General features: G+C 57.4%; 4 protein-coding genes and 1 non-coding gene across 17 annotated transcripts; 3 read left to right on the forward strand and 2 right to left on the reverse strand.

Moving 5' to 3' along the window:
* On the reverse strand, positions 9,779 to 39,144 carry TXNRD2 (thioredoxin reductase 2). Its single transcript, NM_001168702.1, is given in 18 exon segments — positions 9,779 to 9,991; positions 10,804 to 11,008; positions 12,968 to 13,065; positions 13,156 to 13,227; positions 14,575 to 14,667; positions 14,838 to 14,933; positions 17,272 to 17,408; positions 23,941 to 24,115; positions 24,455 to 24,546; positions 25,190 to 25,209; positions 32,585 to 32,655; positions 33,782 to 33,844; positions 34,132 to 34,210; positions 34,772 to 34,846; positions 35,311 to 35,455; positions 35,691 to 35,747; positions 36,386 to 36,451; positions 39,044 to 39,144. Coding segments are annotated over 17 exon segments (1,548 nt in total). The 5' UTR covers positions 39,123 to 39,144; the 3' UTR covers positions 9,779 to 9,991; positions 10,804 to 10,878.
* COMT (catechol-O-methyltransferase) lies at positions 38,777 to 58,045 on the forward strand. 3 transcript variants are annotated; one of them, XM_005670937.3, is made up of 6 exons: positions 39,167 to 39,201; positions 39,785 to 39,957; positions 52,389 to 52,674; positions 53,397 to 53,590; positions 53,857 to 53,988; positions 56,375 to 58,045. In XM_005670937.3, the coding sequence occupies exons 3-6, from the start codon at positions 52,389 to 52,391 to the stop codon at positions 56,573 to 56,575; spliced, it is 813 nt and encodes a 270-aa protein (XP_005670994.1). In that variant the 5' UTR covers positions 39,167 to 39,201; positions 39,785 to 39,957; the 3' UTR covers positions 56,576 to 58,045.
* ARVCF (armadillo repeat gene deleted in velocardiofacial syndrome) lies at positions 57,263 to 94,084 on the reverse strand. 7 transcript variants are annotated; one of them, XM_001929642.4, is made up of 20 exons: positions 93,886 to 94,078; positions 89,350 to 89,403; positions 76,920 to 77,147; positions 68,240 to 68,398; positions 67,552 to 68,072; positions 66,221 to 66,720; positions 65,533 to 65,716; positions 64,644 to 64,761; positions 64,097 to 64,268; positions 63,566 to 63,583; positions 62,562 to 62,633; positions 61,389 to 61,516; positions 61,046 to 61,196; positions 60,749 to 60,947; positions 60,554 to 60,665; positions 60,368 to 60,458; positions 60,027 to 60,083; positions 59,605 to 59,690; positions 59,000 to 59,119; positions 57,263 to 58,646 (listed from the first exon to the last, which is right to left on the reverse strand). In XM_001929642.4, exons 3-19 carry the CDS (start codon positions 77,127 to 77,129, stop codon positions 59,012 to 59,014), a joined length of 2,886 nt encoding a protein of 961 aa, XP_001929677.1. In that variant the 5' UTR covers positions 77,130 to 77,147; positions 89,350 to 89,403; positions 93,886 to 94,078; the 3' UTR covers positions 57,263 to 58,646; positions 59,000 to 59,011. The 7 variants fall into 7 exon arrangements, with proteins under 7 accessions (XP_001929677.1, XP_020928441.1, XP_005671003.1 ...); XM_021072782.1 differs by lacking the exon at positions 63,566 to 63,583; XM_005670946.3 differs by lacking the exon at positions 59,000 to 59,119.
* Positions 97,645 to 118,418, forward strand: TANGO2 (transport and golgi organization 2 homolog). 5 transcript variants are annotated; one of them, XM_001929644.5, is made up of 9 exons: positions 97,645 to 97,717; positions 106,413 to 106,508; positions 109,362 to 109,450; positions 110,941 to 111,060; positions 111,438 to 111,552; positions 112,717 to 112,787; positions 115,482 to 115,635; positions 115,980 to 116,084; positions 117,628 to 118,418. In XM_001929644.5, the coding sequence occupies exons 2-9, from the start codon at positions 106,453 to 106,455 to the stop codon at positions 117,746 to 117,748; spliced, it is 831 nt and encodes a 276-aa protein (XP_001929679.1). In that variant the 5' UTR covers positions 97,645 to 97,717; positions 106,413 to 106,452; the 3' UTR covers positions 117,749 to 118,418. The 5 variants fall into 5 exon arrangements, 4 of the variants coding, with proteins under 4 accessions (XP_001929679.1, XP_013838664.1, XP_020928444.1 ...); XR_002338479.1 differs by having other exon boundaries at positions 97,661 to 97,717; positions 115,980 to 117,106; XM_013983210.2 differs by lacking the exon at positions 110,941 to 111,060 and having other exon boundaries at positions 97,661 to 97,717.
* Positions 103,951 to 104,026, forward strand: MIR185 (microRNA 185). Its single transcript, NR_035369.1, has one exon. It is a non-coding gene; the product is annotated as a microRNA 185 (primary transcript).

The following is a 126,611-nucleotide window of genomic DNA, read 5'->3' on the forward strand; positions in this document are numbered from 1 at the left end:
CCAGACATGGAATCTGCTGGTGCCTTAACCTTGGGTTTCCCAGCCTCTAGAACCTCTGTTGTTTATAAACTACTCAGTCTGGTATCTGATAGAACAGGTCAAACCAAGACAAGCTTTGTGAGGGCACACTGCTTATGTTCCTTCTTCTCTTTTTTTAAACTGACATAAGATTTCCTTAAATGAAGTCTAGAGCTCAGTGGCACAGTTCCTTCGGTTTTTGCTCAGCCAACTACCTCCACGCAATTGTGCTCTAAAGCATCCCACATCACCCAGACCTGCTGCCACTCCTCCCAGGCACTGGTCTCATATCTGCTCATTACACAGATTTGCATAGCATGGACTGTGTCTGGCTTGGATGGTCAATACAGTGTGTGAAAGACTCCTCTCTGGTGTGGGTGTGTGGCCCCTGTCCCATGACCACACAGTTTGGTCATCCATCCTCCGTGGTCTCCAGTTTGGAGCATGTAAGATTTCATTTCTTTGGGGTGAATACTGGACTTGCTGGGTCACAGGGTAGGTGTGTATGTATTTAACTTTCAAAGGAGCTGATGAGAATTTTCCACAGTAGTTCCCCCAGCATTGTATGAAAATTCCAGTTGTTCTGTGTCCTCGCCAACACTTGGCATCATTAATCATTTTAATTTTAATCATTCTGGCAGGAATGGAGTGGTAGCTCATTGTGGTTTTGCTTTCTGTCTCCCTGCTAATTAATGATGTCTGCGCTTTTACGTGGTTGTTGATCATCTTTTATTAATTTGTAAGAGTTTCTGCACACATTCTGAATTAAAAAGTGTCAGGTACATGATTGCAAAAAGACTCTCCTAGTCTGTCAATTGCCTGTTTGTTTTCTTGATGGTATTTTTGGAAAAGCAAAAGCTCTACATTTTGATGGTTAGTGCTTTTTGCACCCTAAGAAACATAGAAACCCCAATGTCATGAAAGTTTTCTCTGTTTATTTCTGGAATTCCTTTTGCTTTAGTTTTAGTCAATAGTGTATTTTGAATTAATTTTCATGTGCGATGTGAGTTACGTGTTGAAGTTAATTTTTTTCTTTTTTTTTTAGGATCAAACCTGAGGCATGTGGAAGTTTCCAGGCTAGGGGTTGAATAAGAGCTGCAGCTGCCAGCCTACACCACAGCCACAGCAGCATTAGATGTGAGACCCCTCTGCAACCGACACCACCGCTCACGGCAACGCCGGATCCTTAACCCACAGAGTGAGGCCAGGGATCAAACCCGCATCCTCATGGATGCTAGTCGGGTTCTTAATCTGCTGAGCCACCAGAGACCTCTGTAAGTAGTATTTTTATTGATTGATTATTTATTTATTTATTTAGCTTTTGTCTTTTTAGGGCCAGACCCGAGGCATATGGATGTTTCCAGGCTAGGGGTCGAATCGGAGCTGTAGCCACTGGCCTACACCACAGCCACAGCAATGCCAGATCCGAGCCACGCCTGCGACCTACACCACAGCTCGTGGCAACGCTGTATCCTTAACCCACTGATCGAGGCCAGGAATCAAACCCACAACCTCATGGTTCCTAGTTGGATTCGTTCACCACTGAGCCACAACAGGAACTCCTGTAAATAATATTTTTAAATGTTTAATTTTCTAATTTTTTTGTTAGTATGTAAACATAGAATCGATATTTTATCTTGAATACTTGCTAAATTTACTTACTAGCTCTAGTAGTTGTTCTATAAATACTTCAGGACTTTCTATGTACATGACCGTGTCATCTATAAATACAGACAACTGTATGTCCTTCTCTTATATAAAATGGCATTTGTATGTCTGTGTACAAACACAGTACACATAACTATATTTTTACCCCTTTACAGCCAGGACCTTCAGTAATAAAGTTCAGTAAAAGTAGGAGTAGGCAGCCTTGGCTTGTCCCTAATCTTAGAAGGACAGTGTCTGGTCTTTCCCCATTAAGTCCAGTGAACTGTCCATGTTTTTCATAGATGCCTTTTCATCAGGTGAGGGAATTTCCTCTGAGTCCTATTTGCACAAGCCTTGTTTTTTCAAAAAATGGGTGTTGAAATTTAGCCGCATGTGTTTACTCCACAAAGAGGCTGTACCTCTCTGTGTTATATTTAGTAGTTGTTTTAGGAGTTTAAAACCTACATCTTAGGAGCTCCCGCTGAGGTGCAGTGCATCAAGAACTGGACTGCAGGAGGTCCCATCGTGGCTCAGCGGAAATGAATCCAACTAGGAACCATGAGGTTGCAGGTTTGATCCTTGGCCTCTCTCAGTGGGTTAAAGATCTGGCATTGCTGTGAACTGTGGTGTAGGTCACAGACTCAGCTCAGATCTGGCGTTGTTGTGGCTGTGGTGTAGGCTGGCAGCCGTAGCTCCAATTAGACCCCTAGCCTGGGAACCTCCATATGCTGCAGGTGCAGCCCTCAAAAGACAAAAAATAAAAATAAAAAAATAAAAAAAGAGGAGTTCCCGTTGTGGCGCAGTGGTTAACGAATCCGACTAGGAACCATGAGGTTGTGGGTTTGATTCCTGGCCTCGATCAGTGGGTTAAGGATACAGCGTTGCCACGAGCTGTGGTGTAGGTTACAGACGTGGCTCGGATCTGGCATTGCTGTGGCTCTGGCTTAGGCCAGTGGCTACAGCTCCGATTCGACCCCTAGCCTGGGAACCTCCATATGCCACGGGAGCGGCCCAAGAAATAGCAACAATAACAACAACAACAACAACAAAAAGACAAAATAAATAAAGAACTGGACTGCAGCAGCTCTGGTTGCTGCAGAGGTGCAGGTTTGATCCCTGGCCCAGCGCAGTGTGTTAAAAGGATCTGGTGTTGCCACAGCTGCAGATCCTGTAACAGATGTAGCTCGGATTTGATCCCTGGCCCAGAAACTTCCACATGCCCCAGGTGTGGCCATAAAAAAAAAAAAAAAAAAAAATAGAAAGTAAACATACATTTTTAATTTACTGTAACCTATTGAGAGTTAATTTTGTACTGCTTCAGGTTAAGTGTGCGAACCCTGTAACTGTATAATTCCATTTACAAACCATCTGTTGTCATAAGTTTCTCATTCATGTCAATCCAAATCGTACATTGTTATAATTCTTGCATTAAGTGGTCAGTGTCTTTTAGAGAAAATAAGGAAAAAATAGCATTCCTACTTTATCTCCATATTCACCATTTCTGGCCCCTTTTCTTTCCAGTATAATTGCTCTTCAGCCTGAAGGGCTTCCTCCTGCAGTCCTTGTAGTGCAAGTAGCTGATGGGCAGTGACTCCAGCCCTCCCCTAAATGTTTGTTTCCCTCTCTTTTTAGAGCCAAACCCGGGGCATATGGAGGTTCCCAGGGTAAGGGTCAAATCGCAGCTACAGCTGCCGGCCTACGCCTCAGCCACAACCACAGCAAGGCCAGATCGGAGCCACACCTGTGACCTACACCACAGCTCACGGCAACGCCGGATCCTTAATCCACTAAGTGAGGCCAGGGATCGAACCCACAACCTCATGGTTCCTAGTCGGATTCGTTAACCACTGCACCCCGATGGGAACTCCCATTATTTCTTCAAATATTTTTTTCTGCTCCATTCTCTCTCTTTTCTCCCTCCAAAGCACTATTACATTAGACTTTCTGTTACGGTCTCTCAGGTCCATACACCTCCACTGTTACCCTTTATCCTTTTGATTTTAGTCTTCACACCCACTGACCTTTCTTCTGCCATCACCAGTCTGTCCTTAAAATCAGCTAAAGTGCATCCAGTGACATTTTCACTTGTCCTTATAATATGCTTTTCAGTTCTAGAATTTCCATTTTGCTTTCTTTGACTGTTTCCATTTCTCTGCTGACATTCCTGCTGGTCATAAATTATAGCCATTTTTTCCTTTGAGGACTTAAACATTTTCTTTTTTTTTTTTTTTTTTTTTTTGCTTTTTAGGGCCATACCTGCAGCATGTGGAAGTTCCTGGGCTAGGGGTCGAATCACAGCTGCAGCTGCCTACCTACACCACAGCCACAGCAATGCAGGATCCGAGCCATGTCTGTGACCTACACCCCAGCTCACAGCAATACTGGATCCTTAACCGACTGATCAAGGCCAGGGATCAAACCCACGTCCTCATGGATACTAGTCAGGTTTGTTACCACTGTGCCACAATGGGAACTCCATAAAAAAGCTGTTTTAAAATTTAATTCCAACATCTGGATCATTTGGGGCTGTTTTCTATTAACTGCTTTTCCTCTTGGCTAGAAATCATATTTTCATGTTCTTCACATGACTAGTCTTTTTTAATTGTGTCCTAGACACTGATGGCATTTTGTGGAGGCTTTGAGTTCAGTTCTCGCTCTTTTTTTGGCTGCACGCACAGCATTTGGAAGTTCTCAGGCTGGGGATTGAACCTGTGCTACATCAGTGACCTGAGCAGCTGCAATGACTGGATCCTTAACCTGTTGCACCACAGGAGAACCTCTCACTATCTTTTGAGGTGTGTTGGCCTTTGTTTTAGCAAGCCTTTGAACTTTTGGAGGCATGGTTTTATATTTGTGAGAGTGGATCTGTTGCAGCTTTGCCTTTAGTCCTACACAAACCCATTAGTCTTGAAACATAATTTTTTCTCCTAAGGTGTGGACTTGCTGTGGTTTCAGCAGAGAGCTGCAGTGATTGCACAGCCCCTGAACTTGGTGGGACTTGGAATGCAAATACCCTGTCCCACTTCGGTGGGCAATTGTTGAAATCTCTGCTTTCACCTTCAGCTGCTTTCTCCTTCAGTTTCGCTCATATGTGGGCAGTTCAGCCGTCAACCAAGGCTCTGGAAGGAGTTGCTGTGCAGGTTTTCAGGGGTTTTCTCCCTCATTTCCAGATGCTCTAGCTGACCCAAGCTATCCTCTGGCACCTCAAACCAACAGGACTGCAGCTTTCTGCTCATTCTGGTCACCTGGAAAAGCCATATAAATGTGGATCTCACCCAGTGGTTGGAGTCCCTTCAGTTTCTGACTGCTTTTGGTTGATCTTCAGTGCCTTCAAACAGTATCTTTTCTATTTTTTGTAGAGTTGATCATTTTTATCTGTGAAAAAGTTAGTTTTATACAAGCTGCTCAGGCACTACCCAGATCAGCCCCGTCCCCCTGCTGTAGTCTCTCATCAGCACCAGTCCAGCTGTGCCTGCCTGTGGAGTTAGGACACACAGTGCCTAGTGACATGCTCAGAGCAGACCTGGTGACCTGCTCACCCATGTGGCCCTGGTGCTTGAGAGCTGGAGGAGGAAAGCTGAAGCGGGTGGGGCCAGCTCTGAGCTGTGGCCCTTCTCATGGACATGCAGTATGTGGCGCTCAGACCTTGCAGACCAGGCTCTAGGGACATGGCAGGATACGAAACACAACAGGAAGATCTCAGCCTCGGTGCCTCCCCCTCAGCAGGACCTCACTGGGGATGGGGACGCAGGGATGGGAGGCTCCTTTAGGACAGCCCAGATGGGCCCCTCACCAGATGTCTGGGGAGGCTTCCTGGAGGGGGAGCCCTGCACCAGGGAGTGTGGTTGGCCAGGCAGAAGGTGAGGCACAGCCTGGCAGAGGTCTAAGGGCCAGGAGTGTGCCACGGTAGGAAGTCAAGACAGCAGCTAGAGTTCCTCTCCCATAGCAGGACCTGGTCCTTAGAGCCCAGGAGGGCCACCAATGCAGCTGCCTGGCTTGACGCATCCTGGGCGCCAGGAGCTGATGGGAACACACTCAACTTCGGAGGGAGGGAGGCGCCGGACGGGCCTCTGACCTTCAGAGAACGGGCTAATGTGAACAACAACACTGCACTTGTACAATGTCTCCCCTGCCAAAGACTTTGAAAACTGGATACTCCCCGAGCTGTGGAAACCCAACCGTGGCTGATCGCAGGACATTATTATTATAATCACCCAGCCCAATTTCAGCCACCGGGGCAGGACAATGCGCCTTTGAGGCCCTGTAAGGGCTTGCCTCCCATCCACCCTGAAGGGGCCTGGTGCTGAAGCCTGGGCCTGGCTGCACCTTTGTGCTTCATGGGGCTCCTGGGGGTCTAGGCGTCCGTCTGCTCACTCATCAAGTGAGGCTGAAGAAAACAGGTCAGGCATTGCTTCAATTGCCTCCCGTTCTGTCCCATGTCTCGACCTTTTTGTTCAGGAGCCTCTTACATTGGCTTATGGGTAGGAGAATTCTTCAAGACACTAAGACCACAGAGGGCTATTAGTCATTCTCACCACTGTGGGCTGCACCCGTCACTAACATAATCGTGAGAAGGGGGCCTGTGGGCTGCCTGTACCTAGTGCCTGGAGCCCCGGCTGGGTTGGAGGCTGGCGCTCAGGGCAGGGAGCCTGGCCAGTGGGCTCCTGACCCCCCAGCTGCCATGCAACAGGGCCACAGCTCCTCTTGTTTATGGTCCCGCTTCATTCCCAAGCTTTTGGTGTTACTTGATCATCAGTTATAAGCCATATAGATCCTGATTTTATTAGGGAAAAAAACCAACAAAACTTAATTTTGTGGAACTGCAGGGCTGGATCAGCATCCCATGAAACCCTAGAGGCCAGAGCCTCAATTCTTGAGCTGGACTTACCTCTCCAGATGCTTCTGCTGTTGCCACAGGGCAGCCCTGGGGAGAGGCTGGAGCGGGTCCAGCCAGGCAGCCAGGGCTCAGCAGGTCCCCGAGTCACCCACACCCATCAGGTGCCCAGCTCCTGCCCTGTCCCTCCTGGGGGTCAGCTCCAAACCACAGGCACATGGAAGGCGGGGGTCCTCTTGCTGCTTGCTTGAATGGCTGGCGCTGGGCTGGCTGGGACCTGGCTTGGGTTTCAGGATTAGGGACACCCGAGCTCTGTAAACCACGCTGGGCTGGGATTAGGCTAGCTCAGCTCTAAAATGCTTTGCTGGGCCCTGGGGAGGCACAGGTGCTTGGCCGGGGCCATAGTCATGCAGGGCTCCCAGAACCCTCGAGGCAGGAGCAGAAACCTGAGAGCCTTCCAGGGGCTGGGCCTGGGGAGGAGTGGGCAGGTCTACAGAGAAGTGGGCCAGGCCGTGCTCCCCACAGCAAACATCAGGTCCAAAGGCTGACCCACCCCTCCTGTGACAGAGCTCCTGCAGACCAGGAAGCAGCACCTGGGAAATGGGCTCCTCCCTCCCAGTGTCACCCAAAGATCTGGCATGTCAGCAGGAATGGTCTTTGGGCTCCTGTTGGACCCTGATTACTGGAGAGCAGGCAGCACGGCCATTGCCCCTTTTGGTCCCTGGACACTGTGGCGCCAGCCCATGGGGAGTGCTGCCGTAGCCATCAGGATGGCCCGCCACTTCTGATAAAGACAGTTCCGGCTGCAGCTGGGACAGCAGAGCCACGTGCTGTTGGGCCTTGGTGCTATGGCGGCACAGAGGACACTGGCAGTCTTGTGAAGACCTGGTGTTATAGTGAGTGATGTGAGGGTGGGGTCGTGACGCCACACCAGGGGACCTGTGGCCAGGGTAAGCCAGGCACCCAGAGCCTGAGCAGGGTCTGGAGGCTCTGTAACGTGGCCCAGCGGCCCTGGGCCTAGGACAGGCACCCTGCCCAGCTGACTCAGGGCATCCCTCTTGCAGGGCCCTGAGCCACCTGCCCCACAGAAGCTCCTGGCAACTCTGTTCCAGTGGTGAGCGATGGGTGAGGGTCTCAGGCCCACCCCTGAAGCCCGCTTTAGGCCTAGGAGTGGGCTGGGGCCCAGGGCACTGACCACACCTCTGAGCTTCTGCCTGGGCCAAGCATGTGGTCAAGCTGCTGCGGGACAAGCCCAGACCTGCAGCCACAGGACAGAAGCCCTGACCTGTACTGCCCGACACTAGTTGTTCCTCTTGGGACAGCTCTGCCTGGAAGGGCCCTGGCTGGGCATGGTGGTCACCTCCTCAGCCAGTCCTCCAGCCTGGCAAGAGCACAGCTGAGGCCCCGTGTGGGGTGGGTGGAGGGTCCTGGCACTGCTGTGGGGTGGGGGAACACCAGTGGCCTGTAGAGGGTGTGCAGAGGGACCAGGCTGAGTCCTCAGTCCAGCCCTCAAGAACTGGTCGCCCTCCCCAGGGTTTCCGCCTCCCTGGGGGCCCATGACCTTGGGGACAGCACCTTGGGGCTGGGTGAGTACAGGCGTGGTGGCTGGAGGGCCTCCCAGTAGAGGGTGAGGCAGGGGAGGTGTGGGCCCAGCCTCACATTGCACAACCTACAGCCACAAGCAGACGGTGCAGGATGTCACAGGTAATTGCAGGTTACACAGAACAATCCGAGGAATTAAAATCGTATTTTCATTGTACCATAAAAAACATGCTGAGGCGCAAGGAGGCAGAGCCAGCCCAGGTGGGAAGCACCTGGCCTGTGGGTTCTGGGTCATCCTGACGCTGCTTGGGAGGAGGGACAGAGCCAGGCTGGGCCCAGAGAGGGATCGCAGGCTGCACGGTGAGTGACCCTGGAGCCAGACATTCCCGTGGGGCATGTAGGGCAGAATCCCCTGCCACCCAGCTCAGACCTGAGACCCAGGGCAGGGTGGTCCCGGGAGAGGAAAGGGTGGCTCTGCACACCCTGCCCCCTGGGTGCCCCCCCTCCCTGGGCGGGGCGCGGCAGGGTCGTGGGACGTCCAGTACAAGGCCGGGCCCTTTGGGGCAGGATTTTGCCCGAGGTTCCCGCTGCTTGTGAACCGGGCCATGCCCCTACCCCTGCCCACGCAGCCCGGGGGTGTTTGGGCCCTGCACAGGTGAGGGCCTCCACACAGGCAAAGCCTGAGGGCTGTCCTAAGCACCAGAGCCATGGGGGCCTTGGGCTCCCCGGGGTGGCCGCCCAGGCTGCCTGAATCGGCTGGGAGAAAAAACATGACAGCCAAGGCAGGAGTAAGGCCGCTCTGGGAAAGGGTCTGTGGGGGCACGGACGGGGGCGGCACAAGCCGGAGAGCTGCCTGGTGAGCACGCGGAGGGCTTTCCCCCCCCCCCCGCCCGCGCCTCCCGGCCGTTCGCATCACTTCTGTCTTCAGGAGGGGGCCCCTGCCGCGGGGTTGCCAACCTCCGCGGCCCCGCCCTCCGCCCCGGAGCAGGAAGGCCCCGCCCCAGCAGAGGTAGTCCGCCCGCAGGGTCCCGGCGGGACGCCGCCAGCCGTGCGTTAAATGGGACACGGCTGGTCTCGCGCTGCACTTGTCGAGAGGCCCGCCTAGCACTTGGCGTCTTAATTGGGCGTCTGAGAGCCGCTGCACACGCCTCACGCCAGCAGCGTCTGAGGCTCCCGCGGGCCCATCAAGGTGCAAAGACATTCCTTTGTTCGCTGACAAGCAGGGTCCCACCCAGGGCTCCCGGGCGGCAGACTAAGTGATGTTTTCTTAGGGAAGACACGAGATTAACCGCCGCTAAAGCCTTAGCACAATGCCAGGCCCTGCCCGTCGCTGTCAGCGCCGTCTCTCCGCGGTGACTGACAGGTGCGGCGGTGCCGGCAGGCCTCCCTTGGCCTCCCCTCCGTGTGCGGGATTAGCCTGAGCTCAGCTGACAAGATAGATGGGGCCCAGTGGAAGCGCAGCGAGGTGCCTGATCTGCAGGGAACAGCCTCCAGCACCCCTTGCCTCCTGTCACCCGGCCACAGCGCTGGCAGGTGGCTCTGGAACAGAGCCAGCACCCGTGGGAGCCTGGCTGCCGTGCTTGTTGCCAGGCATAGAGAGGCCGGGCAAAGGGGTGGGGAGGGTCTGCGATAGGGCAGAAGGGCTGGGGTCCTTCCAGCTGTGGCTGCTGGGGCCTCACCGCAGAGGGGTGACAGGTGAGTGGCCATTTCAGGGGCACTTGGGGACACCACAGGGTGTGCTTGGGGAAAACACCCTCTTTATTTGTGCTCTGGAAATGCCAGGGTCCTCAGACGTGGGCAGCCCGCGGAGGGTTTCTGCGCAGGTCTTCATTTCTGGCATGGAGCCTGGAGGTGCGGGGGTGCTGGCCTGGCCATCCCAGCAGGGCGCTTGGCAGTGCATTCAGGTTTTCTGGGCAGGGGCGAGGCTCGTCCCACTTGGTCTCCAGCATCCTGCCAAGGATGGGAGTCAGCACCAGGTGGCCCCATGTCCCCACATTCCCCTACATGCAGGGACCCTCTGGGGAGAGGTGACAAGCCAACTGAAGACCAGGCCCACTCTGCCATGTGTGACGCCCTGAGGTTCCTCTGGGAGCCCTGCATGTCCGTATCAGAGGCAGCCCTGTGGGGGCCATGGTGGGGCAAGGGCCCTGAATGCCCCAGGAGAGGACCTGGGCCTGGCTGGCTGCCCACTGACAGTCCTGCATCCCCCTCGGCTCTCAGGACCCAAACCCAGGAGGAGCCAATGGCCAGGGAACGCCCTCTCAGGCTGACAGGTGGAAAGGCCCTAACCACAGACATCCCTTGGCTGGGGTCAGGCAGGGACTCACTAATTTCCTCCTAGGTGAGGCTCAGGACAAATGACACACCCAGGGCAAAATCTAACGGAACCAGATGTGTGGCGGCTCCACACTCAAGGCTGCACCACCACCTTCTGGGTGAGAGAAAGAGGGGCTGGTGCAGCTCTGAGCGTGGCAGGCAGGAGGGACACCCCTGAGCTTTTGCAGCACAGGCACTAAGGAGTGAGCCCAATCTCCAGAACCTCCAGCACATGGGGGGCCGCCCAGCCAGGGTCTGGGACTGCCTATGGGAAGTGGGGTCCTTGGCAGCCTCCCTTCCCTGCCGTTTCTTCAGCCACGGTGATCTGGGCACAGGGCCCACCTGCCTGAGGTCACCTCCATGGCAGCTACAGCTTCTCCTGCACCTGCAAAGCAGTTCACAGAGGCACCCTACCCCCTTAAACACAGGACCTACCATAAGCATACCTGGATATGAGCCTCCACGGAGCCTGTCTGTGGGGGCAGAGGTATGCCGTGCGCCCTGGGCCTAGGGATGGCCGCTTAGCCTCAGCAGCCCGTCACGGTGGGGTCCAGGCCGGAGCGCTTGGAGATGCGCAGCTTGGCCACCTCCTCGGCACAGGTGGGATGGATGCCCACCGTCCGCATCACCTGCTCGTAGGAGGCCCCACACCTGCACGTGGGGGACAGGGGAGCTCAGGGGATGAGTTGGCACATGTCCCCAGGAAGGTGCCATGTGGGGGAGGGCCTGGGGAGTCACAGTGTCCTCACTGTCCCCCAGCCTTGGTCCCACCCTCTCATCTTTACCCAGCAGCCAGAAACACTGACCAACAGCTGTGCTGGCCCTGTCGCACCTCCCATGGAGTAAGTGTGCAGAGCTGCAGCTCCCAGGCACCCCTGCCTCAGGCCTACCTCCCACCCCTGCCTGGCCTCTTGCTGCTCCCAGCCCACCGGGTGCTGGCCCACCTTGGGCTGGACCATCTTCAGGGGCCCTTCCTCTGGTCATCAAGGCATGGGGGGGCTGGAGTTCACTTTTTACTGGCTCTGCCCAGCCCCAGGCCTTGTGCCCCTCAGCTTTGCTGTTCTCTCCTTGCAGGAGCCATGAGTGGGGACGTGTGAGGACAGGTGGGGATGCCTGGCTGTGTCCTGTGTCTGAGCACATATGCTGGGTGGAGTCCCAGCAAGAACCACAGAAGCCCCGGTGTAGGTCCTGCCCACACCCTCTCCTGCGCCTGAAATGTGGGCCTTATCAATCCACTGACTTGCTTGGCCCCCGGGTGTGTCCACCGTCTGGACAACTATGTCGCTGCCTGTGGCTGCCAGATGGTGTCAAAACCACAGTGGTTTTTGGTGTTTCACTGAGGCTTTTAAATTCCAGATAAGGCACAACAGCTGCCTATGTGGGATGTGAAAGTTCCCGGGCTAGGGGTCAAATCCCAGCTACAGCTGCTGGCCTACACCACAGCCACAGCAATGCTGGATCCTACCGCGTCTGTGACCTACACCACAGGTCATGGCAATGCCGTATCCTTAACCCACTGAGTGAGGCCAGGGATTGAACCCACATTCTCATGGATCCTAGTCAGGTTCATTTCTGCCGAGTCATGACAGGAACTCCCCCTACCGTTTACTTTTTTTCTTTTTTTGTCTTTTCTAGGGTTGCACCCTTGGCATATGGAGGGAGGTTCCCAGGCTAGGGGTCTAATCGAAGCTGTTGCTGCTGGCCTACGCCAGAGCCACAGCAACGTCAGATCCGAGCTGAGTCTGCAACCTACATCACAGCTCACGGCAATGCCGGATCCTTAACCCACTGAACAAGGCCAGGGATTGAACCCACAACCTCATGGTTCCTAGCCGGATTCATTTCCACTGCGCCACCACGGGAATTCTGTTTACTTTTAACTCCTCTTTCTGTAAACTGCCTGTTCCCATGCTCTCTCTACTGGACTCATCCTATAATCATTACTGTTGCCTGTGGGGGAGGCAGAGGTACCCTGGGTGTCTGGACGAGATCATCAGGCTTTGTAGCCCCATCAGCCTTCTGGGAATGGGCCTGTTCCTCAAGCCCCGACCCTGTCTTTCAACCCCAAGGTCAGCTCTTGGCTATACCCACATGCCCCCAGCACATGGGGGGTTCCAGGGGGCCATGTGCCCCGCTCTGTCCTCTCCCTTCTGCTTCACCCCAGCCCTCCTGCTTCTGACAACCCCTCGCCAGCTGCCCAACCTCTTCACTCCTGGAAGCCCACCCCCCAGAGCATCCACAGCAAGGCTGGAGGCAGTGCTGGGACCCCACCATGCACAGCCTATAGCAGGACCAGCCCAGGAAGACATGTGCCCACTGGTGGCAATCCCAGCATAATCGATGCTGAGGCTGCCCTCAGGACCACCTGAGTGCCTGACCCCCAACCCTGTTCCTTCTGAGCAGAGAAGACTCGCAAAGTGACTCAGGGCTGGCTAGGGACATGAGCCTGTCGCCTTGTCCCCAGTGACTGGCCTCACGGGTGACTGGACCTGCCCCGTTGGAGAGACTTTCTCTGAAAGCATGACCATCACACAGGGAAACCTGGATGAGGCCGACATCAGGGGACACCAGCCTGGGTGTTGCGTGACACCGACATTCCTCCAGACTTACTTGAGTGCCAGAGCAAATCCCTGAGTAACTTCGCCTGCGTTGGGGCCGAGGAAGTGCAGGCCCAGCACCAGCTGTGGGGGCTCCCGCAGGCACACCATCTGAAAGCCACATGATCAGCAGGGCATGTGTGGCCATGGGGTTCCCTCCTGCCCCTCCCACCCACCCTGACTGACCATGGGGACACTCACCTTTATGTAACACTGGGACGCATCTCGTTCAGGCACTGTGAACTCCAGTGGTTTATAATATGCGTGATAAACCTGGGTGACAAGATCCCGATTCCTGGGATCAGGGGCTAGAGCAGAACGAATCCCTCAGGCCATTTTACAGACTTAGTGGCTGTGAGCATGGCAGAGAGCCAGAACCAACTGCTCAGCCAGTTGGGGCGAGGACGAGGCTTGACTGGCCTTGGAGGTACCCCCTGTCCCATGCACAGCAGCCTGAGGACTGACCCTCTCCCACCAGGCCCAAGACCCCCATGAACCACAGCAGCAGGGAGGGCACCAGACTGGCCAGGCACCACCTCAGACTTGCCCTAAGGCTCAGGGCATGCACGGGGTCCGCCTAGGAATGTACCCCAGGCAGATGCTGTAGAGAGTGGACGGGATGACCGTGGTCAGGGGAACAGGGCCTGGCTGCCTGTCTGGCCTCCCTTGGGCACCATGGTGCTTGCAAGCGAGGAGGCAGCAAGGGCACAGACAGCCCAGCCCACACTGGAGCTGCCGGACAGGGGCTTTCAGCACCCAAGCGGGGCCAACAGCGTGTTTGGGGCTGCGGCTGAGTAAAAAACCAGCAGAGCCCTCACATGTGCTGCACAGCCATTATTAATTAATGGAGCTTCAGAGAACACTGTTCTAATGAAGACAGAATTAAAAAGAAAACAAACAAAGGGCGTTTGGCCATTCAACATTGTGAAACATAAAACAACATTATGGAATCCATGGACATATGTCCCAAGGCACTCATGATGAATCAAACAAAAATAGCAAATACAGTGCCGTTGATGGAGGACCGGGGCGCAGGGGCATGGGGTAGTCTCCGGAGCTAGGGACTTGTTCCCGAAGGCACCAGGCTGCTCTGGTGGCCACGTGGGGCCCTGTTTCTCCCAACCCGCCTGCAAGCTGCTGCCGCCTGGGGCCAAAACAGACCCTAGAGACAGTTGTTTGCTGACAGGCCCCTTCCTTTGGGGTGGGTGGCCAGATCTGGCTGTTGGAGGCTGGGGAGGACCAGACACATGGAGGAGGCACAGGGAAATGAGGTACTGGGGTGGGGGGCCAGACTCGGGCAAGAGGGAGGTGGAGGGGAGCAGATGTCAGAGAACAGGAGGAGGCTAGAGGGCAGAAGCGTCTCCAGGTTAAGGGAGATGTGCCTGATGCAGTGGGCCATACTCCAAAGGCCCTCTCGTTTCTGGGGTCCCTCCAACATCCCAGCCCATCATAGTCATGGTCCTGGACCCCACGCCCCACCTGGCCAAGCTGCAGGCACAGAAAGGATGGACACCAATAGCCCCACTTGCCCAGTGGGCCTCTGCAGGGAGACAGCCATCGTCTAGTGTGAGGGTCACCAGGGCCTGAGTCCCGGCCACCCCTCCTGGGGCCCTGACTCACCTCCACACCCTCCTCTCCATGGCGAGCCACGGCCGCCTCCTCCGAGAGCCCCACACAGCCATACTCCAGTGGCGTGAAGACCGTCGTGGGCACCTGTAAGGAGTACCAGGGTCAGGTACTTGGCATTGGGAGCAGCAACTGCAGGCCAGGGCTCAGATGGGTGACTGCACTGATTCCAGGTGGCACCTCACATGCATGCACACAGACACATGCACCCCCCAGAAGGAGCTGCGCGGAGGGCATGAACCACAGGGCACACTCACATTGTCGTAATCCATCAGGTCTGAGGACCGACCACAAAGCCGCTGGGCCAGGAGCCTCCCGGCCATGACTGCCGTGGGTGTCAGCTCTGGCCGCCCCTGGAAGGAAGTAGCACGGTCACTCAATCACTCAGGAGGACCCTTCCCAGGGTGTTGCCCTTCCACAAGCCCCCAGATGCGGTGTGCCTCTGCAGCAAAATCCTGCAGTTTTGCTCACCCTCGTGTCCCCTGCCAACCCTGTCCTGCTCTGGGGAGACACCAGTGCTCACAACCCCTTCTGGAGAGAGAGATGGGCTGCTCACAAGCCCAGCCATGACAGCCACGCCAGCCACACTGGCCTACCGCTTCCCTCTGACCTCTTCTTCGAGGCAGTGACCCTGGAGAGCTGCCCCCATAACAAAGCTCAACCATTCAACTGTCCACATCAATAGGGACTGGGGCTAAGACAGGCCCTGGGAGCACTCCGCGCACCTAGACATGCGGCCTTCCCAGCACACCCAGCCCATTGCAAACCCCAGATAAGACACCCTCTGCTGCAGGCCTTGGCCTAGGGTGTGTCCTGCTGGGGAGCAGGGGTGGCACAGCCCCCAAGTTCCCGCACGCGTCAGCCTGGGACGGGCTGCCAATCACCCCTGCAGCAGCAGGAAATACAGATGTTGTTTGACATTCCAGAAATGAATGGAGATCGGCAGAGATAAAGCCGTGAAGGCTGCCTGTGCATTCCACTGGGCCTGACTAATGCGGAAACGGCCATGCACAGCACACGGTGTCTCCCTGCCGCCCTCACCAGACCCCTGCGGGTTGGCTCTACTGACTGCTCACAGTGACCTTTCTGAGTGAGGGGCTGAATGTTTCATCAGCTGGGCCTGGGCCATGTGTCTGCAATGCCATGGGCTACACTGTGTGGGCGGGGCCCCGCAGTGGCCGGAGTCGGGCTCACCTGGCCAAGACCACAGGCATCTTGGCACTGCCTGGCTGAGTGGCCTGGGCCGCAGGACAGCCAGCATTCATGAAGCCTTGTCCACACCAACAGGTCAACTGGACAGTCAGACAACCTGGAGGGAGGAGTGGCCAGAGCTCTGACCACACCCAGCGAGCCACCCTGTGGTAGTGACACGGATCTGCACCACCTCACGAGCCTGGGTTCACTGGTACCTGAGGCTCCACAGCAGCCAGCAGGCTCACAGCTGACCACCGGTCATGGCTGGGGTGACCCTTCTGGCACGATGGGGACAGCAGGGGCCACGTTCCCCGCAGGAGGGTCTGCATGGGGCAGGCATCTGCCCCATGAGCAGGCTGGCCTTTAGGCATGTTCCCATGTGTGCCAAACTCTGTGGAAGGCCCTGACCCCATGTGAGTCACAACAGGGCTGGCCAGGCTAAGGGAGGGCCAGTCCCACACACTGGTGATGGCGGCCACCTCTTCTGGCCCCACTAACCACCTGTGACACCTGAAATAGCTCACTTGTGTGTCCTCTGTGACCCTGACCAGAAAGCCACCTCCATGAGGGCTGGGACCTTTGTCTGTTTCTTCGGTGGCCTCAGAACCCAGAAAAGTGCTAGTGCTCAATGTGCAGGGAAGGAACATAAATTAACACCATGGTGGTTTAACAGCACCTCCCAAACTCATGTCTTCCTGGAACCTCAGACTGTGCCCTTGCTGGGCTGCAGGGCCTTTGCAGGTGTGAGGACTGAGACCTCAGCCTGGATTCAGGTGGGCCCCACACAGACCCTGGGGAGATGCCCGTGAAGACAGGATGGCTTGGAGCCTGCAGCTCCGCCTGGGATGCCAGGCCTCCCCACAGGAGGGAACACAACCCCAACACCTTGACCTCAGACCTCAGGCCTCCGGAGCGTGAGAGAACAAAGGCTACTGCTTGGCACCACCCACTTTGAGGAGCTGCGTAGCTACAGCTCCAGGTCTCATGGCCAAGAGGCCTGCAGGGAGTGAGGCTAGCAGGGAGAGGGGCCTCTGATTGGAACCCCCCAGGGCACAAGGGCAGGATAGGCCACGGGCCCACAGCAGGTCTTGCCAACCCCTGGGGGCACTGACCAATGCCTCCCAGGCCGGAGCCTCACCAGGGGCTGACCACCTAAGACAGATATAAACTAAGGCCAGGAGGCTGGGGCCTGTGCCATGGTGTGCAAACAGATGGCCGTCCCTCAGCGCTAACCCTGGAGGTTCACAGCAAGGTCTGCCGACTGCTCCTGACCCCGGCACCGCCCTCTACAGGAAGGAGAAACAAGGAGGTAGGGCTGAGGCCAAGTCCTCCTGGGGCACAGATCAGAGCCCGAATGAGCTGCAGAGCAGGAGACAGGCGGGGGTGACAGAGGATGGGAACAGGAGACAAGGACAGAGGATGGGGACGGGAATGGGGACACGGATCAGGAGGATGGGGTCAGGGGATGAGAGGGCTGGCAGCGGGTGCAGGCTGTACCTCCGCCACGTCTCCTATGGCGTAGATGTGGGGGACAGAGGTGGCATCCTGGGCGTCAACCAGGATTTTCTGAGTGTGGGGGTTGGTGTGAACACCAGCCTTCTCCAAGTTCAGACTTCCAATTTCTGGGACCCGACCTGAGGGACATAAAGAGCAAAGCTCACTCAGGGTACCCTGGAACCCACACTGTCACAGCATCACAGGAGTCACATCCTAACCACGGGGCACCTGGGAACCCCCACTGTCATAGCACCGTGGGAGTCATGTCCTAACCATAGGTGAGGCTATGATGTGTCATCACAGAGGATGATCCCGTAACACCTCCTCTGAATTGGAAACTCAAATTTTTATTATTATTTTTAAATTTTATTTTATTGCATTTTTTCTTTTCTTTTTAGAGCTGCACCTGCAGCATATAGAAGTTCCTAGGCTAGGGGTCAAATCAGAGCTACAGCTGCCAGCCTACACCACAGCCACAGCAACACAGGATTCAAGCCATGTCGGTGACCTACACCACAGCTCACAGCAATGCTGGACCCTTAATCCCCTGAGTGAGGATGTGGGCTTGTTACCACTGAGCCACGAAGGGAACTCTGGTAACACACGATTTTTAAAAACTACAAGGTTCCTGGCTCTGAGCACAGAAAAGGTAGAGAAGCGGCAGCTGCTCAAGGGCCATGTGCCCCTGGCCCCAGACTGTGACCCCTAAACCTCTCCCACTGAAGGGGCCACACTCCAGGGATCCAGGGCCCAGGCCACAAGGCAGAGTGATAGGAGCAGTGTGGCCATAGACATAGCTCGACAGGGCTGCACAACCTCTAAAGGCATCAGCCTAAGGGGAATGGAACACAGGGCCAGGCCTCATGGCCACTGGCCCCATCCCATGCCTATGTTCCTGGTGGGCATCGTGGGCCTGGGTGAGCGCACAGCCTCTCACATGGCCTATCTGGGCTCATGCAGGGCAGGACAGAGCTCCATGTTGGGTTTACCTCCTACCTGCCCCCAGTCCACATATGCACAACAGGCGGTGGCCTTGTGTCCTCACAGCCTGTCAGTGGACGTCCTTTTGGCCCCATGGAGGGGTGAGCCAACCAGAGGAGGCAGAGAGCATGCATGAACCCACCCTGTGCAAGCCAGCCCCCTGCAGCCCCAGCTCTGAGACCTCAGGGCGGGCGGCCAGTCCACTAGGGAAGGCTGGAAGGGGCCAGAGGGCAGGCCTGGGGTGTGCACAGCAGCCTCACCAGCACACTAGCCACAGCCCTCATCAAACCCTTTCTCCCCTCTCTCCCACTCAGACAATGCAGCCTCGCCAAGCTGGGTGCAGCAAAGGCCGCTCTTCCTGCCCGATCAGGGAGTCAGCGGACAGCTCCCTCAGGGCCCCCAGGGGCTCAGGGTGATCTCCATGGCAGGGATGGACAGCTTCGTGGGCACCGTCCACAGTGCTTTCACAGCTCAGACCCCAGCAGGTGGCAGGTGGTGTATCGGGAGATGGAAGGGAGCCCTAAGTCCAGCAGCTCTCCTAGCAGGAAGTCCAAACACAGGCTCAGCTAAGCCATTTCTGGGGCTTCCAGCTCCAGCCTCTGCTAGGCTCCAGGGATTGCATGCTGGGGCTGCCCCTTCACCGTCAGGCCAGGCATGGGCAACACAAGGCCCTGAGGTTCCCCACCTGCTGACAGCACTGTCATCATGGAGACCTGTGAGCATCCTGAGTGGGACCTGCCTCCTGGCCAGTGTCCTGCCACGGTGGCTCCTGGGGGGGGGCTGGGCCCTGCTTCAAGTGAGGAAGGAGCTGGCCCCATGGGGGGGACTGGAGGACCTCTGCTGGGCGCTTGATGGTGTCCCTCGGGCAGGGCTCACAGCTCAGCCCCTGGGCCCTCTGCCTCCTGGGGTTGCTCTGGGTTAGAGGGTCCAAGGGCAAAGCTGGCAGCCTGAGACTGGCCTGTTCTGACGCCAGCCAGGCTGTCATGAGCCCCCCCTGCACTCCCGCCTGGCTGGTCACAGGAGGTCGAGTGCTTTCCCCTGTGCCTGGAGGTAACCATGGTAACCACACAGCTCTCAGATGCCAGCAAACCACATCCCAGGTCCCGAAGAAAATAAAGATAAATTTGAAAGCAGTAACAGGAGACGGTAACATATGCCTGAATTAAGTGGCCTCTGTAGTCCATCTTGAAGCCGGGATTTTTTAGGACGTGAACTTGGAAAGTATGTGGAATGTCGAGCCAGGCCACCGGTACAAACAATAAATGGATGAGGGGCAGGTAGTACAGCAAAGAACAGTCTGCAGGCAGCAGGCACTCCACTGACACTTCCAGAAGGAATAGTGAGGGAAGAGAGGGGCCACAGCAGGCAGAGGCCTGAGGGCAGCGGGTACCTGAGGCTGGGAGCTGGGCCTTGGGTGAGGCCTGCCATCTCCTGAGTCTTCCTGCACCCGTGCACAGGCAGCTCTCCTGGTTACCCTGTGTGTCATGGTCACATCCAGTCCTGTCCAGGACATGGTCCTCACTCCAGCATGGCAAGGGGCAGGGGTGGTTGTTGGACAAGTGGCTCCACTGGGTGGGACAGTTAGGCCCACAGGGTGAGGAGGTGGCTGGTTCCCCAGGTGGGGCTTCAGGCTCAGGCAGGGCCACCTCCTCACTGGGCTCTGCTCCTTTGCGCAGGTACATGAGGGTGCTGACTTTACCTGCACTTCTTTGACTACTAGTAAAATGCAGTGTTTTTTGGGCCAGGTATTAATTAGCTGTATTTCCTCTTGAGAATGGCTGGCCCTGCTCTTTTCATTTATTTAGATGCATCCTTATGATTTTCCTGTTGCGTAGGACCTTCTCATCATGCACGACTCACCTCTGCATTTACTACAAATGCCAAGGGCACTAAAATCCAGATACAGGCAGATGCCTGGCTTCTCCTTGGAGCTGCCCTGACATCTGGCTTGGCTACTGGCTAGAGTCCCTCTGAGGGACCGTGTGGCCCCTGGCACCTTGGAGCCAGGCCAGCCTACCCAACACTGACTACCCATGACACCCAGGGTCCTAAAGTGGTGCCAGAGGCAGCGCTCAGCCGAGGCCCAGGCCAGCCCTCCTCTGCTGCCCCTGGGAGCCCTGCCAGCTGCTGCCCCTAACCCCAGACGGCCTGGCCACCACACTCTGGCCACCTGAAGAAGCTGAAGGCCCCAGAGGGTGGCCGCTGGTCATTACTCTCTGCTCTGCCACACATGGGATGCAGACGACCAGACACACCGTTTCATGTGCCCCTTCATCCGGTGACAAGAAGATGGGCATTCCCTCCAATTTCATGCCTCCCTGGAGCACATGTTCTGAGGAGCAGGGGATCCATGTAACGAGGAAGATTTAAGTGCTAGCAGGAGTGTGACAGGGCGGGCGCAGACTGTGCTCACACACGCAGCGTGGGTGCTGGGAGGCTGGCGGGCGGCTGGGCAGGGATCCACTCTGGTGGCTCCACGTGTCACAAGTGTGAGGACTGTGCTCAGAGTGGCTCATGGTGGGGGCTTCTTCATGGGGGTCACTGGCTCCCTTCGCCCATGTTAGAGGCTCAGATGTGGCCGTGCGGTGGATGCATACAGGTGACTGGCCACAGCTCTTTGCTAAGACAAAGACTGAAGAAGAAGAAGTGGCTTCAGGGGCTGACTCCCCTGCTTGCCATGAGACAGGCCCTCCGGCCCCAGGAACAACAGCCACCTGGGCTCCTCCGACAGTGGGTGGGCTCCCGTGGCCCGGGATGGACATGCTTCAGCCCTCATCTTCCCTGGAAAGAGGCTGGAGATCCTGAGGCTCACGGCTGGGTCAGCTCCTGGTCTCTAAGGCTCAAGCCAACGGCACCCCGCTGTTCTTCAAAACACAAGGAAATGGCACAGCTGAGAGCTTGCTCCAGGGTGTCGGCTCAGAGCAGCCTGCTCCTGCTCCCCAGCCGATCCAGGCCACAACTGGTTAACTGTGGGGCGAATTCGAGCCTGCAGCAGGCAGGCTGACTGTCTTCACTCAGCACCGTAATCGGCACATCTGCAGACAGGAAATCCTCCTCGCTGCGAGTTCCCAGCCTATTATCTGAGACACCTGGTGTGGTGGGTGATTCACAGACAAACAATGAGTGGGCCCCCTGCACAGCAATTAACTGCTTTACTGCTAATGTGTTTAATCCACCACGTGGAGATCAAGGCCACGCCGAGGAAGCCGAGAGCAGAGTGCAGACTACAGGGCCCGCATCCCCACCAGCGTCCACCAGTCTTCCTGGTGCTGGCCAAGGCTGTCCACAGGGCAAGAGGTGTGCCCTTCTCCTTTTCATCCTTAACACGCCGAGTCCAGCTGTGTGGACACAGTGCTCGAGGCTGGCGGACTCTGGTCTGTGCTGCCCCAGGGAGTTCTGTTTTGGCCTCCTGGTGGGGGAATCATCCTTTATTGCGAGTGGAAGGAACGCTTGGCTAGAGGCTCCTCAGGTAAACCGGCAGAAAACATCCCCAGTTGCAAAACTGGGAAGCGGCTCCTGAATGTTTACAAAACCTGGAGGGAGCAGCAGCGCAGTCGGCACATGCCCATGCAGCCCCAGGAGGCGTGCCAGAAACCCGCCAGCGCAGCGCCACCTCGGGAAGCAAGGTCAAAGGCCAAGGACTGTGAAAAGCTTCCACCCCCGGCATCAATCACACCAGGCAGACTGTCTGGGGGATGCTCTTTTTGAAAATACAGAAAACAAAACGGACTCCCAGTGGGGGCGGGCTACAGGGGCCCTGTCTGTCGTCCACCAGGGCTGTCTGGGTGCTGGGAGGACAAGAGGCTCTCTGAAGGCATAGCCCCTCACCCTCTGGCTGCTGCCATCAGTGTGGACTCAGCCATGGCATCTGGGGGCAGCCTGCACCTCAGTCCAAAGGCCACAGAGCCAAGGAGAGGCATGGGGCCAAGCGGGAGGGATAGGGCGTGGATGGGCCAGAAACCGGCCTCCTGGCCAGTTAGAACAGCATTTAAGATAACCGCAAGATTACATTTCTGATTCCAAATACGTTATTCAATCGTTCATAGTGTGCCTCAGAATAAAGCTACTTAAACTGACTTTTACACTTTGAATAAGAACAGCTCTGGTAATTTAGCGGATCTTGGTCAAGAGGCGCTAAGTCCGCTCCAGGGTGTTTCAGATCTTCTTGTTCCTCAAATCTGCTCATGTCAACTCTCAAAAGCCCTGCACTGATTCCTGAGCAACTTGGGAACAAGAAGCTTTTCAGAAGAGTGGCTGCCCCAGGCCCCACTCTCAGAGGATGCAGAATACCAGCCGGTGGGACGGGCTCTCCGCAAGCTCACAAATACGCATGGGTAGGGTGGGGTGAGTGGCAGGTCTGAGGGCCAGAGACTCCAAGCCCAGGTCATAGAGGAAACTCAGCACAGAGACCCCAAAGATCAGACACGTCAGGAGAAAGGAGCCCCGGGTGCTCTACGTTCACCGAGCAAACCCACAGATAGGAAAGCAGATTCCAACCCCACGGTCACAGGCAGCAAGACACAGGGGAGCCCGGCGGGTTATGATGCACCTGCCCTCATCAGCGAGCCCCTAGGTCCTCCACCCAGTAGCAGACTCCCCACAGCCAGGGCTCCTGCCTGCAAGGCCCATCTTCCTTCCAGGCTGACTGTCCCCATCCCCAGACAGGGTCCCTCTAACACCCACTCTTACTTCCCCTTGCGGGGAAAGTGGGGCAGGGAGGGCCCTAACTGGGAGAGGGCAGATGTCTGACAAGGTCGCCAATGTGCTGTTTCTGTGGCTACACCTGCTTGGCCTTCACCCCGAAAAAAGTTGGACCCACGCCTTCTAGCGGATGGGAGACAAGGGTGGCCAGCCCACACCTGGCCAGGGAAGGCCAGGCCGCTGCCCCTCTCTAAATGCTGCCTTCGGAAATCTGTGATGCGCGACTTCTGGAAAGGCTGGGAAGATATCCTGCCCTAACATGTGATGATCTGCAGGGCTCCAGGTGGCCCAGGGGAAGCATTGGAGGCAGTGAGAGACTATGCATTGCCATCATTTTTATGTACTAATGAGGCGCCCCTGCCTGCCACTGCTCATAACCACTACAAGGCGGACGCAACCAGCGTCCACGACCAATGGATGGATGAGCCAAGCATGCCAATGCAGCACTACCCACCATAACGGGGATGCTCTGGCACAGGCTGTGACACAGATGGCCTTGAGGACATTACACCAATGAAACTGTCGGGCACAGAAAGGGAAAAACTGTAGGATCCCACTTCCATGAGGTCCTAAAATCATGGGATTCACAAAGACAGAAAGGAGGAGGGTGGGTGCCCAGGGCTGGGGGAGGGGGCGAACATTACCTGGTGTCACTAAGGTGAGCACCTAAAAAAGGCCAGGATGTAAATTCTACCTCACCCACATGTTACAACAGTAAAAAACATATAAAATTGGTATCATCTGTATGTTATAAACAGCAACCTCAAAGCTACAGTGGAAAACAAGTCTAATTTATAAAAAACACATCTATACCAAGGTTTAAAGCCAATAGGAAAGTGTGAGATTTTCATGTGAGGCCTCAAGAAACCACCCACCTGGGGATGTGGAAAACCCAGAGGACTAACTAGTCTCCTGAACAACAACCCAACTGTGGTTTCGCGTCTGGGGCCCACACGCCCTCAAGCACACGGTTCTGCACTCCCTCACCTGTGGCCCAAAGGACAGTGTCAAAGGTGCCCACGTCCTTCCTGTCTGAGGCCAGGTCCACCCAGGTCACCTGGAGCTGGCCGTCTGGGAGCTTCTCCACTCTCAAGGGCATGCAGCCCTTCAGAATCCGGGTGCCATGAACCGCCATGTGCTCAATGACCAAGGAAGCCATTTGCTGCAATGCACAAAAGGACAGGCCCTGAGGACCGGGTGGCGGGAGTGTCGTTGCCGAGACCAGGGCAGAGGGCCTGGCCTCACATCCATGAGCTGGCCGGTGTGGCTGCACGTTCCTCTGGTCCCCGCCCTGTTCACCACACACTGACCCTGCTGCCAATGCTGGCAGGTACTTATTTCGCCAACAATTCCTCATGAAACTCAAGGGCCAGTTTCTAGAGACTGAAGCCTTGCTCCCAGCCCACACCTGGACCTGCCTCAGTTGGGGGCATGGCAGGGGATACACGCAGCCACCTGGGGAGAGCAGAGCACAGGTGGGGTGGGTCCAGCCCTGCACTACCTGGTCGAAGGCTCGGAGAGGGATGCTGCGTATCATGATGGTGGCATCAAGGCCGAGCCCGGTGAGGAAGCCAGCACACTCCAGGGCCACGTCTGCCAAAGCGGGCTAAGGAACACTCAGGGTCATAGCATCAGGAGCAGAGACCCCCAACGCACCTGCCAGCCCCAAGGAGGCTCCCAAAGCCAAGACCCCAGCACACCTGCTGGCCCCAAGGAGGCTCCCAAAGCAGCCACAAAAACCCTACCTCCACCTCTCAAACCATGTTTAAGGCGAGGCGAGGGTCCCTCTAGCAGCCACGGGCTAGGCAGCTTCTGCCTCCATAGTCCATCTGTCTGTATCCCCCAGGTGGGAACAGACAGGAGATGGCCCCTGGCCCCCAGTGCTTTCATCTCCCAGCCTGGCCCCTCCTGTGGCCCCCTCTCCACCCTCCTGGCTTCAATGCACCCCCAAAGGGACAGGCCTGCTCTCGAGGGAGGACCACCTGCTGCAAGGCTGTGTCCAGCTGCCTGGCCAGTAAGTGGCTCAGGAAAGGGCTCCAGGAAGCCCCAGCCCCAAAGGTCAGCCTCCAATTGTTCTCTGAGCACAGGTCATCCGCCCTGAGTAGGCTGGTAAGTGCTTGGTCCTCATACAGAGGGCATGCCCCATGGGAAAGGTGGGGGGGGGCGGGAGCTTCCGCTCTCAGGATGGCAAGTACAGCTGTCTGTCCGCCTGTCACCTGCACACAGCAAAGGATACAGCTGGCCCCGACCACCAACCTGTCAGAAGAATAGACAGAGAGAACAGAGGTGAGCGTCACACGTGGCTGCCATCCCCAGTGGGGCTCTGAGGGCCAGGCGCCCCAAGCCTTTGTGCAAGACACCTGTCAGCTGATGTGTCACCACTGGTGAGTCCCTGAGGATACCTGTTCAAACAGGTCGTCCTGAGTACAAGACCTACTTCCCAGAGCTCCAGCTGTGGGGGACAAACAGCCCTGAATCGGCAGATTGCCTGGTGGTGACGGAGTGAGCAGCCGTGACAACACAGCACATCCTGGGGAAGGGCCTGGAGACGGGACCAACATGGACACTTGGAGCAAAGCCCAGTCAGACAGAGCAGGAAGGTTCTTCAGTCAGTCCTAAGGTAAGGTCTGCTTCTAGTCCCTTCGGACCTCCTGCTGCCAGGCTGGAAGCACACGGGGGGCTGGATGTGGGGTGGCTCCAGAAAGCACCGTCTGTGGGCAGGATGCTTTGGGACCCCAGAGGTCAGGGACAAGACCCCAAAGGCCCGTCCAAGCCCCACCACACACAGGCCTAAGGCCACGAGAGTCAGCTCCCCAGCAAGGGCAGATACTGGGACCCAGCAGATCCTCTTCTGTTACTTAGTTGCATACCCTGCACAGGCTCATGCACGCGCGCACACTCACACATACATGCACTCGCACGCATGCACATGTGCACAAAACTGAACATAGAGGAGACACTCCTAGCCCTGGTGGCGTGTGGGTGGGCTTGTCAGATCACCCCTCAGCCTTTGAACAAGAGGAGGTGATGTAAGGATGGATAAGCAGATGTCAGCTCTGATCCCGGTAGCTACTAACGATATAATTCCATTTCAAAAGGCGGCATATCCCGGGGGTACTTCTGCCTGCCCTGCAGGAAGCAACTGGCACTGGCTTCCTCTCAGGAGCTTGGACAGGACCGTGCTGGTGTCCCAAGTGGGGAGGGTCGGGGAGAGCTGGGCTGTGAGGAAGCCACCGGGGATGGGCACACACGTGTAGGCATAACACACACGTCTGTGGGCAGGTTCTCTCTCAAGCACCCAGAACCTGGCCTTCTTCATGTACAAGGGAAGGGGACAGGCCCTCCTTTACGGGACTGTGAGTTACTTAAATGCAAATGGGCTTGAGCTGCTTTGAATATCCTGCCTCAACGTGAGAATCTGTGCAGCACATATGGTGCGCTGTGCTCTGCTCATAATGGCCATGGCTTGGGTGGCTGTGGCTGGGCAGTCTTGAGGTACAGGTGCTCAGGAGCTCTCCACCTGCCCGCTGGGCTGTCCCAATATTACGAGTCTTCCTGTCTCTGTAGAGTGGACCCTCTTGGGTGGCAGCCGGCTATAGCCCACAGCTCACAGCCCAGCTCCAAGCAATGCAGCAATGTGATCTCCTGATTTTGGCAAAAGTGTTTTGTTCCCACAGCCCCCAGGTAGCTCCCCGAGCCCTTGGCACAATGGGGAGTCAGACAGAGAGGCAGGGATCCCCAGATCCTCCCACAGAGTACCCCCAGGGCCCTGCACCTCCAACTCCCACCTCAAGGTCATGGGCCCCCATCGGCTCTGAGCTGCTGACAGAGGGCACACTGGGGAGGAGGCAGGCGCCAGCAGGGCCAGGCCTCAGTAGGCGTCCTTGACCGAGCGTGTGCAGCTGGAACCTTACAACGGGCAGGCGTCCACTGGCTCAGAGGGTTACCAGGGGCCTTTTCACATCTCCAAGAGGAAAGACTGTCAACAGTGTTGGTTTTCACTGCACCCCTGCCCCCATTCATCAAATAAGTATTATTCTTTGAAAAATGCAAGATCCAAGGTCTCAACCAGAGAACTCCCTGTAGATGGACTAGACTGAGAAAGCACCCAGCAAGAACAGAAATGGACTCCAGTGCCTCTGGGCTGTGGTGGGGAGGCAACAGAGACAGATGATATAGGTTGTTTTTGTGTTTGTTTTTGTTTGGCTGCGTCCACAGCATGTGGAAGTTCCTGGGTCAGAGATTAAACTCAAGCTGCTCCAGTGACAACATCAGATCCTTAACCCCCTGCGCCACCAGGGAACTCCTGACGCTGTGTTTTTACTGGCAGGTTTGAAGCTGCAGATGGGCTCTGCTGGCCAGTGAGGTGACCTCGGCCTGGATGGGGCCTGGGAATGGTGGCCCAGAGGTGGTGCCAAGGTACAGTGACCAGGGCCCACCCCACCCCCACAGGAGGACCTAGAGGGGCAGCCAAGTGGGCCTCCAATGTCTGGAAATGAGACCTCACGCTGCCCGAAAAGAGCACCAGCTCCCAGGACCCCCTGCACCCCTGGAGCCCTGCTCGGCTCTGTGTGTGTTCGGGGCAGCCCCTCTGTGTGCCCCTCGGTGCCACAAACCCTGCTCTCAAGGGTGTAACTACCGTGGGATTAGCCTAATCACAGGGCTGGCACTCTCCTTAAAATCCAAAAGGGAGGAGGAAGCAGAAACAAAGCTTTACTTCAGGCCCACGAAGCCTCAGCTTAAAGAGCTTTCCACCTGCCTCTGGAGTCTGAAGGCCTCAATCTGCTCCCCAGTGGCACCCACCCAGGGCGAGGGCCCCACGGTGCACAGGGCTCGGGGCAGTCCTAGCAGCACACTCAAGGCCGCTTGGGCCCTGGAGCTTGGGTCCCAGGGAGGCTGCAGAGTGGGGGTCCCAAGGCTACCTCCCTAGTGGATCCACCCGCCAGCCCCACCTGACCCCTCAAGCCTGACACTGGGCATGGCCAGGTGGGCCGTGGGTGCAACAGGCTGAAGCCAGGTCCCAGGTGGGTGGCCAGTTCTCCTCTTGCTAGACACAGGGTGTCACAGCAAATGAATGTGGAGGTTAAGTAGGAGAGAAGAACTGAAGGAGCAGTCAGTTTCTTAAATAAACGGTGTGGAGTTTCTCTCTTGTGCTCATGAAGACAGAGCCTGCCCTGCTTCCATACTCAACAACAGGGCAAAGAAAGCTCCTTCCATGACCAGCATGGGCAGGCAGCCTGCACCAAGCACCTCTGCTCAAAGAGCCCTGGCCTCCAGGCAGTGGTGTAGCCCTGGGGGGTTGACAGTCCTGGTCTGGACATGGGCTGAGCAGACCCTCAAGGAGACGGTGGCTGTCTGAGAGGCTTTGCAAGCCGCAGGGCCCCGGCTTTTATGTGAAGTGGCGACTCGGCGGCCTGTGGGTCTGATGTGGGTCTGATGAGGGGAGAAGCCACTTTGGGCATCTCTGGTCCTGTCTGCTGGCAGAGAAAGGCAATGACACTGACCATAGCCAAGCCGCAGCTCGGAGCCTCACTCCGCAGAGCCGACCTCAGACACGGAGGAAGCTGCCATCAGGGCACCAAAGAGTGGCAGGAGGCAGTGACCCAGAGTTCCAAGTCCCCCGCTGGCCGCCCAGGCCCAGAGGCCTCACCACAGAGGCTGCTCAGGTGAGCAAGTGAGGATCAGAGGCTGCAGCATCAGAGGTAGAGCCAGGCTGCATCCAGCGCCTCCACAGAGGGGCTGCGGGCTGACTGATGGGTCAGGTAGGGCTGCGCTCCATCTCTGCCCCCCATGTGGTGCTGGCCCTCCTCTGTGCCCCTGTTCTCTCCACTGACAATGGGCAGCTTCCCAAGTGTCCACTGCTGCCCAGGGCCTTTCCTTCCCTGGAAGCCTCCTTGCTTCAACCTGTCTTGATTTCCACAGAAAATGAAGAAGTAAGGCTAATGGAAGAGGCAGACAAGACAGATATACAGCTGTGCTCGGCCACCACCCCAGGGTCCTGCTCCTGGACCTGGTTCCTGAGCTCTCTCCATGAGGCCCAGGCACCCTGCTGAGCAGGGGATCCCCTCTACTGTCTATCTGGCCCTGGGCTCCCCAGACCCTGTGTAAGCAGAAGGCAGGAGGCTTCTCGCACATGGGTGAGGCTGAGCTGCCTCCGTGGCCATGGGGTTTGGACAGCACCAAGACTCTCGAGGGCAGAGGTGGCTCAGGACAATGGTGGAGGCTGAGGGCCAGCTCCCTGGGCCTGGGCTGCTCATCGTGCCTCAGGCAGACACCCCTAAAGGGTGCTCTGGCTGCGGCCCCTCAAGGGGACGATGGTGGAGGCTGCAGAGCCACAGGCCCTCGGGTCTGGCCAGCAGGGGCAACGTCGCTGCAGGCACAGGCCAGGCCCCTGGGCAGCAGCTGGCCTCCTGGACAGGGCCAAGTGGGACTGTCCGCCCAGCCTCGGGAGGCCTCCCAGGGCCAGGGGGCAGCCCTTGGGTCCATATTAATTTCACCTCCATTTTAAAGGCGAGTTAAAATAAACACGGGGAATATTTATAAGGCAAATAAATCTGGCAGAAACAGCCCCTTGGAGTGTGAGCGGAGGCCCCCAGCCCAGCCCAAGCTGATAAAATACAGAAATGCTACTGTAGACCCTCGGGCTTATTTTGACTGCGCGCAGGAATGTAACGAGTAAACACTGCCTCCCGTATCACACTGTTACAACTTGCATTCACAGCTCTGCACAAAAGCTACGTTTCACAGAAGCATCGTACAGGGATATATCTCCAGCTTAATTTTTAAAAAAACCATTTCCTCACATAAATCATGCTCAGAACGAAACGGGTGACTGATACATTGCAAACACTTTTTTTCTTAAACAATAACATATCTAGATTCCTTCGAAACGAAAGAGCTTTTAAAAAAAAAAAAACTTCTAAATGTTTTTTTTTTTTTTTTTTTCCTGAAGAAAATAAACACGGCAGTTTCTTTCCTGACCCAAATATCTGGGGCTGTGTCTTCCCAGCTGTGCAGGCCAATGCCTGGGCACACGGTCACAGAGGCGCCACACTGGGGCTGCTGCGCCCGGGGCTTCCCTCCCAAGCTGGGCCGGCCTCCCTGCACCCAGCCTCCGTGAGCAGCAGGCAGTGAAAGACCCAGACGCCGGCCACTCCTGGAGGCTGGATGTGGCTTTGAAAACGTAGCAGGAAACGAGCAAATGAAAGAAAACAATAAAACACACAGGAACTAATTTAACAAAAGACCAGGATTCAGAAAACGCTGGCCTTCAGTGACCAGCAGAGATGACCAGCACTCGGGCAGCCTCAGCCAGGACAGATGCACTGAGCAGGGAGCCGGCTCGAAGCGGCTGTGCTTTGAGACCATCTGCACCAGGGATTCTGCAGACCCCTGTGGAGAGGCTGACAAAGTGCCTCCATCACCCAGAGAAATCAACGTGGTGATTCAGGAACGCTGAATCAGGGCCAGAACAGGGCTGGCTTCCGCTCGGAGGAGCTTCCAGGCCACTGGAAGGGCTGGTGGTGGGCATGGCAGACCCAGGCCTCCACTGCAGACAAGATGCAGAGGCCCCAAGGAAATCCAGAGTTTTCGTCAAAAGCAATTTTGGGGGGGTTAGGGGAGGCCCTCCTAAACTTGCAATAAATCCAACAGCCATTTAGTGTAAAACAGCCTAAACTACATTAAAAAAAAAAAACAAACAAAACCACGGAGTTCCCATCGTGGCTCAGTGGTTAACAAATCCGACTAGGAACAACGAGGTTGCAGGTTTGATCCCCGGCCTCGCTCAGTGGGCTAAGGATCCGGCGTTGCCGTGAGTTCTGGTGTAGGTCGCAGATGCGGCTCGGATCCTGCGTTGCTGTGGCTCTGGCATAGGCCAGTGGCTGCAGCTCCGATTGGACCCCTAGCCTGGGAACCTCCATATGCCACAGGTGTGGCCCTAGAAAAGACAAAAAAAGAAACAAACCCCAAAACAGTTATATGCTACACAACTTAAAAGACACAACAAGCCAAGAAAAATCTGTAATTACAAACAACGTGGGATCTTGGCCAAGACAGCAAACCATTGAGAAGAAAAGGAAAGATTAAGCCAGGGAGCCAGCCAAGGACACTCATACCCCCAACACACTCACACTCAGATACACACTCACACTCGCAGATACTTCCAACTCACACCACAGACACACTCTCAATTTTAAATGGCTGGTAAATACATGAGGAACACCAGATAGTAACAAAAGCAAATGAAACCAGGCTACGTTTAACTTCTTGGACAGTCCAAGATAAAGGAACAAATAACCCAGATACTACATCATCAAGAGATACAGTGATAAATGTGACATAGTAAAAATGAAAAACTACCGCCAAAGCCAAAGCCAACCAGGGATCCTGTGAGAGGCAGTGCTCGGAGGACAGGGCTGGCCCTCAGTGGCTGGGAAGGGCCAGCGGGCCTCAGGCAGAAGTGGCTGTGCCCACCCCACCCCCTGCCTAGGGAGTGGGAGCAGCTCCCATCACTTCACACCCCCCAGAAAGCTGAGGTCACATCAGGAGCAGGAAGCAGGTAGGCGCAGGCACCCACCCCGAGACACAGTTTCCTACAGGGGACACAGCCGTGACCACTTGGGTCCTGCTCCAGCAAGAAACACGAAGACAGCGAAAAGATGCACATGGAGGTTTTGGCTGCAGCATCTCGTGATGAAAGGAGGAGAAAGGACAGAGATGGTCTAGAGAGGTGGGTAGTCACACCCACACTCACCTGGGCCAAGCCCAGCCCTGAACAAAGATGCCCTGTGCAGTCGGGAACAGTGAGGACAGGCAGAGTACACACATGTGCACATGCGAGGCTCTCACACACATGCATGCACATGTAGTCACACAACATGTGCCTGCACACGCACATTCACAATGCTCTCATGCATGCTCACAGTGCTCACTCATGTTGACGTGCATATACATGCACGTTCACACACATGCTCATGTGCCCACTTGTATGCTCACACGTGTGCTCTGATACGTGCACACACACATCTGCCCGCTCCGCACACCCTTGGTCAGGCAGCAGGTCCACACCAGCCCAGCACTGTGACAGCTCAGCCTCTGCCGCCCTCTGGTGGCCTCTTTGGTCCCTGCAAGTAGGAGGTCCCCTCCAGGTCCCAGGCAGTGCTAGACCTGGACCTCAGCCTGCCCTGGCAGCAACGTCACCATCACTGCTGGGAGAGTGGGGAGCCAGTCATACCACAGGCCTCGCTTCCACTGCTGGGCTCTGGTTATGAGGCCCCTACACCTTTTCTGATTTCAGGGAAGCCCAGGGGACAAACCAGATGAAAGTGGGGGTGCCTGGGGGGCTGGATGAGGGCTGAAGCCTCCCCCAGGTACCTGCCAGCCCTCCTGCCCTCCCTAATGGCCCCAAAAACCCACTGGAATATGCGTGTAAAACCAGTGCCTCAGATATCAATGGCCACGTATTTGAGACATAGCATGAGAGTATCAGTCCCAGGTGGGCACCAGGACCAGCCTTCCCTTCCCCAGGGTGGGCGGGAAGGAATGGCTGAGGAGGGCCAGCAATGTGTTCCAAGTACATGGATGTGTGCACAGGAGACCAGGGGCCCCTCCAGCACCCCTCAAGCCTTACGTTTTTCCAGGGGATTCCTTCAGCCAGAAGATGTCATCACTCGTAATTCCATATTCCACAGCACCTTCGATCTATCCGGGAAAAAGGGTCAATGTGAGGCCAGGATGCCCTCAGAGAGGATGCCCGGTTTGCAGACACAGAATCTCCCAGCCCATGTGGCTGTGCCTCCTCCTGCAGGCTCCTCCTCATGTGTGGATGGGGACCACACACTTCCGGCTGAGTGAGGTGGCTGGGGGCCGGGAGGTGGCCAGAGGCTCCCTCTCTCATGCTCCAGGAACCCCCAACTCCAGGCCCAGACTGTGGGGAGGAAGGGGTGCAGAGAGGCAGGCAGGCTCTGAGGACACCAGGCTGAAGGCTGATGTGACTGACCAGGCACCCTCATGGGACAGCAGTTGGGCCTTATGCCAGGAGGGGTCCAGGCTGCCTCGTACCCCAGGGGGGCCTGGTGAGAGGCCACACAGCAGGTGGGGGATACAGAAGGAGTGCCTGAGAGGAAGATGTGCTGGGAGAGAGGAAACGGATCTCAAACAGTTTATGATTTCAACTGGCAAAAAAAACAAAGCCAAGAATTTCTCAAGTTTGCTCAAGGAAGACCAAAAGGTCCGATACCGAAGGGAGAAAAACAGCAAAGTCTTGGACGCAGCAGGGCAGGTGGCAGAGAGAAGACTGGCCCCTGGGCAGCCCCCCTGGCCCCGCGGCTCCTGCTTCATCCCCCTCTGGGTGAGTGGTGGCAGGTGGGGCCAGGCCAGGCCCTCGCATGCACCCTGGCCAGCCACGTGTGGAGCTGAGCTGGTCACTGGCCCCCAGGAACCCGTGTGGCCATCAGGAGCTTTAACTGGAACCAGCATGGGTCCAGCTGTGGGTGAGGGGTCACAAATGGTCTGTTGCATCTCCCTGCACAAGAGTGTCTTCCCTCCTACAGAGCCACCAAGGCTGCCTGAAGGCCACCTGGCCCAGCTGCCCGGTACCCTCTGGTGGCTATTCTCACTGGGCCAACAGCCCAGGTGGTGACTGATGGATGTACTGTGAATAAACTAGCAGATTGTAGCCTCTAAAGGGAGCGTTTATGGGATGCGAATTTTCCTTCAACTAAGGAAAAAGAGTTTGCCAGGGAGGGGGGTGCTCAGAGCTGGAGCGGGAGATAAGCGTAACCAGACAATGAATGGCAGGTGCAGTGCGGGTTCTGAGGACACTCACATGTGCAGGATACCTCGGTCGCCCTCCAGTAGCGATGACAATGTGCTCGGCTGAAAGCAGAATCTGAGAATAAACCGAGACAGCTGTGGTCACCCGGGTACCTTGTGGTCACCCATGTGAGGCTTGACCAGCTGCCCAATCACAGCCCCGTAGCCCTGCATGGGGGTGGCCATGCTGTGCCCAAGCAAGGGGCAGCCTGGTGAAATCACTTCCTCCTTCATAAAGAATGAGGACCGGCCCTGGAGCAGTGTCATCATTTCCAGCAGCACTGGTCACTGAGGAGCTGGATCCGCTCACCCAGGCCCACAGGCTGGCACTGTCCCCCAGGAGCCCGGGAGGTAGGCACCCACCTCTTTTCCGCCTTTCAAGACCCCACAAACTGTGTGCTTGTTGACAAAGCTGGCCTTGAAGTTAAAGTACTTGACCTTTCTGCAAAATAAAAATAGGATTTTCAAACATTTTCTCTGCAAAACAGGCATTAGGCCTGGGATTATATAGGGAGCACCATGCAGCTGGCTCAGCTGTGACCTCAGCCCAGCTCAAAGAAGCTTGGGGGGGGTACAGTTGCTGTCCCCCCAGTTCCCTGGGACTTGGTGACCACAGCTGCCAGGCAGGGCTGTCCTGAGGGCCTAAACACAGCCCTGGTGTGTGAGGACAGACGTGGCCGGGCCTTCCACAAGCTCAATCCTGTCACCCGGGCACGTTCCACCAGGAAGCAGAGGCCACCAGTTGCACCTCCTCAAGCCCAACCCCAAACGTCTCTCTGGCCAGGGGGTACCCGGCAGGCAGGGGACAGTGTGGCTGGGAGAACAGGCTCGGTGAGGAACAGGGTGACTGGGCATGTGGTGCCTGGAAGTGACTGAGCTTTCCAGCACTGGTTCTCACTGTCTCTCACCTTTCATTGCCCCCACAGCCGCGCCCACACCCCCTGAGGCACCCAGGAAATCCTCTGCACCCACAAGCCACCCAGAGTTCGTGCAGCTTCAGTACCTGTCCTGTAGCTGGACCCGGTGCCCCCAGTTCAGGGACTTCACATGGTTTTGAACAGCTTCTGCCATTTTCCTCCTGTTACACACAAAGTAAAATGCCACAAAGCACCAGGCAAGTGTCAAATAGCCCTTAAAAGGAACACCCAGAGGCAAAGGTGTTTCCCAAGGTAGTGAAGGTGACCCTGTTCCCATGGTGGACCCTCTGTGCCAGATTTGGGGTTGTGGACCTTTGGGTCAGAGAAGCAGGCCCCAGACCCAGGGGAAGGGCAGACCACCTGACCAACTGCCAAGGCCAAAGCACCACGGCCTTCAGGCTGGGGTCCTTCAAGGGATGTACTGGGTGCCATGGGGTGTGTGGTGGTGTCGAGGTGTCCCAGGGGGTGGGGAGACAACTAAAAAGGTCTCCATACTTTGCCAAACATCTGGAGGCCCAGCGTTGCCCCTGGGGCGAGAGCCCCACCCAATAGCTCCCGAGGCCTGTGGGCTCCAGGGAGCTCCCAACACAAGGAGCAGGAAGGCCTGGGCAGGCCAAGTACTCACCAGCTGTGCAGGGCTGGCTGGGCCACCTCCCAGCCGTAGTGGGGGGCATCGCGGATCACGCCCCCCAGAAGGGCTGCCTGGTGCATCAGCTTCTTGGGGATGCAGCCAACATTCACGCAGGTGCCACCGAGGCCCCACCTGGTGCCTGGCGGGAGACCATATTCAGACTGCCCTCCCTGTCCTACCACCATCCTGAGCTGTTTGATCCAATGCAGCCCAGGTGACCCTGCTACATGGACCTGCCCTCTGCATCTGCCCTCAGACTGGGTTTCAATAAGCAGGATGAGGAACCCCAAAGTAATGGCAGCTTCCAGGAGAAGCAGGACACCCTATCATCAGCCCCCCTCCCTGGACACGTGGCTCCCGGCTGGACTGCCTACCTCGGGGCGAAGGGCTCACATAGTCCACCACAGCCACCTTCTTCCCCAGCTGGGCGGCTGGAAAGGCAAGAGAAGCGGGCAGGTGGGCATGACTGGAGGAGCTGATTTGGGGCTGGGGAACCCGGGATGGGGGGGCAGGGAGGATGGGTCAGCAGCTCCCATGGGCAGACACCTTGACCTCCTCCTGACCACTGTCTTTGTACTGCCCCCGCCACGGCAGCTCCAGGCCCACCCTCCTCCCCCCACCCCTCCCCTCCCCAAGTTCCAGGCCCAGAAGGTCAGCACCTTCCCAGGGCCCACCCCAAAATGCTCCCTGGGGGGCATCATGGGTTGGGGGTGGGGGTAGGCCCCAGCTCTATCAGGTACATGTAAAATAGTGAGGAGGGGGAGGGCGAGATGAGGGAGGGAAGCGCTGGACCGTGGGTACAGGAGGCAGGTCCCAGGCTGGGACAGGAGCTAAGGAGGCAGGCTCTGGTGGGCTATGCTGACTGCTGTGTGCTGCACAGATAAGACAGCTGGGGCTCACAGGGACCAGGGCACAGTCCAAGGCTATTGGGGTGGCTCTGGAGGCTGCTGGGCCAGCTGCAGAGACAATGCATTCAGCTTGGGGCTGCATAGGGCGCACCCCCACACAGCCCTGGAGAGCCCCCCTGCCCTTTCCAGGGGTTTGGAAGCCTGGGACACAGGACACCTACCTTCCTTGGCACAGGCCAGGCCGCCGGATCCTCCGCCAATCACCAGGAGGTCGTAGCATTGCTGCCCTGCTTGGGTGAAGGGGAGAGGTGAACAGGCAGGACCAGGAGGAGCCTGGGCACATCCTGGAGGCAGGCAGCTCTGTCCCATCGCGGGTGATGGGGGCTCCACTCTCTGGGATCAGAGAGCTACCCTATGATGGCAGGAGGCATGTTGTCTGCCCAGATGCCAAGACTATGTAGGGCCAAAGCCAGCAGGGCTATAACCACGCCCACGATGTCAGGAAGGCAATTTCACTGGCAGGACTGCCCTGAACTCAACTTCATCCAATGTCTGAGCATACGCTGTATGCTCACTTGCGTTGAGTCCACTTGTCTTTCAGTTGTAAAGGTCACCCTTGGTCATAAGTCTGGTGGCCCTTGCAGTGGGAGTAAGGCCAGGCCTCTGAGTGCCCGCAGGACTGGGAGTGCAGCGACTCTGAACTGCCTTGGGGCTTGCATTCTCCACCCCTGTCCCCAGCACAGAGGTGGCTGGAGCCTCTCCTGCCCTGCAGGTGTTACCTGTTTTTCCTGCAAATGCTGGCGCAGGAGGGGTGGTGAGGACAGGTATGTCCCTAGGGGGGACAGCCTGTGAGAGCTCCGGGCCAAGGCAGGGGTCAGGGCACCCAGCACCAGGCCTGCTCCCCCTGGAGGGAGGAAGGCATCACAGAAAATCATCAGGTCATGGGGAAGGAGGGGAGGAAGGTGGAGGAAGCTGGGGGCTGCGTCCAGGTCCACCCTCTCCATTGCCCATGCTGTGGGGGAGGCTCTGACCAGGAGAATATCCCTACCTTCCATGGCAGGTGCCTGTCCTTCCTGCCGCCACAGCAGGGCCCCTGCTGCATCTCCGTGCCCCACGGCCCCACTCTATCAGGCAGAGGGCAAAGCAAGCAGCTGGCCCCAGGGATTGTGGGCTTATCTTTGGCGGTTTGTTCTCCCCACGGTGTACGCCCAGGAGCCCTGTTAGTCTGATAAACACTTGGAAGAGGCAAGAAATCTGCCCTTAAACACCTGAGAGGGTCTGAGGAAACTGTCAATGGGGAAGGGTCCTAAAGGACCCCCAGGCAGGCAGGGTAGGCACTGCCCTTAGGGTGTCAGCTGGAGATGTACCCACTCACACCATGGGGCGCCATAGGGCACCTCACAACCACTCCTCTTCCCTGCACACAGGGCTCAGCCTGAAAAGGTCTGTCTTGCCCTATATCCTGAACTCACTTTCCTTTAATTTTCTGCTCCCCTCTGAACCTGGTGCCTGATTTGCAACCAGCAAAGAGCAGCCCAGCAAGTAGGGCCAGGTTGCTGAGGGAATGGTGTTTTGGGGAAAGTAGAAACTCCTGGGTGCCCACAGGCCACTGCAAGCCAGCTTGGGGAGCATCCACACAGCTGTCCTCCTTCCATGCTCTTTCCTGGCAGCAGAGGTTACGGGAATGGTGAAAACCAGCAGCACGGTCACTCCAGTTCCTGTTCAGGGGCTACATCGGCCACCCCCATGCTGGACAGAGCAGGTGTCTTCCTGCTCAGAGGAGTTTCCGGCCTAAAATGGAAGCTGAGGCTTAAAATCAGACCCTGGAGTCCTTGCTGGGTGTTGGCACCATCCCCCCACCCTGTGAGCTCCTACTCGCCCTGGCCCTGGGGCTCCCCTCTGGCCTTGAGTGTGGAGACAGAAGCCAGGGTCAAGTTCTCCTACCAGCCTGCAGGGCCTGGGCTTGACTGCAGCTGCATAAGGGCTTTTAAACATTGCAAAGTTCCGGTGTGACATGTGCAGCAAGGTCCTTAGGGCCAGCAAAGCCACTGAAAGCAGTGCTCCGTCCCCACCTCCTGAGCTGGTAACTGCCTCCCCAGACTCTGCAGGGCTACCCTAGCCCTGCTCCCCAGGCCACGGAGGCACAAGGCTGGCCAAAGGCCAGCCACTCCTCCCCTGGGCACCATCTCTGGGAAGGAGCTCTTTGCTTGTCCCTCTTCCAGCCCCTCAGCACTCACTCCCTGTGGGGTCATCCAGGGGTGAGGTCTGGGGGGTGGTCCCTGTTCAGGTATGTGGTGGGGAGCATGCATCATGCTTGCGGTGGCCCACTGCCATGGCAGTTATGGTGGTCCTATGGTCTGCTCTGAGGGAGCCAGTCCTGCAGGGCTGGCCCCAACCCTCCCCTGTGCCCAGCCCCCCTCCCCTTGCTTACAGTTATGGGATCTCCATCTGGTTTGGCCCAGGACCCTTGATAGCTCAGGAGGTCCAGCAGCCAGTCCTCTCCTCCCCTAGAGCCCCCATAGGGCAGTGAAGAGCCACAGCACCAGCAGAGCTCAACACGTGGGTTCCCTTGGTCCCCTCTGTGACTCCCTGCCTGTGCATGTATTGAGCACATGCTGCTGTGTGGCGCTAGGACTGGGCAGGAGGTGGCGAGATCTGGCACGTGGGGTGTGCAGGGCACCCGCACGTGGTGGCCTTGCCATTATCACCTCTGCCAGGACTCTAGTTAACGCTGGGCTGGGGGACCAGGCAGTGGTCACTCCGCTCGGCAGGACCTGCGGGAGACCCCCTCCTCCCCCGCGAGGACTCCCGCCCTAGCCCCGACCCCCTCTCAGACCTCCGACCCCACGCCCGTTCCGCCCCGTCTGCCCCCGCAGGACCTGCTGCGCCCCGCGCCCCTCCCGGCACGACCCGCAAGCGCCACCGGAAGAGCCCGGCAGGTCCCCGCAGCGCCGCCATCGTCTCAGCAGCCGCAGCCTTTGGGTCCTCGGCCAGACCGGGCTGTCTGCCGCGCTGCCTGCACGGACGGCTGCACAAGGTGGGTGCGCCCGCGAGGGTCCACCAGGTGGGGTCCAGACGAGGAGTGGGCGTCTGGGGCCGATCAGGGCGCCTCGGATGTCGGGGAGAATTAGGACTCTGGTGGAGTTCCCCCTGGGGTGGGGTTCTCCGGACCTGGATGGGGGTTCGGACCTGGGATGGGGATCTCCATACTTGGGGTGGAGGGGGTTCTCCGGACATGGGGCGGGGACGGGATCCCTGGACATGGGGAGGCTCCCACCCGTGGTGGGGTCTCTGACCTGAGATGGGGTCTCTGACCTGGGGTGGGGGCTCTGGACATGAGGTGGGGTCTACTGATATGGGGGCCGGTGGTGGGAGGGAGGGGGAGTCGTGGTGCAGGTCCACTTGGTCACAGGGGCCACTACAAGCCTCCAGGACTCAGACCTTGGGGTTGAGGGTGGCTTCTGGGAGAGCTTGGACCTGGACCAGGTTTCAGAATCAGAGTCTGACTCACTGCCCTTGACCTCTGGAGGGAGACAACTGTGGGGTATGGTCAAGGGGCCTAACCACCTCCCAGGGGCACTGCTGGCAGGCCCTGGACTGCCCTGGGCCTTTCCTTTCAGCAGATTGGCTGCCCCACCAGGAAGGGGAAGCTGGGGTATGACCTGCCCCAGACCAGCCTTTTAGGCTTTTCCAGCCGGATTCCTGAATACTGCTGCTTGCCAGGGCTTTCCACTCCTGGGGCATCCTTGAGGCTTGCCCGAAGACTGGAGTTAGGAGAACACAGCAGACTCTGGTAACTGCACAGTAGAGGAAGGACTTGAATCCCTCTAGACTTACTCAGAGAGGGCTGGGCCTTTAAAAGGAGGGTGGGGGAGTTCCCAGGGTGGCCCAGCGGAAATGAATCTGACTAGGATCCATGAGGGCGCAGGTTGGATCCCTGGCCTTGCTCAGTGGGTTAAGGAGCTATGGCTACGACCCCTAGCTTGGGAACCTCCATATGCCGCAGGGCAGCCCTAAAAAAAAAAAAGAAAAAAGAAAGAAAAAGAAAAAGAAAAAAAGATAAAAGGAGAAATGCGGCAGACATTGAGGCTTGAGAGAGTCAGGGAGTGAAAAATTACAAAAAGTGGAAAGAGACCATGGTCCATGTGACACCCATTTACACAGTAGCTGGAATTTGGGCTCCTGCCTTCCTGCAGAAGCTGGGAGGTGCGGCTACAATGGTTGCTTTCTTTGCAAGCAGTAAGTGTTGGCAGGCATCTTGGGAGGCTGGGCTACCCTGCAGAAGTGGCCTTGAGCTTTGTGGCACAGTTAGTGTTTGTTCCAGTCTTTATAGGAGGCCTTTATAGGTGGAGAAGAGGGCTCTGAGGGGCCTGGTTGGGGTCTGTCAGGGAGAATCTCATTGCTGAATGGTTGGAGCCAACAGTAAACCCTGTTTTTGAGTCCTGAGGTCAGCCAGTTGAGAAGATTTCGGATGTTCAATTCTCAGCATCTTTAGTTGGTGGGATGAGGCCATAGTGGCAGCCAGATGGATTTCCTGGCTTGCAGTGTGAATATCTGTGCTGATGGCATAGACATCAGAGTTGCAGGCAAGCCCGTGTCCTGGTGCAGAGCCCAAGGGACATGGGATTTTTGATGGCTGAATGTAATGGCCCACATGTGACGGGTGGTGGTGAGGGGTTCTCTGAAGTTCCTGCCACCTGGTCTGCCTTCAGCTTTCAGGACTTTGTCAGACCCTGAGGGCAGGGCAGCTACAGGACACCCAAATCCAGGAAGGTTCTGAGCAGTCGGCTTTTAGTTCTTAGTGACACTGAGCCAGAGGGAGGGAGGAAAATGGGGAAAATGAATATTTGGAGAGTTGTAGCAGATATTGAGGAAACAGAAAGAACTGGGGGTTTGGTGAGGGGCAACAATGTGAGGTGACAGTGCAGTCTGGTTTACATGTCAGACCTCAGACACGAAGGACAGGCCTGGACCCTTATGACCCACAGTTTGTATTATTTTCTCCACTGGGACAAAATTGCTCTCTGTGGTCATTTCCCTTTTTGTTTTTTTGTTTTTTGTTTTTTTGTTGTTGTTGTCTTTTCTAGGGCCACTCCCGCAGCATATAGAGGTTCCCAGGCTAGGGGTCTAATCGGAGCTGTAGCCACTGGCCTACGCCACAGCCACAGCAACGCGGGATCTGAGCCTCATCTGCAACCTACAGACGACCACTGGCCTACACCACAGCTCACGGCAACGCCGGATCCTTAACCCACTGAGCAAGGCCAGGGATCGAACCCACAACCTCATGGTTCCTAGTCGGATTTGTTGACCACCGAGCCACAACAGGAACTCCCATTTCCCTTTTTGGTCGAAGGTAATCACAGTCATGTTTTTGTTTACAAAATAGTTCAGGTCTCCCTAGACTTGGGCTGATTATTCATATAAGTGCACCGAGAATAATAGTTGACACAGAGCCTTTTTTAAAGTTCGCTCAGTGTAGGTTTTTACAGGGAATCTCAGATTGGACTTCAAAAGTTTCCATGGCTAGGAAATCCAGTCAGGAATGTGCCATCACACTTCACCTGTAGACTTGGTGAACAATTCCTTGTAGAATTCCTCTCTGCTCAAGCCCCCCCCCCCAATTTGCAGGATATTGGGCCTGCAGAAGGTGACCTATTTTGTTCTCTGAGAGTCTGGGGACCCTGGTTGCCAGGCCTCAGGTTGGGTTTTCTAGAGGGCTTTGTAAGCCTTGGTTCCATAAAGTGACCTCGGTTCCTTAAAACTGTCTAATCAGAGCTGACTCCATGTCATGTCAAATATGACATTCCTTGGTAATACAACCAAGGTTTTCAGTTATGTCCTGTCACAAGAAGAACAGATTCTTATTAAACCTGTACAGATAACTATATTGCCACGAAAGTAGATACTCAATAATAGTTTATGGTTTTTGGAATGATCAGGCAGTAAGAAAAAGATAAAGGCTTTAATTTTCTTTACAGAAATAAAACTTACCAGATTGTTATGAGTCAGAGATAGCTTAAGAGAAAAGGGAAAGGTGTTTTTTTTTTTTTTTTTTAATATCCAGAAAACGGAACATTAAACAGCCAACAGTATTCTTCCTTTATCAGTTTACCTAGTCTCCTGTAGTTATATTTTGTTCCGCTTGACCTTGGGTTAGCCATTTCGAGCCCATGGGCTTCTCCAGCAGAGTTCTGAGTTCTGGTTGACCCCTGGTCAGAGGTCCCTGCACAGCCTCTTCTGTGGGTCTCTGAGGCAGGTGCTCTTTGTTGCTCATGAAGTATTCTGGCCTGCAGCCCAGTTCACATGCTTTTGGAGAAGCATCAGAGTGAGACAAAATTATCTGCAGCTGACAGAAGACTTAAAATGGCAATTCTTAAAGAGCTCATGAGAGTGGAGTTCCTGACGTAGCTCAGCGGAAACGAACCTGACTAGCATCCATGAGGATGCAGGTTCGATCCCTGGCCTTGCTCAATGGGTTGACCATCTGGCGTTGCCATGAGCTGTGGTGTAGGTTGTAGACTCAGCTCATATCCTGTGTTGCTGTGGCTGTAGTGTAGGCAGCTGTAACTCTCATTTGACCCCTAGTCTGGGAACCTCCATATGCTGTGGGTGTGGCCCTAATAAGGAAAAAGAAAAAGAAAAAAAGGAGCTAATGAGATTTATTCTAAAAACACAAGCAACAGGAAATTTGGCTGTTTCTGTAACACACACACCATTTTATATATATATATATATATTTTTTTTTTTTTTTTTTTTTGTCTTTTTGCCTTTTCTAGGGCCGCTCCCGCAGCATGCGGAGGTTCCCAGGCTAGGAGTCCAGTAGGAGCTGCAGCCACTGGCCTATGCCAGAGCCACAGCAATGCGGGATCCGAGCCACATCTGCGACCTACACCACAGCTCACGGCAATGCCAGATCGTTAACCCACTGAGCAAGGCCAGGGATCAAACCTGCAACCTCATGGTTCCTAGTCAGATTCGTTAACCACTGTGCCACAATGGGAACTCCTAAAATATTAACTGGAATGGAGCTCCCGTCATGGCTAAGTGGTAATGAACCCAACTAGTATCCATGAGTATGTGGGTTCTATCCTTGGCCCTGCTCAGGATCTAGCATTCCAGGATCCAGCATTTCCATGAGCTGTAGTGTAGGTCAAAGACACAGCTCAGATCCTGCGTTGCGGTGGCTGTGGCTGGCAGCTATAGCTCTGACTCAAGTCTTAGCCTGGGAACTTACATACGTCACAGTGCGACCCTAAAAAAGCAAAAAAAAAAAAAACCCTCCAAACAAACCCCAAAACAAAACACACACACACACACACACACATATATGTATATATACACACACATATATATATATGAACTGGAATTATGAGTGATAACTTTATACCAGGATATATGGAAAGCAAGAGCATTGACCAATTTCTGAAATACTTAGCTAATAACATTTACCTGTACAAATATTTTGTGGGGAAAGTTTAAGCATCTCTTATTTGACAGTGCTTCCCATGCAACTGAATGTAACAGATAAACCTAATTTTTTTGGCCATGCCCACAGCATATAGAAGTTCCTGAGCCACGGGCTGAACCCACACTACAGCAGTAACCTGAGTGGCTGCAATGACAATGTTGGATCCTTAACCCACTGCACCACAAGGGAACTCCTAGGCCTAATTATTTCTTTTTTTTTTTTTTTTTGTCTTTTTGCCTTTATGTGAGCCACTCCCGTGGCATATGGAGGTTCCCAGGCTAGGGGTCGAATTGGAGCTGTAGCTGCCTGCCTACACCAGAGCCACAGCAACTCAGGATCCGAGCCGCGTCTGCAGTCTACACCACAGCTCACGGCAACGCCGGATCCTTAACCCACTGAGCAAAGGCAGGGACCGAACCCGCCACCTCATGGTTCCTAGTCGGATTCGTTAACCACTGCGCCACGACAGGAACTCCTAGGCCTAATTATTTCTAACACCCCTCCTTTTACGAGGTGAAAAGTATAAACCATTGGGATTTTCCAAGGACCCTCTGGGAAATGCCCACACCATTTTGAAATCCAGTCTTCATTTAGGATTGCTTTGGGGAGACAGTTGTCAAAAACATCTGCAGGTTGGAACACTTGATTAAATGGGATCCCAGTTTACTGCAAAACAATAGTTGGTTATCCACCTAACCAAGTGACACAGGAGGAAGCACGAGTACAGAAGACCTGGGCCCTTGACCTGGGGACCTGCGGATCTCCTGAGTCACGAGGTGCACAGGTAGCTTGGTTTTGTATTTGAAGACACAGGAGCTTTGTTTTCCTAGGAAGACTATTCAAAAAGTAAAGAGAAACCATTTACAATCTCTTATTTAAAGCAGACTAATAGAAGTTCCGCTGTGGTGCAATGGGATGGGCAGTGTCTCTGGAGCGCTGGGACACAGGGTTGATCCTGCTGGAGCTGCTGCCAAAAAAAAAAAAAAAGGCAGACCAGTAATCTAAGAACTCTTTGTCATTTTAGTTTTGTGTAGGTACACTACTGATGTTCAGGCTTGTTTAAGAAAACTTTATAGGAGTTCTTTCGTGGCTCAGCAGGTTAAGGTTCTGGTGTTGTTACTGCAGCGGCTTGGGTTGTTAATGGCAATCCAGGTTCAATCCTTGGCCCCAGAGCATCCACATGCTATGTGTGCAGACCTCACTCAGGGGGGTCAGGGATCTGGCGTTGCTGTGAGCTGTGGTGCAGGTGGCAGACACAGCTTGGATCCCATGTTGCTGTGGCTGTGGCATAGGTTGGCAGCTATAGCTCTGAATTGACCCCTAGCCTGGGAACCTCCTTATGCTGTGGGTGCAGCCCTAAAAAGCAAAAAAAAAAAAAAAATCCTTTTTTTTTTTTTTAAATAATCTCTAGTTGCATCCATGTTGCTGCAAATGGCAATATTTCATTCTTTTTATGGCTGAGATTATATCTATCTATTTCACATCTTCTTTATCCATTTATCTGTTGAGGGCACTTAGGTTGCTTCCATGTTTTGGCTACTGTGAATAGTGCTGCTGTGCACATTGGGCTGCATGCATCTTTTTGAATTAGAGTTTTCTCCAGTTATAGGCCTAGGAGTGGGATTGCAGGATCATGTGGCTACTTTGTTTTTAGTTTTTTGAGGAACTTCCATATTCTTTTCTTTTTTTTTTTTTTGTCTTTTTGCTATTTCTTGGGCCGCTCCCACAGCATATGGAGGTTCCCAGGCTAGGGGTCGAATCGGAGCTGTAGCCACTGGCCTACACCAGAGCCACAGCAACGCAGGATCCAAGCCGCGTCTGCAACCTATACCACAGCTCACGGCAACGCCGGATCGTTAACCCACTGAGCAAGGGCAGGGACCGAACCCGCAACTTCATGGTTCCCAGTCGGATTCGTTAACCACTACGCCACGACGGGAACTCCAGGAACTTCCATATTCTTCTTCATAAGTGGCTGCACCAATTTACACTACCACCAACAATATGAGAGGGTTCCCTTTTCTCCACACGCTTTCCAGCATTTGTTATTTATAGACGTTTTGATGATGGCCATTCTGACTGGTATGAGGTGGTACCTCATAGTAGTTTTGATTTGCCTTTTACTAGTAATTAGCAGTGTTGAACATGTATATACAAATCTATTTAATCTTAGCCAGCTGTGACTTCACAAAAAATTCCTTTCCCACAAAACTGCAACTTTATTAATTCAGGTTTATTTCCCTCTTTTTTATTTTACTTTAGGACAGAGTGACTCTCCCTCCCTTAACAAAAACACATCCGACATTCTCTGCATACTTTTCACATAAGAACACATCCTATTTTCCTCCCTACTTTGTATACAAAGTTGATTCCCTTTGCTCTAAGTCTGGTAGTAGTTTTAGTCTCACACATTGATTATGATTTTTAACCATTAGCAACCTTATTTTACAGAGAAAACTAAGAAATGTTCATATGCCAGTATTCTGGGGCAGATTAGCAAAGGTTGTGAATATAACACCTCATAATCTGTAAGGAGGATGCTTTTCACAGTACAAATTGTTTGACGGTGGCAAGAACATGTATGTTAACACACCCAAATATCTTTAGCCTCTTTGTATCATATAAACATGAGAAGCCAAAAGTATATAAACTTAAGCATGCCTGATAATGAATGTTTCAGCACTCTATCTGTTGAGAAGTTATTTAGATATTCAATGAATATCTATTTTTTAACTTAACTTGACATAAATAAGGTTGCAAGTTACCAAAAAGATTTTGGAAACTGTTTTTAGGCAGACATATTATAAGACACAATTTTTACTGAAATAAAGTTTGTCAGAACAGTGACCAGATTTGCTTAAAATCAAATTTATCCTTTGTATAATCTTAAACATCTAATGGATGCAAATGAGGTTATTTAACTAGTAAAGTAAGTAGAATAAAAATCTATATTTGCAGTATATTTAATGTTGACAACTCTAAAAGATACACGTTTTATGAAATCAATAATATTAAACTAGTTTTATTTAGCAAAGGTTTACCAAGTAACATGAACTTTGAAAACAGTTTGGTTGGTTTTTATATTTCTGGGAGTTCTGGAAGTATTTAATTTATATAAATTCTTGTTCCTCTGAAGCCAATTAGCTTAGAAATCTTTTTCTTTTTCTTTTTATGGCTGCACCTGTAACATGTGGAAGTTCCCAGGCTAGGGATCTAACTGGAGCTTCAGCCGCGGGCCTATACCACAGACATGGCAACACCAGATCCAAGCCACATCTGTGACCTATGCTGCAGCTCATGGCAATGCCAGATCCTTAACCCAGGGATTAACACTATGTTGGGTTCTTAACCCACTGAGCCACAACAGAAACTCCTAGGATAGCTATAAAGGGATTTAATTAAATTAATTAATTACTTTACCTGTTGATTGATTGATTGCCTTTTTAGGGCTGCACCCTCAGCGTATGGAGGTTCCCAGGCTAGGGGTTGAATCGAAGCTGTAGCTGCCGGCCTATAGCACAGCCACAATAATGCGGGATCTGAGCCACATATGCGACCTACACCACAGCTCATGGCAAAGCCAGATCCTTAACCAACTGAGCAAGGTCAGGGATCGAACCTTCATCCTCATGGATACTAGTCAGATCATTTCTGCTGAGCCACAATGGGAACTCCTATAAAGGGATTTTATAACTTAACTTGGTAATACCATCTGGAGGTAGGAAAATATATAAAAAAAATACAATCACACATAAACATACAGATGTGCAAACAGAGATCTTATGGTTTTCGTTAGAAAATTTTAGCTATGCCTCAAGCATGAATACACGTACATAAAAATCAATAGTTTATGTAAATCTTGGACCTTGTCTTTGCTCCATTTTATATTTTTATCCAAATTGTATTGTGACAGGTAGGGTAGATTAATTACCTGTTCAATTTGAAGACTTAAAGCTTTCTACCAGCATCTGTGAGGAGACCTTTAAGACTTTTTCTCTGTCCTGATATATAATCTTAGGGAGGTGTGGAGTCACTGTTTCCAATTCTTTTTTCTTTTTCTTTTTAGGGCCGCACCCACCCCATTGGAAGTTCCCAGGCTAGGGGTCAAATCACAGCTATAGCCACTGGCCTACCCCACAGCCACAGCAATGTGGGATCCAAGCCACATCTGCCACCTACACCACAGCTCACGGCAGTGCTGGACCCCGACCCACTGAGCAAGGCCAGGGATCCAACCCTCACCTTCATGAATACTAGTCAGAGTCATTTGGGCTGCACCACAATGGGAACTCCCTCCAATTCTTTTTTCTTTTTCAACTTCAGGTGGTTACTTTTGGAGGTCTCTGAATCCCTTGAGAGCCCCTAGTGGGGCAGGGGCCTAAGGTGTCAGTGGCCGTGGGAGATGGGGGGCTGGAGGGGAAGAGAAAGGCCTGGCGGCATGGACAGAGGGCAGAGGAGGCAGGGGCTCAAGCAGAGGCTGCAGGAAGTTGGGGGTGTGGTGCAAGGAAAGGCCTCTGGGAACCACTGAAGACTCACCTTCTCCTTAGCAAGGATGCCATGCAGACTAGAAGGAAGTGAGCAGGGCAGTTGGATGGCACAATGGCAGCAGGGCTCAAGAAAGTTCCTAGGGAGGATTGAGGCGGCCCTGCAGGAGCCTGGACAGACTCCAGCCTAGGAGACACCTTGTGGGCAATGGATGCAGGGTCTGCACCTGGGGCTTTGGGAGGAAGCTCAGGCAGGAAGGCCCTTCCCCTCCCCACAGAGGGGGCCAGGGTGCACCGCGCAACAGGCAACCCCTCAGATGCCCAGGCAACCCTGTCAGGCTCAGCGGGCACAGAGACTCCCATGCATCTGGGCCCTGGGAGATGGGAGTTGTGCTGTTTTTTCTGGATCCTGCTTCCCTGTGGGCTGTGGCACATCCCTTTTTCTTTCTGGAACAGGGAGGATCAGAAACATGGTTGCTTGGAGTTCCCATTGTGGCGCAGTGGTTAACGAATCCGACTAGGAACCATGAGGTTGCGGGTTCGGTCCCTGCCCTTGCTCAGTGGGTTAAGGATCCGGCATTGCCCTGAGCTGTGGTGTAGGTTGCAGACGCGGCTTGGATCCTGCGTTGCTGTGGCTCTGGTGTAGGCCAGTGGCTACAGCTCCGATTCGACCCCTAGCCTGGGAACCTCCATATGCTGTGGGAGCGGCCCAAAGAAATAGCAAAAAGCCAAAAAAAAAAAAAAAAAAAAAAAAAAAAAAAAAAAAAAAAAAGAAAAGAAAAGAAACATGGTTGCTTATTTTCTTTGTTTTCCACTGTTTTTACTGTGGTGAAACATACCTAAGTTAAATTTAACTTTTCAACCATTTCTAAGCATACAGCTTGGTGGTGCTAAATGCATTCACATAGTTGTATAAGCATTGCCACTGTTTTCAGAATTTTTTCACTATTCCCAACAGAAACTGTCCCCGTTCAGCAGCAATGACCACCCTCCCCAACCTCTGGTACCCTCTATTCTGCTTTCTGTCCCTGGATTTGCCTCTTCCATGTATTTCGTATGAGTGGAATCACAGTGTCTGTCCTACTGTGTCTGGCCCAGTCCCCCGAGTGCCACATCCGCCAGCTCAGCCATGATGTGGCAGAGGTGTCAGCACTGCTTTCCTTGTGGTGTGTTAACCCGCACTTTATTCATTTTAATGATGAGTGGCCGCTGACAGGGCTTCCTTCATCCGTTCATCTGTTTCCACCTCTTGGCCACTGTGACTCCTGCTGCTGTGAGTGTACGGTGGACAAAGTTTAGGTGCAAGTCCCTGCTCTCAGTTCTTTTGGGGACACACCCAGAAGTAGAATTGCTGGATCACATGTAACTCTATATTTAACTTTTTGAGGAACTGCCAACTGTTTTCCACAGCAGCTGCATCGTCCTATGTTCCGATCAGACGTGCATGAGTTTCTGATTTCTCCACATCCCACCCATGCTTGCATGTCCCTTTTTTTTGGGGGGGGGCAGTCAACCTGATGGGTGTGAAGTGGTACCTTGTGGTTTTAATTGGCATTTCCCTAGTGACCAGTGCTGCCGAGCATATTTTCACGTGCTTATTGGTCAGCAGTTTGTCTTTTTTGGGAATATGTCTATTCAGTTCCTTTGCTCATATTCTAGTGGGGTTGCCATCTCTTTGTCTTTGAGTTGTAGGAGTTCTTTATATATTCAGGATTTTAACCCGCATCACATATGTGGTTTGCAGATTATTTTCTCCCACTACGTGGGTGGTCCTTGGCTCTCCTGATAGTGTCCTTTGATGTACAAAGTTTTTAATTTAGTGAAATTGAATGTATCTATTTGTCTTTTGTTGCCTGTGCTTTTGGTGTCATCTCTAAGATTCCATTGCCAAATTCAAGGCCATGAAGATTTACTGTGTTTTCTTCTAAGAGTTTTGTGATTTCACTCTTCAAGTCAGGTCTTGGGTGCATTTTGAGTTATTTTTTGTATGTGGTGTGAGGTACGCCCTCTTGTGGGTGGAATTCTAGTTGTCCCAGAGCCAACTGTGAACTCTCCCATGGAGGGGTCCTGACACCTTGTAAACACCAATGTGAGGGTTTGTTTCTGGCCTCTCAGTTCTGTCCATTGGTCTTGTGCAAGAACCACACTGCAGTAGCTTCATGGTAGGTTCGAGATCAGGATGTGTGAGTCCTCTAGCTTCATTCTTTTCCAGAATTGTTTTGGCTCATGTGGGTCCCTTAAGACTCCATATGACCTTCAGGGTGGGTGTTGCATTGTGTCTGAGGGTCTCCGCAGGTAATGATGACATCTTGACAGTGTCAGTCTCCAGTCCGTAAATGTGGAATTTTTTTTTTTTTTTTGTCTTTTTGTCTTTTTTGTTATTGTTGTTGTTGCTATTTCTTGGGCCACTCCCGCGGCATATGGAGGTTCCCAGGCTAGGGGTTGAATCGGAGCTGAAGCCACCGGCCTACACCAGAGCCACAGCAACTCAGGATCCGAGCCGCGTCTGCAGTCTACATCACAGCTCAGGGCAATGCCGGATCCTTAACCCACTGAGCAAGGGCAGGGACCGAACCCGCCACCTCATGGTTCCTAGTCGGATTCGTTAACCACTGCGCCACAATGGGAACTCCGGATGTGTTTTCATTTATGTGTCTCCTTCAACTTCTTTTTTTTTTTTTTTCTTTTGAGGGCCGCACCCACAGCATATGGAGGTTCCCAGGCTAGGGGTCTAATTGGAGCTGTTGCTGCCGGCCTATGCTAGAGCCACGGCAACGCCAGATCCGAGCCGTGTCTGCGATCTACACCACAGCTCACAACAACGCTGGATCCTTAACCCACTGAGTGAGGCCAGGGATCGAATCTGCAACTCATGGTTCCTAGTCAGATTTGTTTCCACTGCGCCATGACAGGAACTTTCCTCAACTTCTTTCAGGCTCTCATGATGCTAAAGTGTCACTGGTGGTGGCCTCATACAGACCCAACCAGACCTCTGTGGCTGTCCCTCCCAGGAGGCCCCTGCCGTGAGGCGGGAGTCAGGAGATAATAGCATTCTGCTCAGAGCTTTGCCCCTCCCCTCTCTTCTGTCAAGAAGCAGGTTTGGAAAGTGTGCTTGGCAAGCCCCTTAAAACCCCCCTAAGGAGTTCTCGTTGTGGCTCAGTGGTTAACGAACCTGACTAGTATCCATGAGGACGAAGGTCAATCCCTGGCCTCACTCAGTGGGTTAAGGATCTGGCATTGCCATGAGCTGTGGTGTAGGTCATAGATGCGGCTTTGATCCCGCATTGCTGTGGCTTTAGTGTAGCCAGTTGACCCCTAGCCTGGGAACTTCCGTATGCCAGGAGTATGGCCCTAAAAAGACACACACAAAAAAGATCCATCCTTTGCTGCTGAGCTCAGAGGAAGAGTGTGGGGGTGGAGCCATCTGGCCAGAGTGGGGCAGGGGGAGAGCTGGCGGGACCACTCTGACCCACTCACCCCTGCTTACTCTGTCCCATTTAAACAGGCCACTGTCCACGCCTCCCTGTTCATTCTCTGCTCTGCCTGCCAAGCTCCTCCTCATGGTCTAGGGTGTTGGGGTCTACAGTCCTGTGCTGTGCCGGAGGGTCTCCCCTCTAAGACCCTTGGCCTGCCTGCTGTTGAGATGGGAGCTTCTCAGAGAGCAGGGTCCTGTGTGGCCGCTGGCTTTCCAAGGTCCTTCCCTTTGTGTGACCCCATGAGTGACTATTGGCCTTTCCCTGTGTATGACCTGAGTGACCACGGGTCCCAGAGGAAGCGTCACGCCTTTCTTGGTATTTAATCCTTTTTTGTCTTAACCCTCTGCTCCAGTACCAGCTCATCTGACTGGGGCCCCAGACAATTGCCCAGAGGGGCCCTTGCCAGAGAGTGCAGGAGAGGGCCCCCTGAAAGTGATGTCCTTAGGCTGCCAGGGAAGGTAAGAGGCAGCTGGGGGTGGGGGCAGCTGTGACTGGCAGCCCCCAGCAGGACAGCTAGATGAAAGATGAACCTGCTCTCACTTGGGGCATGGCTGCAGCAGGAAGTGGTTTGCAGGTGGGGCTCTGCTCACTGGGAGCTGGCAACCTGGCATCTGGCTGGCCTCTGAACCTTTGGCCCCATCAGCACAAAGGGGCAGAGCAGCACTCCCAAAGTGGGATGGTGGATCAGCCAGGAGAGCCAGTCGCTAAAGCCAAGGGGCGTGGTGCTCCCAGGGGGCCGTGAGGCTGCCTGGCCCTAGCCTTCTGCCCTCCCCTTCGCCCCACCCCTTCGCAGATGCTAGAGGCCCTGCCCCTGCTGCTGGCAGTCTGCTCCTTGGTCCTGGTGCTGCTGACACTGTTGTGGCTGCTGCCACACCCGAAGTGCTCTCTCATCTTCATTGCCTGGGAAGAGTTTATCCTGCTTCCCGTCAGGAACCTCCTCATGGGCAGCAGCAAGGAACAGCGCATTCTGCAATATGTGCTGCAGCACGCAGTGGCGGGGGACCCAGAGAGCGTGCTGGACACCATCGACACCTACTCCTCTCAGAAGGAGTGGGCCATGCACGTGGGCAGAAAGAAAGGTAGGCAGTGTGGCAGCCAGCACGGGAGAGGCCATGGTTGCCATGATCCCCGGTGTGGGCTGAGGCCCAGTCTCCCACACCCCGGTGAGGTTCAGGCCCTGACACGCGTGACCCTGTCCCCATGCAGAGGGAGGGATGTTTGATGATAAGCCCCTGGAGGTGCTGTTCCAGGTGGCCTTGCTCACAGGGGCCAGAGGCCACAGCAGTCTCCTTGGGAGCCCTGCACTCTCACGCCATCTGGCAGAGCCAGTGCTGGCACAGGGCGGGCAGTGCCTCCTGGGTGTTCTGGCTGGGCATGAAGGCATATAGCAACCCTTGGACCCTGCCTGGTGCAGATTCCAGGCCCTCCCCCAGGCCACCTCCTGACCTTTGGCCTCTAGCCTGGGTCACATGCCCCCTGTACCCAGAAGTTGGACCCTGATGACAGATGTAATAGCCACGGTCTGGCCCCCTTGGACCTTCTGACAGTGTCTGGCTCAAGGAAGCTGGGAGGCTCTGAGTGCCACCTGAGGACACAGTGGGGTGTGGTTTCCACAGAGGGCAGCTCTGATTCAGGATGAGCATGAGTCACCCAAAATGGTGGGAAAGAGGGAACAGCATGTGTGGAAAGCACAAAGGCCTGACGGGCTGGAGTTGAGAGGGGCTGCCTCTCAGTGGAGAGGGAGCTGAGCCAGGAGTGGGAGTGGACCAGCCCCTTTGCCTGCTCATCTCCACCCCCGCAGGCCAGATCGTGGACACTGTGGTGCAGGAGCAGCGTCCTTCTGTGCTGCTGGAGCTGGGGGCTTACTGTGGCTACTCGGCTGTGCGCATGGCCCGCCTGCTGCTGCCCAGCGCCCGGCTGCTGACCATCGAGCTTAACCCTGACAATGCTGCCATCGCCCAGCAGGTGGTGGACTTCGCAGGCCTGCAGGACAGGGTACGCTGCTGTCCCAGGGATGACAGATGTGGACACTGAGACTCTGGGGGACCAGGAGAGCAGGGAGGGCTGGGTCATAGCGAGGCCACATTTACCCAGCTGGCTGGCATCCAGTTTTACAGAGCAGGAGACCTGAGACTGCCCAGAGGAACGGGCAGAGCCAGGACCTGTCTCCCAGAACCCCAAAGTAAATTGCCAGTGGGCATGCATGGGGTTTGGGTGGGCTGTTTGCCCTGGGGGCCGGACACTGACAAGGGCTCTTCCAGGTGACCGTTGTCGTCGGGGCATCCCAGGACATCATCCCTCAGCTGAAGAAGAAATATGATGTGGATACGCTGGACATGGTCTTTCTTGACCACTGGAAGGACCGGTACCTGCCAGACACGCTCCTGCTAGAGGTGAGCCTTACACATGGCTGCTAGGTCAATGGGCCTCAGCCCCTGAAGAGCCAGGTTCCCCAGCTGAGCCCTGCCATGGGGGCCCAGTGGCTTGGGCTGGCCCGCCTGAGGTCAGGACATGATGGGGAGCAGGGGGCTCAGGGGCCCAGGCAGCATGGATTCTGAAGGAGAGGGGTTCTGGGCAGAGGGAGTGGCCAGGGTCCCACCAGGTGGCAAGGTGGCAGGGAGGGTGAATCTAGGGACCAAAACACCTGGGCTGAGAGGGCCCAGGGCTGGGGAGGCAGGAGGAGGACAGCCTAGTGGCCGTGCGGCTCCCCTACCCATCCTGATCCTTGTCGTGCGGCCCCTGTGCCCCTATCCCCCATCCCCCATCTCCAGTCTGTCCATCCCTCAGAGCCAGCTGCTCGGCCAGCACCAAATGGTGACCAGTGGGACTGCGTTGTCCCCAGGTAGGTGGGGCTTGGAGCCCTCACTGAGCTCAACACTGATGGCCACCACCTCATCCCTCCTGGGCTGTCAAAGGGACACTTAGTGGTTTGGGACACTCTGGCCCATCATGGCCTCCCTGCCCAACCAGCATGGGGTGGCTACCTCAGCTCCCCCACAGGCTGGGCAATGCCTGGTGCTGAGGGATGCTGAGCATGGGGGGCACAGCCCCTGGAGCCAGAGCTGGAGGCCAGGCAGGTCCTGCCCCAAGAGGTTCTGGTGTGGGTGTGGAGGGCTAGGCACCTGCACGTGGCGAGAAGGGGCCAGCACTAGACTGGTGGGTGTGAAAGGGCACAAGTATTCTGGGGTCAGGCAGAGGGGTGGTGGTGGCCAGGGCCGTGTGAGGTTTGACGCACAGGCAGGAGTACAGCAGGGGAGGGCAGGTTAGACCTGTCTTCCAGGAAGACCCTGTTGTCTGTGCGGAGTGGAGGGGGTGGTGGTGGGAAGGTGTTGCGAGGGTACCCAAGGCCAGGGCTGGGGCGGCTGTAGGGAGCACACCTGGGCAGGGACCAGGCAGCCACCCATCTGGACTTACGTCGCCAAGCGGGGGGGCGGTTTGAGCAGCTTTGGTGTGTGTGGTAATTATGGGGTCTGCATTGATAGAAAAGCAGCAAATATTGCCCTTTGTAACTAAGAAACTAATAGTTTTCTCACTGTGCTTGTTCAAAGGTGGTAATTATCTCAGAAGAAGAGAAATCATAAATTGGGGACATGCCCTGTGCAGCCCGATAGCATCCCTCTCTGTCAGGGTGAGGGGCTGGCGGGGCAGGTGGGCAGTTCAGACCACAGGCTGCTTGGAGGTGGGCTCGGTGTCACTGAGGCCTCTCCACTGGTTGTTTGGGTGTCCTCACAGCAGGGCGGCTCCCCCAGAGGGGGAGGACTAGGAGGCAGGAGGGCTAGGCACAGTGCCTGTGTGACTGACCCCTTCCGGACCCTTCCGCAGCAGGCCACACTCCTGTGGGTGGAAGGAGGGCAGGGTCAGGGGACACTGGATCCAGTTCTAGCCCTCAGGGGGCAGCCTGGCTTTTGTTCCCTCCTAATGTCCTTCGGCATACACAAGCAGCTCATGCATTTGCTGCCAGATCTGAGGTGCTCTCCTGGGGCGGGGTGCTGGGGTTGGGGGGGGCGTCTCCTCCAGGGCTGCCCTCTGTTTTTGTTCAGATTCTGGCTTGCAGATGTCCCAGCCTCACTGACCTCACAGCTGTGTTTTCCATTCTTGCCTGAGGGCTGAAAGCAAGGGAACCACCACCAGAGAGACTGGAGGGGTGCATAGTGGTCCCCGCATCCCTAAGCCACCAGGAGGTGCCCGTCCACACCTCTGGTCCTGCTGGCAACTTAAGACATGCCTGGGGCCCCTTGCTTGATTCTGGTATCTGTGTTTTTTTTAGCTTTTATTTAACGATTATGTAAAGAGAGCTTTGAGCTTCACCCCCTCCCTTAGGCAAACATTTCTTATCAAGGTTTTATGTAATTGTTTTAAGCAGCAACTCCCCCAGATTGGACATGACCCTGCTGGGGCTCCTCCTGCAGAGCGGGTGGAGAACGCTGATCCACCAGGGTCCAGGTGCTGGTGGAGATGGGATGCCTCAAGGATTGAGCAGGGTGGTCCTGAACCTCCAGTGACCACCGCCAGCAGCTCTGGACACCAGGCATCTCTCTGACCTGGAGAAGCCCCATGTTCCTGGTGCCAGGTGACTGAGGGCCAACTTGGCCTTAGTCACGTCTGTAGCCCCATCACCCCCTCACCCCCCCCACACACACACTTCATGAGCACCTACTATGCTGGAGGGGCTGGGGTGCAGAGCCCTTCCTGCAGAGGGAACTACCAGGGGAGCTGGGTGGGGCAAGGCTCACTGAGCATCCTGTTCCTCCACCCCTCCAATGTCCATCTGTCCTACAGGAATGTGGCCTGCTGCGGAAGGGAACGGTGTTGCTGGCCGACAACGTCATCTGCCCGGGGGCCCCAGATTTCCTGGCACACGTGCGAGGGTGCGGCCGCTTCGAGTGTACACACTTTAGCTCATACCTGGAGTACTCGCAGATGGTGGATGGCCTGGAGAAGGCTGTCTACAAGGGCCCAGGCAGCCCTGCACAGCCTTGACGGCCTGCCCTGTGCCAGCTCCCTCTCCAACCCTGGTTCTGGAGGGTGCAGTGAACCCACTTCTGCCAACTTCGCTTCTGCTAGTATCTATCTGTCTGTCTTCCATGCAGCCCCCTTGAGGCCAGTGAGGCCCAGGCCTGCCCACACGGGTCCGCCCCAAGTGCAACCAGCTCACCTTGCAAAATCACCCCAATAAATCTGGAAAGTATCTGCCTATAAAACCAGGTCAGTCAGGCAGTGCCTGTGACGGTGTCACTCACCCCCACCAGCATGCCAACAGGGCAAACCCAGCAGATGCTGGAAGCGGGGACCTGTTGGGCTGTGCAGGCATGCAGCCTGCCTTTGAGGTCTGTCATCACCAGGTGGCAGCAGTGCCTCAGGAGTGGCACCCTACACCTCTATTCCAGAGCTTTCGCCTCTTTTTTAAGTCAGAAATGCAACTTCTTTACTAAAAGCAGCTGTTAATAATCTTACATACAATATCATGTTTAAAAGATATACTGCAATAGAAATGAAAGATTTGAGTATTTAGCTAAAAGATGAATGGAGTGCTTCTCTTCAGCCACCACACTGCTCCTTTTGTCCCCTGGTGTCCTCATCTTTGCATCAAACATGCTGCCCCCACCCCCACCCCAGACGCTAAGGCTGTAGACTGGCCACAGCAGTGCCAGGGGTCAGCCCTGCTCAGTGCTGCTTCTGTGGCCAGGCCGCGGTACCTGCTATAGCCCCATGGGGATGTCTCCAGGCAGGGCTGAGCCTAACCGGGGCCACCCCACCTGGGAGACCAGAACAGGGTAGCCATCCATGCTTCAGGCCCACGCTGGGGAAGGTGGACATGGCCGGCCCTACAGCAGCGCCAGCTGCAATCTGGCCAGCACCCAGCCTCCCAGGGCAGAGTGGAAACACCGGCCCCACTCCCACTCTGCCCCACTAAGACCAGCTGGGGCACTTCTGTGGTTGCCCAGCTGGCAAATGAAGGAGTGAAGTTGGCCTGTATCTACCTAAATCCAGTGCCACCAGCCCTGACCCTGCTGTTCTAGCCTCAAGACCCCTAAAGGGTTTGATCTCTGGCCACCTCAGGCTCCCCAGGGTCCCAACAGAGGTTGGGGTCCTAGATCCCAGGGTCACCCTCCTGATTGGGTCCACCTGTGCCCAAGACCAGCCACCAGGCAGGACACTATCCCGGGCCTCAGGGCCCTGCTAACCACCCAGGATCAAGCCTACTGCTCTTTGTGTATAGAATGAGAATGCCTGTGGGGAAACAGCCATGGGGCCTAGGAGGTGAGCTCCCACTGGACACAGCAGACATCACAGAGGTGGGGGCCACCTCCGCCCACCCAGCAAATGAGGGGGCAGTGGTGGAGAGGGAGTTGAGCCTCAGAAGACAGAAAGTTCCTTTACTGCTTTTTTTAATTTTCAAGTTTTCTTACAAAAATTTAGATGTTTACCAATACAGTCTTTAATGCTTTTCGTCAGTGTTTTTCTTGTTTATAAGTCGCAAACAGCAGGCACTGAACAGCAGTCCCCCCACTGCTGCCAAAGGTCAGTCCCAGAAGTGCCCCTCGGGCCAGAGCTGCGCAGGAGAGGCCCAGCTGTGGGCCCCACGCGTCCAAGGGCGGGTGGGGCAAGCAGCCTGACCCCCTGCTCACTGCCTCCAAAGCCTCCGTGTGCGCCGACCCTGAGCAGCCCCAGACTAGGGGCCCAGGGAAGCCCCTCCACCCTCCAGGTCCGACTCCTTCCCTGAGCGCCCCCTGCACGGCTGCGGGGCCCTAGGACCCACCAGGCGGCCCTCGCCTGGGTCGGCCAGCGCCCCGCCAGCCTCTCACTCGGACACAGCACCACGTGGGTGAACTAACTGGCCCAGGACTTGGGAGGGAAAGAGTGAGGGCGGGGAGGGAGACGTGTCCAGAATGGCCGCCCCACCCCCCCGCCCCCGCTCCGGCTCTGTCGAGAGGCGCTACCGGCCCCCGCCGCCAGGGGGCGCCGAGCTCCACAGCTGGCTCTGCGCGGCCAGCGCTGATGTCCCTTCTTCGGAGATCAGATCCTAGGAACCAAAGGCTGGGCCCAGACCCTGAGAAGGGAGAAGGGCGGGCTGAGCGAACCGGGAAGTGGAGCGAATGGAGGTGTGGACAGACGTGGGCAGCTGCCCCCCAACTTGCAGGTCCTCGAGGATGGGACCGTGCTTGGGGCGTTCGAAGGTGTGGAGGGACCCCACCCCCTGCCCCATCTGGCCCCATGCCCTCCGGGACCCGATAGCTCCTCCCTCTTAGACTCTGGCCCTTCATCCCTCCCGTGGCTTTACAGGACCGCTGAGCTCAAGGCCAGCCTGCGGGGAGCGCGCGGGGAGAATAGAGCAGACAGCCAGCGAGGTGAGGTCCTGCCTGGATAGGCAAGGTCGGGTGGGTGGAGGTCAGACAAACGTACCCGGCATGCAAACTAGACCCAGGAGTCAACGGGCTGAGGCTTAGCATCCCCCACGGCGTCCACCAGCCTGACCGCGGGCCTGCTGGGCCCCAGAGGAGGAACCTTCCTGGTGGGGTTGGGCTGCAGCAGACAGGCAGTGGGCAGGAGAGCATTAGAAGCAGAACAAGGCAGGTTAGTCAGGGCTGGCTGGTGGGGGCTGAGTGGTCAGTGGGCAGGGCTGGGGGCAAAGGGAGCTGAGCAAGTGTGGCTCAGAGCTGCTGAGTGAGTGTGGCTGAGAAGAGTCCTGTGCCCAAAGCATTGGCGCAGAGCAGGCATCAAGGGCTGCCCTGGAGGCGAGGCCATGCAGGCCATCGCACGCACACGCATGCAGGGAGGGATGCAGACACGCTTGCTCAGGCTCCCCCAACAGCCCTCTGTCCTGTGCCTCCTCTCTCCCAGTGGCTATGAGCTTCCAACCACTTGCACCCGCAGGCTGGCTCCAATGGGAGGTTGCTGAGACAGAAGGGCCACTCCCTGAACCAGTCTCTTGGCCCAGTGGCCGGCCTGCAAGTGAGTCCCACCCCGGGCCCAAGGCAATCCCTGGACACCTGCCCACAGCCACTTACTTTCAACGGTTCCTTTTCAGAGGCCTCCCCTGTAGGGTCACTGCCTCGAGCTCTCCGCTCCCTCCGGTCAACGGTGGAGTACCCATCTGCAGGGTGTAGGCAGGAAGGGAACTCTGGAGCAGGCACCAAGAAACCAATGTCCTGGTGCAAGGGGCCCTGGGCCTGGGTGCATCTGGAGAGGCCCTCCAACTGCCCACTCTGAATCAGGCCTTCTCACAGTGGGGCCTTGAAGCCTCTCGCTTACTCCCCCACAGTGGCTCAGAACTCTCCAGCCGCCCTTCAGCTGGCTGACTGGGCACATCTGGGCAGTGACCATAACTGGCTGCCCCAGCCCTCACTCCTGAGCACCTCTAAACCAGATCTCTTTTCCAAACCCACCTTGCCACGTGGTAAACAAACAGCACACCAGCACCTGCACTCACCCGAACTAAGTGCCTCCATGGGGATCATGTCCCGGCTGCCTGGCTTCTCGCCACCATCTGCAAAGCACAGGCAGGTGGCTGGTTGGTTGCAAGTGGGGGACTACCGGTGGCCTCTGCCACCCTGGGTACCTTTTATCACTAACATCTTTACACCACTCTGCTAGGCCTCTGTCTGCTGGCACTGTTACCCCCAGCTTGATGCCATCATAGAGAGAATGGAGGACGGGAGGGGGAGGGGCGGGGGCGGGGCCATCTTCCTGGAGGGGACCCACTTCCCTCCCTGCCTCTGCCAGGTGGGCAGGTACTCCTGAACCTGGGGATGGGCCCTGCCCGGTGCTCACCGAGGCTCTTATCCACCAGCGGCAGCGTGCTGTCGTCCAAGCCTCCGGGGCTCGGAGCTGCCTTGGGCCCCTTAGCATTAGCAGCGGTCGACTGCAGTGGTGTAATACATAAACAGAGTGGGTCAGCGGTGCTCCCGTGAGGGACCCATCCGGGCAAAATGAGAGAGGAAGGGCCAGCGGCCTCACCTGGAAGCGCGCCTTGGTCCAGCCATCCCTCTGCAGGGCACCACGCAGCTCCTTGTAACTCCACACGGTCTGCAGCACGTGGGACGCGGCCTTCGCCTCCCGCGCGGATTGGCTGCGACCGGGGCGGGGTCAGCGTCTGGCCCCGCCCCGCCTATCTGGGGGACCAGCCCTGACCCCCGCCACTCCCCTACCCACCTGGCCGAGCCCAGTGCCACGAGCGCGGGCACACCACGGGCCTGCAGCAGCGAGCGCGCGTTATCCAGACTGTCGGACACGATTTCGTGAATGGTGTTGAGCACGGCCACCACTGTGTCCTCCTCCAGGCGGGCTCCCGGCAGCGCAGGGGCCTGCGCGCTGCGCACATTTCGCACCAGCTCTGCCATGGCGTAGCTCCCTGCGGGCAGGGCGGTGAGGGCGCGCCAGTGCAGGCGGGAGGGGGGCGCGAGGAGTACGGAGGGGGTCCGGACCCTAGACTCCAGTCCCTGTCCTCACCGATGAGGTCCTTGTTGCGCCGGTCCAGCGAGAGGTTGCGCAGGGCGATAGCAACGGCGCGCACCACCTTGTCAGTGTCCGACTGCAGCAGCTCCACCAGCACTGGCAGCCCGCGCTCCTTGCGCACCGTGGCGCGGATGTACGTGGCCCACTGCGGTGGGGCAGCGGGGGTGTGCTCAGCGCGGCCGCGCCGCATGCGGACACTTGCCTACCTGAGCCCTGGCCGCTACCTCCAGCTAACAGTCCTTCTCCCTCGCCGGACAAAGCCGTGCTGTGCGCCCGCCTTCACCCGGAAGCCTCCTGGGATTCCCTCTGCCCCTCCCTGCCAGGCCCGGCCTCTCACCACCCAGTTGCCAGCGCTGAGGTTCTGCAGGGCACCGGCTGCAGCCTCCAGGGTGTTGAAGTTCCGGCTCTCCGTCAGGAGGGACAGGTAGAGACGCACCACCTCGGGCTGGTACAGCAGCTCAAAGCCTGGGCGCAGACCACCCGCACCCCACCGTCAGTCAGCCCCCCACCCCCTATCAGAGAGTATTTAGCACCAACATATTCACCCCTATGGCCACCCAGGAGGAAAAGCTTTCCCATTTCACATGGGTATCAAGAGAGGCTCTGAGGCAGCAGTAAGTTTGGGGGAGGTCACTCTTCCTCTGACTCCACTGCCAAAGAAATGGGACCTGGCTGGCAGCTGGAGCCTGCAGGCAGCCTAGGGTGGGGAGGGAAGCAGCAGCCAGGCGGCTCCCCTAGGAACAGGTCTCAACTCCCTAGCAACACCCCTACATATATGGTTATGGGGGGCTCCACATCAGAGATGCTCAACCACTCCTGGTCACTCTTCACTGAGGCCTCAGCCTGGCAGTGGTACTCCAGGGATGAGGGTGGGACAGCCATCCAAACCTATCTCCATACTGGGGCTGTGTCATGGGACATCACCTTCTCCCACCCCCATGCCACCACCTCCCAGTCCTCATATCCCATGCCCCTTGCACTCCAGCTTCCTATTCACCAGATGCTCCAAGCACATACTGCACCCTGCACCCCCAGGGCATTTGCATGAGCTGGTCCCATAGCCTGTGATGCTCCCTTGGCTGGGTCCTTCTACCCTGCTTGGGGACATCTGGGCTCAAGAGGCACACCTCTCAGGCAGGATTCCCAGAACACTGCCACACACAGTATGACTCCAACAGACAGGGCAAGAAGGATGAATCTGACTGTACCCTTAGGCTCTGAACCCCTCAGAGTGAGTCTGAACTCAGCTTGCAGGGGAGACCCTGCCCGGGTAGCCCAACCCTTCAATGGGACCCCCGCCAGCCTCTCATGTGCTACGGGACCCAGCCCCCACATCCTGCTGTAAGTGACCTGTGCAGAGACCCTGATTCTGAGCCCTCAGCTGGTGACCAGGGTGTTTTCCAGGGAACCCCATACCACTGGGCCTGTTTCCCCACAGAATCTCGGCAGCCCTGCAGGCCTGCTTGGGGGCACAAAGCTTAACTCATGGACTCCACTTCCCCCCACTCACCTTTGGCAGCCTCAGTCCTCTTGGGTAGGTCCAAGGTGTCAAAGTTATGGTCCACCTCACCATCCCTCTTCCCTGGAACGGAAGGGCAGTGAGAGGTGAGGGGACCCCACATGGAGCAGCTGTGTCAGGAAAGGTGAGTACAGACTTTCCAACTCAGGACCCAGAAGTGCCCCCATGTTCAAGACTGGGCCCTGGAGGCCCTTAGAACAGAGCACTCCTCTGAGTTCAGGCCAGCAGGGAAGCCCAGGGATGGGAGTGGGCCCTGGGGGCTTGCCTTGCCCCCAGCCCTGCCTGAGCAACCAGGACTCATCCCTCATCAGAAGCTGGGGGCTGCACTGCAGACCCTGCCAATGGTCACTCCATGGCCACCACGTACATGAACTGAGGGGCTCAGAAGACCAGGCTGGGACTGGGAGGTGCAGACAGGGAAGCTAAGGGCTTGGAGGGTCAGGACACTCCTGGTCACACAGTGAAGTTGAGCTGGGGGCAAGGCAAGCCCCCCACCTCAGGCCCCTGCAGCAGCAACTCCTAACACCTGTCACACTGGCCTGCATACTTCTGTGAGAGCCAGCTCACCACCTTCCAGCCTCTGAGATAATGGACCTCCCCTTCCTTGGGTGGCAGAGCTGAATTTGGATGATCAAGGGCCCCACCCCACCTCCTGGGGCCTGAGCCACACCCCCCAAACCATCAGAGGGACAGACTCAAATCCCTGGCGCCCCTGGGGATGGACACACCCAGGTCCTGTCCACCCTGGGCTCCTGCTCCAGGCCCAGCCCAGCCACTCAGCCTCCCAACCAGTCCAGGGCTGACATTCCTGCCATTGTCGTGTCCAGGCAGTTGTCATGGAGACAGCTGCCCAGAGAAGGGACCATGATGGATGGGGCTTTCCTAACACTGGAAGGTGCTGCAGTTGTCATGGAGATGGCTGCCTGAACAACAGGGGGGTCCCTGGTGCCCACTGTGCCCATCAGGCCTGCAGGGCAGGACCAACAGGGACTTACCTTGATGGAACCATTCTTCTGGGCAGCCGGGGAAGCACAGGAGAGAGGAGAGGAACCTGAGCGAGCAGCACCCCACGCCCTCCCGGAAGGCACTGGGCACAGGGAATCTCACCCTGGTTACTTTTGAGGGCCAAGTGCACACAGTGGGACAGGGATCAGGAAAGGCGGGGAGGGGAGTGAGCATAGGTGAAGGTGGTGCACAGACACCCCTTCCCCCAAGCTGCTGGGGAGCACTGGCAGCTGCTCCCGTGGTGGAGTTGGCATCAGGGGTTGGGACAGCTCTCAGGGCCTTCAGGTGCTCTGCCAGCACCAGGAGGTGGCACCGTCCTGGTACCTTCCAAGCTGGGAAAGCTGAGGGCCTGTGTCCAGACACCAGTGCAGATGGAGGCAGTGTGGCCTGCAGCTGGGGCCCCGGGACAGCACCCCTTCCTTGGCTCCCAGACCATGACTCTCACACACATGGGTGTGAAGAGCCTTCAGCGTGCTGGGGTTGGGGGGTCCTAGAGTGGCACCCCAGTCCCACCCACACACCTTTGGCCTTCTTGCCACCAAAGCAGCCGGCGTCATCCCTCCTCCGGCGCTGGGAGCCCACAGCACCACCTGGGGGCCCAGGCTCGGCCTCCTGGTACCTGTCGGCCCCAGGCACCTCCTTGTGCACGTGGTAAGACAGGTTCCGCACGATGCACACGCAGTTCTCCACCGACTGCGGGGAGAGGGGGCTGCTGGGGCAGGGCCGGGCGGCACGGGGCTGCTGGCCCCCAGGGAAGACTGAACACAACCAGTGAGAACACAAGGGCCCGCAGATGTAGAGAATGGGAAGCCTGAGTTAGGGGCCCAGTCAGGTGATAACCCCCGGAAGGGGGTGAGGGGAGCACCTACTGGGCATAGGACCCTGTCCCAGGCCTCACAGTGTGGCCACTGCGAGGTGCCCACTCCCAGGGCGCTGCCCCAAACCCACACACCCATTCCCCTCTGTGCCGCCCAGATAGCTTAGGGCTCCCACTCCGCTTCCCCACCCTTTGTGGGAGGTTGAGAGGCTGAGCCCGCCTGGGGCCTGCTGGGCCACCCTGCTGCCCACCTTGTTGTCTGTGTCCTTCCTGCCCACAGCCGACTGCAGGGCGTGCAGCAGTGCGTCCACCAGCCCCTCACACTCTCGGAGCCGCCGCCGCGCCTCTGCACCGTCTGAGCTTACATTCCTGGGTGATCAAGAGCAAGCCCTGTGACTCCGGCTCCTACCAGACGCCCCTGGCACCCACCCAGCTTTGGGGTCTTGTTTTATCTGCAGAACATGCTGATGCCACACTGTTAAGGTTATTGGTGAATTACAGCAGTCTGGCAGTGGATGAGGGGAGGCAATGGCCTGACCACTGCTGAGGCTGCAGAAGGGGCCCTGGCCTGGCATCTGGGGGGGGGCGGTGGCGGGCTCCCCTAACTCCCCCTGCCCCAGTGGCAGCTTAGGGCTCCTCCTTGCCCAAGACTGGGACCACACAGGGTCGTGGGGTGGTATCCAAAAAGGCAGGCAGGACTATGGGGACCCAGGATTGCTTGTGAGGTCTCTGCAGGGCCTCAAGGATGGGAGGGGAGAGCACAGGTCATGTGGAGGTGAGATGAGCCCTCCACATCAGACTGGAGGTGAGGATCCTAGCCTCCCCCTGGCTGGGATGGTGACAGGGAAGAAACTGGGTAGAGCTGGAGCTGGGGGTACACAGGAGGCCAGACACTGTTCAGGGGTTGCCCTTGGCTGAGCACTGCCCATCAGGCCCAAACTAGGGGCTCAGGGAACTGTAATGTGGCTCTGACGCTGAGGCCTGGATGGCTGTCTTCCATGTTTCCCTGGACACGAGGACGCAGCTGCCCCAGGAACAGCAGTCCCCAGGTGGACAGTCTCTGGGGCCTGGCTCCTGCCTCCTTGGCTGTGAACAGCCCTGGGGGCCGCGAGTGGAGCATGGGCCTGGCCCCACGCACACCTCAAGCAGCCCGACGTGTTCTTGAAGACAGTTGTCCACTCAGCATCCCGTGGCTTGGAGTCCTCATTGGGTTCTGGCTCCCAGCCCGAGTGCGGCACAATGACCTCATGGGTCAGCGTCTGCAGGCCATGGTCAATGATGACCATCTTCAGAGGCTCATAGGATGACAGGTTCCAGAGTGTGCCTGCAGGGTGTCATGGACCAGCCAGTGCTGACTGCAGGCACTGTCCCAGCTTCCTCCTGGGGACCCTCTCAGGACCTGCCCCTCCCTCCTGGGCCCCAGCTCACACAGGAAGGTGGGAGTGACACAAGCCATGGCAGGTCCTGGGTGCTGCTCTAGTGTGGGTGCGATGAGCACCCCATACCCAGCAGGGGCTCCCCAGTTGTGAAGGAGCCCCCAGGGGCTGGCAGGGAGCCTTGAGCTAGCAGGGGCCTTCTCTTCCCTACCCCTCCTCAGGCAGGGAGGCAGGCAGGTGGGGCTATCACTGCTAGGGCCACACCAAGGGTCATCACCCCACCACCGCCGAGTTGGGGAGACCAAGGAGACGGGACCCAGAGGAATGTGGGAGCTGGTGTGGAGGGGGGCCTGCCTGAGGGGCACAAGGCAGCCAGGCCCAGAGGTAGAGACCTGTCAGGGCAACTGAACTGATGCCTAGCTGAACAGGGGCTCTGGTGGCCAGCGCCTCACCTGTGACGAGCTCACGGACCTCGCTATCCCGAGCAGCCCGCAACAGGCGCACCAGGGCGGGCACACCGCCGCAGTCCCGGATGGCAGCCTTGTTGTCGGAATCCCGGCCATAGGAGAGGTTCCTCAGCGCCCCACAGGCCCTGCGCCGCACCTCTGCTCGAGGGTGGTCCAGTAGGGCCACGAGCAGTGGCAACCCACGCAACTGCCGCACGCGACGCTTGATGCCCTCGTTCTCGAAGCACAGGTGCTGCAGGTAGGCAGCCGCGTTGGCTTTCACAGGGTCCACCGGGTGCCGCAGCATAGCCAGCACCTCAGGCAGCTCGGGATCCCGCCAGCGCGGCTCCTTGCGGGCACTGTCCACCGAGGGTGAGCGCCGCACCGCCCGGTCCAGGCTACCCAGGCTGCCACGTTCAGGCTGGGCCAGTGGCGCTGTTGTGACCGGGAATGGGGGCCGCTCCTCCATCAGCTCACCGCCATCATCCGCCACGTCCTCATAGGCCCTGTGCAAGCGAGCAGGGCGCATGACTGTCCTCTCGTGGCTGCTAGCCCTGTCCCAAGCTGCCCATCACACTTCTTGGGGATTATGAACCCACAACGCTACAGCATCATCCGTGCTGAGAGTCACACCATGGCTCAGCAAGAACTGACTCACAGCCAAGACTCACAGACGGAGAAGTCACTCACCCCCATCACAAGGCAGTTTTCCTGTTCCAAGCTATGTGTTTTTATGAAACCTGTCTGTACTGGGGTCCCACCTTCCCAGGGGCCCATGTCTGGCTGGGGCTCCCCCAAGATGTGCCCACAGCCATCTCTTCAGGCCACCAGTTCCCCAAGCCCAATGTCAAACCCGCTTCCCAGGTGAGGGATTGAGGCTGGCAGGTGGTCTAGTGTCTCGTGGTCACACAGCATAACCCAGACTCAGGCTAAGTCATTTTCCTACCCTATAGACAGAAATGAGGACAGAAGAGACAGACCAGAGGCTACACTGGGACAGGAAGGGGTGCCTGGGTTCTGGTTACTACTGCACATGGAGGAGAGGCTGGACTCAAGCTCAGAAAGACACCCTGAGCCCCTTGGTCTTCCAGGCCGTACAGCTGGAGCAAGGGCAGCAAGTGCAGGCACTGTCACAGCTTCTCATGCTCCAGACCTGCAGGGAGGGTGCCCAGTGCAACTCACCTCAACCCTTGCCACTGTCCCTGAGAAGAGCTGAGGACAATGCAAGCTAAGGTGTGGGTGACTAACAGCCCCATAGCCAGCCCACCCTTGCAGTGTTCTGTGGCAGGGGTGGACAGAAGGCTTCCTGGAGACGATGGCAGCACCTGGGGGCTCACCTGGTGCGAAGGCCCCGCCCACAGTCTGGCCTCCTCCTTGTGGCTGTGCCATAGTCAGGCTCCAGCTCAGGGCCACCCTCGTCATCAGCAGCCAGGCTGCGAGTGTCATCCTCCAAGCCGTAGGGCTCTGCCTGGAACCGCTCGGGCTGGGATCGGCCGGCCGGTGGCACAGGCTCAGGGCCTGGGGGAAAGGCCTCACGGCGGCCAGGCAGTGTGAAGCAGCCATCACCAGGGCCTGGGCCAAGGGGGCCTCCACGCGGGGGCCGCACGCCCAGCCCACGGGACAGGCTGCCATAGCTGGGGACATCACGGGGCTCGTCAGGAAAGCCACTCCCACCGCTGAGGCAGGCTCGGGAGAGTGTGGCTGCCGGGCCGCCTCCACGCAGAAGGAAGTGCCGGTCTAGGGGGCCGTCGGTGAAGGGGCCCAGCGGGGGGCCGCCATCCAGCAGCGGGAGGCCATCGGGGCCCACAGGCACTTGGCGCACAGTTCGCGTGGTCACTGTCTTGACTGTCTTGGTGACCTGGTGGGTAAGGGGGTGGCTGGTGGGCTGGCAGCCTGAGAGGCCAGGGTGACCTCAGCCTTCCGGCCAGTAAGGGGTAGCCTGCAGGAGGCCAGGACACAGCCCGCTTTACAGATGGGGCCACTGTGCCACACAGCCTGCCCGCTGCCGCTGCCGGGCCCTGGTACCTTGGTCTCCGTGCGACGAGTGGTGCCATCTTCCGATGTGACGATGGACACATGGGAAGTGGGAGTGCCAGGGTCCTCCTCCACTGTCACCGTCTCCTCCAGCACCTCAGGTGCCTCTGGCATCGTAGCCAGTGAGGCCTGGCTGCCCGGGCTCTGCTCCTGGGTGAGGAGGCAGGTGTTGGTGGACGGACGTGGTGCTTGCCGGCACAGGAGAGCAGACCTTGTGCTGGCCTGGATGCCAGGAGGGCCTCCTCGCCCTGTCAGGAACCCACTACCCCAGGGCCTGTTTCAGTCCTGCCTCTGAAAGCCGAGGAGGTGACCATGGAGTTGTGGGGGGTGGCCCCACCTTGTGGCCTCCTTGGGTCGAGCCATCTGAGAAGGCCCCAGCCCCAGTGGCCCAGTCCTGGGCAGCTCTGTCTGAGCTGAGGCCTGGCTGCCAAGGCTCCTGGAGACCCAAGGACCCGCAGGACACCTGACGTCACTCATCACCCTGGCGGGGTGCCCCAGGGTCCCTGGGCCCCTTCCCTCAGACACCTCGAGTGCACAGGGTGGCAGTTTCCACATGGCTCGTCAACTCCCTGTGGTCCTACCCAGGCTCCATCTGTCCCCAAAGCCAGCTAGACGCCCTCAGAGGACAGAAATACCCAATTCCCAGGATGCGCTGTGCACTCAGAGCACCAAAATATGCTCACTCCTTCCGGCCTGACATTCTTGGGGTGTTGAGTGGGCACAGCCTGGCCTACCTTGCCCAGGCCAATGGCCAGCGCCCTCACTGAGACCCTAGGTGTCATATCAGAGCCCAGAGAAGGTGGACTCAGGCTAATGGAGCCCAGGTGATTTTCAATGGGAACCCCAGTGGCCCCTCTTGCACACTCCCCAGGACTCCCTAGCCTTGGCCCTTAGCTCCTGGCCCCCCTTGCCGACATCCCTGGACAGAGGCTCTTCTTTTTTTTTTTTTTTTCTTTTGTCTTTTGTCTTTTGTTGTTGTTGTTGTAGAGGCTCTTCTAATGCCCACACACTCGCTGGCCAGAGTTGCCAGTGGGGAAACTAAAGCTTGGAAAGGACAGGCAAGCCCACAACAGAAATGGGCTAGACCCACTATGCTGAGTGGCACAGGACCCAAGGGCCACAGTCCAGCCCTGGGCCTCTGATCACACAGATCCCCCGCACTGCGCCAACATCCCAGGATCAGCATCTGGCCAGGATGGGCAGGAGCTGAAACCCAAGCCATTGTGGGCGGACGTGGGGAGGTGGGGGGAGCACATTCCTGGGCAGCCAGGGCTGGGTCAGCAGGAGGACAGGCCCTGCTCCAGAGCCCAGGCCCCTGTCTTGCTAGATGGGTTCCCTGCCTGGGCCCCAGGTCCCTGAGGCCTACACAGACAGGGAGCCAAAACCCAGGGAAGGCTGGGATCTCGACTCACATCTGCTTGGCATCAGAGGCCTGCCCTGCTCCCATTCCCAGGCCTGGGAGTATGCAAGGCAAGGTGCCAAGGGCTGTCCTCAGGGCCTGCCCCCCAGGGTCCTGGGATGTGACATCTCCCCAGGTTGGGGTCCTCTCCTAAAGGAATGTGTGCCCCCTCCCCGCCCCATTGCACACAGTGTAGAGGCTCTGGGCTCCTGCAACCTCTTCAGGGGTCCAGGGAGATGCCTGTATCAACTCGCTAGAATCCCTCAGCTCTGGTGACAGAGAAAGAGGTCACAGAATGCACCCCCTCCCCCAGAAGCACGGCCTCAGAGGACAACATGTGAGATCTTGTAAGAAAGGAAACTGAGGCTTGACAAAGGCAAGAGGATTACCCGGAACTTCACAAACTAACAGGGAGATTCCAGGCACCCACGAGAAAGGCGTTCTAGCCACATGTCACCCTCGTGGGCCACAGCCTTGACTGCCACCTTCTGTCTTAGGATATAAGCAGCATGCAGGTGAGGACCTGCCCAAGAAGAAGGGACGCTGTTCCTGAGAAAGAGCAGTGGACTGAGACCGAGTGGGGAGCTGCTAGTGGGCTGTGGGGCAGGGTGGCCTAGTACTCCCTGCATGCACTGGGACAGCCTATCACTGCCCGGGACCTCGGCAGCCCCTTCTGTATCTGATAAGTATGGGAGCAGAAGTGCGGCAGGTAGTGAGCTCTCTGCTAGGCCCAGGGTGGGGCAGCGTCCCATGGCTATGAGCGCAGGGAAGGCAGAGGACAGACCCACAGGAGGGGACCAGGAGGTCTAGGACACTGCTGTGGGATGGGCCCCTTAGGTGTGCATATATCTGCATAATTTTTTTCTTTTTTGTCTTTTTTTGGGCATTTCTTGGGCCGCTCCCACAGCATATGGAGGTTCCCAGGTTAGGGGTCTAATCAGAGCTGTAGCCACCAGCCTATGCCAGAGGCACAGCAACGCAGTATCCGAGCCGTGTCTGCAACCTACACCACAGCTCACGGCAACGCCAGATCGTTAACCCACTGAGCAAGGGCAGGGATCGAACCTGTAACCTCATGGTTCCTAGTCGGATTTGTTAACCACTGCGCCACGACAGGAACTCCTATATCTGCATAATTAATCCTCCATCCCTAGGTCAGGAGGTGTGCTGCTAGAGGCTGGCAGAGGGCGAGCACATCTGGGACCTTGATGCCACTGGGGCCCGGCTGCTGCTTCTCATGCCAGCCTGAAGACACAATGCAGAGCCAGGGGATGAGGGGGTGGGGGTCCAGAGAGCCAGAAGCCCAACAAGCCCTGGCAACCCTGCAGTGTCACCCACCCACACCCATCCTGGGCACCCAGAAGAGGGAACCGGAGGCCCTGAGAGCCCCACTGGCAAACGACCTCAGGGAGCTAAAAACAGCAATGACTTCACCCAGGGCGGTGGGGGGGGGGGCAGGCGGGAGCGTGAGTCAGCCAGTGATCATGGGAAGGCCCGGCCCCTGTTACACACGCTGGGGCACACACTCGCACACATATACACGTGTGTGAGCACCCAGCCCAACCTCATCAGTGCATAGGCTCTCCTGACAGCACCCAGGGCATATGGCCCCACAACCTCCTGCTGTCTTCTGTCAACCTGTCCAGAATCCCTCAGCCACCCATCCAGGTGTCCACTATGGGCACCTCACAGCCAGCAGGTGGGGGAACTGAGACTCAGGCTACAAGGAGCTCCGAGGTCGACAGTGGCTGGACAACCAAGAAAGTCAGTGCTCAGCAGAGGCTGCTGACTGGGCTACCTGGATACTTGTCTGGCCTCTAGGCCCTGCTCGAGGGCCCTAAGTCCCATGTCCACCTACTCAGGCCAGCCCACTCTCAGGGACCCCTGCCCTGCTGGCCCAGATTTCCCCCATACCCCAGAATAGACAGCCCTCCCTACACCCCTAACCCTGCCAAGTCCTGTCAACTGCCTCTTGTCACCCTGCCTCGGCCCCAGCCTCATCCTTGCCACTCTCACTGGGACAACTGCCCAGCCTTCCTCCACTTTTATCCAGGGCCCAAACCTGTCCTGTAGTGCTCCCCTCCACAGCTCTGGCCCAGCAAGAGGCTGCAGTATAGGCCTGGGGCTTCCTGTGAGTTCCCTTTAACTGGCCAAGGACTACAAACCAGGGACACAAGTGACTAGAACCCCAAAAAGATGGACCTTGTCACTGCTTTCAATGGGGTCCCCAGAGGCCCAGATCTGGAGGGCCCTGGGCCCGTCACACCCCCAGGCTCAGCTTCCTCGTATGGAAAAAGGGAGGACCTGGGCGTTCAGGCCATGGGACAGGTGGGGTCATTCCAGTTCCACCTTGTGACCAGGTCTCAGGTGTGGTGGGCAAAGAAAAAGGAGAGGCACGACAAGGCACAGAGGAACCACCACCTGAGCAAAAGCCCACAACAGCCTCTGGGGGCACATGTGGGAATGGCGGAAGAAGGGAACATAGAAAACAGGCCAAGTAACAACTGATGGGGGCTGGCTGGGGGTCCCAGAGGCTCGAATCCACCTGCACTAACTGCCCTTGACAGATAAGTACCATAGTCTGGATCATGAAGAACAGAGCGTGGGCTGGTGGCCCCACCCAGTTGATGGCCCCACTGGCACACAAGGGATGGATTAAGGTGGGACCCTACACCTGGCTCCCACAGCTCCTGGCCAGGTCCCTAGAGCACGAGATGGCTGCCACTGGATGAATGAACAGAGAGGTGGGTGGAGGAATGCCAGCCCTCCCACCCAGCATGGCCGTCCTGGATGGAGGCCAGGCCAGGCCAGCATCTCCCACCAGGGAGCCAGTTGTTGGCCCCTACAGACACCCTCTCCCTTGATGCCCACAGTGTCAGACCCAGCCCTGGCTGACTGGGAGCTTGCCCTCCAAAACAGCAGTCCACCTTCAAGGCTGCAGCCCCACGCTGAGTAGCCAAGTGGGCAAGGGGCAGTGGGTGCCCAGCTGACTCAGGAAGTGAGCAGTGGCAGGGCTGGCTGTCACCCAACCCAGCTTCCCCAAGACCAGCCCACACATTGGCCCCAGATTCCCCCAGCTCCTCTGAAATGGCCCCTCCATTTCTGGGGCACGCAGGCACCTAGCTGTCCAGGTGGGCAGGTGTGTAGGAGATCTACCCCTGGCTACCCCCTTGCTTCTCCACTCAGCCTCAGTTTCCCCGCCTGTTAGTGGAGCCCGCCCCTCTGAGCAAGAGTGCAGGCTGCACGAGCCTTCCCCTATGCTGTTGCTGGAACCCCCCCTCTGCCTCCACACGTGGGCAGGGCAGTCCCCCAGCCCTCTCTCCACGTGCACTACCGCTGCAGACCCAGCTTCCATGAAAGCTACGAAGCTCCTACGCGGGGGGGCCCCTAGAGCCGGGGCCCTGGGAGTGTGGGGGAGGCCTACCCGCGCGGCTTTCTCCAGACTCAGCCTCCCTCCCGCGCAGGGAGCTGCTCAGAAAGGCCCTGCCCAACACCCCGTCCCAGGCACCTGTCCCGGGCGTTCTCTGAGGTGCGCCCGCCCTCCCAAACCGCACCCCCAACAGCGCGCTCACTCCGACGCCCCGCCCGACCCCGGCCCGGACGCAGACAATAGCCGCCTCCGGCCGCGGCTCCGCGAACAAAAGCGGATCCTCCCGGAGGGCCGGCGCCCCGCCCTCAGCCGCCGGTCCCCGGGACGGTGCCCCCGGCTGGGACCAAGTTCCCTCCAACCTGTCTGAGTTCGGCAGGCATCGGGCCGGACGCGGGGGCGCGGGCCGGCGGCGGTGGCTGGACCGGGCTCGGCTCCGGTGCCTCAGCCGCTCGGCTCGGGCTCGGCGGACTCGCTCCCCGCAGGGCGGCCCCGGCGGCGGGGCGGTGACCGGCCAATAGAGCGGGGCGGGGCGGTGAGGCGAGCAGCCAATCGGGCGTGGCCAACCTGGGGCGGGGTGGGGCGGTGCCGGAGGCAGCCAATCCAGCGAGGCCGCGCCCGGCCAATCGGGCGGGGCGAGGTCCCGCCCCCACCGGCTCGGGGCGGGGCTGTGCAGCCCGGGGCCCCAGTGGCCTCCGCCGCTGTGGCTGGTCGGGGTCCTGGTTCCTATCCACTACCGCGAGGGTGGCATTCCTCCGCCGAGTACTCCTTCCCAGGCCTCGGTTTCCTTCCAGTAAAAGAGCTCACAGTCTTTCTCCTGCAGCTGGGGAAACAGTTCTGGCAGGGCAGGGGCCAGTGCGGCCATGGTAATCACGCAATGCCACCCTCCCGGCACCAGCTGCCCATCCTGGCTGAGAAAGTTTTCCCCAGCTGTGAAATGGGGACCGAAGAGACACTAGCTAAGGCGATGCCAGTGTTGCAAGGTCTCTCGGGCCTCCCAGATCCAGCCCCAGGCCCTTGCCCACCCCCCAGCATGGCCCCCCAGCAAGCATCTCCACAGAGCTCAACTGGGACCTGGCGAACAGCCCTGCCCTGACCCACTTTGTCCTGGATTCTCCTCATAAAGTCACAGAGGCCTGAGACCCCATCCCCTGAGACGTGTCAGGGCAGATCAAAGGGAGGGGAGGGAGCACAACTCTTGGGTGACCCTGGCCACAAGCTTGTGGGCCAAGGTGGCCTCAGACCCTCTCCTCCACACCTTTGATCTACTGGGAAGTGGTGGCTACAGGCGTGGTTAATCAGAGGGGGGTGCTTCCCCAGCAGCCTGGCATGAAGGTGCAGCCATACTTTGGGAGACTGGCTCGGCTGGAGGTAAGCATAGATACGGGGAAGGGCTGGGCTGGGGCTGGGGCAAGCCAGTGGTTCTCACATCATAACAAGGAAACTAGAGTCTGGGATAAACAGAGCTGGGGCCAGCCCAGAGAGGTTTGGTGGGTTGGGCAAGAGAGGAGGCCCTGGACTGGGCTTTCTGCCTCCTAGCTTTTTGTCCCCAGACTCCACTCAGAAAACCAAGCCCTGGGCCACTCCTCTTCCAGGACATGCCATGTACACAGGCCATGCAGCCTGCATGCTCAAGCACTCTGGTGTCCTCTGCATGTCCCTCAGCCTCAACTTCCCCTGAGTTGTCCTAACTGCTAGCCCCCTGTATCCTCCATTTGTGTCAGCCCTAAGTGGAGCCACCTGGTACAGAAGCCTGTACCACTGACCTGAGGGCACCTGGCCTGGATGCTGACATGTGAGTTGTTTCTGTCCTCTCTCAAATTTCATCAGCTCCTAGTGCTCCAGACACATACCCATCCTGGCCTAGCCCAAAGCTGGCTGGGTCCCAATAAGTGCCCACCACCCTGACCCTGGCCCCACATTGGGTGAGGGCCAGCCCTGCTCCAGCAAGCCTGCTCTAGATAGCTGGAAGAGGGGTCCTTTTCTGCTAGAGGATGAAGGACAGGTAGCCAGGGCTGTGGAGCAGTCTGGGGGCACCACAGCAGCACCCCCTGTCCTCTCAACTCCCCACCAGCTACTTGCTTCACCACCAGTCTCCAAACTTTGCAGATCCTGGCTCTGACCCTGAGGACCAGGTCCACATAGCTGTGTGGCTCACAGGTTGGGTCACTGGGCACCTCGTGCTGAGATGAGTCTGGGAAGCAGGTTTGGCATGGAGGCAACCAGGCCTGGCCAGCTGGCTGTGGTCCTACCTCCCTCAGTGTCCCCATCGGTCCTGGGAACACACGCTCTCTGACGTCAGCCTAAGAAACCATCTCCTCCCAAGACACAGACAACCAAGGGCAGGCCTGGAGGCCCTTGAGTGGGGAGGGGCAGTGTGCGGGAGGGTGGTGACCTGATCTTTAGTCGCAGCCCTCAAGGGCTGGGGCAGCTCCAGGCCCTGGGAACATCTGCCTATGGGGGCATCAACCCTCAGCAGTGCCTTCTTGGCTGGAAGCCAGAGCCCTTTCTGGCTGGGACGGCTGGAGAGAGCACCCGGCGCCTGAAGGGTCAGAGGCTGCCACTGTCCCCATGTGGCCCAGCCAGGCTATTCTGTGCCCCAAGTTTGGGGGAACAGGCCTGAGGCCCAGCTCCAGCCTGCTATGGGCTGGCTGTATGGCTACCTCAACACCCAGTGGTGGGCTTGGTAAGAGCCATGAAATGGCAAGGGTGGCCAGCACCAGGGCCTCCTGGAGACCACTATGACAGGGGACCATGCTGGGGTGTGTGTGGGTTGCCCACTGGCAGATGGGAACCTCAAGGCTTGGGGGCAGTCACTGGCTGGGTCCCCCTGACAGACCACTGCTTCTGAGCCCCACACACCCAGGCTAGGTGAGGCTAGCCAGCTGGGCCAGTCTCAGCCAAGAAGCCAAGACTCCTAAGTTGCCCCTCTGCTCTCCAGCCAGAGGCTCAGGCTGCCCCAAGCCACTGGCACGTATGTGCCAGGCCCACCTGGCCAGCAGCCTGCCTGGGTCCTAGGAGCTGGGGGCCAGCAGGACCAGAGAAGGGAGGGTGTATGGGCTGCAGGACGCACCAGGAGATCCATCTCCCAGGTTTAGGAGAGCAACACTGCTCCCAGGGAGGTGTCCACTGGGGGGGCCTCTAGGGTCATGCTGGGAGGAGCCCAGGGAACTCAACAGTCTGCTGCCCCCTGGCCTCTGAGCCTGGTGGTGAGGCAGCACCCTACCCAGAGACCCTCCCCTTCTCCAGGTTCCTGGGACAGGGAGAGGTCTATACTGCCCATACCCTGCCCTGCGCCTCAGTCAGTTGCAGCAAAGGCCAGGCAGGGCATTCCTGCCTTCCCCCCAGGACGCTGAGAGCCAGATGCGGCTGCCCCATCTGCAGACTAGGCACCGGGGCACCATGTGTGTGTGTGTAGGAGCCTGGGAAGCCTGAGCCGACCATACACACTGACCTTGGAGTTCTCGGGACCTACTCACAGAGCAGACAGTGCACTATAACTGTAGGGCCGAGCAGGACCAATGGCTAGTCACCCTCTGGGCTGCAGGCAGAACCTCTGCCTTGCTCGAGCTGCCCCTGGGCATGCAATGAGGGCAGGAGACCCCATGGAAGCAAAACCCTGTGTCACCAGGCTGACTGCTGAGCTGCCCAGAACAGACCCTTCCCAGCTTCTTGAGCCCTATGGGATCACTCAAGTGGACAGTGCTATTCTGAGGGTCAGGCTGTGTCCTGTCCATTTATCACACGATACCCTGCATAGCCAAGGGAGCTGAAATCTTACTTTCTTTCCCTCCCCAGAGGCCCTAGGAGGTCTTTCATTAAGTCACTGCTTGTGGTACACTTAAGTACCTTGATTGTTTCCCTACTTGGTCATTTTCACACTTCCTGAGTCATTGGGCTGTTACCTGCAGGACAAGCTGTTGCCAGGCCATTGGCAGGGGCTGCCCACTGCCTACACCACCATTGCCCACACCAGGCTGCTGGGCACGCTCCAGCTGCAGGGCAACATGGCGCCGTTCCTGCTCCAGGGCCCGGGTCAGCCTCTCAAAGCGGGCCTCCTGCTCCTTCACTGAGGCCAGGATGCTGGCAGCTGAATGCACGTTGCAGTCCTCCATGACCGGGATGCTGGCTGGCTGTAGACAAAGCAGAGCAAGGTCGGGATGGGGCCAGGGCGGAGGCCCTGGACAGGCCACCATGAGCCCCCTGCTCACCCCACTCACAGATCACGTGACTCACTCCCAGACCAGAGCATCAAGCTCTCTGGAGAGAAGCCACATTGATTAAATTCTAAATTAAAAGCCATTAATCCTGGGTGGCCGGAAGCAGCCGGCTCCCTCCCTATAGCGTGTGGGGCTCTGACCCAGGCTCCCTGCTTCCTGCCAGGCCCAGCTAAGACTGTTGGTGACCCAGAGGCTGCTGGGAAGGGGAGGGAATGGGGGCAGAGATAGCTGGTATGACCAGCTCTCGGACCTACCAGGCCCTCTGCTGTCCCAGCATATGCTAGCTTACTTTAACATCATGGCACCAGCACAGGCCCATCTCACTGAGGTGGACACTGGGGCCCAGGGCAGGTGGCAGAGCTACTGCGCCAGCAGGCTGGGGGTGAGAAGTCACCCTACGGCCACTGGGTGCCTGGGCTACCAAGACAGGTGTGGGGATGACACTGGCCTGCAGACCACTAGTCCACATGCACTCATAGCCATGCCAGCAGGGCGCAGGATGTGTCTGCCCGTATGAGCACAGCAGGGCTGAGCTTCTATGCCCAGAAGCAGCCTGATGCCCGATCCAGAGGGAGGCTGAGGGCAGAGCCTGGGCACCTGAGGCCAAATGTGCAGGAAGAGTCAGGCCTGCCCAAGCCCCAGTCCTGAGCTGCCCCTGTGGGCCCCAGGAGAATGGGGGGGGGGGCTGCGGGGGCTTGGCAGCTGCAGAGACAAGCCAGCGCTCTTCCTCACCGCTCATTCCTTGGCTGCCCAGCATGTTTGTTTTTTGTGGGCAAAAAAGCAGCAGAAGTCTATGTGCTCTGACCCAGGCACACAGCAGCAAGCGGGGCACAGGCCATGCAGCCACTCATGTAGAGATCTGTGTGCACACAAGGCCTGACCCAGGCCAGCCCGCCAAGGCCAATCCCCAGGCCCCCTCATCGGGTACTGATGTGTAGCCCAGGTCGAGCCAGCTGCAAGGACGGAGCCCTGGAGAGGAAGGGTCAGTGCTGGGCTCAGCCACACCAGAGCCAACTGTGTCAGTAGCGTGCTTGGGGGTACAGGCACAACTGAAGGTGAAAGGACACTACAGAGAACCCCCATCCCCGATGCCCTGTGACAACCAGGGAAACCCAGGCCCAGCAAGGGAAGAGGTCAGTGTGGGTCCCGGAAGCTGGGCTGCACCTCCCTAGCACCTGTCACACAAATGAAACAACAATGAACTGAACTCTTGCTGGAAGAGGTGGAGGTCACCACTGGGGGTGGTGGGCCAGGTCTGCTGGCTAGCTGGGAACAAGAGACAAATAGCACGGCACATCCTGGTCGTGGGCATGCAGACCTGCACACAGCTCCAGTCCACACACGGTGGCCACAGGGTAGACTCCAGGCCTTGTGGGTGGCTAGACAGAACCTTGGTCCAGGTGGACATGGTGGGACAGCACAGGGCGGGGCAAGGGTGGAACTGGGTAACATCTCTACTGCGCCTCATGGTCCTGGGATGGCATGGCTGAGGCTAGGGCCACACGTATGAGGAAGGTGTGCCCCGGAGGTGACAATTAGGACCCAAGGGGCAGCTGTTGGCCTTGTGGCCAAGAGGTGGCTTCCCTCCCCCTAACTCTTGTGCTATGACATGGGTTCCTGGATGACCCCAGGCTTTCCCTCCCCCGACTGTGCAGGACAAGGCCTGGGCTACAGACCCTGGGGACAGCGGATGTGGGGACAGTCCCAGGCTCCAGCCTCCCTGCCCTAGGCCCTCCACTTCAGCATGTTCTGGCTCTGGGGTCCAAGGAGCCCCCTAAAGGGGGCCCACTTGCTCTGGCTGTGGGCTGGCCAGGGGCCCAGAAATATGAGGCTACTCTGAGAAGGCAGCCAAGGCCCACAATGACCTTTCCATCGCCCAGTGCCCTCAGCTGGAGCTAAAAATGACTGTGTCTTCAGGAAGACACACCCCCAATGTCAGCTGGCCAGTGGGGGGAAGTGCTCCACAGCCACCCGTGCCCTGTCTGCCCAAGGATGAGGGCATGAAGCCTGCAGAACACAGCTTCATAGCCCCGGTGACCTGGAGGGTGGCCCTGCAGTGCTCGAGAGACAGGCAGCCGGCAGGGGCATATCTGGAAACACGGAAGACCCAGGCTCATCCCAACACCATGGCCTCTGTAGATCCAAGGTGCACGGACCAGCTTAGGAATATATGGGCAAAGGTCATCCAGGCCAGTGCCCCAGAGGACAGATTTTCTGATGGCAACTCAAAACCCTATTTTTTATTAAACAATAAATATGCGATAATGTGGAAGGCAAAATGTGTATGAGTTTTTAAGAAGGGCCATGAGACTTCGAGGGCACTTTACTTGGCTGATGCTGGGTGGAGGTGGACTCCAGACTCACTTTCACTGCTGTCCTGGGGGGACTGGGGCCTTGGTGATCCTTGCTGTCCTCCCAGCCAACACCTTCCCAGCCTCTGCCCAGCTGCCACGGCTCCACACTGCCTGCCGGGCAGACCCCTCATCCCTAGACCCAGATCCCAGCCACTGGCCTGGCCAGTCCTCAGTGGAGGCCACTCTTCACTCACCACACTCACCACCACCCAGGGAGTGGATTTAGTGAGAAGAGAGGGATGAACTGTCGTCCAGAGATAGCCTGTCCTGTCCTGGGGAGGTGTCTGGGCCTGGGCAGCCTAGGGTGGCCCCAGAGGGATGGAGGAAGGGATGGACGGGCCTGGAAGCAGGGAGGAGGTGGCTGGGTGGGCAGGAGGGAGGCTGAAAATACTCCCGGAGGAGGAGGAAGAGGCGGAAACACCACTCCACTTGGCCAATGCAGGCGATGGGAGGGACTGGGAAACGCTCCCCTTCCCCCGAAGCCATGCCCACAGAGTCTTCCTGTGAAGCAGACCTCCCGCTCCAAGGAGCCCAGCCAGACCCTGCTCCAGAAAATCAAATTATGGGGATGGAGTCCAATCTGGGTTGAGGAATTAGAGGAATTTCCTAAGGGTCAGGCCGGCAGGGGAGGCGGGCGGGAAGCCTGGGCTCCAGTGCTGACCCCTCACCCGCCATCTGTCGGCACACTGCCCACCACCTCTGTCCTCCCTCGGGGGTTGCTGGCCCCACCCACCAGATGGGGAGGAAATGGGGTGGCAGCAGCAGAGCCTAGGCCTGGTGGCGCCAAGGCCCACTCACTTGTCTGGGAGGGCACCATGTCCCTGTGTGCTCCTGGCCCAGCGATCTGCTCCCTATGTCACTGGCCAGGCCTCGTGAGGGTCCATCTTTACACTCCCACCCCTGCTGGGTTCCGATGGAGCCAGGCGACAGCTTCTGGCTGAGCCCACAAGGGTGGGCACTGTGTTTAAGGCTGGGAAAGGGCCACAGCCAGAGGCCTGGGTGCAAGGTTCCCACTGGGTGGGGTCTACGCCTGTTCATCCCAGCCAACAGCACAGGGTCACCTGTAGTTGGCACAGGGCCTAGGGGCTTGGACAGGAAGACTCTGTCCTCTACGACAGCAGGGGAAGACACTGCCAAGGAAAAAGCAGCAGCCTGCCTTTGCCAAAAAGAAGCGTTTCTCAACATCTACAGAAAGCACCACTTGTGTTGGTGGCTTCTGTTCATTGCACGTAGCAAGCCCTTTGGACAGAAGACAGGTGTGGCTGTACGTCTAGGTGACCCTACCGCCGTGGAAGCTAGGTGGGCACATGGGGACACATCACACTACTCTCTCTTGCTGTGTGTTTGCAATTTTCCATGATAGAGAGAAAAAGACAAAAATAATCCAAAATGCTGTCGACATACTGGGATCAGTGCAAGTCTTTGCAACAACCAACAGAAAAGTGATATCCTTCATCTATAAGGTGCTCTTATAGATCAGGAGAAAAAAAACCAAACCCCAACTCAGGGTGAAAGGTCACAAACAAAGCTTGTGGCCCAGAGATGAGGTGTGAAGGATGAGCGTGGAAATGGGCATGCACATGTGTGTGCACACACACACACACAGAAAGAGAGACTGGAAGGAGGGTGGTGCTCTGGGCTCAGGGCTCCTGGCCCAGCCCTGGGGCTACAGCAGGTCCATTAATCCAGAAGCAAGAACTGCAGCTGTAAACACAACATAGGTAAGAGGTAGAAAAGCAAATGCCTGCCCCAGCAGGCCTAGCAAGTGAGCCCGAGGCCAGGGAGCCTCCCCAGGGGCCTGGGTGGTGCTGTCCATACCACCGAGGGAAAGGTAGCCCAGGGCTTTTGGGGTCTGGGGGAGCTATAGTTGAATTCAGCCTGGAAAGGAGATTCCCCAGCAAGGGAGGTGACCAGATACCACGGGGGTGGGAGATGGACAGAGATGGCTCCCAAACTATCCACATGGACACCCAGCAGCATGCTGGCCACACAGGGGACACCTGCCCTGCGCAAGGAGAACAGTCTGGGCTCTGCTCCCTGATGGGTTCTGGCCCTGCGTGGATGGGAACCCTTGGCCCAGGGAGAGCCAAGTCCATGGCAGCACTGGTCAGACCAGACAGGGGCTGCTGGACTGGTGGTCCAGGGAGACCAGGGGCTGTAGGGGTGCTGATGCAGGACACTCAGCTTCAGTCAAGACAGGGACACTTGTAGGGGCTCACAAAGCCTGCAGCCAGGGCCAGAGCCGGAGAGTGGCCAGGTGACCAAAGGCTGGGCACAGCAGAGGCAGGCCTCACGCTGGTGGGAGAGCAGGCCAGATGTAGGCGAGCACCCCAGCTGCTGCCCTGCCCTGTGGGAGGCTTGGCCACAGGGAGCTTCCCCCAACCCCCAGGTGCCCAGCAGCCCCAGAGGGTCTGGTCTGATTCCTGCCAGGGCAGGCTCCCTGTGTGGACGGTAGCAGCCCCCATATCTCTAGGTGACTTGTGGGGTAGGCTCAATGGCAGCCCCCCAGGCCCTGGGCTGGGATTCAGGGCAGCCCCCTCACCACTCTTTCTGTGCCCGACCCAGACTCCAGTTCAGTCACAGACCGAGGGCGAGGCCCCACCGGTTCCAGGTGTATGGGTATGGGCGGTGAGGGCCCACCTCATCCACGGTCTCTGCAGAAGTCAGCCCTGGCACCCCAAGGCCACAGGGCTCCGGGCAGGGAGGGCTTGGGCTGGCAGTCACAGTGCTCACTGTGCCCGCCCAGCAGCTCACTCACTCCAGCCTGACCTTAAGAGGGGAGCCTGGGGGTCAGGGGAGGTAGAACACCAAGGTGCCCCACTGTGTGGGGTGGGCTGGTCTGTTGCCACCATCACCTCCAAACTCCCATCCTGTCTCAACGAGAGCAGAGCAGCATGGGGGCAGTTCCGAGAGTCCAGGCTCAGAGCCCCACAGACCACGCCCTGGGGTGGGCACAGGGGCCAAGGTGTTCCTGAGGAGGGAACTGACACAGCCAGGCTGGGACCAGACCTGGCAGATCCGAGTGCTGCTGGGGCCTGGGAGCCTAACTCCAATCTGGGGGCCCAGGGGTCCAGGAGACCTGGAGGATCCCACTGAGACACAGCTAGGCAGGTGTTGGCCAAGCAGGGGACCAGTGGACTGTGTGCACCAGTGCCCTCTGCCTAGAACACACTTTCCCCCCAAGATGCTGGACCCCTACTTCCCAGACCCCCCTATGTTGCCATGGCAACACCCAAGCTTCTCCGAGAGGGACAGAGCTTCTTTGTGGTGGCACAAAGCCCCTTTGAGGGGCAGTGGGGGTTCAGCCCCCGGGAGTCTGTGGTCATTACGTCTCTAGGGGGCCAGGCAGGGCCTCTCAGCCCAGCCCTCCCCTCCAAGGTTGCAGAGCTGAGGAAGCTGGAGCGTGAGAGCCTGGTGATTAGGGGCTGAGACAACATATGGCACCACCTGCCCACAGTCCAAAGAAAGGGTCACTGGGATGGGCCCAGGGCTCCAGAGAGGCTCTCTGTGGGGCCAAGGGACTTCCCACGGCCTGCCCATCGCTTTGATAAGAAACACGCTCTGCTGAGATGAGTGGAGGAGGCACTGACAGTGGGAAAACTTCCTGCCAGATGGGAAATCAGGCTTGGGACCTTGGTGGGAACTGGGTACAGGGAGTCCTAGGCAGGCAGATGGGTCAGATGGTGTGGGTCTGGCACCAGGCCTGCTGAGGGACTGCCCATGCATCCAGGCCTGCCTGGCTCCTTGACCCTTGCTTTCTGGCCTGACTTCCCCTGCTGTAGGCACCCCCATCTTTGCCTGCCTGCTCTGGAGAACATGGCCAACCCCGCTGCAGCCAAGACCTCACGACAGGCTTGGATAAGAGGGAACTTGCTGTGGCCTGGCTTGCTCCAGGGGTAGAGAGAAGGGACCACAAGGACAATGCAGGTCCAGGGCAGGGTGACAGGGACCAAGTGCACCCCCCCGCCAGCCTCAGCGTGTTGCCCTGTCTGGGCCCCAGACCCACAGTCAGGGAGGCTCACCCCAGCCACAGAGCCCCACCCCCGCCCCCACCCCCGCCCCTGCCCTAGTCTGTGGGTCCCTGCCACCCTGACCACTGCTGACTAGGCACTTGGCAGTATCCCCACATGCTGGGCGCCCTGCCTGGGCGGCCCTCCCCACCCGACCTCAGTCTGACCCATTGCAGTTTTGCTAACCAAGCTCCCAGGCTGGGGATTGTGGCCCCCAGGCCATGGAACTAGGCAGAGCTGGCCCCAGAAGAGATGTGTCCCTCTATGGGCAGATCCACACAGGACTCAGGGGAGCTGCCAAGCAGCTGACCCCAACACAGTCAGCAGGGAGGCCCCACCACACCTCCCGCCAGCATTCCTGCAAGCTGCTGATGCTTCTGGGTGCCGGGACGTGCAAAAGGATGTGCCTACTCAAACCACTGTCAGCAATACCAGGTCCATATTCCCCACAGCCCTGGGAAGGGGTGGGGGCGGTGGCTCGTCACAAAGCCTAGGCCAGGGCCTTGCCGTCCAGGGAGATGGGGCCTGGAGCTCAGCTTTTAGAAGGAAGTTACCTCACTGGGAACCACACTGGACCTATGGCCCAGTTGGGGAGAGGTGTTAGGAAGACCCTTCAGCTGCCATAGGCAGAGGCACAGTGGCTGTGGCCACCTGGCCCTGGATGGATCAGAACTGAGACAGGAGCATAACCAGAGGGAGGGAGGGTCTAGGGCCTTCCAGCCTTGCTCTTGCCCCACAGGATCAAAAGGTCCCATGTGGCCTTCAGCCAGCACTGGCTCCTCCCAGGCCTCCCCCCACTGCCAAAAGCTGAGCTGGATGCAGTTCCTCTACTCCCAACCCCTCCCCTGCCTGGGAGCCATCTCTGCTCCTAAAGCCCAGGAGTGCCCATGGCAACAGGTCCAGACACCACCAGCCTCCAGCCAACAGCACAGTCCTGCCTTTTACATGCAAATGACCAGTGGGACCAGGCAGGGGCCTCCAACCCACCCCTATCCAGTGTGGACTCTGGGCCCCTCAGTGTCCCTGCCTCACTCCCCCCAACCCCCCACATACCGTGAGGGCCTGCTGGGAGCTGGGCTTGTCTGTGTGCCCCACCCCTGCTGAGAGGGAGCGGGAACACTGTAGTGGGCATGACAACTTGGGGATTCCCGGCACCCACAGGCACAGGCATGCAGCTACCCACACATCATGCCTATACACCTGTTCTGGCACCCCATCCCCGTCTACACTGTGTGGCTGTGGCTGAGCTTGCCAAGCAGCCCTGTGGGGCCTCACCTGTCCCAAGAAATGGGTGGTTGGTGGCCTGAAAGTCCTGACAAGTCCTGTGGTGGGGGAGGGAGGACCAGGGCCCCTGTAGGGTCAGCGTTCTGGGCAGACTCCATTACTGTCGTCAACACCTGGCAAGGCTGCCCTACCCAGACCTCTGAGGCCAGGCCTCCCCCTGACCCCATAGCCTGTAAGTGCTCAGCCTCTGGTCCATACCAAGGTGGTTCTGTGACAGGAGGGGTGGGGTGGCCTGCACAGACCTGCCACAGCGCCCAGCACCCAGGGCAGACTCCCGCTGGGGATGGGGCAGAGCTGCCATTTAGTAAATGGCTCCAATATCAGGGAACAGGTGGTGTGTCCTCAGGAGGCTAAAGACAGCTCTGAAGTGATGGGCTGGGAACAAACCATACAGAGAAGGAAAGACCATAGGTGGTGAGGGTTCCAGGGGGAGTTAATGAAAAATACCGCAGAGGCCACAAATAGCAGCTAGGACACTGTCCTGCAGCAGCAGAACAGAAATGCAAAGCAGATGGCAGAAAAGGACAAAAAGTTGTCAAGAGGGAAGACAGGAGTGGTGGAAAATGGATCCAGGGGCCAAACACCCTGGGAATAGATCCCCAAGGGACCCAAGAAACAGCCAGGGGACCTGAGAATGGCCGGGACCACCCTCCACAGAGAGGCCTGGGGTCTGAGGCTCCAGCCAGAAAGCAGCAAGAAAACTGTGGACGCAAGAACCTGGCGTTTAGGACTCTCCCTGGGCTGCACCCCCAGTGCCCTCCACAAAGTGGGAAGGAGGCCCTGCCTGACCCTCTGCACACACCCCCGGCTCTACTGAGGTGGGTCCACATGCCCGGAGGGACCAATGCCGCTTTGTTAACGGGATGCCTCTCTTCCTTCCTTGACTCCAGATCTTGAAAGAGGAAACCCAGCTCTGGACTTCCTCTAGGAAACATCGGGCAAAGCTCCCGCACTGGCAGGGCCCTTTTGCCACCCCAGGCCTCAGTGTCTCATGTGCACACTGGGCACCATGGACCTAGGTCCATGGGTGGGAGGGCAGAGGCACAGCAGCTTCCCACTGGGTGCAGAGAGAAGTGTCTCTGCAGCCTCGTTATCCTGCAAAAGGCAGAGAGCAGCCAGTACATTCAGATGAATGAATGGCCTAATTAGGATTTCAGGGAGAGTGAAAATATTTTGAAAAGAACAAGTTTAACTAACTGCATATTTGAAATACCAAACTCATCAATTGCAAACGTCAAATCAGCCTGGCAAGCTGTGCCCCGGGGGTGGGGTGCCTCCTTCTCCCTACCCGACAACCATGGCAGCCTTCCCTGTGGGAGAGAGAAACTGGGCCTCAGCCTCCCCATATTGTCCCCATGGCACAAGACCTAACTCACAGGCTGAGCAGCCAGCTGGGCACCTGGCTAAGGGACCTGCTGGGTGAGCTGGCCTCCCAGGGCCTAGGGGAAGAAAGATCCCCTAGCTGCCTGACAGCCAGGAGACAGTGCAGCAGGGGACAAAGCTGAGCAAGCCAGGGAACAACCTGAAGAGATGTGGCTGGAGTAGCAGTGAGAGGCCCTAAGGCAAACTGAGACCAGGGGCTGCTCTGAGCCCTGAGGCCAGCAACCTGCATCAGGTTCTCCAGCAACACAGGCAAGATCCTTGTGAGGCAGATGAGCCCTGGACTGAGACACAAACAGGATACAGGTGTGCCTGGCCTGGTGGTGCCTCCTCCTGAGGTCCCGAGGGTGCCAAGCTCGAGACCCTAGAGGAAGAGGCCATTCACCCCCACGTGGCAAAAGTGCTCGGGTAAAGTCATAGCCCGCGATGCTGCAGTGGGAGACCCAGGCCCTCCCACGGCACAAAGGGCCTGGATCAACTGGCCCTGAGAGCCTTCCCACAGCAAAGCTTGTTCTCAGACCAAGGATGCTCACAGCCACTGTGAGACAGGGAGGCAGAGTGGGACGCACATGGGCTGTACAGCAAGGTCCTGGGCAAGCAGCCCTGAACACAAGGACCAACACGCACCCGCAGAGCATGTGTACGGGACACCTGACTTTTCAGAACAGAGTCCAGTCAATGAACCAGAAGACTCCATAGGTCACGTGTAGTTTCTGGTGACAGAAAACAGTCGGGAAACCATTCAGATACAACTGCATAAACGAAGTTCAACCCTCACCTCACATTTTTGTCAAAGTAAACCCTGGGAGTTCCTGTCGTGGCTCAGAGGTTAACGAATCCGACTAGGAACCATGAGGTTGCGGGTTCGATCCCTGGCCTTGCTCAGTGGCGTTGCCGTGAGCTGTGGTGTAGGTTGCAGACACGGCTTGGATCCTGCATTGCTGTGGCTCTGGTGTATGCTGGCGGCTGCAGTTCTGATTCGACCCCTAGCCTGGGAACCTCCATATGCCACGGGAGTGGCCCAAGAAATGGCAAAAAAGACAAAACAAACAAACAAAAAAAAACAAAAAAAGTAAACCCTGGATGGATGCAACCTCTAGTGTAAGCATGAACCTGGAAACACCTGCAGGAAAGAATGGATGTGCGTTTATCTGGCCGCATGCTAGGAAGCCATGCATGGTCCAATGGAACAACTGAAAGAGAAGGGTTCAACAGACTTTACCATAAAATGTGAAAAATCTGAAAACACTTTGAACACAAAAGCCATCACCAGAAAAAATTAAAAGGCTGACAAAAGCCTGCAGTCAGCTGACAGGTGACAGAAGAACTCACTCTGTGCACAGACATGCATGGTGGCTAAGGAGTGTGACCAACAGGCCCCATGGCTGTGCTCAGCCCAGGGCCAAGGCCAGCCCCACAACTGTGCTGAAGGACACCACCTGCTCACTGGGCCTGGTGCGGAGTCACTTCCACACGGCCTCGTGGCTCCCCCTTCTCGGGGGGCCCTGCCTTTGGCCCCAGCCTGCAATTCCACACCAGGCCTCTCCTTTCTGTTGGCCAAGCTGAGGGCCCCCCAGGCAGGGCTCGGTCAAATGTGGTCCCAATGCCCAGTGTTCATCAAGGAGCTCAGTAATGGGCAGGGCCAAAGGTGAGTAGGGGGGACACGTGGGTGCTTGCTGTCAGCCCCTGAACCAACTTTGCCCAAGGCCTCCTCCCCATCCCCGCCCTGATATGGGAAGAGCAGAGGTGGCTCAAGCTACCACCTATCCCTCCAGTGCCCATGGCAGACATGAGCTGCTAATCACCAGGAGATGGACACAGGAAGGAGGACAGAAAGAGAGGCAAAAAGAGGGACAGAGAGAAACAGGGAGAAAACCAGAAGCAAGAGGCAGGCAGGGAGAAACAGGAACAGGAAAAGAACAAGGGCAGGAATAGCAAGTGAGGGTGGCTGGGAGCCTCCCACAGACCCTATTATCTGCCATTCAGTGTCTACCTGGCCTGTCAACCTGGGGCACTGTGCCTACCAGGAGGTAAGGGAGGGGTGGGGCCTGCCCCCATGGCCCTGGGCTCTAGGTCCAGGTCCCCTGTGCCACCAGCAACACCTGGTGCTCTGGCCTGGTGAGCCTTGGACATGGGCTGGGCCTCTTCACCAGTCCAGAAGCCCTCTGCAGCCCAGCAGCCTGGCCATTGAGATGTCCGGCCAGACCTTCCTTGGTCCTCGCACTGGCCCGGCTGGCAGTGTGTCACAAACCAGGTCCTGGGGAACAAACAGGAAGGGTGGGCCTCTGCCCCTTTCCCTGGCCTTATGGGCCTCAACATGGGTCACTCACTCAGGGACACTGAGAACCCACAGGGCTGGGTCAGCCAAGTCTCCAACGGCCTGGGCCCCCGTACTGGGGAACAAGAGTGGCTGGAAGTGCTGCACAGCCACCATAGCCTGGAAATCGGGCACTGCCACAGACTGAGAGGCCAGGGCCAGTGCGGTCCCATTGGCCTCCATTTCCGCTATACGTGGTGAATACCATGCCTCAGGGCCAGCACCCAGCACCCTTGCTGTGGTCACAGCAGTCCAGCTTCCCCTACAATGGTGGATGAGGGTGGCTGCCCAAGACCATACAGGCTGGCAGGACTGAACGTGTGCTGTCTGGCCCTTTCAGACAGAGCCCCTTCAGCCTCAGTGCCCTCCTCCTGGTCCCAGAACCCCTGGTGCAGTAGGGACCAGCCTGAACTGAGAGGGAAGCTGGCTGGCCGCAGTACCAGCCACCATCTGGTGGGTGTTCAGGTCAAGGAAGGTACAGACGAGTCCCAGCTGACATCCTAGTGGGTCGTCCCCTCTGCAGGTCATCCCTCAAGCCAGATGTCCAGCTGGCATGTGTACACACCCAGGCCATCAGTGAATTTCAGCCGGGGTGGCAGGAGGCCCCGTGTTCAGCCCTGTCCAGCCCAGGGTGCTGTGCCTACCCAGGGTGAGGCTGACCAGAAGCACACACCCCTCAGGGCCACAGTCCACCCCACTGTCAACCACACCCGCCTGGCCCAACATCTGTGTGAGGAGGGGACGTCCCTAGGCCAAGCCAGGTCACCTACCTGTCCCGAGGGGAGATCAGCATGACCAGACACCCATCCTGCCAGCTCCTTGTCCTGCAGGGAACCAGAGAGTACCTGGTGAGGCCAATGGGCAGGGCTAAGTCCCTTCTGATTGAGGCCAGACTCCTGACTGCGGATGCCTGTGGTACTCCAGCATGGACAGACACCACACACCGGGTGGCTCCCCCGTCCCAGCCCATGGGGACTGTCACGCCTGCAGTCTGCACCAGCTGCCACAGTCCCTCCTCTAGTTCCAATGCTGTGGACCACCCTTCAAAACCCTGATGGGGCAGAGCTGTGAGCTGATGAAACATCTTACCCTTCCAGGAGGCTGGGTATGCTCCTTGGTGATAAACCCCACACCAGCTCCCAGGGGCCGTGCAGGGGTCATGGCCCCAGGCGTCTGCCCTCACCTGCCCTGAGGACAGGCCACCTGCCTCTCCTGAGGCTCCTAGAGGCCAGTCCAACTCACATCCCTCCTAGGCCAGCAGCCAGCCTCCCAGTCCCGGACTCAGGACCATACAGCTTCCTGTCTCAGCCAATGGCCTAAGGACATTGCCCAAATGTTTGTGTCACAAAAATGGAAAACACAGCAGTACAGATAGGCAGAAGGGTTTGGGCCAAGGCTGGGAAGACCATTTCCAGGGGATCAGTGATGGATGCTTTCTCCCCTGGGCCCTATAGCGTTTTCCAGGTTGTTCCAAGCCCCTGTCCAACTGGGCCTCTGGACGTGGCCCATCTAGGGGCCTGAGAATGGGTCTCTCTGCCTCACAGCAGCCCCTTCATTACAGGGAGGGGCTCAAGTCAGGGTGGGATCATGGGGGAGATCAGGAGGCTGGGGCCAGCGGCAAGGAGGAACTGCCTGAGCCAGGTATGTGCGTGTGTGCAGTGTGTGTGTGCATGTGCACACATGAATGCCTGGGAGGGGAGGCGTGGTTGGGAGTGCCCCGCCCACTGCACCCTCCCCATCCACCCACAGCAGCTGCCACTCTGGGGTCTAAGGCACAGGAATCAGCTTTTGCTCAGAATGTGATGTTTCTGGGGCTCCTCTGCTTTTGGCTTAAACATTCACATGGCTCTTGTCCCACAGGGCCCTGTGTGCCATTGTTAGCGGTCTTGATAACCGCCAGCCTCTCCCCAGTACTGGCTGTGCCCCATCACCTCAGTGACTCTCACTGGAGTGCCTGGAATCAGCCCAGGACATCATTTACAGATGGGGATGCTGGGTCTTCCTGCCCCTAAGACTCCCCACTCACCCACCCAGCCATGGAAGAACGTGGCTCCTGCCTTGTGGGATTTCAGCAGGCTGGGAACTGCATGGATGCTGGAGACCTGAGAGTCAATGCCAATGGGGGTGGGAGGGTATCTGCAGAGCTGCAGTGGGAAGAGGCTGAGTGGGCTTCTTGGAGTAGGAGGGTGGGAGCAGGGAGACTGGGAAGGTCTGGGGGATGCAGGGTGGTGGTGACCTGAGGCAGGGTCTGTGGCCCCAGGGCACCTTGTCTCAGTAGCACTATGTAGGTTGGGGTGGGGGCAGAGCATGATAACAGCCCTGGGGCAGTAGATGGACAGACAGACAGGCCTGAGATATGAAGGAAGAACCAGTGATGGGATCTGCGCCCAGAGGGTGGGGGCCCGTCCTAGGACCCCTTCTCGGCATCACCTCAGAGCCAGTCTGCAGGCTCAAGGGTCCCCTGCCTGGCCAAGGACCCTGCATCAGTAGCCTTGGGGCCAAGGGAGCCACCACCCCCAGGCTTGGAAAGGCCTGAGACAGGAGGTTTCAGCAAGGGCTACATGAGCCAGAACAGCAGGCATGCACAGATTTTAGATGGCACAAGGCAGCCCCCGTGGGCACCTACTAAGCCTGGAGGGAGGATGAGGCCAGGGCTGGGTGCTCTGGACAGGTAGGTTGGGGCCATGGTGGGCAGTGAGGAGCTCAGTTGAGGGCCAGGCAGGCCTGCCTGAGAGCTCCCTCTGCACTTGAGCCTTGAGTCCTGCTCCATGGTGAATGCTGACATGCCCTTCCAGGCTACTCTGTGTCCATCTTGAAAAGATGCCACCCTAGCTGCACTCTTCTGTTTTAGAGGACACTGAGGCAGAGGCACAGCCCTGTACTGAGTGGCTGACTCAGAGACCTTGCCTGGACCTTTGGGAACCAGGGAGGTGCCTGAGGAACCTCCTCCACTGTCCTTGCTGGAGCCTGAGCTCAACCACCTGGCCACCAGCCCTCGGGTCTCCCTCTGCTGCGGGTGGTCAGGCAATCAGGCACTGGAGGGCCTTGGCCCAGGGATCCTTGCCCCTCTCCAGCTCCCCACCCTGGACAGGGGCCTGGTGGAAGCAGAGTTCTGGCCCCCCCAGTGGATGCCCGGCAAAGGATCCCCAACTGCTGCAGGAGGCTGGGTGGAGCCAGTCTTGAGGGGCATGGCAGTCCTGGGCGCCCTCTGGTGGCCTCACTCAACTTGCAGCTACTTTTCTACAGGCCACTGGCCCCTCAGGGACCACTGGAGCAGTGGTGAAGGCTGGGCCTGACACACACACCTACTGCAGCGGAGGGGGCGGAGGCCCACTGGGTGATGTAGCAGTGCATCAGCTCTGGCTCCTCCTCCTGACCTATGAAATAGGCCACGCTGTGCACCCCTCCAGTTGGAAGCCCCAGGAGGGATGCTAACCTGAGTTTCCCAGGTTACTGACTCTGGGACTCCTGCAGGGAGGCTAAGGCCTAGTTCTTGTCTTGAAGGTCCCAGGACCCCTTGTAGCCTCCATGGCATCCTGCAGCACTTGCCCCCAGGATCCTCAACCCAGCCCGCCTGCCCTCCCTCTCTCCGCCCACTGAGGCCCCCCGCCAGGTTCCTGGGCACACACTAGGAGCTGGCCAGGGCTCTGATGTACCTGGGTCCCCACCCCAGCTGTGCTACGGTTCTTGGTTCCTTTTGGAGGCTCAGGGTCCCACTGCTCAGAGTCCCCAGACTTGTCTCTTGGGGTGAAGGAGATGCAGTGAACTCACCCTGAAGTGCAACACAAACAAGGACAGAGATGCAGCCCCACCCCACAGAAGCTGGGAGATGCAGAGGGACCCTGAGACTGAGATCTGAGGGAGGAAACATGCAGGCCAGATTGGGGGTGGGAGACAGCTCTAATCTATCAGGACTGAGGGCTGCCCAGTCCACCCAGGAGGCACCTGATCAGCAGGCACTGTTGCCCATGGCTGGGGGGGAGGAGGCTGGCATGTGACCTCCTTCCAGGCCAGGACTAGAGTCCTGAACATCAGAAATGCTCCATGCACAGCCCTGTGCTGGGGGTGGGTGGACCTCATACTTGAGGGCACAGAGCAACGGGACAGACAGGGTACTGTGGGTGGAGCAGGGCAAGGCTGGGGGACAGCACAAATTCCGACATACTGTGGCCGAACCCCAAGTTCAGACCACCTGCTCAGAAACTGACTGGTTGCGGGTCTAACACTGTCCCACGTCTAGATACACTAAGCACAGGACAGGTGGGATCTGCTTGGGATGGGCAGACCTCTGGGAGCCTGGACCTGAGAGTGGAGGTAGAGGGAGTCATAGGGAAAAGGCTTCCAGCACAGCCATGGTGCGTGTCCTCATCGGGGAGACTGCTGTTCACCATCCAACAATCCCCACCCCCACCCCCGGTTCATAAATCCCGATCTGGAATGTGCCCTGCACGGTGACTGAGTGACAAGGAGATGAGGTGTTATGAAAAATCTATCCTAAAGAATGAAACCATCAGGGCATTTCTTTTTTGTTGTTGTTGTTCCTAAATATGCCTTGGTCTAAAGGAAAGGCGAGTGGGAGTCCCCGAGCTCCGTTTTCACTCTGACACACTATGCAGAGATTAAAAACGGTGACACGTTATGATAACCAATATTTAATTGAGATTGAAATAGAAAATCTGGGGAGCTCCCGCTGTCTGCCGGCTCGGGGCAACACTGCAGCAAACCTGGGCTGAGTCCCGCTCCGAGTGAGGGGAACGAGCCTCATCCAGGAGCCTGGGGTCCCACCGACTGGACTCAAGGGTAGCGAGGGAGGGGGATCCACTGGGGGGGCTCCAGGCACGGACCCCGGGCAGCGTCCCCTCTCTTGTCCTCTGGGCGGCGGGAGCAGCGCCACACGGGGACATCCCCTTGGCCAGGCAGTGCCAATGTCTCCCGGCAGCGTGCAGCCCCAGGAAAGTTCCTGGCCCCCGGGCCCCTCCGCCAATGGAAAGTTTCCGTGGGTGCTTGGCGCCGACTTGAGGCGCCGGGTCGAGCGGGGAGAACACGGCTTCAGTTGGGCCGCAGCTACAGGGGCGCACGGCCGGTCGGGCAGGACCCGAGGCCGCGCACAAAGGGACCCGCCCCCGCCGGTCCGGTGTCTCGCGCACCGCGGTGTGGGTGTGGTGAGAGTGGGGCGGAGCTGGGCTGGACCCCCGGCTCAGACCCCCGCCCAGATCTCGTCTCCCGCTCCAGCCCTGCCCTGCCCTGCCCTGCCCTGCCCGCAGCCCGGGTCCCGGCCCCAACCCCGGTTCCCGGCCTGAGCCTACCTGGAGCGCGACGTGGGCGGCTCCGCAGCGCGGCCCCCGGCCCAGACTGGCGTCCCCGGGTCCCTCGGCGTGCGGCGTCCTCGGGCGGGCGCAGGTGGTCGTCCGGGGTCTTCAGCTCGCGCGGCTGCGGAACCCACCCTACGCGTCCAGTGCAGCCCTGACCCGCCCTCCGCCCCTCGCGCGGCCCGTGCGCAAAGCAAGACTGCCGGCGCCGCGACCCTCGCCCCGCCTCGCCGCCACCAGTGCTCCCATTGGTCGGGAGGCCCGGCAGCCGGCGCCGATTGGACGAGTGTGGGGAGACGCCAGCTTTCCATTGGGTCCTCGGGGTGTCAGTCTCCGCCAACAACGGCCCCTCGTGGAGTGGCGGAGGCCCTGGCACCTGCCGGGACCGCTGCGGCGGTAGCCGGGCCCGCGGACCGCCCTCTCCCGCCGGCCGCCCCCTCCAGGCCGCCTTCGAGGACGTCTCTGTACCGTCCGGCCCGAGCAGGGAGGGGGCAGGCCCGGCGCCCCATTCCCAGACTCGGGCCAGGTCATCTCCATCACCACCCCCAGTTCGCAGGTATCCTCAGCGGCTGCTGTTGGCTGGGCACTACGCGCCGCGCCCGCGCGTTGACATCAATTGTATTACCCACAATCTGCGAGGGAGCGTTCTGCCGCCCTCCCATCTAACAGGAAACCCAGGCTAGGAGAGATTCTCGCTTGACTTAGGTCACCGGGGCTCCAACCCAGTCTCCGGGGCCTGAGGGCTCTCCCACCCTCAAAGCGCCAGGGTTCCCACTGTGGAGGCCTGAGTGGGTGGGGCCTGCAGTATTTCCAAGAGTAGAAAGGGACCCCTCAGGGAACAGAGGTTTTCCTCCCCTATCAGGCCTGAATCTACATACACCGTCGGTGTAGCAGAGATTGGCCTTCCTCACCCTGCTCACCACATGGCCACAGGTCTGGGCCTACAGGAGGAGTTTGTGCATTCTTAGTCCCAGCTTCCTGGTGTCCATTTCTTCTGCCCTACCTGGGATCGTGCAGGATCTCTGTGGGGCTCAGGCACCTGAATTGAGTTTAGCACAGGTTACATTTCCCTGCCACGTGGAGAGCAGGCACCCACCGGGTCCCTGCAATGACACCAGGCATACAGGTGACCGCAAATGGGACCATAACCCTAGGCCAGCTCCACTTAACTTTGGAGTGTGTGTGGATGCCAGTGGGGATGCTGCTTGTTTAGGGCTGTTTCAGGGGTCTCTGATCAGTGAGCCTAGCTCTTGTGTGGTTCTAAGCCTTTCCTGCCCTGGTTGCACCTGGAGATGACCAGATCCTCAGCTCACCATGCTCCCCAAGGCTGCCCAGAGCCACCAGCCCATGACAATGCTATGGGGCGGGGGGCATTCATGTCTCATCCATCCACGTCAAGGGTCCAGTGTGTTCACCCAGTAGTCACTTGGTCAGAACAAAGAAAATGAAATGATTTGGAGCCAGAATTCACCACTGGTACCACATTGGGTCCCCCTGTGCCCTGGCACATGTGTCAAATCAACCACAACAGCCATTCAGAGCTAGACAGACACAGCCAATCAACTGGAATTGGCACTGGAATTGTCACCAGCATTGGATGTGACAACCATTGGCATCCTGGCACAGGGATGTTGCTGGAAGCTCTGGGTGGGCAGAGTGAAGAGTCCCTCTCTAGAACACAAGGGCCCTTTCCTATATTTAGGGGTGGATTTGATTAGCCTTGTGATCTCTCCAGGGGCACTGGGCCCTTGTCCTCCTGCAGCCCCTCCTCTCTCAATGATCTTGTGGGTCCAGCACCACCCCTTCCCTACCACTTGCTGATGGTGGCAAGAGGGGTTGGACAGACCTCTGCTGAGAGAGCAGAGGGGAAAATTGTGCACCAAAATCAGCCCAAGTGAGGACTCCGTCCTTTTCCCTCATCCCCACCCCCCTCATCCCCACCTCCCTCATCCCCACCCCCCTCTTTTTACTGTGTTCCAGAGGTCTGTCTGCTCCCAAGCTGGATCACCAGCTGCATACAGGGGATCAGGGTGGGCAGTGCCAGTTCCAAGAGGACTCAGGGCCCTTGTTTGGCAGTGGACCCACCATGACCCAGGCTGCAAATGGGGGTTGGGAACAGTCAGAAGGCAGGGCAAATGGCCTCTACCCCTAGCGCACTGCCACAGGGACCAGTAGCCCAGTCTTCTCCCTCTCTCCCATTCTCTCTATCTGGCTTCTGGCCATCTCTGTAGGGACATCCCTTGGGCACATGAGGAAAGCTGCCAGAAGAAAAAGTTCTCAGGAATAACTCCCCAACAGTTGCAGATGTTCAGAGATCAAAAGGGTGACCACACAAGGTGATGAGCTCCCCATGTAAGGATGTATATAGAGGTGGCATAGCAGTAAACTCCTTGCAGCCCTGTGACCCCCACCTTAACCTGTCTCATTGGCCCATGGCAGAGTGGGATTTAAACCTCTATCCTACCCATGCATGACTGCATCCCTTTTGCAGGTAATGGGAAAGCACTGCTCAGCAGGGATTGGCCAGTCTGTGTCCCACCCCTCTAAGGCGTGTGACCCATGGTTTGGGGCACCACTCTACAGCTTCTGCTCCATCCCCAGGGCATGGTGACTTGCTTCCAAGCCCCAGGTCCTGCTTATCCAACACCACCTCCTCTTGGCTGGACCACATGATCCAGCTGCCAGGAGGGAAATCACTGGCACCCACCCAGCATGATTCTGTTGCCAGATGGCTCGAGGGAGAACTGTGTGTCTTGTTGGGTTTGCTGCCTGTTGGCCTTGAGTCCTTGAGAATTGGGAGTCCTTGGCTTCCCTGCCTGCAAAGGGCTTCTGTTGAGTTCTAGGAGGAACACAGATGAGATGGTGAAAGAGTGGGGTGCCATGAGGCTTTGGGGACATCATGCAGGTTTGGGTTAGACTCTTGCCTGTGCTTACTAGCCAGGCCTTTGCCCTCTCTGAGCACCAGTTTTCACAGGGTGTCAGCGCTCCAAGTCAGGATCAGGGCACCTATGTCCTCAACACAGGGCTGTGGAGCTAATCCAGCCAATGCCACTTGCCTCCTTTACTTTTGATTTCAAACAGGTGACATACATAACTGCTCTGAGCCTCCATGTTTGCATCTGTAAAATGGGATAAATGAGAGTTGTGTCTTGGAACAATGGGTTTAGAACACTTAGCACATTGTTATTAAATATAATTGTCATCTCTGTCATAGTTTGCTGAGGGCCCACTTTGGAGCAAGCCCTGCACTCAGGCCCCAGACATAGCCCAGCGGCCAATATGAGCTGGGAGCCCAGTGATTGACCATCTTGTTGCCAAGGCCCCAATCAGCGCTCCTCCCCTGCCTCTTGCTCATTTGCAACCCGGTGCAAATCAGGCCAGCAGCTCCTGCAGAACAGGCCCGAGGTGGGTTAAAGGCTGCGGTGGCCGATCCAGGGTCTGTCCTGAGGGGGCAGGGATGTCGGAGGTCGAGGTTGCAGTGAGAAAGATGGCCAGTCCAGGAGGCACGGACTGAGCGGACGGGGTGTGTCCGAATGTAAGCATCCCTACAGAACCTTCATCAAGAGCCGGGGCTAGCTTCCAGAGCCGCGGGGGTCACGAGGCGCAGCCCGAAGGTTGGCGCAACCTCGGGGGCGGGGCGCCGGGAGGTGCAGCCGGGAGCGACGGCGCGCTCAGCCAAAGGTAACCGGCCTCGCGGGGCGAGGCCCCGCCTCTCCTCGTTTAGCCCAATGGTGAGCGCGCAGACGGTGGGGGGCGGGGCCTGAGCGTGGCGGCAGCGCGCGGGCGCGGTACCCGGAAGTCCGCGGCGGCGGCGGCGGCGGCGGAGGTGGTGAGTAGTCGGCTGGCGGCGGACTGCGTTTCCCGCTTGGCTCGGGTCTCGGACTCTGGGCTTGGGGCACCGACTTGAGGCTTGTTGGGGCGCGGACTGGGGGCTCGGGGCGCCGACTTGGTGCTTGGGTTGCGGACTCTGGGCGTGGGGCTCGAACGCGCGGGGCGGACTCGGGTAGCGGCCGCCCCTCCCGTCCTGCCTCAGTTTCCCCTTCTTGAGGCGGAGAATGCAAGTACAGCGGCCGGTCCCTGGAGGCCAAGCTGACCCCTGCCGACGAAGCGTCCCTAGCGTTCCCGGAAGGCGTTTCCAGTGGCCCCGCCGGGATGGGGCGCGGGCCCCGCAGTCAGGGCCGGTGTTCCTCAGGGAGGCAGACTGGAGGTCCGGGAGCTGCCAGGTCGTTGCAGAGTGAGAGTGGGTGGGCAACGCGTCTCTTGGCCCCAGAACCCTGAGTCACGATGCTCCCTCCCTCTGCTGCGGGTAACAGCTGATGTCTATCTGAGGAGGCAGCAAGTGCCAGGTCATCCATTCGCCTGGACAAGGCCTTCCCTCGGTGGCCAGGCCTCCCCCCGCAGGGCATTAGGGGAGGAGGCTGGGCGGGGTTGCACACAGGGCAAGGCCTTGCAACCACTGGTCTTTAAGACCCTTTCTCACTCCAGCAATTCCCACGCCTCCTTCTGGGCCATAGCTTTGGCCTGGGCCTTCTGTCCCTGAGCTGGTCCCTGAGCCCCAGGCCCTTGTCTGTCCTCCACTGAGAATGTCATATGGTCAGCCAGGCCTACCCTGTCCTCCTGCTGCAGACCTGCCCACTGATGTTTTGCTGTTGCTGTTTCCATGCCGCAGCTGTTAGGGGCGCCTGCAGCTGGTGGCTCTTGGGAAGTGCTTTCTCCTGCTTGTTCCTCTGTCCTCTGGGCAGGCTTTTGGGGCAAGTGTTTGTTGGCTAGACACCATTCACAGTTGAAGAAAACTCAGTCTGAGGGGCAAATCGTGTTCCCAAGATCACTCAGAGCCAGGGCTGGTCCTCCCCTCCTGAGCCCCTCTCCCAAGAACCTTTTTGTAGCAGGTATCCTGTCGGATGGGTGGGGGCACTGGAGAGGGTGGCTGTGTTGGTCGGTGGACACAACAGAGCCTCTGTACCCTGTTCCCAGGGCTCCCAGTGGGCAGAGAATGTTGCCCTGGTGCTCCCACCCCCTTGGGCCCCTGACGATTCACTTCAAAAGCACAGGTCCCCCAGTTCTGGGGCTTTGTATTACTAGTCCAGAAAAAGCAAATGCAGACCACTGACTGTCAGCTCTGCCCTATTGCCCAGCCCCTGAGCTGTTCTTACCACCTCATGCTTCCTTTGTGTCCTCTTTTGTGGCCTGTCACTTTGATCATGTTTTACCCTGGGTGTAATTATGCTCCATGTCCTGGAGTCTTACCTCTGTGCTGGCTGCTGCTCTAGAGGTCACCTCCTGGTTCCTGCTCACCCACCCGTGGGTGCTGCTTCTGAAGATGTGAGTGGCACAGGGCAGGGAGGCTGGGTGGACTGCTGCAAGCAGGCCCTTGCTTGTCACTGACACCCCGGATGTGTGAGGTGAGGACTGGGTATGGTAGCACATCAGCCAGTGTGAGAAGATAGTTTGTGGGTCTGGACCTTGGTTTGGTGATCTGCTCTGTGAGAATAAAGCCCCCTCCCCCGCCAAACCACTGAGTTCCCTTTTCAGGGTATTCATGTAGATTTTTTTCCCCCTTAACTTTCTTTTTTAGGTTACAAAAACAGTGAATACACATTTAAAACTAAAAGGAACAGCCCCACCTCCTGGTGTTGGCTGGTATTCCTGAGGACCATGCCGGCTGTGAATAAGCACTTGCTTCCGTTCTCTTTTGAGGGGCTGGTTGGCCCCCTTCCTCCGGGCTGGCCCCTGGCTTATGGGGAAGCCATGTTCCTGCCAGGAGGGGCCAAGGCGCGAGGCAGGCCAGGGGCCGGGGCTCTCGGCAGCTCTCTCTGCCCGGCATTTGTTTGCCCTTGTGATACTTGCTGTGAGGTTGAATTAGTGTTTCTAAAGGAACTCGATCTCAGGAAAGAGTGTTGCTGTAGGAAATGTGGTGAAATGCCACTTATCACCCAAAACGACAACGTGCAGATTGTGGATTTAGCCCTCAGTCATGGGTGGGAGGAGGGTGGGGCATTGGGGTCCAGCTACTCTGAACGGTTGGGATGATTAGGATGCCTGGGCTTTCTCAGGCAGGCTGGGAACAGCAACTCTGTGTTCCCATGTGTTTACCTCCTCTGCTGGCAGCCACTGGGGGGACATCATGCGTCACATGGAAAGAGCAGCTCCTGCTTTGGAGACTGGCTACAGGGGCTGCCACAGCAGGGGACAGTGACAGTGGGGTGTGGGGAGGTGAGGTGCCTGGGCTCCTGGATGTAAGATCAGATGGACAGTGGCTAGCCTTGATGGCGCACCCCACATTTGCCGTGCTGGGCTCGGTCCCCCTCTGCCCCAGCCCTGAGGGGCAGCCTGGAGGAGGATACTGATTTGCCAGGATGTGGAGCCTCACTTTGCCTGCATCCCTGCCATTCCTGCTGTCTGACCAGCATGTCCCCTGTGCCCGGGTGCGCCGTTTGGCTTTTCAGTGGACAAAGGGGAGCATGCCCCGAGGGCAAGGCCCCCACCTCACAGTCAGGTGGTTCCCTGAGTGGGTTGTCCTTGCTCTGGGCTGTGCTCTACCCTGTTTGGAGGAGCTCTGACCCAGGGCTGGACCGGTTCTTGTCCAGTCTCCTGTGAATCGCTTTTCCTCTGGCCTCTCCTGCCACCTGTCCCCCCCCCCCCAAATATCTCCCAGCCACAGGGAAGGAGGGCAGGCTCTGCCCACTTTGTTCTTATGGGCAGCTTTCTGGGTGGACAGTCCAGTTTTCTCAACATAAACCTTGTTGACTGGAAGGTGCACCTTTTGAACGTCCAACTCCATGGATGGTGCAAATGAGCCGGGCCACGCAGCTACCATCCTTATCAGGGCGTGGACACCAGCACCCAGATGTCTCATCGTGGGTCCCCATTTCCCCTGGCCAGGTGGCCTGCCCTGACTTCTGTCCCCACACCGGAGCCTTGCTTTTTCCTCACCTTGTGCAGGCTCGAGTGATGTGCTCTTGTGGGCGGGGCCCCCACTCTGCTCCACACTGCTTGGACAGGCGGACTCCACTGTGGACACACACCAGATCGGTCAGTTTCACAGGCTTCCACGAAAAGCCAGTAGAGGGACTTGCCCTGCAGACACCTGTGTTGGAGTCCAGGGTCCAAGGTGCTGCGTGACGGGCATTCAGTGGATGGCTGACTCACGAATGATGAGAAGCATTGGGTCCGTGCCTCATGTCCGCCACTTGGGCAGACCCTGCCCATATCTGGGAGCTAAGCCAAAATGCAGCCCTACATGAAAGTCAAGAGAAAGGGACTCTTGCTTTGGGATGAGGCGGGCGAATGCTGCACAGTGAAGATAGGAAAACTTGTTGCAAAGAACAGACTCACCTCATCTGCCTGCTGGTTCTTCCCTGCCAGGCTGGTGGTGATAAAGAGGGGACCTCTTTGAGGTCATCTGCCTGCTTGTTCTTTCCTGCCAGGCTGGTAGTGACAAAGAGGGGACCTCCTTGAGGTCACCTGCCTGCACCCCCACCCCCCGTCTCTGCTCCAGGCTCCAGGCCAGGGAAGCAGATTCTCGCCAGTGGTCTGCGGGCCTTGTCCCTACACGGCCCTCACCTGAGCCACTGCCATCTTCACCACATCACTTGGTGTGTGGCCCTGACCAGGTTTTGGCCAGGCCTGTTTCTGTTTCTTCTCATAAAAAAGGCCCTTGTTGGATGCCACATGGAGTGAAGTTTGGGGCTCCACTCAGCTGAAGAACTGTGTCCTTCTGAAGAAAGAGCCTGCCCTCCCACGGGGCTATTAGGAACCACTGTTGGTTGGTTCCCCTGAGAGGCAAGAGAGGAGGGAGGCCCTGGCTAGACAGGGGCTCTTTCAGAGGCAGCCTCAGGGCAGTGCAGCAGAGCATCTGGAGTGTGATCCACAGGTGGGCTGTGAGCTCCTGGAGAGCTCACAACCAGCACCATGTGCTTCTGGCCTCACAGATCCAGCCAGGCTCAGGTGTGTGGGAGGGTCGCCCGCGGTTGCCTTGGGTCCAGCCAGGCTGCAGGTAGGGGACTAGCAGGTGCACACTGAGACCTCTGGGGCTGCCCAGGGGCCACTGTGCTTCCCTGGCTGTTTCTAGGCAGGTTGAGCCCAGGTAGAGGGACCAGTGAGTGGCCGTCGGGCATGTGTGAGGTGTGGGTGTGCCTCCTCTCTGTGTACCTGCCTGGGGACCTGAATTGCAATCCCTGGGCTGGGGACCTTTGTCACAGTTTCAGTCCATGCTGGTCTCCGTCAGAGAGAACATACTAGAGTTGCAGCCATCCTGCTTAGCTGGACTTCATGCTGGTCCCTGTTTGTCCTGAAAGAGTCCTGGGTAGTTTGTTGAAACAGCTGTCACTTGGCCGAGCTCACAGAGGACAGCTCTTATATGAATGTTGGAAGTGACGAGGTGGCCTGTTTGTGTGCACCAGAGTGTCCCTGCAGCCCTGGATGTGATGCCCTGAGGGAGCCATGTGCAGACGCTGTAGGATCAGAGCTGGAGAGGTGGTGACGCTGGGGTATCCCTGCTGGAGAGCAGCCCCCTGCTCTCTTCTATAGGACAGTCCAGTCCACAGCAAGCACCCCTTGGGGGCCTCACAATGAGCACGAAATGACATGCCCCCCTCCCACCCTCAGGGGTGACAGACAGTTTCTCTCCTCCCCCCAGCTCAGGAGCCCGCTACCAGGCCATGCAGGCATCTCATGCTCTTGTCAGGATGGTGTGGCCCCTTGAGCTAATGCCCACAGGCTGCTCCTCCTGTACTTAGGCTGCCGTCTGGGATCTTCCTTCCCTGCAGGCCTGGGTGCACCCTTGTGAGCATGGCGGTCATAAGGCAATGCGATACAGGTGGGCACAGTAGTGACTGCTGCCCCACTACTGGCCACCCAGGGGCTGCTCATGCCCTGGGGGGTTGGCAGGGCCCAGGAGGCACGCTGGCTGCTGGTGTTTCTGGGGCATCGCTGGCCAGAGCAGCTCGTGGATGTGCCAGGGCGGTGCGGGTGGGCAGGAGCAGTGCTAAGGGAGCAGGTACAGGGCCACGAAATCCCACAGGTGCCCACGATGTCACCCCAGGGCAGCCAGGAGGCACTCATCCAAGAACCCCTGTGTGGCCTCAGGCGCTGCCTGACCTTTCAGTGAGAGGGCCCTGCCCGGACGTGAGAAGAGGGATCCCAGCAGTCCCTCCCCATCCTGAAGCTCCTGCTTCCTGCCTCCTCCAGGTCACCATGTCACCTGCCCACAGAGCCAGTTCTCTGGCAGCTGCCCTGTGGTGGGGGCCCTGCTCTCCTGGTGGCCATGAGGCCGAGGAGCAGGAGGGAGGAGAAGCCAGCCCTCTCACCAGCAGAGGACAGGCATGTGGCATCCACTGCCATCTGTGCATCTGGCAGGTGTGGCAATGACCATAGCAGCTTCTCCACTGCTGGGCATAACTTCCTGCAGTGCGAGGTGTCCATCTTATGGTTGCCAAGGCCTGTGGGGGAGGTTCCGGGTCAGACCTGGGACTGCCTGCCTCTGGTCACCCAGTCCACAGAGCTGGGGAAGCCCAACCAGCAGAGCTGACTTCTCTGGCTGCTATGGGCATGGATGTCCCTGGGTCCTGGCCCGGGTGCTGGACCCAGGTGTAGGTGGGGATGGGCAGGACAGGGTATCACGAGAAAGCTGGGCACACTTGGCCAGAGGCGCCGCCCTCCCCACTGGCCAGCTCTGCGTTCTCCAGGTGATCCCCTCTGACATGCATAGGAGGAGGAGCCCTGGGGTTACCTGGAGCAGTAGGACCTGCTGAAACCACTCCCCCTCTGTCTTACCACCAGCTTCGAAGCCTGGGGAAGCAGAGGAGTGTTTCTCAGTGGCCATGTGCTTGGGCATGACCCCGGTCAGCACCCAGCCATGGGGCAGAGACTGGCCAGCAATAGTACGTCCAGGGCCTGTGCTCAGAGCCCTGAGAGTCAGCAGGGGTGTTGAGGCTCTGCCTGCGTGGGGGCCACTGGAAGAGGGACTACACCCACGGGACCTGGGAGGGAGGGAGTTGGGGGTTGTGGTGGTGAAGCCGGGAAGGGAGGGGCTGGCGGGCAGCGGGCCTGGCTTGAGCGGGGGGTGAGGGATTGGAGAGAAAGGCAGTTCCTGATGGTCCCCTCCCCAGGGGCTGGCTTTCCTCTGGTCCTTCCCTCCCAATGACCGCGTCTTCATCGAGGCTGCAGCCCTGGGCTCTGTACCCACACATCTCTGGTGGCAAGCTGCCTGGAGACCTGTTGGCAGCTTTCTCTCCGACCACAGAGCCCTTCTCGCCACCACCTTCTGGAGGGCTTGTCCACCATGCAGCTGAGCTGGGGGGCTCTGTATCTGGCCTGTGAGCAGCATGGCCAGCAGTCAGGCAGGCAGTCTGGGTTGGGTATGGGTGGGGATGGCAGGCTGAGGCTGACATGATGGCCTCCTCTGACAGCCCAGAGTGTGTGTTCCTGGTGAGGCAGCCCTCCTTCCTGGTGGGGCTCTGGGCAGGTGAGGCTTCTCTCATTGCCCTCCGCCAGCCTTGCCTGGAGCATTCTTGTGTCTGGGAGAGATCAGCCCCCTCAGGGTGGGGGACCTGTGTCTTTGCTGGACTCTACTCACGTGGCAGGTGGGGCAGGTGGGGCCCTGTGACACCCAGTATGCTTCCTGTCACCCTGCACTGCATTCTAGATGGTTCCTCTGACCCTTCCATCCCCTGTGTCTAATCTGCTCTTAAATCTTCTGCCAAATTTTAACTTGTGCTTCCTGCGGCTTCCGTTCTAAAGAGTCTTTCTGGTGCTGGATGGACCTCCCAGCTTACTCTTTGTCACTTCCTTTCTCTGCAGGTATTCCCAAGCTCTTTTGTCCTGCACTGAGGTTGTGACTGGTGTATGGGCTGTGAGCAGGCTCCTGCTGGCCCATGTTTGTGGTACTTTGTTTCATGATGTGATTCTTCCTCTGTGTTGCTCTTTGTCCTCATAATTATTCCTGAGACTTCTTGGGCGTCCGGGATGAAGACAAACACTGGTTTGCCTGTGACAAGGTCACTGCTGGTGCAGGAGCCCCTCTAACCAAGTTCCTGGACCCCTGGTGTGGCCTTGGTTCTGCATGTGGAGCTTCTCAGGGAGCACCCCCTTCTGAACACTGTCCCTGTAGCCCCTGTAGACGCAGGTCTGTCCTGGAGTGGCCCTGGGCCTTGTCTTCTGTCTCCCTCGCCCCTGAAGGCACCAGAGCCCAGTTTGCTCTTTGGGCCAGTGCCCTAGAGCTGCACTCTGCTTTCTCTCCCCTCTGGGTCCCTGTGTTTTCTGAGACATTGGCTAAATTCTGCACAATACTGTCAGCTCATGGATGCTTTTAAGATGTTTTCATATTTTTTCAAGCACTTTGAGTTGCTTTTACCAGGGAGGTCTTCCCAACCAGCATTGGGATCGTCAGGCACTCCTGGGATGATGGCCACCAATGGACCCTGCCAGGCCATCCAGGGGTGGGAACCCAGCCTGTTCCTATTACTTATGGGATCCCTTCTGCTCAGGGCCCCCATCAACATTCCAGGGGGCCCAGTGGCCAATGGCTGGGAGGGCCCATGGCCAATAGCCCATCTCACTTGGCTGCATGTCGCCATGGTAACGCCTCACCTGCTCAGCTACCAGCTCTTTACTGAGGGCAAAGGTCGGTCCTCTGAGGCCATCCCCAAACCTGTGGCTGCAGGGCTTGGAGGAGCAGGGGCTGAATCCTGGGGTCCCTGCAGGGCCTGTGGGAGCCAACGGGTATGGTAATGGAGTGAATCTTCCCCCCAAGACCTGAGAGTGGGAGTGAGTGGAGGATGGGGATGCCTCTAGCTTTGTCCCCTGGGAGGCCTGATGAGTTGGGTAGCTGCCTGGTAGCTCTGAGACATGGTTGTGTCCATGGTGTTGGACTGGGGCTTCAGCCCCTCCTCGGCTTTTCTGTGCGCAGTGGCTGGAGCCCTTGTTCCCGCCTGCCCACCCGGGATGTTGGCACAGCAGGGTCAGTGTGGTGGCAACATCCTCCTGTGAGTCCTGGGACAGGAAAGGTTCCCTTTCAGACCCCATCACACTGATGTCACAGGGGAGCTGTCACTGGCCCTGCCCCTGCCTGTTTCAGAACTGGCGTGTGATGTGTCCACCCCCCCAGGCGGAGCTGGGCCCTGTGCTAGCAGACACTGTGCCCTTAATGTCCTGGGGGACAGACCGCCACACCACCTCCTGGACCCCCTGGGAGCCCCAAGAAGGACATTTGGAGCTTGGTGATCTCCTCCAAGTACACATGTGTCCATACCCAGTCACTCACACAGTCACATGTGCACATGCAGACACACAGACATGTGGAGCTGCCCGGCCGCAGTGGTTGTGCTTGCTGCTGTCACCCCTTCAGCACCTACACTGCCCCCTCCAGGGCCAACGAGAGTGGTTATGGAGGTGGGGGAGCATGGGGGCCTCCAGCATGGGTCTGGGTGTCGTGAGAGGTTCCATTGGGTTGAGGAAGCTTTGCAGGTTTGAGGGGCAGTTCTGTCGTCTGCTGTTTATTCAACTCGCTTTTCCTTCTCCCACAGACCTCGTGACCCCACGTGACCAAGCCACCCTCAAGGACCCATGTGCATCATCTTCTTTAAGTTTGATCCTCGCCCTGTTTCCAAAAATGCCTACAGGTAACCCCCTCTTGCTGCATTCACTGTTCTCTGCTTGGCCTCCAGCCCCGTCCTCAGTGCCTGAGTGGGTGCTGAGTGCAGGGGTGAGCTGCTGCCTGAGGGTAGGGCAGAAGTGGGCCCTGGGACATGCTGCCCCAGCCCAGCCTCATCCTCTCCAGGGTGGGCACTGGAGGGAATTCTTCTTGGGGGTAGAGATCCCTAGTTGGTGCTGAGACCCAGCTGCTAAAGGTGGCCTTGTGGGCAGGACGGGGTAAGGTAGGTCCAGGCACAGCCCTGCGCCTCTGACCAGGGTCAGGTGGCAGCAGGATTGGAGTGATCAGGAGTGAGACCTGGCTGGGGCTGGCAGAATCATTGGCATTTATCACACAGAGAAGGAGGCTGGGATGTGACCCTCAACCAAAAATGAGTCAGTAGTGCAGCTGCCTGGGAAGTTTCCATCAATTCAGGATGTGGACCAAAAGCAGTTTGAGCCATTTCAGCTGGCTTCTGGGGCACCGGATGTCATGCCACCTGACATTGTGGCTGAAGTAACTCATTCCAGGCCAGGGATAGGGGGTGGGGAAGGCAGAGTGCCCCGCGTTCCCTTCCTGCAGGGGAGTTGGCAGCAGGGCCAGGCCAGTGCTAGATGCTGACACTGAACAGAGTAGGTCCAGCCAGCAGACAGAACCCCAGTGCAAATATTCCACAGGGAAAGTCTAATATATGGATTATTAACTGTTATGAGATTGTAGTGCCCAGGGCAGAGCCCGTGCTCCACTGTGGGCTGAGATCCAGACATTGCCGGAGGGGACAGCCTGGGTACACTGGGCGTCTGTACCCGCAGCACTTGCTGGAAAGCCGCCTGCTTGGCACAGGCCACTGGGGCACATGGTGCTGCTTCCTGCTGCCTCTGGTGCCAGGGAAGAAGCCTCAGGTCCTGCAGCGTCCCTCCAACAGCCGCAGAGCCCCCAGGAAGGGCAGGTACCAGGCTGTGAGCCAGCACTTGGATAATTGCTGCTGAGCTCTCCTACACGCCCTTCCACACATGACAGCAGCTCTCCTTTCTTCCAACAAGCCAAGGCACCGGTCTTACAGCCACTGAGTCTCTCCTGATTCAGCCAAGCCCTGAGGTCATCTCATCCTCCTGCGAGTGAGACAGATGAGATAGAACCAGGCTCAGAGCCTGCTGTCCTTGCCAGGACCTGCCCCCAGCAGCCTTGGTGTCGGCCTCAGTGTCTGAGCCCTGAGCCACAGTAAGCAGGCCAGCCAAGTAGCCTGGTTGAAGATGCAGTCTTTTCCTATAGGTGTTGGAGGGCGAGAGGGGCTCTGCTCTGGGGGCCCGGCGAGGATAGGCTGTGCTGGGATCGGAGGGGTGGGGTGGGGCTGCTGTGGAGGGGCTCTGCAACAAGGCTCTCGGGAGCGGCCCTAGTGCCTGTGATGCGCTAGTACCTGCCCCACCCCAGCATCTGTCATTCTGACCTCTGCCTGCACCCCACCCAGCAATGTCAGGAAGGGGAGCATTTTGTGTGCATGTGTTTGTGGTAAAGCATATGTAACAGATTTACCATCTTACCTGTTGTCAAGGGCATAGCTCAGTAGCTTCAAACACATTCATAGTGTTGTGCAGCTGTCACCACCATCACCTCCAGACCTTTCATCTTCCCAGCATGACACTCTGTCCCCCTTGAACAACAGCTGGCCACTGTGCACCCCACTCCACTGCCCCCATTGGGGTGCCCATCCCTCTAGACAAGGTGGCCCCCCACATCATCTGCCATTGCCGCCCCCTTCCAGGCCCTCTTGGTCCTCCCTGTCTGTCCTCTGGGTGCTGGGCTGGCCCTGGTGCAGGTTCCACAGCCTAGCGGTGGTGCCAGTGCTGGTTCTGTGTTCAGTTCTGTGAATGTCTTTGTTAATTCACATTTTACCACGAGCTGACATTCATGAAATCTGTGAGTCAACACAAACGTTTCTGAAGACTTTTGAGGATCTGACCCAGTGTTACAGACCCAGTGTGGCCACAGGCGCTGTGACCCCCACAGTGCTCTGAGGGCCAGCCAGTTTGGTGGCCACTTCTTAGACCCATGGATCTGTGGGACCCCTCCCACTCACTTATTGTCTGTGTTCATAGTTGAAATGGCAAAGCTGCTTAGAAACTTTTTCTTATCTGAAAACCAGGACTCTGAAAATATCCCTATCTTTTTTTAATTACCAAAGAAATACTTGTTTGGGAGTTCCTGCTATAGTGCAACAGGATTGGTGGTGTCTTGGGAGCACCAGGATGCAGGTTTGATCCTCAGCCCAGCACAGGGGGTTTAGGATCTGGTGTGGCTGCAGCTGCAGCTTAGGTCACAACTGCAGCTCGGATCTGATCCCTGCCCTGGGAACTCCATATGCTGTGGGGCTGACAAAAAAGAAAAAAAAAGAATAGTTGTTTGATTCATAATATCAAAAACTAATAAAACAGAGAAGTTCTCACTCACTCCCTAGAAGACACCCACAAACAAAGTACAAAGCAGCCTCGGACACCCTGAGTTCATGGCTCACAGTGTGTCTGCAGGGTAAGGGCCCAGGGCGGGACCACCTCCCTGCCATGCCACCTGGGCCCCTGGAATGTGCTCTATGCCCTGTTCCAGGTGTTGGGGTATGGGGGTCGAGCTGTACCCTGGGCCAGGTGGGACCTCGTCCCTGGGCCCCGAGCCATGTGGCTGATGTCTTTCCTTGGCCTGGCCACAGGGACCTCCATTCTGGTCAGGTTCCCATCCTCTTTGGGACTTGCTGTAGTTGCTGCTGAGACACGTGGTCTTGGTGGTGAGAGAAGAAGAACATGGCTCTTCTGTTTTCACCCAAGACCCTCTGTCGCATTCTCCTCTTTAGGCTTATCCTGGCCGCCAACAGGGACGAGTTCTACCACAGGCCGTCCAAGGCAGCGGACTTCTGGGGGAGCAACAATGAGATCCTCAGTGGTGAGTCTCCCAGTGGCACGCAGCTGGCAGGTGGGCCCAGGCAGCTTGGCTGACCCTCCCTGGAGCTGTCCACCTAGCATGTCCACGCAGCTTTGTGTGCCTGCCTCCCCGGAGGAAGCAGCTGGAAGGTGGAGGTTTTTTTTTTTTTTTCGTACTTTGACCTTTTAAGGCCGAACCTACAGCATATGGAGGTTCCCAGGCTACGGGTCTAATCAGAGCTCTTTCTGCCAGCCTACGCCAGAGCCACAGCAACTCCAGATCCGAGCCATGTCTGCGACCTAACACCGCAGCTCACGGCAACACTGGATCCTTAACCCACTGAGGGAGGCCAGGGAAGAAACCCGAAACCTCATGGCTCCTAGTTGGACTCGTTTCAGTTGCGCCATGACGGGAACTCCTGGAAGGCGGAGGTTTTATGTGGATCCACCTTCCACTGTGGTTGTGAGTCCAGGTTGTCACTGTGAAGCCCTGTGCTCTGTGTGTGTTTGCACTCGCATGCATGTGAGCGTGTATATCTGCACGTGTTTCTGTTATACATGTACACTCCTTGCTCCAGGGAGAGCAGCTTGAATTTGGGGAGCGGATGAGGAGCCTGTGGGAACAGAGTGGAAGTGATAGCCCCCCATGTGCCCTGCCCGCAGTCTCTGTGGGCCCCCTGGACTTGGCGCTGCTCCTGTCTTGGCAGCAGCAGTGTCCCCTCAGGGGGTGCAGACAGAGGGTGGCCAGGGACAGTCAAGCACAAGTCGGTGTCCTGGGAGCAACGGAAAGGTTTTCAACAGTCGATTTCTTTTGAATCTTTTTCACATACAGACTGTCTTGTACAAATAGAGACAGTTTGTTTGGCTGCATTGCAGCAGCTGGGTGTGGGACCTCAGTTCCCACACCAGGGGTCGAACCCTGACTACAGTGTGAAAGTGCCGAGTCCCAGCCACTGGACCACCTTAGGGAACTCCTTAGGGACAGTTTTACTTCTTTCTGGTCTTTGCATCTTTTATTTCTTCCACTATTATAATTTATTATTGTTATAAAAATATTTCAGTGGCTTAGCCTTTTTTATCCCAATTTTCAAGTGAAATGGCCCCTCTAGCTTAGGAAGATGTGCTGCTGTGGCTGTAACAGCCCTGCTGACCCTATGGTAGAGGTTGAGTGGGCATGGGCTCCTTGTAAAGGGCCCACCTAAGGGCCCGGGTTCTGCCTGGGGATGACAGCCAGTGTCCCTGTGCTTGATCCAAATGTGGGACGGGGCCTGGAGTGTTTCCTGAGAGAACCGCTGTTGTCCTCCCAGCCTGACACCCACCCAGGTGCCAGGATGTGTGGTATGGGGCCAGGGGCCCAAGGCACAGCCCCCGTGGGCATCGGGTGTCATCCTGGGCCCCGGGCCACCTCACCCTGTGGAGGTCCAGCCCCTGTCCCACAGCAGGGCTGCAGGCTGAGGGTGTGTTCCCAGGACCACAGAGCAGGACAGGTGGTAATGGCATCCTGTGCCTTAGGACTCGACATGGAGGAGGGCAAGGAAGGAGGCACGTGGCTGGGCATCAGCACTCGGGGGAAGCTGGCTGCGCTCACCAACTACCTGCAGCCGAGGCTGGACCCAGATGCACGGGGCCGAGGTACTGGTCTGGAAGCAGGACTGCCCTGGTGCCTGGAGAGATGGGAGGGGTGAGGGAAGCAGAGGGGGGCCCTGCAGCACCCTGGCCACCCGGCTCCCACCCGTGTCTGTGGTCTCGCTACTGACCGTTGTGTCCTTGCCCCCATCTTGCCCAGTGGACAGACACTTCCCCCACTGAAGACCTTTCCCCTGTGCTGGGTTTCCACGTGGGAGCCTAAATGGAAGGAAAAATGTTCAAAACCCAAGAAAAACGTAGCTCTGGGTGCTTCCCTTCTTGGCTGCTAGTCAGTGAGGCTGGCTGACCTGTAGGGGACTGTCAGTCTCCAGGGGAGGCTCCATCCTGCTGCCCAGGCCATGGGTTTGTGTCTGCTGCCACAGGTGAACTTGTGTCCCACTTCCTGACCACGGACATGGACAGCCTGTCCTACCTAAAGAAGGTCTCCAAAGAGGGCCACCTGTACAATGGCTTCAACCTCATAGCAGCCGACCTGAGGTGGGTTTGCCAGGCGGGTCGCAGCCCCAGGCACTGTAGGGCCTGGGTCACAGGCTCCGCAGGTGGCAGGGAGCTGTGGCTTCTGTGGCAGCCTCAGGGGGTGTCGCTCCTGGTGGGCTTGGGGAGTGTCCCCTGGCCAAGCTCCTCCTAGAATCACTGTTGGGGGGGGGCTCTTGTGACAGCATGCAGGCCGCTGGCTCCTGCCATGGGAGCTGGAGCAGGACCACACCTGGCCAGTGCACACCTGGCCAGTGGGCCCTGTCTGCCAGCAGTGAGTGGGTGCTGCCAAGGGTCTTGGTGGGCATGGCAGGCCAGGCCAGGTGGCAGAGGGGCAGCGCTGGGCCTGAAGGGCACCCACCCCTCCCAGGGTGCCTCTGGCGGCTCCCCGGCCAGAAAAGTCATTTGAATTTTAGCAGGAAGATCTACTATGGCATTTAGGAATGGATGCATTTTCGGCTCTGGAGTTGTAAACAGTTTTTGTTTTGTTTTGTTTTTTTGTCTTTTCTAGGGCTGCACCTGTGGCACATGGAGGTTCCCAGGCTAGGGTCTAATCAGAGCTGTAGCTGCCGGCCTATGCCAGAGAACGTGGGATCCGTGCTGCGTCTGCGACCCACACCACAGCTCACGCAATGCCAGATCCTCAACCCATTGAGCAAGGCCAGGGATCGAACCTGCAACCTCATGGTTCCTAGTCAGAGTCGTTAAGCACTGAGCCATGACGGGAACTCCTTTTAAACAGTTTTAAATGTGAAGAAAATGTCTCCAGTGCTTTGTCTGGAAGCCTCTGTCACACCAGGGAGGCACACCCATCCCATTCAGGGCTGATCAGCAATGAGTGTGGGGGTGGAGGACGTAGCCTCACAGAGGGGACGGTGCTCAGGGGTAGGGGGTACAACTTGACTCCTGATGTTGTTCCCTGAGTGGCCTCCCACTGCCTTTGCCTTCGGGGCCATTCAGTGAGCAGACGCTGCCACTGCTAGGCCAGTCAGGAGCCAGGAGTCTCAATGACCCTGCCTGCCAGGCCCTGTGGAGCTGGTGCCCTAACTAGCTCCTGACCTGACTTGCCATGGGCAGGGGTGCCGGGGCTCAGGTGGAAGATTGCAGGGGAGTGAGGGTGCAGAGTGCCTGTGGCTCTCAACTCACCCTCATTGCTCTGGTCCGCAGCACTGAGAAGGGAGACATCATTTGCTACTATGGAAACCGGGGGAATGACAAGCCTGTGGTCTTGGAGCCAGGTGAGCCTCCTCTGGTGGGTGCTACAGCTGGGCTGCTCCTGTGAGCACCTCTGTATGTTTCAGGAACTGGTTCCCTGGTGGATTCTCTCCTGGGGCTGCCTTTCATTGTGTACCTTGTGGCTGGTAACAGCCGTGGCCGTATTTGGTTGTAAGGCTGCCCACAGCTTAGGCTGCCTGGAGAGGATTGGAAACTAAAGGGCAGAAAGAAGACTCAGAGACTACCCCCTCCCCATTTCTGTGGCCGTTTTGGAAGCATCTGGAGTCTACTGCATGATGCCCTCAGTTGAGACTGGAGATGCTTGTTTTCTGCTAAACCACTGTTTGGAAGAGATTCTTTGTCTGATCCCTGAGCCTGCCCCACCTGGTCCCTGCACTTTCTTTAATAACAGTTCTATTGAGACATAACCACATGTCATACAGTGATAGGGGACTGCGCCCTTCCATGGTCCTAGTTCACAGAGAGGTGCAGCCATCAGCACATCTGATCCCACCACCTCAGAAAGAAACCACGTCCACTGGCACTGCTGCTGCTCCCCTCATCCCTGTCCCCGGCCTCTGGAAACCACACAGATCTGCTTTCCTTTTTTTTTTTCCCTAGGGCCACTCCCGTGGCATATGGAGGTTCCCAGGCTAGGGGTCGAATCGGAGCTGTAAGCCGCGGCCTATGCCAGAGCCACAGCAATGCCAGATCCAAGCTGTGTCTGCGACCTACACCATAGCTCGTGGCAACGCCGGATCCTTAACCCACTGAGCAAGGCCAGGGATTGAACCCACAACCTCATAGTTCCTAGGCGGATTCATTAACCACTGAGCCACAACGGGAACTCCTCATATCTGCTTTCTGTCTCTGTTGAGTGGCCTGTTCTGCACATCTTACGTAAACAGACTCAGACAACTGCGGCCTTGTGTGTCTGGCTTTTTTCAAGGTTCGTCCATGCTGTAGCATGAATTAGGGCTCTGTTCCTTTTTCTGGCTGAATAACATTCCATGGAGTGGATATTCTGCCTTTCTTTTATCCACTGTCCGCTGATGGACACTTGGGTTGTTTCTACCCTTTGGCTATTGTGGCTATTGTGCAGCTGTGAACATTTGTTACAAGTTTTTGAGTGAAAACATTTGTTACAAGTTTTTGAGTGAAAACATGTTTTCACCTCTCCTGTGTCCTAGGTGTGGAGTTACTGGGTCCCAAGGTAACTGTTCACCTTTTGAGGAATTTCCAGACTGTTTTCCAAAGCAGCTGTGCTCTTTTACATCCTATCAGCAATTTATGAGGTTCTGGTTTCTCCACATCCTCACCAATACTTGTCATTTTCTGCTTTCTGAGTGCAGCAGGCCTAGATGTCTCATGGTGGCCTTGATTTGCATTTTCTGATGGTTAATGATGTTGAGCAGCTTCTCATGTGCTTATTGATCATTTGCGTATATTGTTTAGAGAAATGTCTATTCAAGTACTTTGTCTATTTTTTACTTTATTTTACTTTATTGTCTTTTTAGGGCTGAACCCACGGCATATAGACATTTCCCAGGCTAGGGGTTGAATCAGTGCTGCTGGCCTACGCCACAGCCACAGCAATGCTAGATCCAAGCCATACCTTCGACCTACACTGCGGCTCGTGGCAATGCCAGATCCTTAACCCACTGAGCAGGGCCAGGAATCAAACCCATGTCCTCATGGATGCTATTTGAGTTCATTGCCACAGAGCCACAATGGGAACTCCCTTTGTTTTTAAATTGGGTTGTTTGTATTTTTTGAGTTGTAAAATTTGCTTTATAATATTCTAAATACAGGTCTCATCAGATACATGATTTGCAAATATTTCCTCCCACCCTGTCATTTTCTTCACTTTCTTGTTGGCCTCTTTTGAAGCACGTCATTTTAAATTTTGATGAAGTCCGATTTATGTAATTTTTCTTCTTTGGTTACTTGGGCTTTTGGTGTCATATCTAAGAAACTATTGCCTCATCTAAGGCTGTGTAGCTTTTCCACCATTTACTTCTAAGAGTTTCATGGTTTTGGCTCTTGTGTTCAGGTCTTGGGGACATTTTGAGTGGTCTCTTGTGAGGTGTGAGGTAGGATCCTGCTCTGTTCTTTGCATGTGGCTGCCAGGTACCTGATGGATACAGCGCTGACCCCATGGGTGACTGTGTGGCCATGGGGCCCTGCAGAGCCAAGTGGCTGGAGTCACATCAGTCCTGGACCAGACCCTTACCCTAGAGTCTGGTGGTGGTGAGGGCTGGTGGCTCTGTCCTCGGTGCATCTTTCAGGCTATGACTCTGGGCTGTCACCCCACTGCCTCTGTGGCCCCTAGGAAGAAGCTCTGGGTCCTCTCCACCTTGAGGCTATGCCTTTCCTGTGTGTGATTTGTCACCCCACTGAGAGCTTGTCCTGAGAAATTTGCCCAGGATGTGGCGGAACCCAATGGGCACCCTCCAGGCCTCAGGCTGTTGCACTCCCAGCCTCCACCTCCTGGGCGGGGGTGGCCTTGTGTGGCCTCCTTGAGGACAGACCTTGCTTTGCCACGGGATAGTGGCTGCTTGTTCCTGTTGCCCCCACCTCAGGGCCCTATGACACCTGTGCCTCACACTCTGCCATGGGTGTTGAGATGTTGGGTGTCGAGTTCTCTGGGCGAGTAGAGGAGGAGCTGGCGGGTGGGCCTGGGGCCTCTGCTGGTCAAGTGACCCCCTCCTCCACAGGGACCTACGGGCTGAGCAACGCGCTGCTGGATACGCCATGGAAGAAGCTGTGCTTCGGGAAGCAGCTCTTCCTGGAGGCCGTGGGGCGGAGCCAGGCACTGCCCAAGGATGCCCTGGTGGCCCAGCTCCTGGACATGCTCAACAATGAGGAGGCGTGAGTGGGCAACTGCCCAGCTGACCCTCCCTTGGGGCCTGCTTAGCTCTGACCTAACGGACCCCAGGCCCTTCCCCAGCCAGGGCTCCCAAGTGCTAGTGGCCCTGGGCCCTGAGGGCTTCTGGTGACCTGGTGGTAGGGTCCTAAGTGAAACATCCGATGGAGGTTCCAGGCCATGGCCTGGAAAGTGCATGGAACAGCCCCTTCCGAGGCTAGTAGGCTCTGCAGGCACCGTGGGGCTGTGGGCAGGCAGAGGCAGTGTGTGTGTGTGTGTGTGTGTGTGTCTGTGTGTGTGTGTGGAGGGGGGGCAGCATCTGGCAACAGCCCTTCCTCTGTCCTTCCAGGCAGCTGCCGGACCCGGCTATTGAGGACCAGGGCAGGGAGTATGTGCAGCCCTTCCTCAGCAAGTATGCAGCCGTGTGTGTGCGCTGCTCGGACTACGGCACCAGGTGTGAAAAGGACTGCCTTCCCAGCTCCTCTGGAGCCTCTTCCGTCTCCAGGCAGCTGCCGGTCAACTCGGCGCTAGCAGTGGTGCTGCAGGCTCAGGGGAGGCTCCCGGGCTGCCCCCACACAGCCGTGTGGGGCCCAGGGCAAATCTCCCTGTGCCAGGGTCCCATGCTGGCTCTGCCCTCACTCGCCTTGTGTCCCTGGCCCATCGGGGTCTCTGGATGACCAGGGCCAGGATTAGGTTGGCTCAGCCTGGGGCATCTTCTCACCCCTTTCAACGCTGCCCCTCCCCCTTGCACTCACTTGCCTCCCCCGCCACTGCCGCAAGGCAGGATCGTCAGGAGGGAGAAGTTGGCTGGCGATGGCAGGGTCTGTTGGCTTGGTCAGTTATTTCCCTGCCTCTTGGACGAGGACAAGGAGAGTTGTGCATGGCTGGGAGGCAAAGGGTGGGCAGCTGTGTGCCCAGCCCACCTGGCCTGGAGGTGACTATGGCCTCCTGTGTGGCCACATTGGCCTGGGCTCGGCACGACCCAGGCTGCTTGTGCTGTGTTGGGGTTCTACAGCACCCCTCTGGGGCCCACTACTGCCACAGGCAATAGCAGGCTCCTCAGGCTGTGACAAGTGCTGGCTGATGCCAGGATGATGTCACCCCAGTGCCGGGTTTGGGGTTCAGTCTGATGACAGTGGGCCAGTGTGACCCTCATGACCCTGTAGGTGAAGTTGGGCTGTTCTTGCCTCCTCTCTGGTGAGGAGGGGGCTCTCCCTGGAGGGCACCATGCTGGGGGTGGGGTGCAGCCCTCTGTCCTCTGGGGGGAGGGACAACAGGCGGGGCCAGCATGGTGTGAATGCCCCACTGGTGCTCCAGGGTGCTAGGGCCCCCCCATCGAATGCTGTGTGGGACGTCATTTCCTTCAAGCCCCTCCTCCATCATAGACTGATTTTTGTGATCAAACTGTGTGTTCACATGCACTTGTGTGCGTGAAGGCAGAGGATTCAACCCCAACCAGACCCTGGCTTTCAGCATGTGAGTGCCCACTCTGGGGGCCAGCCTCTGCTGGGCTGCTTGGGTGCCCCTCTTCTGGGGGAGAAAGCACTGACTGGGGAAGGCGCTGGGCTGGAGGAGAGGAGAGGCCGTAGGGGAGGGGGAGGAGGATAGGAGAGGCTGATGGCAGCTTGGCGAGTGTCACCCTGTGGTGGTGCTGGGCCTGGGTGGTTGCTGAGGTTCCTGGGGGTCCTGAGCCAGCCTAAGACCTGCTCTGCTGAAAGTGGTGGGTGGTCAAGGCTTGTGCTATGGAGAGTGGGCAGGGAGGGCTAGGTGTTTCAGAGTGGAGGCGCCCGATGAGCCAGGCATGGCCCTGCTGGCCCCCGGGCCTCATGACTGAGGCTGTTGCTCTTTATTACTCAATTGAGCCAGGCTAGTGCCCAGTAAGGCCCCAGGGTGGAGGACTGGCTCCTCCTGCCTCATATCTGACCTGTGTGGGGCTCTGATCGGCATGCAGGGGGCCAAGGGCAGCAGGCTGAACACAGGTCTGTGCTCTTTTTCAGAACGAACACGGTCATCCTGGTGGATGCAGACGGCCACGTGACCTTCACAGAGCGCAGCATGCTGGGCACAGACCCCTCCCATTGGGAGACCACCACCCATGAGTTTAAGCTACAGAGCTAACCCCCACCTGGTGTGGCCAGGGGCTCCTGGGAGGCCCTGCCACACATACTGCCTGTGACTTGGCCAGCAGGCCCCCGGCCAGCACCCTCTGGTTTGTGTGAACCGTCTGCGTCCCTGTGTCTAGCTCAGGGTTCACCCTCATGCCAGGAGAAATGACAGTCCCACAGCCAGGTCTGGGGCAGCCCAGGTGTACTGTGCCTCCCCTTACCACGCACAGAGGCACATGCGTGTACCCATCGAACCAGATATGTTTTCTGGCCAGCGCATCCTGATCCAAACATCAGGACTGACTTCTTTTTCAAAGCGGCCCCTCCTGTCCTGGGCGTAGCCCAGTTCCTGACAATCAGCCCTGCTCTGGGAGAGGAGCCAGGCCACATTCAGAGCGAGGAATGAGGAAACCTCCATAGCAGAGGCACAGCCTGGTTGGTGGGTCCAGTGGTTCTGTGGGTGCTGGGGGCCCACGTGTGGGGGGCAGTCCTGTCAAGGGGAGGCTCGGTATGCTCCTAGCCCCTGTGATTAAGGGGGTTGTGGGTTCTGGGCAGGCCCATCTCAGCGAGGGGATACAGCTTCCCCAGCCATTTCCCTTCTCCTGGAGAGTTAAACTTCATAGGAATCTGTACTTGAATGTGAGACGTTGACAATAAAACTCTGAGGCCGTGGTGAGTCTGCATTCCAGGCGCTTGACTCGTGTGAGCTGCTGTGCAGAGTTAGCGGCTGCTCTCCTGGCCTGCAGGGGCTCCCAGGGCACAGACCTCATACAGTCCTCTTTCACATTCTCTTTCTGGTTTGTTTTGCCTCCCAAGTACTGTGTCGGAAGCCAGAGGGCCCATCCCTCCTCTGTCCTTGGGCAGAGGCCAGAGTGCAGGGGACATGGTAGGTGGCAGTTATGGGCCTCCAGAGCTGGGTGGAGGGGCCAGGAATTCATCTGGGTGCAGGTGGGAGCCCCCGGACCCCTGAGGGAGCCATATGATCAGGCCTCCACTCTGGGTGGACCTTGGAAGCCAGGGGATGGCAGGAAGGGCTGGATTTCAGCTAAGAGGGCAAGTGGAGTCTGTCCTAACCCAGGCCCTGGTTTTGGGCAAGCACTCTGGAGTTCCTATCTCCAGGGGTCCTGTGTCCAGTGCCAGGACCCAGGCTGCCCTCTGCCCTTGTTGCTGACCCCTGACTTAGGCTTCTCAGAACAGTGAGAGCTCAAGAAGGGTGTGGACCTTTTGTGGGGCTGACCTGCCTCTCCATCCCTTCCTCCATCCCACTCACCACCCGCAGGGCTGGATGCCCTCCTTGGCTCGCTCAGAACTTAATGCTTGAGTACAGCCAGGCTTGCAGGGGCTTCCTGTGTGACACAGCCCACGCCCATGTGTCTAGCTGAGCCTTGAAGAGTCAGGCTCCCAACTCTAGCACTGCCATTGCCCTTTATCTGCCTCAGCTGTTCACCCCTCTTTATGGACCAGGTTCCCACACTAGTACTCACCCAATGGTTGCCCTCCTGGGGCACTGTGGGACTGGGTGCAGAGCCAGCTGATGAGCCTCTGCCCCAGGGATGGGCCTGCACAGGAAATGCATCCCCACGCTTGTCATGAACCCTTTGCCCCTGCCTGCTCTGGGATCTCCCAACAGCCTAGGCCCGACAAAGAAGGGGCAGCCTGAGATGTAGTTCTATTGTTATGGGTTATGTGCGTCCCAAAAGAGACGTTGGCTCCTAGCCTGCAGCACTTCAGGGTGTGAACTTACAAGGGTCTTTCCAGAGGTAATTGGAATAGATTGGGTTAGCGGGGTGGGCCCTAATCCACTATGACTGGTGTCCTTAGGAAATAGGGCAAGTCTGGGCATAGGGACAGGCATGCAGGCAGACTCCTGCCTCATACCCAGAAGCCACCAGAAGCTGGGAGGAAGGCCAGGGCACGTCCTCCCGAGCCCTCATGGGGAGCAGGGCTCTTGACACCCAGCCTCCAGAACTCTGAGAATAGGCTTCTGTTGTTTAAGCCCCTCGTTGGGTGGCACTATCATAGCAGCCCAAGGAAAATTTAAAAATTGTGGGTGGGGAGGCAGAGCCACGAGGCCAGAAAGAAATAGGATGAGGATGAGGTGGACCCTGGGGTCCTCCCATGCTGGGCTCACCCCTCCTGCCCTCGCCTCCAGTGCCCCAGCTCTCGCCACTGCTCATGGCCATGCTTTCTCCTGTCCCAGGGCCTTTGCTCTCGCTGTCCCCTCTGCTTGAAGGGCCCCTCTCCCAGATTCTTGAACCACACTCCCTGACGGCCCACAGGCCCTGGCTAAAGTCCCAGGATGCCATCCTATCCAAAGGCAGTCCCCTCTGCCTTGGTCTCTGCTCCGCTTTGCTCTGCGGCAGGAAGTGCTGTCTGACACTGTGCATCTTGATGGAGATTTCCCGTGTGTCTCCCTGCCAGAACAAGAGCTCTGGGAAGTCAGGACCTTTCCTCTCTTGCCAGCCCCTGCCTCCACTAGGCCAGGCAGATGTTTGAACCAAGGTTGACAGCACTGGCCTTTCCCAAGCCCTGTTGATTCAGACCAGTGCCTGGAAGTGAGGCCTGTGCTGTTAGAAGGGTTTGGAAACCCAAGGAAGCTGAGGTCTTCAAGAAGTCCCTTGGATATGCCACCCAGGAAGTCCTCTGTGCTTGTTACCAGATGCATCTGATCTCAGAGTCCCCAACATGGGTCTCTTCTCCTGGGCAGATGGGGAACTCCACCCCTTCCCAGGTGAGCTGCTCTGTTCTCTGGCTCCAGGATGGCTGAGTGGAGGCCGGAGATATGAGGCTGAGCAATGCAGAGGCAAGTCTAGGAACCGATAACACCAGCTCAGGAATGCAGCCTGGGAGTTCCTGCTGTGGAGCACATAGTGGGTTAAGATCCAGTGTTATCTCCATGGGGCAGATTCAATCCCTGGTCCAGCACAGTGAGTTAAGGATTCAGTGTTGCTTGGGTTTGATCCCTGGCCTGGAAACATCCATAATGCAGCCTGGCCTCAAGTCTAATCCTGTCAGGCCTGAGCTCCTGGTCTTCTGCCTCCAGAAGCCCCCTCCAACACACCATTTTTGTCTCATCTGCCAGCAGTTGGCATCATCCAGGCTGTTTAGCAGATACTTGGCTCTTGGGTGAAGCACAGGAGCCCAGAGGGAAAAGTTTCCTCCCTCGGCTTGGGCTAGAGTTCCAGCTTTCAGGTGTCAATCTTTGTGACTGTAGTGTTCAGGGCTGAGGTCTCAAGTCTCACTGAGGTAGGTGGGACCCCCAACTTGCCAAGCAACAAAGTGTGGTGAGGTCGCCAGCTGGAGGGTGGCGTGCCAGGAATTCTTGTGGGCTCTGACTGTGCTGAGCATGACTAGCACCTAGCAAAGTCCAGGACCTAGGCCCTCACAGGTCTTGGTACCTTACGGGGCTGGCATTAACCCTGGCACAACCTGGCAAGCAGGGTAGGCAGGGAAGGAAGGGCCTGGGTAAGCCTCCAGCTTTGTCACCCACAGCACCCCTTCCCACACCTTTTTTTTTTTTTTTTTCCTTCAGCTTTTTAGGGCCTAACCTCAAAGTTAGGAAGTTCTCAGGCCAGAGATGGAATCAGAGCTGCAGCTGTCAGCCTACACTACAGCCACAGCAACATAGTATCCAAGCTTCATCTTCAACCTACACCACAGCCAACACTGGATCCTTACACCATTGAGTGAGGCCAGGGATCAAACCCTAATCCTCGTGGATACTAGTCGGGTTACCCACAGAGCCACAACAGGAATTCCTCCCCACCTTTTTAAGGCGATAGATGATTTCAACTTGCAACAAACTTTAAAAAAAGAAAAAGAATCCAATATCCTTCACCCAATTCTTCCTAACTTTAACACCTCACCTAACCACAACTAGGAAATTAGCACTGATACAATACTATTAACTAGTTAGTCTGCGGACCTTTTCTGAATTTTACCAGTTGTCCTGCTAATACTCCTTGACTGAGCTCAGACCCAACCTGGGGTCCAGATCTCTCATCACACTTAGTTGTGCCTCTGTCGCCTGTTTTGGACTTGAACGATCTTGACACTTTTGAAAGGCAATGGCCTGTTTTGGGGGTAGAAAATCCCTCAGATGGTTTCACCAAGTCTTTATCCATGATTACATTCAGTTCTCCCTTTAAGGCTTAACACCCACCACTGATAAATGTCCTCCCCAGGAGGTCCTCCGTATGTCCCTCTACTGGCGCCAAGGCTTCTCTTTATTTCTATTTAGGTCTCATTAGCACACAATAAATACAACACACCTCTTTAAAGTGTACGGTCTGAGATTTGATTGTGTGCATCTTTTTTTTTTTTTTTTTTTTTTTTTTTGTCTTTTTGTCCTTTGTTGTTGTTGTTGCTATTTCTTGGGCCGCTCCCACAGCATATGGAGGTTCCCAGGCTAGGGGTTGAATCCGAGCTGTAGCCACCGGCCTACGCCAGAGCCACAGCAACGCGGGATCCGAGCCGCGTCTGCAACCTACACCACAGCTCACGGCAACGCCGGATCGTTAACCCACTGAGCAAGGGCGGGGACCGAACCCGCAACCTCATGGTTCCTAGTCGGATTCGTTAACCACTGCGCCGTGACGGGAACTCCTGATTGTGTGCATCTTTGCTGGGGACCTCTGGCACTTGGTGAAGGTGTCTCTCCGTTTATTTCCTGCAGTCACTATCTCCCTTTGCAGTTAGTAGGTGTCCTGCCGAGAAACTTTGCAACTCTGGGAAACTAACAAAACCCCGCCTGCTTCTCTTTGCCAACTGTTTAGCATCCGCGATTTCTGTCAGCGACAGTCACTGTCAAATGCGGCAGACGTTTGTTTTGGGCATTGCTTGGAATTCTGGCCTCAGGAAAAGCTGTCCCTTCTCCACTTGCTCAGCCTTTGTTGAGGCTCCTCGCGCAGGATCAGCAAAGAAAAGAGTTCCGGAGTTACACGCACTTGTCTTTGTTCCCCTAATGGTTACATTTGATATTTTTCAATGGAAAGTGTATGATGCCTGCGTGTGCAGCGTCTCGTCCGCACCGTCCGCACCGCCGACCCCAGAGAGGCGCTTTCTGCTCTCCCGGTTCCCGGCTCTCCCTGGTTCCCGGCATGCCTCGCGTTTCCCTGACCTCGCGCTCCCCGTTCCCGGCTCTCTTTCGCTCCCGGCATTCTCCGCGCCCCCGTTCCCAGCGTCCCCCGCGCCCCCCCCCCCGTTCCCGGCGCCCCTCGCGGCCTCCGCCTTTCGCGCGGCGAGCCCCGCCCGAGCAGCGACCGTTAGCGCGGCCGCGGCCTCAGCGACTGGTCCCGCCCGCGCGACGCGCCATTGGGCCGCGCGCCGTGGCCGCGAGCGCTGCGAGCCGTCGATTGGCGGTCTCCGCAGCCCGCTCCGCAGTTCCCCCAATGCGAGGCAGCCGTGCTCAGGATTGGCCGCGCGCTCGAAGGCCCGCCCTCCGCTCGCCCCGCGCGGCAGGCGGGTCCCGCAGGCCGGAGAGCGCCCGCGCGGCCCTTCTGGAGGGCGGCGGCCGGGCCGGGAGGGTCTCCGCTGCGGTCGGGCTGCGGGCAGCTCGGGCGGGCCGTGGGCGCCGGAGGTAGGTGCGGGGCGCGAGGGGCGCCCCGCGGCCGGGCGGGCGGGCGGCGCTGCGGCCTGCGCGAGGCGCGCCCTTCCCTTCCCTCCCTCCCGGGCCGAGGCCGCGGGCCGGGGGCGGGCGGGAGGGCGCGGGCCCGGCCACGCGGAGTCCGGCCTTTGTGAAGCATCTTGGCTGCGGGCCTCGGAGCGCGGTCGGGAGTCCTGCCGCGGCCAGGGGTACCGTGCTGATTGCTTTGCTCTCCGACAAACACCGAGGTGTGAGGAGGCTCTCGCCCCGTGGGCCCGAAGCCATAGATGGCTTTCAGGCGGGAAAGGTACGAACAGGGGCGGTGCTCGCCCAGGCCCCTGCCCGGTGTAACATAGTTTGGGAAATCTGAGAAGTCGCCCCAGTCTTCTCCACCAGATGCTCACAGACTGAGTGTCACGTAGATGATCGCGATGTGGTTCTGTCCTAACAATGACCCTGATAGAAATAAGTGGAAGGTGGCAACCTGTTGACAGTGATACTTGTCAGGTGTCGACCAGTGTACTTGGGTTCCTCAGGGTAGGAACTTGACTTGTTTTGCATGCTTGCATGTACCTTTCTATCTGGTGCATGGCAGTCCAGCCTAGGGCTGGGAATTGTGCGGGGCCAACCGCTAGGCGGAGATCCTGTTTCCTGGTGCAGACTGGACTCTCAGTAGAGTGGACCAAACCCTGCTGCGGGTGGTAACTCACCAAAGGGAGTGAATGGCCAGTCAGCAGTGCGCCTGTGAGTGCAGGACATGAGGCCGATGGGTGACAAAAGGAATGGATGAGGTCATACTGCCGCTGGGTTGGGCAGGAGGCTGCAGCACAGAGGTTTGACTGAAAGGCAGCAGCCACAGCACTGGACCATCACAGACGGCGCCTCCATGCCAGCCCAGCAAGTGGACTCCAATGAAGGGCACTGTCCAAGCATCTTGGGTTTACCCTGTGCCGGGGACCCAGGGGAGCCTGCTGCCAATCTGCTGCTGGCTCATGGTCCACTTGGCAAGCAAGATTTGCATCCCTGTGTTTAGTCCGCTGAAGAAGTAGTGAGGCTGATGATGGGAGAGCCACCCTCTGAGCCCTTTCTGGCAGGGCACTGTGTGGGGCTATTTCCCCAGGGCTTTATAATCTGTGACCTTGAGGGTAGGCAGATGAGTGTGACTGGTTTGCTCAGTCTTGGCCTCCACTCTTTGCTGATCTCTTCCAGCATCCTGGCTTTAATGCCATCTCTCCCTGACCTCTGCACCTCCATCTCCAGCCCTGGCCTCCCTTTTAAGCTACAGTCTCACACTTGTAGCTGCTTCTGCATCTCCATGTGTTACTTTGATGCCAGGTAGCCACGTCCAAACCCACACCCACCCCAAATACTCCCCATGCTGCCTTCACCGCTTTGCCACCACATGGCACCTCTGTCCTTGAGTATGGAGCCACTTGTAGTCCCCTAGGAGACCCTCAGTTCAGTTTCTCACCACCTCCAGCTTAGCAGGTTGGTCCAAGTTGCCTGGGGAGCCTCTTTATTCTCTTCTTCACCCACCTATAGAAAAATTTTATGGACACAAAGTGGTTCTTTTAGACTGCAAGGCTGTAAAACTGAGGCAGCCCTGGCTGGAGCCAGCTTGCCTGGGTGGTAAAGCAGCTCTAGCACTTTCTAGCTGTGTGACCTTGAGCAAGTTGCTTAACCTCTCTGGCTTTAACCCTTCTCAAAGTGCTGTGCGAACTGGTGAGTGACAGTGCATAAAGTGCTTAGAATAGGGCCTGGCTAAGGGTTGGCTGCCACTGCTTATCTTGGATCCTGTGTGACTTCTTTGCTTGGACCCTCCTGTCCAGTGGCCCATCTTTCTCAAGATAAGAGCCAAAGTCCTGGTCTCCCTCACCCTCACTGACCAGGCCTCCTATTCCCACTTGGCATACTGCTCTTACTTGCTACCTCTGGGGCCTTTGTTCTTCTCTGTTGCCTGGAACATCCCCTCCTCCCATGCCCACTTCCTACCTCGCTCCCTCCTTTCTCTTCAGGGGGAAGTTTGCTACCCACCCTTCCCCAATTCCTTGCTTTGTTTTCTCTTGAACGCTTCTCAGTCTTAGTTGTTACTTGTCCATCTCTCCCACTAGAATGTGAGCTCTGTGGTGAGATACTTTGTCTGTCTCACGTCCTCGGCATCTAGAATGGTGTGTGCACCTTGTGGAAGGCGTTGACCATTAAGGAAAGCTAGCAGAGGGAAAGGGAAGAGTTTGGCATGTCTACGCTGTGGAACTCCCTGAGCTCTACTGTTTGCAACTCTTCAAGGCCTCCTACCATCAGATTTTAGCATTATCATCTTCTACACTGGCTGCTCTTAGCCTTTGAGCATGGTTGCAGGCATCCCCGTCCTGTACAGAGTGTGTCTTCAGTTCCCCCCATCTCCCCACATCTTCATTTTAGTCTTCTCCCCAGAATCATGAGTTGGCTCTTGCTAGGGCCTCTGCACACCTGCCTGAGCCGAGGGGTTTGCTGGTGGTTGTGTCTGTGTCCTGTAGCGCTGGGCACGCTGACCTGTGTGTCCTTCTCTGGGATGGTCTTTCTCTGTTGCCAGGAGACCAGCCCTACTCCACTTAGTGTTCCTTGTGCACGTTCACTAAGGTTCTGAGTCTCATCGCCTGTGTGCAGTGTTTCCTTGATCCTTAGCACCTTTGTCAGATGTACCTATGGGAGGTATTGTGTTCCTTTCCCATTGAATTCAGAAATATGGGGACATCGTAGAATCTAGGAAGCTGACAGGTCGGTAGTCATTGTCCTCTTGTCCATGATAGTGCCCGCATCAAAGCAGTGGTTAGTGAATAGTTGTGGGATGAATCGATTAAATCTAAACAAGACTCTGGTTTTTATGTTGTGTCCACTTCAAAGTACACCTCCCACACTCTGTCCCTTCCTGTAAACTTCTTAAACCTGTGATATTTGCTGTTTCCTGTTCTGTCTGCAGCCAGCAAGCAACCCTGAGTGGCGTGAGCATGCGTGTATGTACATCTGTGTGCATGGTGTGTTCATGCGTGTGTCTGCACGGTGTGGGGATGTGCGTGTGTGCATTGTGTGTGTCTGCACGTGCTTTTGCCCCGATGCCCACCCTCCCGCAGACCTCTGGACTGCCTCTCACCTACCTCAGTCTTCCCTTTTGTTTTGCTTCCTCTGGAGTGGATGTCCCAGGGTTGCATCCTCAACCCTCTTCTTGGTCAGTGTTTCCTCTCTGGGAGGCCTCTCCTTGCCCATTTGTCCTGGGCCAGTCCTGGCTCCAGAGTGGTGGCCTCAGCCCCTGTGG

The sequence above is a fragment of the Sus scrofa genome, chromosome 14, assembly GCF_000003025.6.
Source record: "Sus scrofa isolate TJ Tabasco breed Duroc chromosome 14, Sscrofa11.1, whole genome shotgun sequence".
In the NCBI taxonomy this organism is placed as follows: domain Eukaryota; kingdom Metazoa; phylum Chordata; class Mammalia; order Artiodactyla; family Suidae; genus Sus; species Sus scrofa.

Coding starts and splice junctions, on each gene's coding strand:
- COMT (XM_005670936.3), top strand. CDS start 52,389: ATGCTAGAGGCCCTGCCCCTGCTGCTGGCAGTCTGCTCCTTGGTCCTG. Junction 52,675..53,396: donor GCACGTGGGCAGAAAGAAAG/GTAGGCAGTGTG, acceptor CCACCCCCGCAG/GCCAGATCGTGGACACTGTG. Junction 53,989..56,374: donor CAGACACGCTCCTGCTAGAG/GTGAGCCTTACA, acceptor TCTGTCCTACAG/GAATGTGGCCTGCTGCGGAA.
- ARVCF (XM_001929642.4), bottom strand. CDS start 77,129: ATGGAGGACTGCAACGTGCATTCAGCTGCCAGCATCCTGGCCTCAGTG. Junction 66,721..67,551: donor GGGCGGGGCCTTCGCACCAG/GTGAGCCCCCAG, acceptor TCGCTTGCACAG/GGCCTATGAGGACGTGGCGG. Junction 59,120..59,604: donor CTGAAAAGGAACCGTTGAAA/GTAAGTGGCTGT, acceptor TGTCTGCTGCAG/CCCAACCCCACCAGGAAGGT.
- TANGO2 (XM_021072785.1), top strand. CDS start 110,652: ATGACAGCCAGTGTCCCTGTGCTTGATCCAAATGTGGGACGGGGCCTG. Junction 111,061..111,437: donor CCCAGATGCACGGGGCCGAG/GTACTGGTCTGG, acceptor CTGCTGCCACAG/GTGAACTTGTGTCCCACTTC. Junction 115,636..115,979: donor ATGCTCAACAATGAGGAGGC/GTGAGTGGGCAA, acceptor CTGTCCTTCCAG/GCAGCTGCCGGACCCGGCTA.